At 39.6% G+C, this 144,179-nt stretch overlaps 3 protein-coding genes across 4 annotated transcripts; 1 reads left to right on the top strand and 2 right to left on the bottom strand.

Annotated features, from left to right (window-relative positions):
• Positions 1-34,067: 34,067 nt before the first annotated feature.
• Positions 34,068-71,131, bottom strand: mrps31.S (mitochondrial ribosomal protein S31 S homeolog). Of its 2 annotated transcripts, none has more exons than XM_018250205.2 (7): positions 70,917-71,131; positions 67,719-68,027; positions 67,308-67,460; positions 63,426-63,569; positions 49,432-49,505; positions 37,549-37,692; positions 34,068-34,492 (listed from the first exon to the last, which is right to left on the bottom strand). In XM_018250205.2, exons 1-7 carry the CDS (start codon positions 71,078-71,080, stop codon positions 34,260-34,262), a joined length of 1,221 nt encoding a protein of 406 aa, XP_018105694.1. In that variant the 5' UTR covers positions 71,081-71,131; the 3' UTR covers positions 34,068-34,259. The 2 variants fall into 2 exon arrangements, with proteins under 2 accessions (XP_018105694.1, XP_018105693.1); XM_018250204.2 differs by having other exon boundaries at positions 49,432-49,508; positions 70,917-71,130.
• A 434-nt stretch (positions 71,132-71,565) lies between these two features.
• LOC108709137 (traf2 and NCK-interacting protein kinase) lies at positions 71,566-96,577 on the top strand. Its single transcript, XM_041584756.1, has 24 exons — positions 71,566-71,634; positions 80,173-80,208; positions 83,703-83,738; positions 83,847-83,894; positions 84,011-84,049; positions 85,243-85,329; positions 86,296-86,346; positions 87,237-87,323; positions 88,290-88,340; positions 89,244-89,330; positions 90,133-90,183; positions 91,524-91,571; positions 91,686-91,721; positions 92,040-92,075; positions 92,710-92,742; positions 93,326-93,391; positions 93,615-93,671; positions 94,022-94,150; positions 94,400-94,504; positions 94,603-94,693; positions 94,811-94,929; positions 95,548-95,602; positions 95,881-95,959; positions 96,427-96,577. Exons 1-24 carry the CDS (start codon positions 71,566-71,568, stop codon positions 96,575-96,577), a joined length of 1,647 nt encoding a protein of 548 aa, XP_041440690.1.
• Positions 96,578-101,105: 4,528 nt separating this feature from the next.
• On the bottom strand, positions 101,106-136,811 carry tpte2.S (transmembrane phosphoinositide 3-phosphatase and tensin homolog 2 S homeolog). The gene is made up of 19 exons (XM_018247986.2): positions 136,460-136,811; positions 126,884-126,954; positions 125,557-125,631; positions 124,852-124,899; positions 122,799-122,960; positions 121,836-121,955; positions 120,480-120,579; positions 117,713-117,776; positions 117,052-117,116; positions 115,512-115,572; positions 114,178-114,259; positions 113,920-114,008; positions 112,882-112,943; positions 111,281-111,361; positions 107,095-107,200; positions 105,212-105,309; positions 103,904-103,999; positions 102,394-102,464; positions 101,106-101,377 (listed from the first exon to the last, which is right to left on the bottom strand). Exons 2-19 carry the CDS (start codon positions 126,931-126,933, stop codon positions 101,278-101,280), a joined length of 1,530 nt encoding a protein of 509 aa, XP_018103475.1. The 5' UTR covers positions 126,934-126,954; positions 136,460-136,811; the 3' UTR covers positions 101,106-101,277.
• Between the last annotated feature and the right edge of the window lie 7,368 nt (positions 136,812-144,179).

The raw sequence follows: 144,179 nt of genomic DNA, 5'->3' as shown, positions 1-144,179 counted from the left end.
GCACTGTAGCCCCTATGTTTCCTTCTGAATGAGACAGAGACATCGTTGGAGATCAGAGATTACAACAGGGAAATAATAAGTTATGATGAATAAGCTAACAGTTCAATGGACTGAATCTGTACAAACACGTAGCTCATCAATATAAAAGTACAGCTTGACCATAATCTTGGGCTTTACTGTCCAACCAGTTTTTTTAATTTTAAGTGCCCAACTGTTAGTTTCCCCACAATCATGGAACGATGATCTTACAGTTTGCCCAAAAATGCAATCTGGTTGTTCTTTGTGTGCCTGATCTGAATAATTATTCAGTGCAGAGAAGCTGGTAAGTCTGAGCCTTGGGGTCCTAGATCAGGACAAAATAAACTGGTATTGTGAACTAGGATTGGGAGACTTCTGCGTCCAGTTATATAAAGGCATATACCTATAAAGTAGAGACCTGCATGGGTCTAATCAATTAGAACTGTGAATTCCTCATCTACCACAAAACTTGGTTACTGCTGGCCAAGGCCACCACCAGTAATCATAAGTCCTCATTTAACTGATTTAGCAGGGCCCAATTATTAGCCCACCAGTCATCCAGTCTTTGCCCCTGGATGGCGAGCCCCGCCAATGGTGCAGTTTGGAAGGGGGGAAAAAAGGACCAGTCTATTAAGTAGGGGTTTATTCTCTTTTAAATGCAGGAACATGAAGCGACACAGTGAAGCACATATCCCTGGCTCAGACATATACTGTACTAGTCACGTATTGCACCTTACTTATTAAAATGCCCTTTTCTTCTACAGTATTCCCGTACATGGTACATTTTATTTCCAGAATGTGAAGCACCATGTGCTAAGGATTTATGCCAACATAGTTATTATCAAAGCACGATTTTATTTTTATAGAGAAATGGTATTTCAGTCAAACATGCAGAATTGTTGAAACAGGATTCTATGGGTAATGTCATTCCTGTGTTTTCTCCATACAGGTTTCCTGCCAATAACTTGTGAACACATCAATTCCAAAAAATGGCAAAGGGTTATATCTTAATCAGTGGGAAGAGATCTGCTGCATTATTTAGAGACCTTTGCTAATGATACAAGCCCCCATATGTAAAAAAAGGCACTAAGTTTGCCCAGGAGCAGTAACCCATAGCAACCATTAAGATGTTTGTTTATAAACAGGTGACCAGTAAATGCTGCATGTTAATTGGTTAATATAGGTTAGTGCCCGTGGGAACACTTAGTGCCTTTAAGGCTAGGGCCACATGGGGCAGAAGCCAGATTGTTGAAATCCACAGGCCGATTTCAGCCCCTCACTGCGAGCAGTATCCTATTCTTCTGCATGCAGAAGCCTTGTGTTGTCTCCGGCACGGACACACTCGGCAGATTTTGCCCAAGAAACCAAACACTTTGCATTTTATGCCAAAATCTGCTGAGAGTGTTCACACTGGAGTCAAATCATCTGATTTTGGCTCCGGTGTGACCGAAGCCTTGTTGCATAATCTCCAAGTTCTTTAATGACAACACTATGGCACTGATTTATCAAAAACTGAGTTAGCAGTTCTCCACTATTGAAGCAAAATGCGGAGAAAAAACGCAGACATGAAAAAAAGGCACTGGTACTTTCCAAAATCACGAATAGTCGGGATTTATTAATGAAAAATGAAAACAAAAGTCGCAAGTAAAAGCTTGCGGGGTTCAATAGAAGACAGCGTCTCTAACAAACTTTATTTATTTATTTATTTTGCCAGTTTAGTTAAACAAAATCATTTCAATTGAATGGAATAATGTGATTCTGACTGAGAAAAAAACAAACATAATCATATTTTGTTGCCTTTTTTGTCAACAAAAGTTTGTTGGCTTTTGTCTTGACCTTGTAAATTAGTAAATCGGCTTTTATGATTTGTCCATGACAGTTGGACCATTGAAGGTAATGCACCTTGTGAATAATAAAATGAGTTGTAGTTACTGTAGAGGAGAGGCAGATGTAGGAATCACCGACCTGGGGAGACATAACATTGCTGAACAGTAGGAGATACAGCTAAAGGCTATGGGCACACAGGATGAAGACTCCGACTGTTGTCACCTGCAAGAGACAAAAGCCTGTGTGTCCTATAACCTAAGAATAAATTTGGCTAGAAATCAGCAGCTTAACTATAGAGGAAGCAGACCCCAGAGTTGCATGGGGGCCCGGACTTTGGGGTCTACTTTTCTCTATAGACAATAAAACCCTCCCTTCTCCCCAGCTACTCTCTCTTACTGGCAATGAAGGGGGAAGCAAGTGAGCGGAAGTGGGCGGAGTCGGGTGGGTGGCACAGAGGTGGGGTGTGGGTGGGGCAGAGGCAGGAGGTGGGTGGGCGGAGTGGATAGGAAGATTTTTTTGCCTGGCGCAATCTAGTTACTCCACTGCTAGAAATGTTGTGTTTTTTATGCTGAGCACATAGGTTTAGCAGTCCTATAAGGATAATGATCCTGGCCGTCAAACATGTCAAACACAGGAGCTCGCCATGTTGGATCTTGCAAGGCCATCTTTTCACATGCTCAGCGTGTCCAAAAGTCTGCAAAAAAAGGAGCGATTCACCTGTTTTGCTGCCCAGTAAACAACACTATTTGCTAAATGAAGTCAAATTCTAATTGGACATATGCATTTGTGGCGTTTTTAACTTGCCCAAGCCTAATTCTAAAGTTAATTATTTCTGTATTTTGTCAGCTATGTATGTACCTCTGCAAATGTCTTTTTCTCAGAACGGGTAAATGATTTGCCTGGGAAATAAGTGCAGATGAATTTGTCTCCCTACAGTAAGTGTGAAAACTCAGAGAATGCATCTAGGTAACCATTTATTATAAGCGCTTAGCAGTAGTAGGGATTTATTAGGCTTAGCCATTAAGTGGTGCAGAAAGTTTATAAGGAGATTAGGATTCGATTTTGGATCATTGCTGGTGAGATAGTTACAGTAGGATTGGCAGGTCATTTAATCAGCGGCTCAGAACAGGCTTGTCTCAGGTACCAAGAACTGAACTCAATGTGCAAAATGTGCCAAAGTATAAAACAGTGTGAAAGAGCCCTTTTGAAACTTTTTTGGTTTAGATTTTTTTTTCCCAGCACCCGCAGTGCTCTCTATATATATATATATATATATATATACACTGTATTTATTGTATATGGGCCAATTTTTTTTTCGATCCAATTTTTTTTTTTACCTGAAATAATAGTAAATAAGTCAAATCCATGGATAGCATTTAAGTTGAGTTTGTTTCTGGTAAAATATGAGAAAAAAAACTTAGTTTTAGTAAATAACCCCCTAAGTATCTAAGAAGGCGCAGCGCCATTGTACTTGTGCCCTACTGAAAATGTGTTTATTGGATTGTCCTGCAGAGAGGATTTAATCATGGAGCAATCAAGATTTATGCACTTATTGATATTGATATCAATACACATTGAAGACACAACAGTAGAAGCGCTGAATGAACTTGTGCATCTCTTATGGCTGGGACTGGCAGTTGAATTTCCCCATATTTTCATCCAGTTTTTTCCCTATCTGGCAATTTACTATTTTTCTCAAAAATATTCAACACTTTCGCCTGAATAAAATGTCATTCTGTACTGGGTGAAACAGAGGGAAGGGTGCAGAGAGGAGAAAAATGCTGTTTTTGGACTTTGGTAGATGGAATCCTAAATGCTGCTGCCTGGATCCAGTTTGCACAGGTTGTGTTCTGTTCACCTATTAACCCCTGCATATTCTAAGTCATTTGTATTGGGAGTTCACTTTGTGGCAAGAACCCAAACCCAAAGGGGGTTGTTTATTAAAGTCCTATTGCCAAAAACTCGTAAAATGGGAATTTTTCTACTATAAAATACGAAATTTTTAGTGGGAAAAAAATGGAAATTTTTCGAGATTTATTACACCCTGAGGATGAAAAAAGTCAGAATCTGAAAATCCGGCATCTCAGACCTGCCGAGGTTGTATATAAAAATAAGAGAGAAGGCACACAACCTCAAAAGCAAAATAGAGGGTGCTAATTCATAGGAGTCTCCCCATCAGGGTCTCTAAATCAAGCCGCAATATTTTGAGGTTGTATATAAATCAAAGGGAGCGGTCCCTATCCTGTTTGGAAGTTTCTATGGTCTGCACTGGAATTAGCCCGAAAATCCAACTATTTCGGACTTTTCAGGCAAAAAATCTGAAAATTTGGCTTTTTAGGAAAAAAGGCCAAACAAATTGAGTAATTCCTGAAAAAATCGTTGATGTAGATTTTCCCCCTGAATTTTTTGTGTTTGTTCCTGATTCGAGCTTTTTTTCTAAATAATAAATAAGCTCCAATCGTGGATTCTAGTTTACTCTGACTTTTTTTAATTAAAATATGCCCCAAAGAGTTTATGCCATATGAAATTGAAAGAGATTTATTGACACAGACAGTGTATCGTGAACAATAAGATATTCGTTAGATTAAAGCGCTCCGGGTCGTTACATGGCTAATGTCTGTCGTATTTTCATAATAAACACTGAAATCTTTACACCTCTCTTATTTTGCCCTTGCACCTGCTAGCATTTATTTAAATGTAAAATGAACCTTAATGAAGCCAAAATATTGTCTGGTACTGAATTCATTGAGCTTGTGAGTCATAGGCCACAGTCGTGTTTTTATATAAAATATTCCAGTATCAGTTCTGTTGTAGGGTAATCTAGGAATCATAACACATAAAAGAAAAGACATTATAAAATGCTATATTATTTTAGGTTACTTCAGCCTTCTGCAGTTTCTACATTCCACCAATAAATATACAGGTATAGGATCCTTTATCCAGAAAGCTCCTAATTATAGAAGTCCATTTGCCATAGACTTTATCTTAATTAAATAATTAAATTTTTTAATCCTTTTTCTCTGATAAAACAGTACCTTGTACTGTTTCCATCTGGAACTTCAGAGAGATTTATCTCACATTGGGGCATAGATAACCTCTTTAGAATCTGTGACTTCCTTGACCCTCTCACCAGCAAACAGCTAAAAATATCAGCTCCCAATATCAAGATGTCTACAAGTCTCCTGCCTCGTGACCCCATTTGAATACATCAGCCGGCGACGCTTACCTCAAATAGCCTTGATAGCCACTCTTTACCAAATACTAACCAGCCTCTCAAATGACCCCTTTCCAAGACACATTCTGAGATGGGAAGGAATAATGTCTGCAACGTTGGCACCTGAAGACTGGGAGGAGATATGGGAAATGCCAGGAAGATTGTCTCATGTGTTCGCCATAAAGAAAGCATCTATAAATCTATGTTATTCTGGTTCTATACACCAGCACAACTGGGGAAAAATCTATTCCAATGCCTTTACACTGTGCTGGCGGAATTGTGGCAACTTGGGCACTTTAGAACATATAATGTGGCACTGCCATAAATTACCGATTTCTGAAAAGCAGTAGAGGACTTACTGTCTGCATCTCTTCTCCACCCAATACACCTAGACATCTTGAATACATTGGTGGGTAAACCAATGGCTCACAGTAGGTTCTCCGAACAAAAACAAACAAACTATGTTCTAACAGCGACTAGATTATCAATTACAAAGTGGTAATCCAACAACACTGCTAGAAGTCGACATGGGAAGCTTGAAATTAATGACTAGGGATGTCGCGGACTGTTTGCCGGCGAACTTGTTCGCGCGAACATCGACTGTTCGCGCTCGCCGAATGTTCGCGAACGTCGCGCGACGTTCGCCAATTTGGGTTCGCCTTAGCTGGCGCTTATTTTTGCCCTCTCACCCCAGACCAGCAGATACATGGCAGCCAATCAGGAAGCTCTCCCTCCTGGACCACCCCCACACCCCCTGGACCACTACCCTTCCATATATAAACTGAAGCCCTGCAGCGTTTTTTCATTCTGCCTGTGTGTGCTTGGAAGAGCTAGTGTAGGGAGAGAGCTGTTAGTGATTTGAGGGACAGTTGATAGTAAGTTTGCTGGCTAGTAATCTACTTGATACTGCTCTGTATTGGAGGGACAGAACTCTGCAGGGATTTGAGGGACATTTTAGGTTAGGTAGCTTTGCTGGCTAGTAATCTACCTTCTACTGCAGTGCTCTGTATGTAGCTGCCTGCTGTGGGCACTGATCTCTTCTGATCTCATCTGCTGACTGCTGTAATAACCCAATAGTCCTTGTAAGGACTGCTTTTATTTTCTTTTTTGTTTTTTTACTTTGCTACTATAAGAGCCCAGTGCTATTAGTCTAGCTGTGTTGGGGAGTGGGACTGGTGTGCTACTGTGCTGCTCCTAGTAGTTCAGCAGCACCAACCCGAGTAATTATTTTTTTTTAATATACATATATATATATATTTTTTTTTTTACTTATCTTACTGTTCTTTAACGTGTCCAGTGCTGTTTGCTGTTCTTCATAGTAGTGCACCAATAGTAGTGCACTTGCAGGCATTATTTGCCCAGTGTGTTCTTCAAACAGCCATCTAGCTGTGTGAGCTTTTTCACATTCTGTCTAAATATCAATAATAATACCGTCTCCAGAAACACCACCCGAGTGACGTTTTTCAAGCAGCAATAATATATTCCGTATCCACTGCTGTAGTGTATACGTTGACCTTGCAGGCATTGTTTCAATTTGTTTGCCCAGTGTGTTCTTCATTTTCAAACAACTGCCACCGAGCTGTGTGAGCTTGTTCACATTCTGTCTAAATATCAATAATAATACCGTCTCCAGAACCACCACCTGAGTGACGTTTTTCAAGCAGCAATAATATATTCCGTATCCACTGCTGTAGTAGTGTATACGTTGACCTTGCAGGCATTGTTTCAATTTGTTTGCCCAGTGTGTTCTTCATTTTCAAACAACTGCCACTGAGCTGTGTGAGCTTGTTCACATTCTGTCTAAATATCAATAATAATACCGTCTCCAGAACCACCACCTGAGTGACGTTTTTCAAGCAGCAATAATATATTCCGTACCCACTGCTGTAGTAGTGTATACGTTGACCTTGTAGGCATTGTTTGCCCAGTGTGTTCTTCAAACAACTGCCATCTAGCTGTGTGAGCTTTTTCACATTCTGTCTAAATATCAATAATAATACCGTCTCCAGAACCACCACCCGAGTGACGTTTTTCAAGCAGCAATAATATATTCCGTATCCACTGCTGTAGTAGTGTATACGTTGACCTTGTAGGCATTGTTTGCCCAGTGTGTTCTTCAAACAACTGCCATCTAGCTGTGTGAGCTTTTTCACATTCTGTCTAAATATCAATAATAATACCGTCTCCAGAAACACCACCCGAGTGACGTTTTTCAAGCAGCAATAATATATTCCGTATCCACTGCTGTAGTAGTGTATACGTTGACCTTGTAGGCATTGTTTGCCCAGTGTGTTCTTCAAACAACTGCCATCTAGCTGTGTGAGCTTTTTCACATTCTGTCTAAATATCAATAATAATACCGTCTCCAGAACCACCACCCGAGTGACATTTTTCAAGCAGCAATAATATATTCCGTATCCACTGCTGTAGTGTATACGTTGACCTTGCAGGCATTGTTTCAATTTGTTTGCCCAGTGTGTTCTTCATTTTCAAACAACTGCCACCGAGCTGTGTGAGCTTGTTCACATTCTGTCTAAATATCAATAATAATACCGTCTCCAGAACCACCACCTGAGTGACGTTTTTCAAGCAGCAATAATATATTCCGTATCCACTGCTGTAGTAGTGTATACGTTGACCTTGTAGGCATTGTTTGCCCAGTGTGTTCTTCAAACAACTGCCATCTAGCTGTGTGAGCTTTTTCACATTCTGTCTAAATATCAATAATAATACCGTCTCCAGAACCACCACCCGAGTGACGTTTTTCAAGCAGCAATAATATATTCCGTATCCACTGCTGTAGTAGTGTATACGTTGCCCAGTTTTAAAAAGGCAATGACCCTGAACTCCCAAAATGCTGAAGAGGTAGTTGACTGGCTTACACAGCACACCCCATCCTCTACCGTTTCTAACTTTACCACAACATCCTCATCCTCCACTGCTATGGGCACCCCACGTAACACTTCCTCCACCACCGGCGCCCCTTCTTCACTGGAGTCAGAGGAGTTATTTTCACATGAGTTTCTTGAACTGAGTGATGCGCAACCATTATTGGCAGAAGAAGATGAAGGAGATGAGGACGTTACACCAGATTTAATTCTGGCAGAGAACACAACAGAGATGGACATAATGAGTGATGAGGAGGTCCCCGCTGCTGCTTCCTTCTGTGAGCTGTTAGAGGAAATTGATGCATCTGAGGAGAATGATGATGAGGAGATTGATGTTTTGTGGGTGCCCAGTAGAAGAGAGCAAGAGGAGGATAGTTCAGATGGAGAGACGGAGAGTCAGGGAGGCAGGAGGAGAATAAGACTTAGAAGAAGCAGGGAGGACAGCTCGCAGGGAACAGTAGGGCAACAACATGTATCGGCACCTGTGGTCAGCCAGCCAACGCACCCGCCATTGCCGCCAACTTCTACTGTTACCGCCAGATTGCCAGCTTCAAAAAGGTCAGCAGTGTGGGATTTTTTTAATGTGCGTGCCTCTGACAAAAGCGTTGTAATTTGCAATGAGTGCAGTCAGAAAGAGTCTTGGGAAGCCCAACAGCCACATAGGTACAACTTCTATGCGAAGGCACATGAACGGCAAGCACAAAGCACTTTGGGAGCAACACCTCAAAGGCAACAGACAAACTAAAAGCCACCCTCCTTCTGGTCCAGCATCTTACTGCTCTACCTCTGCTGTCCTTGACCCGTCTGAACCACCCTCCACTCCGCCTTCCACCTTGACCACCAGTTCCCATTCCCAGTCATCTGCCCCCAGCCAAGTTTCTGTGAGGGCCATGTTTGAGCGTAAGAAGCCAATGTCTGCGAGTCACCCCCTTGCCCGGCGTCTGACAGCTGGCTTGTCTGCACTCTTAGCCCGCCAGCTTTTACCATACCAGCTGGTGGACTCTGAGGCCTTCCGCAAATTTGTAGTAATTGGGAAACCGCAGTGGAAGGTACCCAGCCGCAATTTTTTTTCAAAAAAGGGAATACCACACCTGTACAACCATGTGCAGAGCCAAGTCACCGCATCTCTGTCACTTAGTGTTGGGCCAAAGGTCCATATGACTACTGACGCATGGTCCTCCAAGCATGGTCAGGGCAGGTATGTCACCTACACTGCCCACTGGGTGAACTTGGTAATGGCTGGGAAGCAGGGAATGTGTGGCTCAACAACAACAGTGGAGTTGGTGTCACCGCCACGGATTGCACGCGGTTCTGCCACCACCTCTACTCCTCCTTCGCTCTCTACCTCGTCTTCTTCCTCTTCTTCCTCCTCTGCTGCTGGGTCCTCCTCCTCCACACCTGTGCACCCCCAGCTCCCCCTAGGCTATTCGACGTGCCAGGTACGCCGTTGTCATGCTGTCTTGGGGATGACGTGCCTGGAAAGCAGAAACCATACCGGATCTGTACTCCTGTCATCTCTGCAGTCACAGGCCGATCGGTGGCTGACCCCACACCAACTGAAGATCGGAAAAGTGGTGTGTGACAACGGAAGCAATCTGTTGGCAGCACTGAGACTGGGCAATTTAACACATGTGCCCTGCATGGCACATGTTCTGAATTTAATAGTCCAACGTTTTGTCTCGAAGTACCCAGGATTCCAGGACGTTCTCAGGCAGTCCAGGAAGGTGTCGGCCCATTTCAGACGTTCCTACACAGCCATGGCACGCCTTGCTGACATTCAGCAGCGGTACAACATGCCAGTCAGGCGTTTAATTTGCGACAGCCAGACTCGCTGGAATTCAACACTCCTCATGTTGGAACGTCTGCTGCAACAACAAAGAGCTGTCAATGAATACCTGTTTGAACTGGGTGGTAGGACTGGATCTGCAGAGCTGGGGATTTTTTTCCCACGTTACTTGGTGCTTATGCGCGATGCCTGCAGGCTCATGCGCCCTTTTGAAGAGGTTACAAACATGGTCAGTCGCACCGAAGGCACCATCAGCGACCTAATACCCTTTGCTTTCTTCCTGGAGCGTGCCGTGCGACGAGTGACAGATGAGGCTGTAGACCAGCGTGACGAGGAGCAGGAAGCGCACGATTTCTGGTCGGAATCACCAGAACGAGCCCAGGCACCTGCTGCAGGGAGAGGTGTCAGAAGTGGAGTCAGAGGAGGAAGGTGGCTTTGTGGAGGAGGAGGACCAACAGGAGCAGGCTTCCAAGGGGGCTTGTGGTGACCTTTTGGGGACCCCTGGTCTTGTACGTGGCTGGGGGGAGGAGACCGTGGATGACGTAGTCCTTGATAACGAGGAAGCGGAGATGGATACCTCTGCATCCAACCTTGTGAGAATGGGGTCTTTCATGCTGTCATGCCTGTTGAAGGACCCCCGTATCAAGAGGCTTAAGAAGAAGGACCTGTACTGGGTCGCAACGCTACTAGACCCTCGGTACAAGCATAAAGTGGCAGAAATGTTACCAACGTACCACAAGTCCGAAAGGATGCTGCATTTACAAACCAGCCTGCAAAACATGTTGTACAATGCTTTTAAGGGTGATGTCACTTCAGGAACTCATCAACATTCCATGGGCAGAGGTGCCAGTAATCCTGCCACGAGCGCACCTGCAAGGACAAAGCACTTTGGCCACTCTGTAACGTCAGACATGCAAATGTTTTTCAGTCCAAGGCAGCGCCAGAACCCTTCTGGATCCACCCTCAAAGAACGCCTCGACCGGCAGGTAGCGGACTACCTGGCATTAACTGCAGATATCGACACTCTGAGGAGCGATGAACCCCTGGACTACTGGGTGCGCAGGCTTGATCTGTGGCCAGAGCTGTCACAATTTGCCATGAACCTCTTGTCTTGCCCCGCCTCAAGTGTCCTCTCAGAAAGAACCTTCAGTGCAGCAGGAGGGATTGTAACTGAGAAGAGAACTCGCCTAGGTCACAAAAGTGTGGATTACCTGACCTTTATTAAAATGAACGAGGCGTGGATCTCGGAGGGTTACTGCACGCCGGAAGACTTGTTCTGACTCCCCATGCAGCTGTCCTTCTCTGCACGCCTCATGACTCCACACACAGCTGTCCTTTAGCGTCCTGCCTCCCTCCGCCACCGTTACAAACTAGGGTGCAAACCCTACTGGTTTCATTTGAATCCAGGTAAATCCTGAGTTTTTCTGGCCTCTGTGCTTCAGTGGCTGCAACCAAAAAAATTCATATTTTCAGCATTTATATGGCATATTTTTTCTGGCCTCTGTGCTTCAGTGGCTGCGACAAAAAAAAATGAATATTTTCAGCATTTATATGGCATATTTTTTCTGGCCTCTGTGCTTCAGTGGCTGCGACAAATTTTTTTTATATTTTCAGCATTTATATGGCATATTTTTTCTGGCCTCTGTGCTGCAGTGGCTGCGACAAAAATTTTTTATATTGTTAGCATTTATATGGCATATTTTTTCTGGCCTCTGTGCTTCAGTGGCTGCGACAAAAAAAACATAATTTTTCAGGAAAGTACACATGCCTAATTTTTCAGGGTTCTGCAACAGTGGCAAAATCGCATCTTTTATGGTCACTGCAGGTGATCAATAAAGTAGACCAAAACTGGGCCCACACTGCAGAATCAGTGTTTTTTGGTTCACTTCACTGTACATTGAATTACCTCTGCCTGACCGTGCACGTGCGCACAAGCACGGTTACTGCTAAACACACCACTACAGAAATATTGCCACCAACAGGACGAACATCCTGGAGGTGACAAGCTCAACTAGTAATTAACAACTATTATTTGCTCACTTGTTGGTATCATTCATTAAAGCTCTTTGCGTTTTTTTGCGTTGCAGTAAGCGCCGCGTTTCGTCTTTGCGTGTGAACAGGCTGTAACCTTTACACGACTTGATTGGCATGTAGACGCCGGACGTTTTAAAGCAGTTTATTACACAGGTTTAGAAATGTAGTGTGATTTCTGCCCTTTACAGCACAAAACGCAGCGCTGTGTCAACAATGTATTTTTCAGATACATTTTTGCCCTTGATCCCCCTCTGGCATGCCACTGTCCAGGTCGTTGCACCCTTTAAACAACTTTAAAATCATTTTTCTGGCCAGAAATGTCTTTTTTAGCTTTTAAAATTCGCCTTCCCATTGAAGTCTATGGGGTTCGCGACGTTCGCGAACCGTTCGCATTTTTGACGCAAGTTCGCGAACTTTTTTTCCGACGTTCGCTACATCCCTATTAATGACAGCTAAAGTTCCACAAACGCTTTTGAGAAAATCTGGTCCAGATGGGACCTTTATTCTCAAAGGGCAAGGCCATTACTAAAAGACCTCCTTGGATAGCACCCCAATAGAGTCACATCTGTACCCCTTCCTACTTCCTTATTTCCATATTCTTTTATACACTTCCTGTCCTTTATGTTAAGACCACGGTGAGCAATGATTGAATGCTGAATAATTGCTCTATCAAGCCTACGGTATACGCCTTTATTGAAAAATACCACTATTGCAAAACAAACAGTACATTGTACTGTACTTGATTCCAACTACGATATAATTAATCCTTATTGGAGGTAAAACCATCGTATTATGTTTATTTGATTTGTAAAGGATTCTTTAGTAGACAAGGTATGGAGATCCAAATTACAGAAAGACCCTTATCTGGAAACCCCCAGGTCCTGATCATTCTGGATAACAGGTCCCATACCTGTATTTCATGTGATTTCAATATGGAGAAACAAGAAGAATCAAGATCAGTACAGAATGTGTGTTAGGAGATGGAAGTGGAAGAACTTGACTGGCCTGTAATGCATCAATGTATTTATTATACAAGTCCCTGATTTTTCAGATAACCTTATACCTTAATAGACACCGACCTCTATTGATTTAGAGCTTTGTTTTCTCCTCCATAGTATATAACTGAAGCAATGTCCTGACAGATGCAAAGTCTTCTCCTGGTGTAATAACCGACAGCAACCAATCAGATGTTTGAACTCACACAATGCTGTTTGGGGGTTTAGGAACAGAGTAAACTTTGCATTTGATTTGTTTTATTGTGACATTATTATAATAGCCCCGGGGCTGATGACCAGTGTTAGTTCTTGGACTATGGGTGCTCTAACAGATAACATCAGGCACATACAAGTTCCAGGGGGTAAAAAGTTATGACATGTGTGTATGGTCATGTCTGTGAGGACCATCATCCGGGGGCCTGTTGTTAGGGGCCTGGTTACATTTTGACTAAAGTGGGTGGCTGAGTAGGCTGAGTAGTGCAAACCTACGTAACTTGAGTAACTTAAGTAGAAACGTAAAAACTTACCTACATAAGTAAGGAAGAACTTACATGGGATATTTTGTATCAAGCGATAACAACACAGAGCAGTGTAACAAGGGCAGGTGGGTTTAAACTCTTTGGGCAAACTCCACTAACCCCCAATGAACTGACTAAATAGCACTTTCATTAATTAAATACTTAAATGAACAACTTATTATAGAGTAACATAAGCTGCTTATAGAATAAATGAGGTAGGGGTCTCCAAGTTAGTAAAGTAACAACTCACCACATTTGGGAAGTGGCCCAGGTGCAACGCCCCGAGCCCTCAGCATAGGGATCGGACAACCGAAATTTCTTTTAAAGCAGGCACTCAAAGAGGCAGACTAAATAATTGATTGTACAAACACTTAATCATAGGCTCAACATTAACATTAGCTCTTTATATAGGTATTAGTGATATGAGGGTCAACAAAAAGTCGACCCTTACCTGCACTTGACCCTAACCAGGCGAGCCTCCATTTTTATAGGCCTGTGACTGCTATGCCCTGTCCTGATCTGACATCACAGAAGGGGCAGAATGTGCAGAAGCCAATCTATAAAAAGGAGAGCCGGGAGGAAGAAGTGGGGCACAGTAAGGTCACAGGAGGGATGGGAGCATTGCAATGTTCAGCCCGCACCTCCAGCCTGCAAAGGTTGTGTAGAAGTCCGCCTGAACCTACCTGATCCACAGATTAACCCGCTAGTCCTGCATATCAATAATAGGGATCTTTAGAAGAACTTTCCAGCAGTAGAATGGCTAGCTATTGGGCCCCTAAACATGACTTCATCTATAAAACTATATTGCAGCTGCAGCTCAGTCCTATTGGCCCCACTGACATGACCAAAAATGTTGCATTTTTTTCCCCTGGACAAATAACTTTAAAATCCCAAGATTTTTCATGGTGGTCCTGAGTTCTGCTTATTACATTTAAAGGGAAGCTGCTCCAACTACGCATGCAACGTTTCGCCTGTGATCTCTGAATATGCACCGAGGGGTAAGTAAAAAGTTAGGGGCATTTCCACAGGGTGGGCAGCTAGGCTGGGGGTGGAGGGAAGGGGATCTACACAGGGATTTTTTTAGTTAAGGTTTGAATTCTCCTTTAAGGAGCATGATGAACAGTCACATGAAAGTCTAATAAATGTCTCTATTATACTGGGTTCCAACAAATCTATACTGACACCATGTGGAAACAGTATCAGCCAAGAAGCACATAAACTTTGGAATTCTATGGCTTTTACTGTAAATACATCAGAGTGATTCATAGAGACAATGAACTTTGCACAGCCAACTGCCAATAAAACAAGCAGGACCTTAAATAATCCTACAGAATACATTTCCAGTCATTTATTTATTTGCAAATTTACAATACTAAATTCAAGACTAGTAAAATGCAAATTTCAACCATCATCTTGTGGTGCCCCTCGTTGTGCTCATATTTCAACAAGATGGCTCAGTAGCAAGAGAGTCTGGGTGCTAAACTTGCCCCCTGTCTGCAGTCCAGGCCTGTCACCCATTGAAAACATTATGAAACAAAAAGGAGACCTGAACTGTTGAGAAACTGAAATCCTTTATCAGGCAAGAATCGGATGACGTTTCACTTTTAAAACTACAGCAGTTGGTCTCCTTAGTTCCCAGAGGGTTTTATTAAAAGAAGAGCTGATGCAACACAGTGGGTAACTTGCCCCTCGCACAACTTTTTTGAAACGTTGCAAATTCCAAACAAATCCAGAAAACATATCTCAGCTCCAACATTTGCTATGTTGCAATTAAATACAGGGTTTAAATGATAAGCAGATCATTCTATTGACTTTTTATTGATATTTTACCCAGTGCCTCAACTTTTTTGGGAACAGGGCTGTAGTGTGTCTATATCTGAAATCCACAAATAAAGTGCTGCTGGCTGTTTATGGCTCAGTCTTTCTGCAGCGATGTGATCCCAAAAGCTCCTGGCGACACAGAGGGAAAGAGACAAGAGTGGCAGCATGCCTGAAGAAGCAAGCCTAGTGACTGTTACTAGCAACTGTGAACGTTCCAGATGGAAATGTTCTTTTGCAGAGTTGACCTGTGGATGATGCTCAGTTCATAGCCCAGAAGTGTAGGATGACAGAGCTAGACAAGCCAACAAAGACGTTAGTAAACTCAGGACGATGCCCAACTTATCCACAGCAGTAGACAGCAATACAGACACATATAAAAATTCTTCATCTGCCACAGACACTGTGCCGGGTAACTCAAAAACACAAAGCCGGCTTATAGCTGATAGCACTGATATGACAACACAAAGGCTTGAGTACGACTGTACACTTACACTCGTGTGTTTTACCATGTTCCAGGTCATCACTTTGAAAAACAAGGCACACACTGTCCACAACAAGTAATTTTGTGGCAATACTCACCTCTTCAATAAAAATTTCCAGTGTGAGATCACCATTAAAAAGAGAATAGACAAACATAGACAAACATAGAAGCGAAACAGTTTCTGCACTGTGTGCAAAGTGAGTTTCAATATGGATATGGCTATCACAGTCTTGAAAAATCAAGAAGGCGTGGGTGTTATTCTTGTAAAACCTATTCTTGGTCTGGAAGAATATGGCAGAAGCTACAATAGAACCCTAAGCCTAGTTCATACTGCAGCAGGTCTAACTACAAGTTTCCTTCTGTATTGATGTAAGTGATATTCCAACAGACAATCACTAAGGATTATAATGTAAATGCTGGTCTAACTGTGCTGGTCCAGTATGGGAAAGCCAACTGCCGAATGGGTTGTTATGGGCCACAAGAGTTAAGCAATCTTTGCCTACATTTGCATACAACTGTGAGGATGCACGTGCCTAAAGGTCACTTTATTGTGGAAATATCAACTGCATCTGTGATTCCTACAAGGAGCTTCTGTTCTGTTTGGCCTTATCCTGAAGGACCCGGGGAGAAGCCCGTATGGGTGCCGGTAAACACAACAAAAGCAAATGTCTACAGAGGAGTAGCTTTGGTATTATTGGCCTTTTCTGTTAACAAACCAGATAAATGAAAAATAAGAACCCATATTAATGTGAATCTAGGCATCTAAGAATCAGTGTGGATTTAATGTAATATGACAACCACTGAATGCAGTCTTTTAACAGGAATTTCTAGAAGAATTCTTTAGTCAATAGATGTTGTTAATGTTAGACTTAAAAAGACTTTATAGGCAGAAAAGCAGGTGAAGTCAACTGCATCTTCCAAGAGGCAACACAGTGTCTCCTGATTTGCTCCATGATAGACATTTAACCCAGTTATTTGAGACATTTAGGCAGTGACAGACTCAAGGTAAGCACTAGCTCAGTGAATCCAACTAGTGGCTCAGGAGCAACATGTTGTTCACCAAAACCCTTGGAAGTTGCTCCCAGTGGCCTCAAAGCAGGTGTTTATTGTTAGATTCCTGGCTTGGAGGCAAGTTTTGGTTGCATAAAAACCAAGAGTACTACCAAACAGAGACTCTTGTAGTCTATAAGTCCACATAGTGGCTACCAAACGGCCATCCCCAGGGACTTTTTTCATGCTTTTTAACATTCGTATGTGGTTCATGGGTAAAATAGGTTGGGGGCCCCTGCACTGACTGGTAGTTGTAAATGGACTCTTAAGGTGCTTATACAGAGGCAGATCTGGCTTCCAATTTCGCTTTCCATAGGCAACATGGCACATCAGCCATCCATGCACAGCACCTTTCACTTTTGATAACCGCCTTGGCTTATTTCTATACTCAACCCCATCACATAGTACCCCGCCAATCATTACACTAAAGGCTAAGTACTCAGATCACTTTCCTTTGCCCCCCCCCCCCAAATTAGCCAATTGGTGATCTGACCAAACAAATAAATATTTTCATTTATTCCCTGAGCCTGAGGTACAAAGCAGCACCACATCTCCATATAACTTTGCCAGGCATCCCTAGAGCAGACAGAATGCACCTTTGCAGTAGCAGAACATTCCTAAAATTATATTCTACTGTACATGCAGGTCTGAGAAAGCCAAGTACAGTACAGCATCAGTTTTTTCTCCTAAAAGTTGCTCTTGCTCTGGGGAGAAAAAAGCATTTCACTAGTGCTCTATCCCAATCATGTTCTTCTACTAATATCTTATAAACTCTCCCATTCTGCCTTGGGGCTCTGTAATATTATATTTTTAGTACTGGTTGTTATTTAAACCTGTCTCTGTGTCACACGTAGAACTCAGAGAGAGGAAAGGAGATAAATAATATTCACTATGAAAGTATGAAGAACATTGAAATACCGTCACACTATCATAAAACTGAAAGGGAACAGTCATGTCCCTGAATGCACCTCCTTCCATACAATAATGTTCCACTGGCTTTGTATAGTAAGAAGTAATGCTGCAATTTCCTGAGACCTTTTGCCAGACTTTTGTCAAAATTGCTTTATTATGTGCTGTGGCCCTTGTGATGTAGAAACAACAAATCATTCCAGCGAGCAGTCTAATTCAAAGAAAAATGCTTTTGTCCAAGGAAAGGCTGATCTAATGTATCACACTGTGCAGAGTATTTAGAGAAGAAAACCCTTTGCAGAGGAAATTGCAGATCACCATTTAGAGAGAATAACAGGCAAGAACCTAGCCTTGTTCTGATGTGGGTTGGGGCAATTAGGTACAATGTCTTCTTATATAGATATAATTAGAACAATTTATTTCATGAGATATAATCATGCAATAAAACTCTCAGAAGATAGGTTTTTCGACTAGTCCACCTCAGGGAAATGATTTTGCTAACCTGTTTTTCCCAGATATGACCACTTAGGTCAGAGACACACGCTGCTATTTCAGGAGATTAGTCTCCTAGCGACAAATCGATTCTTCTTCGGCAACTAATTTCCCTGAAAAGCCTTTCAGCCAGCTAAAATGTAAATCGCCGGCGGGAAGGCACTCGGAACGCTTCGGCTTTCCGAAGTCACCCTAAGTTTCCTCGTAAGCCGATTTCGGTCGACTTCGGAAAACGAATTGTTCCGAGTGCCTTCCCGCCGGCAATTTACATGCTAGCCGGCTGGAAGGCATTTCGATGAGATTAGTCGCCCGAAGAAGAATCGATTTGTCGATGGGCGACTAATCTCCAGAAATAGCAGCATGTGTCTTTCCCCTAAAATAAAGAAAAAGGGGGAAATGGATTGGGTACATTGGACCCTAATAACTGGATGGTCCTCTGAAGGACATCAATGTATATTTTCACTATAAAGTATGTTATGGCTGCCTCCAGAGCTGCTATACTCCATAACAACAACAACCATCTGTATCAGATCTTGCTGAAGCCACAATAGAAGAAGAAGGAGAACTATACATCCAATGGTCAGTATGGAGTCCCTACAATTATTACATATCCAGTGTGATATAAGGGAAGAATAATAATATATAGGGAAGAATCAGTGATCGAGAGCAGAGAAATTGTTGAGAGGCACCACAACTAAAGAACCACAATGCCATTCCATAAATAAAGTTTAGAATGGTAATGAATTGCAGGATGCCCCCTCACACACAAACCTAACCAACACCCTTGCCCAAAAGATAAGCATAAGATCTCACCTATTTCCTCTAGAGCCCAATAGACAAGTCTCTCCTATGACCATGCTATGCCTCTTAAAATGGTCAGCAACTTAGTGTGCTCCACATCAGATTTCTGCCAGCCCTATATTGTTGGCAGGCCCATGAGAACTGACATGGAGTGGGATGCGGAGTTGCCCGTGGAGAGGGATGCCATGGGGGTCACCATCTCTAAAAGGCATAAGACTTTTCAACAGAAGTTTTGGCATAACTTACAAATAACTTCTACTTTGACTGTATTTTCTTATTTAGTTGTGCTTATTAAGAACTTCAGTTTTAGTTTGGCAGCTAGTTTAGCTTTTAGTTTTAGCAGCGGAGATGTGACAAAATCCTTCAGGATGAAGGAACCTGAGCTTGTGCTTCACAAAGTAATAGATGTTATTCATTTTACTACCTACAGTACCTTTCATCTGGTCAAATTGTTGAAATGTAAAATACAGTCAAACAGAACAGCTTTGTTCATCCCAAGTACGATTTAATGGGTTCCTACTGAAAAAAGTGCATATTGCCCGATTATGGGGAAAATATGGAAGATTATAATGGCAGGGGTAGTAAGGGAATACAGCAAAGTGAAAAGAGAGGAGGAATGAAGAGAGGAAGAGAAGTGATATAATAATGGGTAATAGGATGAAAGCCCAAGGAAGACAAGCCCAATTTATTGTGCCCATTTCTGCTTTTTCTATATATCCTTCTTTCCTAAACGATGATGCAATGAAAGAATGCTAATATTGTTTTGAGATAGAGTGTACATGTTTCAGATACACTTTAAAGGGGGTTATTTAATAAAAGGCACTAAGTTTGCCCAGGAGCAGTAACCCACAGCAACCAACCAGCACGTGGCATTTACTCAAAGCATTTGAAAAAGTGGCTGGTAGGTCCGAAACGCGTCAAGCGTGTGGTCTTTGATATGTTCCTGAAGTCTCCTTGATTTTAATGAAATAAATAAAGAATTATTTTTAAAGGAAAACTATAGCCCCAAAATGAATACTTAAGCAACAGAAGTTTTTATTAAAGAATCTTACCAAACTGGTATATATATTTAAGTAAATATTGCCCTTTTACATCTCTTGCCTTGAACCACCATTTAGTGATGGTCTGTGTGCTGCCTCAGAGATCACCTGACCAGAAATACTACAATTCTAACTGTAACAGGATGAAGTGTGGAAGCAAAAGACACAACTCTGTCTGTTAATTGGCTCATGTGACCTAACAAGTATGGTTTGTTTGGTATGTTTGTGTGCACCATGCATCCTATGATCCCGGGGCGGCCCTTATTTTTTAAAATGGCAGATTTCTATTTATGATTACCCAATGGCACATACTACTAACAAAAGTATATTATTACGAAAGTGATTTATTTACATGAAGCAAGGTTTTACATATGAGCTGTTTTATGCAATATATATTTATAGGGACCTACATTGTTTGAGGGGTATAGTTTTCCTTTAAGAGACTGTGTTCCGCTGGTGCTCCATGCTGAAGGTGTTTCTGCGAGTGTGTATCTGCCTTCCGGGGGCTGGGTTGTATGTGGCAGCACGGAGGGCAGACAAGTTTGATGAGTGCTCCTGTTTTTGTTTGTTTCAAGTGTACTGGTCATCTGTTAAAAAGCAAACAATTAATTGGTTGCAATGGGTTACTGCTCCTGGGCAAACTTTTATTACATATGGGGATTTCCCAGTCATTAGTGGTGCTGGTTCTGTTGGGTCTTACTCTGCACCAAGAAACAGCATTGCACCTTAATTTTACATGAAGCCATAAACGAGCCAAAGGGCAGTACATTTGCAATTATCCTTATCTGTTCTCATTCACATTCTTGCGAGGATTACTGTAATGTACTAATTACATATTATGAGAAGCTTTATTATGTAATGGCCTATTATGACATGCACTGCTATGTTCGTCAATGTATTGAACTGAGCTGTTGTATAACGAGTTCTTAAACATGGTAAATTCCAACCAATCCCAAGTGGAGCACATTATTGCATGGAAACAGACATAATGTGAAAATCTTTAGACAAAGAAAAAAAAATAGCTGTTCCCCCCTTTATTAACAAAGAACAGATATCATGTACTCAAATGTAAGTTGGGCGTTATTGCTAAGCCACTAAGGACAACGTTTTTTTCATTTGTACAAACATAAAAAAAAAAACGTTTTAGCTGAAAACGATCTGCTCTCATTAGAACACATTAAATATTCATGCTATCATTAAGCTGGTCCAGAGTACTTCAGAATTACCAGCCTGTGTCCCTAATGCCTTGTTATATAAGGAAATGTTAATGAACTAAAATAATGTACAGCAAGCTGCTTGAGGAGAAACAAGACTACAAATGTTTTAAAGGAAAAGGGTCGTCCTAACCACATTCCGGGGCATATAACAATGGTCAACTCACTCTTCGTCCATAGATGGACCAATAAGCAGTCAGTATTTAGGTCAGCTTTAGCCACCCCAAAAAGAGACCACATGTTTTTATAAACCATAAATAATCCTAACTGCTCCAGTCTTCTGCTATTAGTCTCCCTAAATCCTCCCCTTCCCCGGAGCTCAGAATTTGAGAAGCACTGCCACTAAAATAAAAGACGCATAGGGGCCCATTTACTTTGCTCGAGTGAAGGAATAGAATAAAAAAAACGTCGAATTTTGAATGATTTTTTTGGCTACTTCGACCATCGACTACGACTTTGAATCGAACGATTCAAAATAAAAATCAGTCGAATATTCGACCATTCGAGTACTGTCTCTTTAAAAAAAAACTTCGACCCCCTAGTTCGCCACCTAAAACCTACCGAGGTGCCATGTTATGGGGAAGGTCCCCATAGGCTTAGTAACAATTTTTAGGTTGAAGAAAAATCCTTCGACTTCGATATTCGAAGGATTTACATTGGCCAATCGAATATCGAGGGTTAATTAAGCCTCGATATTCAACCCTATGTAAATCTGCCCCATAGTGTTTCAAGCATTCAGATATATCACTGTAATGTTTAGTTTTAGTGCCAGAGAACACTCCGCTATCATTGGTTGCATGTGTTTGCTTTAGACAAGTGGTTCCGATTCAAATGTAAAAAAAAGTTGGGGATCAACACAAGCATGAAGAAAGTCCCAGGGGTGCCAAATAAAGGCTGTGATTGGCTATTTGGTAGCGCCTACGTATGTGGATTGTCATCCTACACTGAAGCTCTGTTTGGCAGTACACCTGGTTTTTAAACAACCAAAATTAGCCTGGAATTCAAAAATAATCACCTGCTATGAGGCCACTGGAAGCAACATCCAAGGGGTTGGAGAGAAACATGTTATTTGTGAGCCACTGGTTGGGGATCACTGCTTTAGACCATGGCTGTCCAGACTGAAGGTGCCAGGAGACTTAAGATGCCCATAGACATACCAATAATATTATATCATACACCTTTTGGCACAGGCACTGTGTCCCGCTGAACCTGACTGATATGTGCACTATGGATATGAATCGTTCAGCATTTGGGCATCTTTTAATGTTATCCGCTGATGGAGCAAGTTGGCCATGCACGGAGTATCAGTAGATGAGAAAATGGAGCTGAAGAGCAGATTTATGGGGGAATGTAATAAAAGTCGATAGCGGAAAAAACATTTGCAATGCAAAAAGTTGTACCTCTGTGCGAACATATTTTCTTTGCGCAAATTTAATATAGCTTTTGCGAACCCGGAAACTATTTAGCGACTACTTTAGACAGTGGAAGAAAGTTTTGCAAATTTTATAGTTTGCACCAGTGCACAGTAATTAAAATAAAAGTTCTTACTGAAAAGGTTGTTACGTTTGCTCCAAAAGATTACGATACCTTCAAGCACTTCTTAAAAGTGGGCAACGAGCAATGAAAATTCGCAATGCACAATGAAAATCGCAGTGCAATAACAGTTAAAGGAAGAATATTACATCGCTAAATGCAAATTTTTATTCTTATTTGTGCAAATTGTTTTGCTCTTTGCGACTTTTATTTCATTCCCCCATAAATGTTCAAAGCTACCCAATGCCAAAATGATTCATTTATTATAACTGCTCTGTTATGATTGCTTGTGCTCTTAGCAAAATGATCAAAATAACAGAAAGGCAACCATGCGCCATCCATTGGTTCAGCCCAGGTCTGGACTGGCAATCTGTGAGTTCTGGCAAATGCCAGAGGGGCCGCTATAAGCTCCCATAGAAAGTCAGTATTTAGTGGGCTGGTGGGGGCTATTTGGGCCTCTATGTGGGCTGATTGGGCCTCTGTGTACCTGAAATGCCAGGGCCTATTTTAATTCTCAGTCCGGACCTGGTTCAGCCCATGGGTCAAAGGAACTACAAGTCCCACAATGCATTTGCCTTTAGACTCCTTCAAAAGGCTCCTTCATTGCATTGTGGGACTTGTAGTTCCTTAACAGCTGGAGAGCCAAGGTTCCTGATCCCTGGGTCAAAGGGTCAGAGAGTGACCACATCATCCTCTGTATGACTGCCTCTAACAACAGTATCTTAGGTTCACTAACAAGGAACAGTCAATTGATTGACTCTCTAACATTCTCACAAGCACTTATTCAAGGAGCAGTTTAAATCCTGGCCTATAAAATAGACTAAATGACACCTGCGTACACATTTCCACTATCATAAAAAGCTTTACAAGATGTCTGTATATTGTACTGTGCACCAGGCTGTGTTCAAAGGCCCTAGAATGGTATTTTCTGTGCAAATATGTAACATATGAAATAAAAGAAACCCCCACCCAAAGAAGCCTCTTGGGCCAATTAGCAAGTTTGGTAATATTGTGCCGTGTATCCGAGATGCAGAGACATTAATGAAAAAACAAAATTTTTTTTGAATGATCATTTAAACCTCATACACCCAGTAATTGTTGTGCAAATAAAATGTGTACCTATCCTGCCACTGACGTGCCATGTCGCTTGTACAGGTATGGGATTCGTTTTCGGAAACCAAATTACAGAATGGCCATCTACCATAGACTCCATTTTATACAAATAATCCCAAAATGTCAAAATGATTTCTTTGTTATAATAAAACATTGTACTTCCTCCCAAGTAATATATAATTAATCCTTATTGGAAGCAAAATCAATGTATTGGGTTTATTTAATGTTTACATGATTTTCTAGTAGACTTAAGGTATGAAGATCCAAATTATAGAAAGATCCATTATCCGGAAAACCCCAGGTCCTGAGCATTCTGGATAACAGGTTTCATACCTGTACAGTATAAATGATTTGTTTCAAAACTGGTCTCATCCCATAGGGCACTATTAATATTAACCAGGTTAATTAGCTATATTGATTACAATATACAGGTTCCCCATCAGTCCATAGCCTTAAATGAGAATTCAACCATTTTCCAATAACCCCCCCCCACGTAGACCCCCCCCCCCCCCGGCTCCTGCCCCCCTAGCCTAGCTGCCCCTAGGGAAATGCCCCTAACTTTATACTTACCCCTCGATGCAGATTCAGGCATCGGAGTTCATCGCTTTCATCTTCCGGGTCTTAGTGTCTTTTTTAGTTTATGCAAATTCAGTCCATTTCGGCGCATGCAAATCGATCCAACTGTGGAGGGAGGGAGGGGGGTCTACGTGGGGTGGGGGGTAGGGTTTTTTTTGGAAAATGGTTCAATTCTCTTTAAAGGGATCTGTCTAACTGGATGTTATATTGTAGCCATGGATTGTGGCTACAAAAGTTCAATTCCAAGAACTTTTCAGAATTTGCTTTTATTGTTAGCCAACCCTGCCTTTCTGAAAATGTAGGCGCCACTATTGCACTCACCTATTCAACTCTGACACACCTTTTGATGAACCTTATTTATGGAATGTAAACAGACCATAAAGAAAAGGTCTGGGGATTTCCACTCTCCAAGTAACACATTATTATACATTATGCACATTAACCTTATATTCCTATGGGGAAGAGAAGTTACCGTCAGCTCCGTGTAGCCACATTGGGCGTTCCATAGCCTTGTCATTATAAGCCTTTGGTGCAAAACAGCTCCAAGAATTTTACGTTGCTAAATAAGAAATGAGTAAATGTTTTTTTCTGTTTGTTACAGAGGCAAACTAATAAAATAAACAAATTGGCTACAAATTTTAAACTTGACAGAATGAATAAAAGAACATGAATGAATCAATTCCAAGAACTTTTCAGAATTCACTAACGAGTCAAACAGGATTGACTCAGAGGAGGAGCAAGATTTTGCCCCCTCCATCAACAGGAAGGCAAATAAATATTCCTGATGACACGAGCACTAATTAGGCCACAATTACAACTTTAAATGCCTTCTTTCCACACTGATCTCATGTCTTTTCATTCCTTTGCTATTCTCTCTCTGACATTGGGATGAGACTTCTGCCTGTTTTTCTGGATTTGCCAGTGCATTAACCTCAGCCTAATTTGACTAATTTAATTTCCTTCCATTACCTACAGCTACATCTGACCAATACTTCCCCCTCTTCCACTTGTCATTCAGAAGAGCCAACTAGTATTGCTCACCTTGGTGGTATTGGAGATCTTGTACAGGTGGAGAGCTCCACCAAATGTCAAAAGGTGGCTGTTACAGGTGAAAATCATGGGAAGAGGGGAAAGGTGCTGAACTAATGGTACAGTTGTGTTCAGAATAATAGCAGTGTGTTTAAAAAGAGAATAAAGCTCAAAATCCTTATAATAGCTTCTATTTCCATACACACAAATGCACAGTCTATTCCAAATCAAAACATGAAGAAAAATGTATCAAATTGTTGTTATTCTTTTACAAAAAGTGAAGAAAAGGGAATATTACGTTGTTCCAAAAAAAATATCAGTGTCTGCATTCTGTACAAACTCAAAGATTCACTGTATAAACAGAAACATGTTTCAAGATTTTGCTTTCCTTTGAATGACTGAACTAATATTTAGTTGTATAATCAGTGTTTCTGAGAACTGCTGCACATCTGTGTTACATGGAGTCCTCCAACTTCTGGCACCTGTTACATTCCACAATTCTTCTGCATTTCTTGCTGTTGCCTCAGAAACAGCATTTTTGATGTCACCCCACAAGTTTTCTATTGGATTAAGGTCCATGATTGGACTGGCCACTCTATAACGTCAATCTTGTTGGTCTGGAACCAAGATGTTGCTTATTTACTGGTGTGTTTGGGGTCGTTGTCTTGATGAAACTCCCATTTCAAGGACATTTACTCTTCGACATAAGGCAACATGAACTCTTCGATTATTTTGATGTATTGAAACTGATCCATGATCCCTGATATGAGATAAATAGGCCTAACACTAGTATGAAAAACATCCCCGTATCATGATGCTTGTGCCACCATGTTTCACTATCTTCACTCTGTACTGTGACTTCAGTGTTTGGGAGTCGTCTGACAAACTGTCTGCAGCCCCTAGACACAAAAAGAACAATCTTGCTTTCATCAGTCCACAAAAACGTTGCACCATTTTTCTTTAGTCCAGTCAATGTTTTATTTGGCAAATAGTAAGCTCTTCAGCGCATCTTTTTTTTTTTTCAACAATGTGACTTTGCAGGGGCTTCTTGCCGATAGTTTGGCTTCACATAGGCGTCTTCTAATTGTAACAGTCTCACAGGTAACTTTACACCTTCTTTGATCTTCCCGGAGCTGATCATTGAGTCTTTTTCATATTCTATCAATTCAAATGGTTGTTTTCCATTTTCTTCCATGTCTTTCAGGTTTTGGTTGCCATTTTAAAGCATTTGAGATCATTTTAGCTGAGCAGCCTATCATTTTCTGCACTTCTTTATATGGTTTCCTCTCTTCAATCAACTTTTTAATCAAAGTTGCTGTTCTTCTGAACAATGTCTGGAACAATCCAATTTCAGAGAGAAATACACTATAACCAGCATGCACAACATCTGCTAATTTCTTCCTAATTGACATTGCCATAATTGACACCTGTTTTTTCACAGAATGAACAACCTCACTAATTGAACTCCACACTATTATTTGGAACAAACCTCAACTAATGATTTAAGGACAAAGAATGAGCAGCATGTCATGACTGTTGGGTTTCTATAACTCTACTACCCCTACTAGTAAATTATTTGCCATGTAGAAATATAATTTCTACCAAAAACAGTGATTGATCAGGTTAGTGATGTCGGACTGCTGTTATTCTGAACACAACTGTACATATCTTATAAGATATCAATATCTGCTCAGATATCAGTATCAATATAAATGATGAACAAGTTCAGACTCCATCAACTCACAATTTCAGACTGCTCAGCATCGAACCTTCACCTAAGTCAGAAGTTTGAGCTTTGTCCACCTTTTCAATTTAAAAAGTTCCATCATCTTCTGGGAAACCCACAATGTTTCTGCTGAGGATGAACATTCTGTAAACGGCTGATCAATTAATTCCATGCAGAATTAACTTTTGTCTTCAAAACAGGTCACAACCATTTTAAAGGGATCTTGTCATTGGAAAACATGTTTTTTTCAAAACACATCAGTTAATAGTGCTACTCCAGCAGAATTCTGCACTGAAATCCATTTCTCAAAAGAGCAAACAGATTTTTTTATATTCAATTTTGAAATCTGACATGGGGCTAGACATTTTGTCAATTTCCCAGCTGCCCCTGGTCATGTGACTTGTGCCTGCACTTTAGGAGAGAAATGCTTTCTGGCAGGTTGCTGTTTTTCCTTTTCAATCTAACTGAATGTGTCTCAGTGGGACATGGGTTTTTACTATTGAGTGTTGTTCTTAGATCTACCAGGCAGCTGTTATCTTGTGTTAGGGAGCTGCTATCTGGTTACCTTCCCATTGTTCTTTTGTTTGGCTGCTGGGAGGGGGGAAAGGGAGGGGTGGTATCACTCCAACTTGCAGTACAGCAGTAAAGAGTGATTGAAGTTTATCAGAGCACAAGTCACATGACTTGGGGCAGCTGGGAAATTGACAATATGTCTAGCCCCATGTCAGATTTCAAAATTGAATATAAAAAAATCTGTTTGCTCTTTTGAGAAATGGATTGCAGTGCAGAATTCTGCTGGAGCAGCACTATTAACTGATTCATTTTAAAAAAACGTTTTTTTCCCATGACAGTATCCCTTTAAGATATCCCATCTTGCCCCTGGGCTGTTATTTATGGCAATGCAATGCTTTTATTGTTTAAAGGAGACATACAGCATAAGTGAAAACCCCCTTAATCTTGTAGGAAATAATGGATACTATATTGATCCTGATACACTCTGGTCTGAAAATTATTATTGGAGCTCTTCATAGATCATTTCTGGTCACAATCCATGTTTCAGAAGCACTGTAGTAGGGATATCCAATCAAAGCCCTTCAATCACACAAGCAAAGACAGTCTTCAGTTCCCGATCAGGCCCACCTAGCTGCTGATTGGTTTCTATACTACAGTGCAGTAAGAAGAGTGCTGCTGGCTCCCCTACACAACTTGGGAAAGGAGGCAGTATGAATTAGAACAGATGGCCGGGACTAGTAGGGTTTTTTGGAAAAATCTGCCCAAATTGAAACTTTTTTAAAGCACATTCCTTCTTTATTAAAAGGAGTATAAAGCACTGGCACATTATTGTTTTTTTACACAATACGTCTCCTTGAAAAGTGTGCGATTGCCTTCAGTAGGGTAACTTTTGTTCCTGTCCGGTTATACAGGATAGAATAGAATATTTCCAATATTTTTAGATTTACAAGACAAGCACAGTAAAAAGTATTCCGCTCCTTATAGGCAATACTTATGACACACCCTCTCAAAGTGCCTTGCAGTTTGCCTGGGGAAAATCTTAATCTTAACCTTTCATTATTGGAACGGCAGTGTACTAATTGCTTTGGTGATAAAAGAAGGTGCTTAGAAATAGTAAGGTGTCTAATCATAAGATAATTGCACAGCTCTAATGTTCTGCTACTTAGCCTTTCAAATTAGGCTCCGTTATGCTGAAGGTTCGTTAGAATGCGTGGTAGATATAACAAAGAATTGAAATGATTTAAATGGTCTATTCTATGCATCCTAGACATGTAAAATCACAGGCTGCGTTTGCCCCACCTAGGTTAAGTTAAAAGGACACAGTCACTGAAAAACATTTTTTTTTTTCAAAACACACCAGTTAACAGTGCTGCTCCAGCATTGAAATCCATTTTTCAAAAGAGCAAACAGATTTTTTTTTCAAAAAACAGATTTCATTTTGAAAACTGACATGGGGCTAGACATATTGTCAGTTTCCCAGGTGCCCCCAGTCATGTGACTTGTGCTCTGATAAATGGCGTCACCCCCTCCCTTTCTCCCCCAGCAGCCTACCAATAGACCAATGGGAAGAACAGCTCCCTGACATATGATAACAGCTCTTAGTAGATATAAGAGCAGCACTCATTACTAAAAATCCAAGTCCCACTGCAACTCCTTCAGTTACATTGAGTAGGAGGAACAATAGCCTGTCTGAAAGCAGTTCCATCATAAAGTGGTGGCTCTTGCCCACCTTTACACTATCACTCTCTGCAAAATAATCCTGAATCATAACTTTGTGTTCAAGCAAAACACAACTACACATGAAGAACAGATTATATAAAGTTCTTGTTTGGAAAGGGTGTGTCACTGCAAGCCACCACCTGTAATAACTCATGCATGGTGCAGGGATTTACACTACAAATTAAATACAGAACGTTACATGCACATAACTATATTGCAATCAGAAGGGACACGCTTCAAGATGGTGTCCCTCAGGGCAAAAGCTGAGGAGCAAATCAGATACACACATCAATGAAGAGAAATGGAATATGAGTATAAAATAAAACTAACAGAAAACTCTAAAATTAAGGTCAATTTTGGATCTGATGTTCCAACATGCTTTAAATTTGGGGCTCACACAACAGGGCCATCTGCACTAACTAATGAGTTTTGTTCAATATCTATAGATACATTACAGAAGGCTCGCTTCTTCATTTCTCTACATCTTGTTCTTCCTGTTTACGAGTGTCCTGAGGTTTATACAGCCAGGTCTCTGTTTGGTTGGGGTGAGTCCGGACAGTTATTTGACCGATAAATCTCACTATTTTTAATTAACTTTTAGTATGATTGAGTGAGTGATATTCTGAGCAATGTTAAATTGTTTTTAATTTTTTAAATATTTGTGTTTGAGTTATTGAGGTTTTTATTCAGAAACTCTCCAGTTTTGTGATTTCTGCAATCTAGTTGCTAGGTTCCCAACAACCATGCATTGATATGAATGGGAGACTGGAATATGAATAGAAGAGGAGTAATAAAAAGGAGCAATAACAAAGCATTTGTCTACTTACAGAGCATTTGTTTTTTTTAGATGGGGTCAGTGACCCCCATTTGAAAAATGGAAAGAGTCAGAATAAGGCAAATTATTAAAAAAAACTATAAAAAAAAGTAAAGAAAACATGAATGTCAATTGAAAAGTTTCTTAGAATTAGCCATAGAATTAGTATGATTTCTATAAAATAATAAAAGTTAACTATACAGTATATATATTAGGGATGCACCAAATCCACTATTTTGGATTCGGCTGAACCCCTGAGAAAGATTCGGCCGAATACCGAACTGAATCCGAATTTGCATATGCAAATTAGGGGTGGGAAGGGGAAAATATTTTTTACTTCCTTGTTTTTCAGTCTGCTCAGAAGGAACCATTAAAGCATTTATCTTGGTAGCAACTGCAAAAGACCCAGACTGTGCACAAATTTCCACCAACGCTCCGAGCCAGTAATTCTCTCTTTGGAGAGCAGCGTTCCTAACAGAATGTAAACATATCATTTTATGCCTTTTTCTATTTAACATAACAAAGAAATCTGAATTAGGCTGTTTAAGAAAAGAATGCAATGATTGCTTACTATGAAAGGCAGAGAATGAGCAGTTGTGTAATACACATGTGCCAGTCAATGACTGCCTGCAATGCACATATTATTAATATACTTCCTCCACAACCAAACGTACTCATTTGTATTGAAAATACAAGTTCCAAAACCCTACTCACATCATACAGGATTATTATTAATAAACCCCTGGTATCTATTATAATCTTGCTCATTAAATTTAAATAGTGGGCGAGATAATTTGCATTTCAAAAAACATAAAAACATACAATTCATTTCTAGTACAAAACAATTTACTTTTAGTCCAAAAACAATATATTCTGTGCAATAAAATAATCTTCAGTCTTCAGTTTTTTTTTTAAAATAATTATTTTGAAGATCTCAGGTTCGGAACTTCAATGGAAGAATTTCAATGAATAGAATTGAGTCTGAAAGGAGGGATCAGCAACACAACATAAATCTGACCCTGTATGGTCTTTCTATATGTGGTTGCCAGCGTGAGTGTCCTATGGGCTGAACGGGAAGGACAACCAACAAAAAACTTCCCGAAATGTTGGACCAACCGAAAAAAGTTGAAATGTGTTTTGCCAGGTGATGTTTTTCAGCAGTTGTTTACGCTCATACAGCTAAAAACAATATATATGCCAAAATGCAACGGTACTTATCAATAATGATAGAATATGTTGTAGAATATACATTTGCAGTGATGCCCCCCTCAAATGGCAATGTGCGGTCATATAGGAAACTATAAATCTACCTCTTCGGTTTTTAAAGGACAAGGAAAGGCTTTATCCCAAATCTTTATTCTGTTCCTGCACCATCCTTGGTGTACCTGATCGCAAAGTTCCTTTTGTGAAACGGTTTACAGAAATCCTCTGGTAATTTTTCCCATTGAGCTTTAGTTGTGACCTCCATGTTCCTGAGTGTTCAGAGATGTGCACGTGTGCCAAAATTAAACCACCCCCTGACCTGAGCTCCTTGTCCCATCTTTCTAAGCGTGCTTGCGAATAATTCTTAATGCACATGCGCTGCCTGCCAAGTCAAAGTACTGAGCATACATCAGGGTTTGAGTCAGGGAGCTGTGGCTTTATCTCTATGTATCAACTCAGACTTTTTTTTCTGCAGTCACTCTTATGATCTGGAAAAGGGCTTGAACTGGACACGACTTAAATAAACGGATGTCACCACTGGAGGTATGCTCATTTACTTGTGTGTTTTGGGTCTTGTTGAAACCCATTTCAAGGGTATTTCCTCCTCAGCATAAGACAACATGACCTCCGAGTATTTTGATGTATGGAAACTGATCCATGATCCCTGGTATGAGATAAATAGGCCCAACACCATAGTATGAGAAACACCATGATGCTTGTGCCACCATGTTTCACTGTCTTCACTCTGTACTGTGACTTGAATTCAGTGTTTGGGGGTCGTCTGACAAAGCATCTGTGGTCCCTAGACCCAGAAAGAACAATCTTGCTTCATCAGTCCACAAAATGTTGAGCTATTTCTCTTTAGTCCAGTCAATGTGTTCTTTGGCAAATTGTAAGCTCTTCGGCACGTCTTTTTCTTTCAACACTGGGACTTTGCTGGGGCTTCTTGCCGATAGCTTTGCTTCACATAGGCGTCTTCTAATTGTAATAGTATCACAAGTACCTTTACACCTTCTTTGATCTTCCTGGAGCTGATCATTGGCGGAGTCTTTGCAATTTTGGCTTTTTTTCTATCCTTTCAAATGGATCTTTTAGGTTTGGCTTTGGTTGCCATTTTAAAGCATTTGAGAACATTTTAACGGAGCAACCTCTCATTTTATGCACTTCTTTATATGTTTTCTCCTCTCCAATCAACTTTTTAATCAAAGTCGCTGTTCTTCTGAAAAATGTCTGGAACGAGCCATTTTACTTAGATTTTCAGAGAGAAATGCACTATAACCCACATGCACAACATTTGCGTCTTCCTTCCTTAAATAATGGCCAGAATTGACACTTTTTTTTACAGAATGAACAACCTCACTAATTGAACTCCACACTACTATTCTTTGGAATAAACTATTATTTAGAACAAGCTATTATTATTTGGAAGAAGCCTCATTTAATGATTCAATGACACAGAATCAGCAGCATGTATGCCATGATTGTTGGGTATGTTAGTTTCCTATTACTCTTCTGCACTTACTAGTAAATTATTTTCCATGTAGAAATATAGAAAAACAGTGATTGATCAGGTTAGTGATGTAGGACTGCTTTTACTCTGAACACAACTGTATGTAAGGAAAATCATCCCTGCAATGCTGCTCTATGCTCATCAGTACAAGTACCATGTACCTTATCGGAGTCACTGAACTTCCTTTAGTGATGGCCTGGGGTCATAACGTGCAGTTTGATCCACAGCTTTCAAAAACCCTTTTTCTGGTAAGGTGCATAACAATAATAAAAATCATAAACTTTGCACATTTGCATCATTGATAAACGAATGGAGGAGGCAAACAGGTTTATGGTAAAGATGACAACTACATCACAAGTGTCTCAAAGGGAAATATTTTAAAGGAGAAGGAAACGTCCAATCCATGGGAGCTGCCAAACGTTAGGGCATTCCGTAAGGATTATAATGATTTGCCTACGTCGGGCCAGTGCTCCTGTTAGCAGAAAACTGCACTGACCTGAGGTATTTGTAAACGGGTGATCATCTGCCTCCCTTCTTCTTTCTTCAAAATACAGCGAGCGAAGGTAGAGCGCAAAAGCCAGCTTTTTTGTTAAAAGTCCAGCTTTTAACTTAACTACACATGTGCACCTGCATGAAGAAAGAAGGAAGGAAGGAAGGAAGAAAGAGGGTTGCTCACTCATAAGTACCCTGGGCTGGGGCAGTTTTCGGATAACAGAAGCACCGGCCTACGTATCAGTCCTGGGGGGTGCCCTAAAAAATGGTACCAACATGGATTAACCGTTTCCCTCTGCTTTGTTAATTTCAAATCCAAAAGGTGTCTTTATTAAAAAAGATGATTGAATGTTTACCAATGAAAGGATGAGGCGTGTAAAGTCTAAATCATAGTTTGGGGGGGGGGACGCTGCATTATTTATTCTCCTTCATGAGTGTTATATGTTCTGTTGGGAAACTGTTGGCACCTGTCACTTCTGGCAGAGGGGAAGCTCAGCAGGAACAGGCATCTTTTATACATACCATTGTATATACACAGCAACAGGGTCTTCATTTGTGACAAACTGTACATACCTTCATTCGGTAGCCAAACTTTTAGGGACTTGCCCGTGAGCACAAGCTTCTTTGAATCACAGTGTAGAGATGTAACCATAAAGCCTTTCCTTTTTATTAGTGGTCAGTATCTCAAATCTACATACACGCCTCCTTGAGTGATACATTTGTAATAACAAGAAGGAACAGGACATTTCAGTTATAAGAAAGCTGTGAATATTTTATTAATAGCCAAGAGAGACTTGTTTTATTAAGAGGTGAATAGTCAAACATTAAACTTTGCTGAAGAACATTGGTACCTTCTGTTAGATTTCTGAAGTCCACGCCACAGCTAGAAATGATATCCTTAATGAGCCAGTGTCTTGGGGTACTGTAACGTTCCGAATGTTCTTCAGTTGAGGTACACTTCGCACTCTTTTAGAATGTCTTCTTTTTGCTGAAAATAATCCTGGTACCACTCAATGTGTTCCCGCTTCTGTTTGACACTTAGGTAAGGGTTCTTGGAAAGGCCACAGACAACAAGCTCCATAAAGTGTCTAATGGGTCCTTGTTTTGGGAAGTCTTCCAAGTACTTGTCAAGGAATATGTGTTCGTGAAACTCTACCTTCTGCTCCTCATCAAGCCCTGGAAAGAGAGGTACTGATAATACAAATAAACGAAAAAAACTGTTTTTATTTAGTATAATTTTAGCAGGAGATGGTAATTAAAAGCAAAACGTTGGTGGCCCACTCACAACTCAGAAATACAAAGTACAGGAATCTCAAGAAGAGATCACCTCTCTCTGTTGAGAAATTTGAATAAACTGGACTTGAGTTGATTAGGTTTTGTAATGGAAAAGTCCATTTTCGTATAAAGATAAAGACATTGTGTTTAATGGTTAATACATTTCCCAATGACAAAATGTGATATGTAAATGAAACTGTAATTAGTGTAAGTTTTAACAATTTGCATTGTTGATAAGCACTTGGAGGAAGACAAGAGATTTGGGCTAAAGATGGTGGCTGCATTCCAAGCGGCTCAAAGGAAAATACTTTATGTAAACTCAAGAATTAGGAAAAAAGGGGGAAGAAAATTTTGGTGGTTCAATTGGGGGGTTATTGATTAACATATAACGGAAAATGTTATCTTAAGTTGAAGCTACTACAGGAACAAATCTATGGCTGAAAAGGTGTTTATTTCTTCATTCATTCATTACTAATTCAGTGCTTACAACCCAATATCTGTTCTTCATTCATGGCCACCCATAAACTTGGGTGTACATAAGTTTGTGCTGTAATCTGAAGTTTAATAATTGTCTTCCACAAACATGAACGTTGATGATCATTATTATTGCTGCTTGCCTAAAACCTTGACCGCATGATCCGTTCTTGTCGGAGTTGCAGTTTAAAGTGGACCGGTCATCCAGACACAAAAATCTGTATAATAAAAGTCCTTTTCAAATTAAACATGAAATCCAATTTCTATTTTTTATTAAAGCAAGCGTGCCTGCTTTATTTATGAATTCCCAGACTGAAGGATACAAGTTTCAAATAATTTATATTGTGTAATTAAAGTTAATTTTGCTTGACTAATGTGATAAAATAGGATTTTGAATATTCTTTTGGATGACGGGTCCCCTTTAAGCAGTCGAGGCAGGTGCCTGAGCACTATTTGCAAGTGTGGGTAGTGGATTAGAACGGCTCACACAGAGGAGCTTTCCTTGCTAGATCCATTCCTGTTGTTTAGGCAGAAGAAACAGAACAAAAGGCCATCTGCACATTCCTAATAGCTGCTTTCATCTCCATGACTTGGCTCTCTGGTGTTTTCTGCACAAGAGGAATAACACTATGGGGCAGATTCATTAAGGGTCGAATTTCGAAGTTAAAAATACTTCGAAATTCGACCCTCGAATTGAAATCCTTCGACTTCGAATATCGAAGTCGAAGGATTTAGCGCTAATCCTGCGATCGATCGATCGAAGGATTTTTCGTTCGATCGAACGATTAAATCCTTCGAATCGAACGATTCGAGGGATTTTAATCCAACGATCGAAGGAAAATCCTTCGATCAAAAAATCACAGGCAAGCCTATGGGGACCTTCCCCATAGGCTAACATTGACTTCGGTAGGTTTTACCTGCCGAAGTAAAGGGTCGAAGTTTTTTTTAAAGGGGAAGTACTTCGACTATCGAATGGTCGAATAGTCGAACGATTTTTAGTTCGAATCGTTCGATTTCGTTCGAATTCGAACGAATTTAACCAATTCGATGGTCGAAGTACCAAAAAAATACTTTGAAATTCAAATTTTTTTCATTCGAATCCTTCACTCGAGCTTCATGAATCGGCCCCTATATGTCCGGCACAATGACATGCAGCATTATAGTCTAGCAAGACACTCTGAATGCAGTTAAATGTAGCCTTGGAAGAGACCAATCATCGTATCAAGTCAAATTGCAAATATTTTCTCACCCACTTGAATAAAAATGTTAAATTGATGCTATGATTATACCCAAGGCCCCACATTTAAGGTAGGTCGTTTTTATACATATTTATGCAGTTCCACTCTGGTGCTTAGATGATTGCATTGGGACAACTAGTCTCCCTTCCACTACATTCAGTATTAAACAGAAAAAGAAAACAATATAAATACATTAATGTGCTGGGAACTGTACCCAGAGGCTGAAGGGGATGAAAGGCTAAAGTGTGCCTGTATAGAATTATATGCTTTAGGCATAGGCCTGGCAGTTGGCAAATGTGGTTATGCAAACACGAGTTGCTATCATGATTTGAAATATAGCCTTTGAGTCTATAGAATGGTGTGGCATCAGCCCAGTGTTTCTGCTTTGGAAATTTTAGATTAAAGAAAACCTTAAGAATAAATATGACTAAAAACACCATATTTAATATATTAAACCAGCTTAAAACTTTAGCATTTCTATAGTAATAATGATTCAGGCCTTCAAAGTTGTCTTAGGAGTTTCCCATCTTGGATTTTGTTAGAAGTGTCTGCGACACATGCTCAGTGGGCTCTGAGAAGCTAAGTTTAGGGGTCGTTCTAAATCATGAAGCAGAAACATTTATATTATATATTTTCAGTATATTGTGAGTCAGTCCCTAAACTCAGTAACTGACAGCAGTACACAGCATGTGCAGTGAATCAGCAGAAAAGAAGATGGGGAGCTACTAAGGCATCTTTGGTGGACTAGATATTTGATGCTATAGGGCTGTGATTGACTCGGGCTGGTATAGAAGCCCGAATGTAATGTGCCCTTCTTCTTTGGTTAAGCTTTAGTTCTCTCTTGAAGATGATGGTTTTCAAGAGTGATTTGTTTGAAAACCAATACAATTAGAGGGCCAAACACAATGTAATTGGGCAAACTGTCAAATTTAGCTGATAGTGCTCCTCACCTACCAAACGCGAAAATATTTCAATTTATAATGGGAAAATGACTACTATATTACAAGTAAATGTATATAAGTGTACATTTTATATGGAATGAATTATGAAATGATGAGGTGAGATGCCATAGTCTAATTGTGATCGGTAAAAAAGTGGTAATAGTGGTGTGGTCAGTGGAAAATAGCCAAGTATGGATTTCTCCAGACACAGTATTAAAGGATAAATGATAAGGATTTAAGTGTTCCTGTGGCTTAATCAGAGACAGATCAATGCCAAAATTATTTACATATGGCTTATACTTACCAGCTTCATTGTCAATTGGGAATGTCCAGAGTTTACCTTGCTTTGTCCACTGAATCATTTCTTCAAACCCATTTTTTGGCGGCTGCTCACTAGTGGAGGCTATTGTATTAGCTAGTTCCACGTCCCACAGACTAGGATATTGTTCTGGGAAAAGAAAGTGAGAAAACCAAAGCCATTTAAATTGGAACTATATGTTTACAAAGAAAATGTAACCAACATATATATATATATATATATATATATATATATATATATATATATGCTAATAAGTGACCAATCAAAGAATCCTATTAAATTGGCAAATATAAATCGGTATACATTGCCCTTTAATAAGTTTTACCTTGAACTACCATTTTGTGATGTTGTGCGTTTCAGCACTTGTGAAGGCATCCATTGAGATCAGAAGAAAGAAAGAAGGTTCTATCTTAATATTCAAAAATTACATAAATTGGAGAGGCTTCAGTTGGGGGGTTTTGCCTTCTTGTGGATCGTCCAGCAGGTTTCATTTAGACCTAAAGGATGAACTCGATGGACTTGTCCTTTTTCATCCGATATTCCCGTATAACCATGTTACATAAAATATCAATTTCACAATGACGTAGGTGTGTGCTTATTTAAAAATCAATTGAGGTTGGTAACTAGTGTCCACAACCAACAATAATAAAAATTCACCCACAATATGAATTCAGAGCAAGCTGGAAATATAATTGTAATACACAGCTAAATGGAAGCTGATATGCTTTATTTCATCCGACATATTTCCAACCCAAAGACAAGTGTGCTAAACTGTTAAAGGGGAACTATCACAAAAATTAAAATTTAAAATAAGCTTCAGCATACAGAAATAAGAAACTTTCTAAATAGAATCAATTAAAAAGTCTGTACTGTTTCTGAATAAAGTTTATCTTCACTATTCCTCTCTCAGCATCTGTTTCTCTTCCTTCTCTCTTCATGCAGGAGTTGGGTGTCAGATAATCATTGACAGTTAGATCCAATATATCTTATAGGGGGACTCCTTTTGCTTGTATTAGAGCTCACTCTATTAAAATCACCAGCCAACATGTCTCTCTACATGCAGAATTTGTGCAAAAGGCAGTTATTTTGTTAGATTTTGTTTCTACTGGAATCAGTTATTTGAGTGAGCTCTAATTCATCTGCTAGGAAAGGGAGCCCCCTCTATAAGATACATTGGATGTAACTGTCAATGAATATCTGACACCCAACTGCTGCATGAAGAGAAAATGATGAGAAACAGATGCTGAGAGAGGAAAAGTAAAGATAAACTTGATTATTTTTAAAGACGATGCAGAATATTTAATCAATTGTATTTACAGTTTCTTATTTCAGTATGATGAAGCTTATATTACATTTTCATTTTCGCAATAGTTCCCCTTTAAGTAGTAAGAGAGTAAAACAGAGTGAGAGGGTGGCGTTTATTTATATGCATTTATATTCACAAACACCCAAATAATTCCCTTCTATTCCCACTTGGCACTTCAGACTATAATGGTATGAAGAGTCCCAGGTACATGTGCCCTTTGAAATAATGATTGACAAAAATTGATCAAAGCAATGTGTGTTTAATCAGGTTGGTAGTAAGCAATGACCCCATCACATACTCCTAAAAGTAAGCACCAAAAAAAAAATAATGATAGTGTCCCACCACATGGCAGAAATAAATGATCCTTTGTAAAGTTAAGAGTGTTGATAATAGTATTTCTAGTGTTAATAGGCATTAAAATAATAAATGGCAAATTATAAAGTACAGAAGAGTTCCGATATCCTCAACACATTGAGATGAAATGCACCTTGAAATCAGAAGTGGAATGAAAAGCTGCCAGGCTGGGCTGTGTCTAGACACTGGGCAAATTAGATTTCCAGTTTTAAACTTCTATTTACTATTTTTTTATTTTAACCCAGCAAAAGTTTAAGCCTTTTAACAGCAGGTTGGAGGATGTTCTGCCAGGGATGACATTCAAGCACATCCCTGCTAGACCAATAAAACCACACTCAGTCTTCTACATTAATGTGGCCCAGGACACACAAGAATAATGGAAACCTTATGACCAAACCTTGCATTGAAAATAATGTTTCATTAACTCACCAAAAAAGGTGAGCCATAATTAGCCACGCACCAATGTAATGCAATGGAATATATTAACTTTACCCCTAAATAAATATATTTGGTTATATTCCAATTTTATTCTGATATAAAACATTTCAACCATGAACCAGTATGATGATAAAAAAAAGGAACCTGTTTCTACAACAGAACATTATTGGGGTTGAGGTTTGCCACCCATCTCTACAGGCTCTAGTCCCATAGTGTTAATTGGACTGTTCAACAACAGATACTTTAATTTACTCGAAGTTACTAACACAGTCTTTAGTTTTAAGGGGTGGTTCACCTTTAAGTTAAGTTACCTTCACAGCTTTCATATGGGCCTCACTGACTCCATTTAAAAACAAAAGCTGTGTAAGGCTAATTGTTATTGCTACATTTAATTACTCGTCTTTCTATGCAGGTCCTGTCCTATTTATTCAATAATTGAATTACCTCATTGATAGGGTAATTTGGATCCTAGCTACAAGATATTTTTGGTTGGCTAGATTGTTTAATCTAACTAAATCCTACATACAGTATATACATATAGTGACCTAAAACAACATCAGTTTTTTTGATTTTCAAACATAGCCGAATTTCGAAGTATTTTTTGGGTTACTTCGGCCTTCGACTACGAATCGAACGAATCAAACTAAAAATCTATTCTATTCGACCATTTGATAGTCGAAGTACTGTCTCTTTAAAAAAAACTTTGACTAGCGACTTCGCCAGCTAAAACCTACCGCGCAACAATGTTAAGTCTATGGGGACCTTCCCCATAGGCTTTCTAAGTAATTTCTGATTGAAGGAAAATCGTTCAATCGATGGATTAAAATCCTCGATTTTTCCTTCGATCGAACGAAATGCGGTAAATCCTTCGACTTCAATATTCAGAGTCAAAGGATTTTACTTCGATGGTCAAATATCGAGGGTTAATTAACCCTCGATATTCGACCCATAGTAAATGTGCCCCTTAGTGTAACAAATGAAACACAAATTATTATATTTGGTCATTTATTTATTGAAAAACTGATCCAATAACATATATTTGGCAAAAATAAGCGAATCCTTAGGATTATCATATAAACTGAAGGTGAAATTCGAGTCTGGTGTTTTCAGTCAGTGGGATATCAATCAGGTGTGAGTGAAAGACCCTGATTTATTTAAAGAACAGGGATCCAGCAAAGCCTGATCACACATACAACACATTTGTAGATTTGTATCATGGCTCGAAAAAAAAAAAAAAGAAGTGCCTGAGGACATCAGAAAAAGAGTTATTGATGCCCATAAAGCTGGAAAAGTATCTCTTAAGACTTTGGACTCCACCAATCAACAGTTAGACAGAATGTGTACAAAGAAGAAATTCAAGACCGTTGTTACCCTATCCAGAAGTGGTTGACCATCATAGAAAACACCAACTACAAGGCATTTAATAGTCCGAGAGGAACCCAGGGTGACTTCTAAGAAACTTAAAGCCTGTCTCACATTGGTGAATGTTGATGTTCATGAGTCCACCATCAGAAGAACACTGAACAGCAGGTGTGTATTATTACAGTTTATTTTAGTTGCAGTTATTGCTGCACAAGTGGATCACACCAAATACTGAGAGAAAGTGAATATGGATTCACTTACTATTGTCACACACACATATGTTTTTGTATAATTTTTTCAATAAATACATGACCAAATATAATAATCTGTGTTTCATTTGTTTTACTAAGTTTTCTTTATTTACTTTTAGGACTTGTTTGAAAAACAGATGATGTTTTTGGTCAATGAATATAAAAAATATATAGAACATTTAAAGGGTTCACAAATTTTCAAGCACCACTGTTTATATTTACTACACAGTTAGGTCCTTAAATATTAGGACAGACAACTTGTTTTTTCTAATTTTGGTTCTGTACATTACCACATTGAATTTTAAATGAAACAACTCAGATGCAGTTGAACTGCAGACTTTCAGCTTTTATTCAGTGGGTTGAACAAAAAGATTGCATAAAAATGTGAGCTAAAGCCTTTTTAAACAATCACTTCATTTCAGGGGCTCGAAAGTAATTGGACAATTGACTCAAAGGCTATTTCATGGGCAGGTGTGGGCAATTCCTTCGTTATGGCATTATCAATGAAGCAGATAAAAGCCCTGGAGTTGATTTGAGGAGGGGGTACTTGTATGTGGAAGATTTTGACAACCTGAGGTCAAAGGAGCTCTCCATGCAGGTGAAACAAGACATCCTTAAGCTGCAAAACAGAAAAAACCCATCCGAGAAAATGCTACAATATTAGGCGTGGCAAAATCTACAGTTTGGTACATCCTGAGAAAGAAAGAAAACACTGGTGAACTCAGCTACGCAAAAAGACCTGGACGTCCACGGAAGACAACAGTTGCACATGATCACAGAATCATTTTCATGGTGAAGAGAAACCACTTCGCAACAGCCAAACAACACTCTCCAGGAGGTAGGTGTATTGATATCCAAGTCTACCATAAAGAGAAGACTGCATGAAAGTAAATACAGAGGGTGCACTGCAAGGCGCAAGCCACTCATAAGCATCAAGAATAGAAAGGCTAGATTGGACTTTGCTAAAAAAAAAAAAAAACCATCTAAAAAGGCCAGCACAGTTCTGGAAAAAACATTCTTTGGACAGATGAAACCAAGAATGATGGCAAAAAAAAAAAGTATGGAGAAGCCGTGGAACAGCTCATGATACAAAGCATACCACATCATCTGTAAAACATTTCGGTGATGGCTTAGGCGTGCATGGCTGCCAGTGGTGTGATACAGGACAGAAGCAGCCGAATGAATTCTGAGGTGTTCAGAGACACGGTCTGCTCAAATCCAGCTAAATGCAGTCAAATTGATTGGGAGGTGTTTCATAATACAGATGGACAATGACCCAAAACATAGAGCCAAAGCAACCAAGGAGTTTATTAAAGCAAAGACTGGCCAAGTCAGTCACCTGATCTGAACCCAAATGAGCTGCATTTTACTTGCTGAAGACTCAGACAGAAAGACCCACAAACAAACAGCAACTGAAAGCTACTGCAATAAAGGCCTGGCAGAGCATTAAAAGGAGAAAACCCAGAATCTGGTGATGTCCATGAGTTCAAGACTTCAGGCTGTCATTGCCAGCAAAGTATCAGAAATTAAATTCTTATTTTCAGATTTTAATTTCTCCAATTACTTTAAAGTCCCTGAAATGCAGTAATTGTGTTAAAAAAAAAAAGCTCTAGTTCCTCACATTTTTATGCAATTTTAGAAAAAAAGAAGTCTGTCCAAATTTTTATTTACCTTTTTTAATATGCCACTTAATCTGATATGAACAATATGCTGCTTAAGTGCAGTATTCATACTGGGGGTATAGATTTCCATTTTTAGTAAAACAGAATCACATTATTTACAGATGAACAAATACCATGTATAGATGCATCACAGTTAATTTAATACTAGTCAAATAAACTGCTTAGTATACACTCTAGTATACAAAGAGTTAAAATTGTGCCCTTGTTATTAAACGCAGAGATTCTTTGTATTAAATAAATAACTTTAATCCCTCTAGAAAACTGTACACGTATGGAGAATGAGAGATGACATATCACTAACAAGCTGAGCAGTTTTGCTTTCATATGATCCGGTAAGCATGGCACGGCCCAGACATTTCGTTCTCAGAGTATCACACTGATATTTAATTTAGTACATCAAGGACATGATGCAGGAGACCTTCCAAGGATCAAATATCTCCTGGTATTTCCTGCTGCTCTGAGAAAATACTAATATTCTACAATCCTTTTCTCAGACCACCACAAGACTTCATTTCAGGCTGCTTATTTTAATAGGATTCTTCATTCTGTAGGAACTAAGCTGAAAGCTTGGCACAAAATCGAAATACTCACAATCGCTCTACACTTCTTGGCTCTTTTCTTGTCACTTTTGGCAGTTTTTTAAAAAATTAAAATACCCAAACCAAAGAATAGCTTGTAATATCCTTACATTTTACAATCGGGGGTACATCATTCACTATTTTGCCTATGTTATTTTCAGCATATTATAAAAATATAGAGTATACAAAGCTTATACTAAGAGCTTTTATGAAGTCATGGAGTTCTAACATGACTTTCTGAAGACCTCATGGTTCAGAGTGAGGGGTATATTATTTCTTATACAGGTATCGGACCGGTTATCCAGAATGCTTGGGACCTGGGGTTTTACGGAAAAGGGATCTAATTTGGATCTTCATACCTTGAAAAAAATTCTGTAAACATTAAACAAAACCAATAGGCTGTTTTTGATTCCAATAAGGATTAATTATATCTTAGATGGGATCAAATAGAATGTACCTTTTATTATTACAGAGAAAAATGAAATCATTTTGAAAAATTTGGATTATCTGATTATAATGGAGTCTATGGGAGACAGCCTTTCCATAATTCGGAGCTTTCTGGATTATGGTCTCCGGATAACAGATCCAATACCTAAAACTCAATAGCACTCTTCTTTTGTGGTCCCAGTTCTTGAAATTATAGCAAGAAAGATTCCGTACGTAGTTTCCACCAGATATCGGCCTATGTATGGCCAAGCTTTAACTTTTTTTTTTATTATGTATTCTTTTAAGAAGTTTTCATTAGCAGAGATTTTTAATTTATCAGCTGTTGCTGCTGAATATCCAACATACCAAGGCTCCCAAGCCAACAAAGTAATGGACCAGAAGACCTAGTTTACCTAGTAGAGGGGTGATCCCTTTTAAAGGGGATGTTCACTTTTAAATTACATTTTCTCATGACGCAGAGAGTAATAATCTAAAAAAGGTGCAATTGGTTTTAATTTTTTATTATTTGAAGGTTTTTGAGTTATTTAGCATTCTATCGAACAGCTCTCCAGTTTGCAATTTCAGCAATCTGGTTGCTAGGCACATTACCCTAGCAACTATGTGCTGATTTGAAAAAGACTGGCATATGAATAGGAGAGGGTCTGAATAGAAAGATGAGCAATAAAACACAGTAATAGCAATAAATGTGTAGCCTTACAGTATTTGTTTTTTTAGATGGGGGTCAGTCTATCTTCTGGAAAGAGTCAGAAGCAAATAATTAAAAATAACTTTACAAAAACAAAACATTAAGTTCAGTTGAAGAGTTGCTTAGAATTAGCCATTCTATAACATATTAAAGTTAACTTAAAGGTGAACTGCCCCTTTAACTGGTATTTAATGTACACCTCGCTATTATAGTAACCAGAGACAGATTAAGGTGCTTGCTCCATGCTGCCCCCTACCTTTCCACAACATCAGTGGGAAAACCTACAGTGGGTTTCTATGTTGAGGCTCCTTTAGGGGCTACCATCAGATCTGAGGTTTTTAACTAGCCTCATGGATGAAACAGCAGTGCAAGAATAGGAGCTGCAATATAGAGGGTCAGTACCATAGGTTTGTAAAACGGATCATCTTCCACAAGGTTTTTGGCTCCCCAACAGGGAGAACATTGATAACTGCTTAATACAGGATAAGTCTGTTAGTTTATATAGCAAATTGTTCGAGGTTGAGGAAATAAAGTTTTCATAGAATTTTCTCTTGACTAAAGCTCACCCACTGGGGTTCAAAGAACAGCCAGGGGAGTTTCTGATGTTTCTGATCAGACCCAAACTAAAGACTGGTTTTGCCCAAATCAGGGGGGTTATTAGTGTAGTTTAGGGTTCTCTGATCTTTATAAATAGAGCTGGTGAGGAAGATCCAGGAGGAGAATCCAGATGAAAAACATTTAGACCGAGGAGCCCTTCTTCATTAGAAAGCAAAGCAAAAATAACCCAGATAATGACACACAAATCCACTGCTGAAACTCCTGCTGTCATAGTCTGTCTCCCCAAGTGCAAAATAGTGTAGGCCCCTGTAAATTCCTTTACAAGATCCTCTTCAAACTGTAGATGGCTATGTGCTGCAGGGATGCCAGGGAAAGGCGAAGAAGTTGTGTAATATACTATGAACTTTAGTTCTAATATGGGACCAGTTATCCAGAAAGATCAGGGCCTAAAGTCTACTAGAAAGTCATGTAAACCCAATAGGCTGGTTTTGCTTCCAATAAGGAATAATTATATTTTAATTTGGGTCAAGTACAAGTTACGGTTTCATTATAACAGAGAAAAAAGGAAATCGTTTTTAAAAATTTGGATTATTGGAATACAATGAGGAGTCTATGGGAGACGGGAATTCCATTATTCAGAACTTTCTGGATAATGGGTTTCCGGGTTAACAGATTCCATACCTGTATCACTCTCGTTATATCTATCTATCCATCATCTATCATCATTTATCTATCTATCCATCATCATCATTTATCTATCTATCCATCATCTATCATCATTTATCTATCTATCCATCATCTATCATCATTTATCTATCTATCCATCATCTATCATCATTTATCTATCTATCCATCATCATCATCTATCCATCTATCCATCATCATCATCTATCCATCTATCCATCATCATCATCTATCCATCTATCCATCATCATCATCATCTATCCATCTATCCATCATCATCAGCTATCCATCATCTATCTATCTATCTATCCATCATCATCATCTATCCATCTATCCATCATCATCATCTATCCATCTATCCATCATCATCATCTATCCATCTATCCATCATCATCATCTATCCATCTATCCATCATCATCATCTATCCATCTATCCATCCATCATCTATCCATCCATCCATCCATCCATCCATCAATCATCCATCCATCCATCAATCATCCATCCATCATCCATCCATCCATCAATCATCCATCCATCATCCATCAATCATCCATCAATCATCCATCAATCATCCATCCATCCGTCATCTATCCGTCATCTATCCGTCATCTATCCGTCATCTATCCGTCATCTATCCGTCATCTATCCGTCATCTATCCGTCATCTATCCGTCATCTATCCGTCATCTATCCGTCATCTACCCGTCATCTATCCGTCTATACTGTATGTAAAGATAAGTTTGACACTGTAAACGGTTTTAAGTTCAAAACAAAAGGATGTAAACAGTTATATTCTTAGACAATCTGCTTTGTTGTTCGTTTGAGGTTTTTAGAATTATTTGCCCTTTAGCCTTCCCTGCAGCAGGCCATGGATTGTAAATTCCGGGGGCCATAAACACCTTGTCTTCCAGTTCAGCCTCTCTCCTATTTATTTTCCAATCTGCTGTCAAACCACTGGTTATTGGGTTATGGCAACCTGAACAACCAGAAAATTTTACATTCCAGTGAAGAGTTGCAAATAAAAAGGTAAATGAAGGACACACATTACATTAAAAATACAAATAAATTGCAAACAGAATACTATTGTCAATAGAGGTCATTTGGCTGTCGTCCAAGGGCTGGAACCCACTGGGTTTTTTCCCCAGTGTCCCACCAGTCCAGTCTGACCCTGTCTTTCTGCCTCCTGTTCCACATTAAGTGCAAGTTCATCCAGTAGGTGGCAGTAGTGCTGGGCTCTCAGTTGGGCTGTGCCAATAGATGCAGCAGACATGCTCCTAAATAACTGGCAGCACAGTAGGGTTGCCACCTCACCCGTTTAAAACCGAACATATATGGAATCCACAGCCTGCATGGCTAATTCTCAATTCATTTACATGCATGCTGCAGACTGAACTGATTTAGGGTAGGATTACATGGACGATTTTGACGAGATCCGACGCGCTGTGCAAAAACGGATCAACGCTGCGACACTGTCCAACAATGCTATTACTTACCTTGTTTCTGTCACATCAGACGTTTTTGCACAGGGCGCGGATTGCGCAGAAATCGTCCGTGTAGTCCTACCCTAACGTGCAACCATGCATCTAAATGAATTGATAATTAGCCATGCAGGCTGTGGATTCCATATGTGTTCAGTATTAAAGGGGCAAGGTGGCAACCCTAAGCACACATCATTTTGAAAGTAAATGCTAGAAGTGAATTGAACAGACCAAAATTTATAAGTGCGATTGTTCTAAAGTGCAAGTGCAAATGCACCAATTTTGATATACCAATGCAATTGTTTCAGATGTAATTCCCCCTGGCAACCACAATCATACTGGAATTGTGGAGGAAAATGCTGCATTGTGGGTACAAAAAAGTGGCTTGGGTCTGTAATTTCACTCTTATTAATTTAATTACATCTAAAAATACAGCTGATGGCACCTCTGGCGGTCAATAACAGCTTTACTCATCATTAGGGGACTTTTAAATTCATATTTCTATACATTCGTGTAGTTGTGTAGAGTCAATGTTTTGTCTGCACATTATGCTACAGTCTCACCTCTATTATCTAATTAAGGCTAAAAAAAAAACAAAACACACAAGATAGCCCTAATTATAAATGGGGTAAATATTTCCCTTTTCTGGCAGTTAAGAGGAGGTAAAAAAAATAGAATATGTGGTGAGGGGGGCTTTAACATACATGAGTAGTTAGCAAACAGCTGCAACATTTAGGTAGAAAACAAGCTACAAGTTGTAATTATTAACATATTGGGTGCCAGACCGCTCTCTGAAAAAGTCTAACTGATGATTTCCACCCTGAAATCTCTCTATAAAAAATAGAATACAAGTTTACATTTAAAGGAACAGTAACACCAAAAATAAAATGTTTTAAAGTCATTAAAATGTCATGTAGTGTTGCTCTGCACTGGAAAACTGCGGTTATTGTTTCAGAAACACTACTACAGTTCATATAAACAAGCTGCTATGTAGCAATGGCAGAAATTGAATAAGGCTATATGGCACAGGTTAAATGGATAACAGATAACACCATTATGTTCTACAGAGCTTATTTGCTGTGTAACCTGAGCCTTTTCTCCTTTGAATGGCTGCCCCCGTTGCTACACAGCAGCTTATTTATATAAACAATAGTAGTGTTTCTTAAGCAAACACAACAGTTTTAATAGTGCAGGGCAACACTGCATTATATTTGTATTGCTTTAAAACACTCATTTTTTGGTGTTACTGTTCCTTTAAGAGAGCAATATAAACCTAAATTGTTCTGCATTTTTGTACAGGTATGGCATCTGTTATCTGGAAACCCGTTATTCAGAAAGCTCAGAATTAAAGAAAGGCCATTTCCCATAGACTCCATTTTATCCAAATAGCCCAGATTATTAAAAATGATTTCCCTTTTCTCTGTAATAATTAAACAGTACTTTGTACTTGATCAAAACTAAGATAGAATGAATCCTTATTGGAAGCAAAACCAGCCTATTGGGTTTATTTAATGTTTACATGACTTTCTAGAAGATCCAAATTACGGGAAAAAATCCAGAAAACACCAGGTCCTCTAAAGTATGAATAATTATAATGTTCATGGACATTAGAGCATAAAGGCATTAGTCACTGCACACTGCTGGCACAAAATGAGTTGTGCATATGAAAGTATTGTAATATAAGATTAAAAGTTAATTCCCCAATTGACATATCATGTGACTGACAGAATAGGGAAGGAATTTACAGCAAGCACATGGGGTATGGTGCTTAGTCGTTTGCCAAGTAAGAGAGAGAGTATGAGCAACTCTCTGGCGTGCACAGAGTTAAATAAAGCCCCAGTCTCTGCATATGGCTCAGACTAAATGAGTCAGGATTATAAAAAGTACTACAATATCAAACAAATGAAGTCACTGTAGAATGCAAGAATCGAGTGTTCTCTATTGGGGTGGGGGGGGATCATGTGATCCAGATAACAGAGCAGCCTGCAGATCTGCCGCACAGTACGAACCCTGCAGTTGGGCACTAGGGGACGGCTTCTACTGACCTGTTCCAGTTGGCTGTTCAGGGTCGGCAAAAACAGGAAATATGTTCAACCGTCTTCCAGAATACAGTCCTCTCCTGCTGCGAGAGAGAAAAACACATTCAGTGACTGCCACTGGCTTGACTTGTCACATACAAATACAATATTCTCTGTATCCTTACACACACAACAACACAAGCACACCTCATTGTACCCCAATTAAATATACATTGAACACAGCAAAGTGCACACATGCTCACCCGAACATGGAAATATTTTGCTGACGGAGAATAAAGAGCTGCTTTTTAGTGGGTATGAGGCTGCAATGTGCAACAGTAACAAGCATTCATTTAAAGGGATACTGTCATGGGAAAACATGTTTATTTTCAAAACGCATCAGTTAATAGCGCTGCTCCAGCAGAATTCTGCACTGAAATCCATTTTTCAAAAGAGCAACAGATTTTTTTATATTCAATTTTGAAATCTGACATTGGGCTAGAACAATTGTCAGTTTCCCATCTGCCCCCAGTCATGTGACTTGTGCTCTGATAAACTTCAGTCACTCTTTACTGCAAGTTGGAGTGATATCACCACCCCCCCCCCAGCAGCCTAGCAAAAGAACAATGGGAAGGTAACCAGATAGCAGCTCCCTAACACAAGATAACAGCTGCCTGGTAGATCTAAGAACAGTAAAAGCCAAGTCCCACTGAGACACATTCAGTTACATTAAATAGGAGAAATAACAGCCTGCCAGAAAGTAGTTCCATCCTAAAGTGCAGGCACAAGTAACCTGACTGGGGCAGCTGGGAAACTGACAATATGTCTAGCCCCATGTCAGATTTCAAAATTGAATATAAAAATATCTGTTTGAATTGGATTTCAGTGCAGAATTCTGCTGGAGCAGCACTATTAACTGATGTGTTTTGAAAAAAAACATGTTTTCCCATGACAGTATCCCTTTAATGAAGATCTGCTCACAGGGCAAGGCCTCAGTTATTTTTAATGCACCATTCATATAAGGGTATAAGTGAAATGCAGGCTATCACCTGCTGATGCACTGGCACCTATATTGTATGCTGTATTTTGCAACACATCTGATCAACGAACCAACTAGTATCCATGGAACAAAGCTATCCATCGTGATCATCCCTCCAATATACATGTATCGACAAATCGGATGAAGTGATTGTATGGTCAATTTAAAAACCTGATTTCTAGATGCGTCCACATCTATCATGAAAAGTTAAAGGGGTAGTTCACCTTTAAGTTGACGTTTAGTATGTTTTAAGAATGTTCTAGTCTTAGCACTGTTTAAACTGATTTTCATTCTAAATACAGTATACGGCCTTTAAAGGGAATGTAAAAGCAAAAAAATTAAATCCCATTTTTACTTTCTTTAATGAAAAAGAAACCTATCTCCAATATACTTTAATTAAGAAATGTGTACCGTTTTTTATATGAAACCTGACTGTATGTAGTGAAATTCTCCCTTCATTTACTACTGTGGATTGGAATTGTCAGATGGTCTGAGCAAGGAAACAATTATGGATGCACCGAATCCAGGATTCGGTTCGGGATTCGGAAAGGATTCCGCCTTTTTCAGCAGGATTCGGCCGAATCCTTCTGCCCGGCTGAACCGAATCCGAATTTGCATATGCAAATTCAGAGTGGGGAGGTAAATCAGCCGACTTTTTTTCACGAAACAAGGAAGTTAAAAATGTTTTCCCCTTCCCACCCCTAATTTGCATATACAAATTAGGGTTCGGATTCGGTTCAGTATTAGGCCAAATTCTTCGTGAAGCATTCGGGGGTTCGGCCGAATCCAAAATAGTGGATTCGGTGCATCCCTAGAAACAATCACACATGAACAGCAGGGGGAGCACCCGCAGTCTTACCTGCTTGGACCGACTACCCAACCTGCAAGCACCTTATCCGCAAACCGGGCCTGCAAACTACTGACCATCAAGAAGTGCTGTCATTGTAAACCGGAAGTGACATCATCAGAAGTAGTTGTGATCAGAAAAAAAAGTAAAACTCGCTATTGAGAAGACCTGCGGCCCGACCCGCGACCACACAGAACCGCCGACCCGCTTATATACCTGGAACTTCTACCCACAAGTGGGTAACCCACTGGTACCCGACCCGCTGCAGGACTCTTCCAAAGGTGTTGTTCATAACTACTGGAAAGGTAGCATTCATACGGAACCCATTGGTAAAGGGGCATTTACATGGAATAGATTACTGGAAAAACCATAGCAGAAGACAATGCAAAGAAAAGAAATAAGAATATCAACACATGAATGAAAGCAGTGTGGCCGTCTAGGTGCGAAAAGCTGTATAAATAGCGGATTAGTTGTCCAAAATGGGCCTGAAGCTGGTCTAAGTGTGGCTAATATTTTTCGTTCTTAAAACATGGGGTACAAATATGGGCCTTTTATAGAAATCCAGCAATACAATTTCCCTTAGCACACTTTGTCAACAGACAAATTATTAGTGTTTAACTATTCCACACTTACCTAGATCTAACCTATAAAATTTTGTAATGTTTTCTGTTTTTTGTAATTTATAATAACATTAAGGTATGGTGCTCTACATTATTAACAGACTCTTTATCCCAGGGCCCAAGCATTCCAGATCTGTGTAATGATCATAGGATGCCTTCAAAGGCAAACTGAAACCCAAATTAGGCTAGAAATACTACCTTTTGCCCCAAGCCACCAAAATCCCTTTTGGCAGTTAATAGATCTTTGCCTCCAAATATGCCCTATTTTTCTGTTGATCCACAGCACACGCTTTGGGCTATCAGTTACCAGAGCTTATACAGCATATACACAAAGAAAATTCATAATACAAGGGTGATTAATGATAAATTCAGGTTCATATTACCAGACAGCACATTAACCAGTGCCCTGGGTATCAGAGCCGATTAAAGGAGAACTAAACCATTAAAATAAATATGGCTAGAAATGCCATAATTTTTATATTGAATTTATTGAACTAGCCTCAATTATGAGCATCTCTATAGTAGTAATGATCCAGGACATCAAAGTTGTCACAGGAGTTTCCCATCTTGGGATTGTTTTAGGCACGTCAGTGACATGCACATGCTCAGTGTGTGTTCGAGCAGCTGTTGAGAAGATACATTTAGCGGTTTTGCAAATCATTAAAGGGATACGGTCATGGTCATTTTTAACGCATCAGTTAATAGTGCTGCCCTAACATAATTCTGCACTGAAATCTGTTTCTCAAAAGAGCAAACAGATTTTTTTATATTTCATTTTGAAATCTGACATAGGGCTAGACATATTGTCAGTTTCCCAGGTGCCCCCAGTCATGTGACTTGTGCTCTGATAAACTTCAGTCACTCTTTACTGCTGTACTGCAAGTTGGAGTGATATCACTGAACAAGCCTCAATTAATTATTCAATTACACCGAATCAGCAGCATGCAATAGGACACACCTGTGTACAACTTTGATTGCATAGGTGACAGCTATTGCTGCTTAATTGTACAGTAAATTCAGTATATAATCGGACAGCATTGCCAGCCATTTGTTTAGGGTGTAGTTCTCCTTTTAAAATAATGCAATATAGCATACTCAGTATATCATACACATTATAAGGAGCATAACGCAAGACCATACTCCGGAATGATAAAAGAGCATAGCCTCCTGGCAGGCAGTTTCTTGGCAAGCAAGTGACTAGGAAGCGTCTGACTCCTCAGACAGAAACTTCTGTCTCTCCATGGTACAGATGATTCTTCCACCCTGCCACAAGACATCCCCCAGTAAAAAATATTGGAACTAAAGAGGCCACAGAGCCACGTGAAGAGCACAGTGAAGCTACGCTTCTGAATCCTGACATTAATTGATATAAAAATGTTCTCAAATGGAATTGCTGTCATATAATGCAAAGCAATTAGGCCTGGCAGGCCAATTCCCAATATGCCTCTCATAAAACGACTCAGAGCATTTCTCATTATCTCAGATATGATTGGCTATAATTGAAATGCTTTGATTAAAAAGAATGAATGTAATGGGCAAGCTGCTAATTGGGTGCAGCAGAAGGGGTGAGTCACATCTGGATGGGCCCCGTCTCTGCACTCATAGGACTTGCACAATTCACGTGAACAGGCTAATGGCTTAAAGACTAAAAATCCTTTAAGCACGTGAGGAACAAGTTTCCTTGGCATGTGTCTGTGCATCCACCCACTGCCGCCTTTCCAAATGTCTCCTATTCAGTAGGCTACATGCACGCCAGTCAGTTTCTTCCTCGGATACGAAAATATCCTACAAAAAAGTACGGATTTTATTATTTTACTAAGAAACCGTTACAGTAGAACCACCATTTTACATTTTTCATGGGGGCCAGAAAAAAATGGTGTCAAATCCAGGAAAAATGTAAAGTCAGGGAACTGTATTATGCATAATATATAGGTGGGACCACAAAATAACAATGTGAAATGAGGGAAAACTTAAAATAAGTGGATGTAAAATTGAGGTTCCACTGTACATTTCCAAGTAAAGGATGTAACTTAATGGATGCATTTGAATAGAATACAATATCTACAGTAAAACTGCAGTTTTCTGCAAACTTTTCTTGCACCTTGTGGAGTACGAAACTGCTGAAGCTCTACTGCTGATCACAAACATGGTGTCAAAGGAGAGCTACTAGTAATGTGAGTGCACTAGGAAGTCTGAGGTTTCCATATTGTCAGGTAGATGACCAAAACATAGACCCAGGCTGGAGCCAGAAGAATAAACCAAATAAATAAACCAAATCAATAAAGAGTTAGAGTGCTTTTACCCATACAGGTAAAACAGCCACCTGTTGTGATGGTAGGTGCTCGCTTTTGGGTCTCTTGCCTGCAACTGAAGATGTAATTGTAAAAACACCAAAGAATTTACAGGCACACTATCAATTACAGAACAAGTGAAGCATTTATTCAGCCCTCAAAAAATGGCAAGCAGGCAACGTTTCGGGCCCCACGTTAAAAAAAATGTAGCATGAAGGTGTCATATTGCGTGTAAAATGTTGCCACAGACAGAGGTGTGTAATGCATAAACTGGTATTCACGGAGGATAAAGGTGCTTGGGAGGAAAAGAGAAAGGGGGCCTTGCTCCAAATTTTGCCTCATATTTAAAATATTTAAACATTAAATAAACCCGATAGGATTATTTTGCCTCCAATCTTTAGTTTGGAACTAGTATAAGGTAACTAATCAAATAGATATGTGGGGTTACTCACTTCAAGCATTTATTAGTGAACACTACAGCAATAAATTAGATACTAGTGAAAATGAAACTCATATCATACCACATGGCAGTGTCTTCCACCTGTCTGCCCCACAAGTTTCACACCACGCGTCAGGAGAAGTGGCTAACATGAGGTATGCAGACAGGGGGAAGACCCTGCCATGTGGTATGATATGAGTTCAATTTTCACTAGTATCTAATTTATTGCTGTGGTGGTTGTTCACTAATAAATGCTAGAAGTGAGTAACCATGCATATCTATTTGATTATTTGCTTAGTGCTATTGGACCTTAGCATAGACAGCATATGGCCTTGATATATTTTTTATAATAAGTACAAGGTACTGTTTTATTACAACAGACAAAAAATTATTTGAAATCAGCCTGACCAAAGCCAACCTGTAGACCCAGTACTGTGCAACAGTGATATGCAGGAATTTCCCAGACGGCACCAGGTCCTAATTTGCCCTTGACCCACATAGTTAACTGTCAGCCAGAACCTGTGCAACTAAAACTGGCCATAGACGCAAAGATGTGATTGCACGAATCTTAGTCTCATACGATTTTTTGGCCATGTGTGGAGTGTCTCGACATTTTTCGTGCCATGGAGATCGGTCATTCAGTCGACCGGACAGGTTAGACGATTTCTTACGGCTGCCGATAATATCTCTGCGTGTATTGCCGATCTGACGATATCATTGGGAGACTGTCACTAGCTTTGTCGGACATAACTTTCGTACGATTGCTGTCAGGGGCAGAACATTGGCAGGTCTGTTCTTTTACAACTTTTTCTGATCTGAATGGTTAGTGGCAGGTCGGGAGATGGCACCGAACAATCGTTCGTCCAATATTGAAGGGTATAACTGCATGCCTATGGCCAGCTTTTGGATGGTAATGTATATTTTTCTTTCCACTTTTCCCATACCCATTTTTATAGATTTTGCTCAAATATTAATATGCAAATTATTAGAGCATGATTTTTTGGTGGAGTGTTCAGTTCATGGCCAAATATACCCATTAGAACAGAAGTGATGCTGGACTAAGAGAGGATCTTTTACTCCTACTGCAGGAGACTGAGGGACAAATAAAATATATTGCATTCTCAGGGTTTTGTTTGTATTTCTAAAGAGAAGTAAACTGAAGTACCACTTCCCAATACATCTATTCAAAACGACAGCTCTTAAAGATGCTACCCTGAGCTGCATGCACATACCGTCCGGTGTTCCTCCATACTGTAGCTTTCCATTGAAACTTCTTGCTCTTCTCAGATTTATTTTATTCCATATTCTCCCATTACCATAGCAACCTATTCCCTCCCTACCCTCTGCATCTTTTTTTCCGCTGCTGTTTTGAATCTTGAGTTGGCATAAAGGTTGCTAGTGGCATTTCAGATATCCTAGTGCACACAATCATCGTTGACCCGTTTTTAAATTTCGTTTATATCGTTTCGAAGAGGAAAATGGTAAATAGAGAGAGGAAACAATGCTGATCGTTGTAGGGCTGCAGATCCTCTGGGCTTGATAAGCACAATAAAGCATTGACCAATGTTGCCAAAAAGCTAAATCTTTCGAAGGAAGTGTGCATTACAAAAGCTGCACCCCACCCCGTAATATTTCTTTTTTTAATTTATTTTAAACTGCACATGCAATGTAGACTTTAGTACAAAAAAAGGCCATAGATACATGAAATGAAGATATCAGTAAAAGGATTGCTCATACTACTAGAACATTTCTAATGAGATGGGGCTATGGTTTTGTGCCTGGAGGTAGGGAGAAGTAAGATCAGCCAAGAAGCATTTCATATTTCAGTAATTTTAGATCTCATTCTACATATGAACCATCTTCACGGCTACAAAGCAAGTAATTACAACGATCTCCTTTACCAACCGTCCATCAAGTCAATACTAAATGAACTAATCTCTGTTAATGAAAATAATAATAATAATAATAATAATAAAAATGATGTTCAGGGAAACATGGAACACATAGTAACATAGGTTTTCAAATAAAATGGACAAACCACCAAAAAGCACATCCATATAATACTTCTTATATAGTAAAAAAAAGGTCTCTTTGTGGGCTACAAACTTGCATTCATCTATGTGTGTATTTACCTCCTATTATGAGAAGCCCTTGGCTATTCTTAATAATGATGCAGGGTCATAACCACCTCCAAGATTAAAGTGATATTAACACTGAAGAAAAAAAAATATTCTCTGGGCTGATGGTTGCTGATAGGAACTTCAAGTAACTATTAATTACAAAAGTAGCCCTAAAATGGACTGTTTGCCAACCTGATTGTCCAAACTCAACCTGTCTGAACACCAGCAGATTACTGCAGCACAAATATGGCAGCCCGATCATATAGGAACATGGGGGATTAGATAAAACATCTACAAAGTTATAAAGCACATGCAAAGAAAATCTCATGACTGTTGCAAAAAAAGAGAGACTTTAGTGTTATTATGTCTTTAATACCACCTGTCACCGCTGATGCAACAATGGCACCCCATTGTTTGTTAAATAAATGTTTTGCCGGGCTCAGTCACAGTGAATTATCACAACTCTATAACACAGGCTTTCTCTCTTTTTTTCTTGGTTTCAGACTCACATCATGACACATTTTATTGCCTCCGGCATCATATTGAATACTTACAGATACTTGTCGTGCTGGTTATGCTGTGACACCCAAAGTGTTTCTTTAATGGTCAGGTGACTCATTAGTTACAGAATTAGTAAAGCATGCCAAGGCTCCTCGTTATACATTCCATGCAACTTATTCATATGCACTTAAGAAATCGACAGGACCACAAAGGGAAACAAAAGGTGAAACTAAAGGTGAAAACCAGTTTGTGCAACAGAAGTCTTATTTTGTCTCACCGGTTTTCCTGCTGTGAGTGTGCACCGTCCCTGTGTCCTCTGGTTAAACCACCACAATAATATATTTAATTCTATGGCTAGGGCCACACTGGGGCCGAAATCATCTAGCTGAAATATACTGGCTGGTTTCAGCCCTACTGTAGGCAGTAGCCTTCTCTGTCTTCCGTGTTCAGAAAAGCTGAATCGGAACCGGCCTTAGGCTAGGGTCCCACAGGGGTCAAAATCCGATAAAGTCTGTTTAAGCCAAAGCTTCTAAATGCAGAAAAGAGAAGAGGTTACTGCCTACAGTAGGGCTAGTTCAGCTAGCTGATATCAGTCCCTGTTTGGCTGATAAGTCCAATGACTGCATGGCACAACTGGTGTAATTGAGAACATTTATAAAAGGTCTGATACATCTGTATTACAGCTAATTGTTTCATAAATCTGGTCACACACTGGCCTTTATTTGAGCAATCTAATCTTCCAGATTCTAACCAAACAGTTGAATAGCTTGAGGTCTGAGGCTAGCTCCATGCTGGGTAGTGACCCATACACCTACAATAAGGACCCAAACAATGGGGTCTTGCTGGAAAATAACTGAATATCATGGTGTGACCATTTTTTTGTTGATGGTTTGAACCCTTTCTTAGCACATCAATGCCCAAAAGCTTTCCATGCAACTTCTGGTGTCAGGATCAAAATACACAGTAGTGCTTTGCAGGGTAAGTCCTTTTACAGAGTGCGGAGCTGGACACAGATAAAATGTTAGTGTGGCATTCATGGGAACATAAGAGAGGTAGATGAAATATTCACCACATTATGACAATTGCTGGAGTTTGCGGTTGAATAAGTGATAATTCCAGGTATATATTCAAGTGTTATACATCACTATTATATTTGACTACATTCCTATAGTTGTAAGCCCCAGCTTACCATGGCAAAGCTATGGTGTATAAATTGGGGAGAACCTTATTAATTTTCCCAATTTTGAAGTCACAATATAAAATGACTCCAAATGAAAAATAAATTGTATTATGATTTACTTTAAGAAGTTATCCATATACGCAAAGATATGTTCATTTGGGGGCCCCCCTCTAATTAGCCCCTCTGTCAGCAGCTCCCCATATCAAATATGGTAAACTTCTTATATGCTTAGTTGAATCCTACTCCACCCAACCAAGGACAATATACACCAGCCCTGCAGAATAGGTTCCAACAGTGAAAGAGAGCCACATAGTATTCAGTCTGCCAACAAGTTCTATTATAGACGGACATCACTTTTTGGTCATTTCTTTTACAGCATCAGAGCATTGTCACTTTCGATGATGGACCACAATCCTTTTAATACCCCATATAAATTTCCATTTCCATATATTGTCAGTCCAAAATAGCATTGTCTGTGCCGCTTTCTTTCCATGTCAGCTGCAGCTCTAAAAGGTATCAAGTATATGCAATGCTATTTGTCAGTTCTAATAGCAAGGCACAATCCTTGCACTGTGAGTAATGTCACAGCCACTCTAACCTGGGCCATTATCTATGCAAAAATTCAACGGTTAAACCTCCTACGCACCAGTTGGCTCAGCTGCTCTACTGATAGCTGCTTCCCAAGAGAGAGAGGTTGTGGTCACATTTGCACATCATTGGTACACAATGAGAAATGTGTGAAAAACAAAACTTGACAAAAGACAGCAAAAGACCTAATAAATAAAGGACATTTTGAGCTGGACAGAGGTTCCTCCCATCTGTGATAATCTGGCTCTGAAGTCATAAGCACTTGGTGATCTGGGAGAACAGTACGGTACTGTTAGTCAAGTCTGTAACTGGGACAGACTGGACCTGCTTCATTCTGGCTTGCGCTGTGATCAGTACAATGTATTATTAAATTGGCCAACCTGCAGCAAGGCTTTCAGAGGGTACAAGGAGTTGCAGTGATCCCTATACCAGAGGGCCTTAGATTGTCCAACCTTAGCACAGACCCTATATAAAGGGAGTTACATATTGGCCTGACATATTTCTGTCCCTTCTGATACTGAATTACAACTCTCAGAGTTGCAAGGAAAATTAGACCTTTATCAAATTATGATGTTCTGTCACCTATACATAAAAAGCGGTATAATAAAAGTCGTTTGCAACCTAAATTCTTTTTTTCATTTAAACATCCATCCCCGTTATAAAGGTGTATAAATGTCTGAGCTGTCAATCATATATTGCCTGAGGCATAGAGGTGGGGCAGTCAATTACTTTCACTTTTGATTCAGCACTTCCTACATGTTACTGCTCCCCCCACATTCCCCCTCCCTTCTAACGCTCTATAAATTGTGTAGGCCACTGTCTTTGGGCTTTAGGTCCCCCATTCTGGTGCATACTCAAGGTTTTTGGGGTGCTACACAACTTGCGCTACACAACAAAATGGCTACTGCATGCATGCTGTGATTGTGTAATTCCTAGACCAAAGGAAACAAAATGTAAATAATAATTGTATTTTTCTCAACTATCATGATATAAAATAATTTGGAATTATTTCCTAGGGTTACAGGTCCTCTTTAAAGGAGACAGTTTTTGTAAAAAATGAGAACGTACCAATGCGTTATACTCATTTAGAATTGTGCTTAAAGTAATGTTCCAGGCTGATTTATTGAATATTTCTGCTAAAACCCTTATAATCCCTCCCTTCTCTTCCAGCTCCCTGAATTCCCAGGTTGTGTAGGGGAGCCGGCAGCACTCATCTCACTGCACTTTGGTGCAGGAACCAATCAGCAACTAGCAGGACCTGATAGGGAACTGAAGCCTGTCTGTGCCTGCAGGACTGTGATTGGCTGTCCCCCTCCTACTGTGCTTCTAGCAGGGACTGTTAGGACACGCCCACCCCTCATTTGAAACAGGGACCAGTGAACATCTATAGGGAGCTCTAATAAAGGGGCTATTTTTAAAGATGATATTCATTTTTAGCACCATGTAAAAGCAACACCATATATTACTCATAATTGCCTACAAAATTAGGGTTTTTTCATGAATCCTATACGTCTCCTTTAAATAAGGCATTCTGCTAAAGACGCTATAGAAAATTGCCACATAGCATCATATGACCATTTGGAACATGGAGAACTCTGAATTTCAAAAAAGAAAGGCAGATGGAATATGCACATTATCACCAGACTGATTTATTTATCCAGCCCTTGAAATGAGATCCCTTGCCTTGGTATCCAACAGTGTAGACTCAGAGGCCTGAATCAGTCACATCTCTTGGAATGTAGGCTGTACTTGTTATAAAATTACTCTCAGCATGCAAAATAGTGAACGTACGCACAAGGGAACAATAATGGTTAGTACGCAAGCTGTTGTACAACTACAATTCTCATAATTTTCCCCCAGTCAAATGTGCCGATATTTGTAGCTAAATAAATGATAATTCCTGGCAGATCCAATCAGAGAACTTTGCACGTTCGCACGAAATAAACAGCAAGGGGTAACCCTGCGTTCCTTTGCCTTGAGTGCCAGTGTTTTCTATTTCCACAGATTCAATCAGAGCCCAAGCATTTTGAATCAATGAGATATTGTTTCTACATTCCTCTAGCATGAGCACCTGTTTCACACAATTATGTATGTAAGGGGGGAACCATTCTAATCAATTACAATATAAAACAACACCAAGGGGCAGATGTATCAAGGGTCGAATTTCGAGGGGTTAAATCCCTCGAAATTCGACTGGGGAATAGAATCGAATAGGCAATTCGGACGAATTCACGCACTGGCGAATAGTTGAATGGGCGAATATTCGCCCGGCGTGAATGGGCCCCCAAGTGATAAAATGAATTGTAGTCTTTCTGAAGCTGTTCAAGCACACAAAAATATGCTCGTTTGGTGGGCCCCTCTGCCAGCAATCAACTACAGTAATCGTATTAGTTTGGAATTTTTAAGAGCCAAGTCAGTACCTTTCCAGATCTCGCTGAACTATAGTCCCCTGCATCCCCTACAACAAAGGGCACCTATCACAGCCAAAATCAAACACATATTAACAATCTGACCAGTACAAGCTAAACACGTTCACTCAAACTACATATATAGTTTTTTGAAAAAACTGCAGGTTTTAAAAAAAATCCCTTACTTTGTCAAATGGGTTCTTTCACTGTGGGAGGCCATACTGAAACTATAACAGAGACTCTAATATGCAAATTTCAGGAGCATGCTCAGATTCTAACACTGCTTTGAGTATGCCTTGTTTAACTCCTCCACTAGAAGTATCAGGATATTTCTTGTCCCCTGCTGGTGATGTTATTATGCAAATGAAGGGCACACAGTAACTTCCAGCAGGTGGCAGCACTTCTGAACAGCAGCTAACACACAGGTTTGGCTGATTTGAAAATAGCTTAGAAGGGTTGATAAGCAAGAAAGGAATTTTAACTGAGCATGTGCGAGATTTCAGAGCTGCAGTTGGCTGGGAAGATATAGGTAGGAGGATCCAGTGAAATTCAAGATGGCTGCCTCAGCTAGAACTGCAGGGGAGATAGGGGAGATCTTGCAGAAGGAATAGTTAGCCGATCATTTACATTATACAAACAATTCTAACTGTTTTAAAAATCGGATTTCTTGAACTTTCACATAGTGTATTTACTTAGTAAATGATTTTGGTCATGATTGGTGCCCTTTAAAGCTTAGTGCAATGCGTTCCCCCACAAACCTTTCTCTTTCAGCTGCAAGCAAAATCTTTCACGACCCATGGCCGTCTCTGCTGTTCGACCCGCCCATATCTTCTGCTGTTCCCGCCCTCCTACCAATGAAAAACGAGTAGACAGTCAAGCAACAGTGGGAGTGATGGTCTGCAAACAAGACCGTCTACTCGTTTTTCATTGGTAGGCGGACTGAGGTCAGCCCCGGTCTGAGTGGGCCAAATGCACTTTTTGTGCTCATTTCTCAACACTGGTTAATTCGATTCGGGATTTGGCCTCTTTCAGCAGGATTCGGCCGAATCCTTGTACCTGGCCAAACCTAATCCGCACCCTAATTTGCATATGCATTTGGTGTATCCCTATTTTCCATTATATTTTTTTGCATATGCAAATTAGGGGCAAAAAGGAAAATCGCTTGACTTTTCGTTAGGGATGCACAGAATCTGAATCCTAATTTGCATATCCAAATTAGGGGTGGGAAGGGGAAAACATTTTTTATTTCCTTGTTTTGTAACAAAAAGTTATGCGATTTCCCTCTTGCCCCTAATTTGCATATGCAAATTAGGATTCGGATTCAGTTCAACCGGGCAGAAGGATTCCGCCAAACCTGAATACTGGCCGAAACTCAACTGAATCCTGGATTTGGTGCATTCCTACTTTTCGTCACAAAACCAGGATGCTTTCTCTCCCTTGCATTGTGAGTAATGTCACAGCCACTCTAACCTGGGCCATTATCTATGCAAAAATTCAACGGTTAAACCTCCTACGCACCAGTTGGCTCAGCTGCTCTACTGATAGCTGCTTCCCAAGAGAGAGAGGTTGTGGTCACATTTGCACATCATTGGTACACAATGAGAAATGTGTGAAAAACAAAACTTGACAAAAGACAGCAAAAGACCTGCTTTTTCAGCAGGATTCGGACAAATCCGTGTGCCTGCCCAAACCTAGTCCTAAACCTAATTTGCATATGGATTCGGAGCATCCCTATTTTCCATTATATTTTTGCATATGCAAGTTAGGGGCGGGAAGGGAAATCGCTTGACTTTTAGTCACAAAACAAGGAAGCAAAATCTTTTCCCACTTTTTCCTTAACCTCTCGGATTGGTATTCGGCCGAATCTTTCACAATGGATTCTGGGATTTCGCTGAATCCCAAATAGTGGATTTAGTGCACCCCTAAATGGAAACAAACAATAATACACCAGGTGAATACTTAGAAGACCTAAAGAAATCCTGAGATACCTTCTGACACCAGCTAACTCTTGTGTTACACCCCTGTCGTGAGTGTACCCTCGACCATCCTCATCAAACCGAATCTGGTTGGAGTGCCAAGATGATATTCGGAGTTCTGGGTGCTTCTTGACCTTCATGTCGGAGATGATGTTGCTGGAACACAAAAGGACTAATAAGTTCTGCAGATCATTATTCACTCTCTGTAATGCTTTAGCCTTATTCTAAATGTTTTTGTTTCTTCAAAATTTACACCACTTTCACTTAATCCAAATAAACTAATGGATTTCCTTGCTGCTGCAAATGTTTTTTATAGTAAAGGGATATTTACATTACATACTATATAATCATGATATAATTCTCTTGGACCCAGCCACAGATCAGTTTTATAAAGCCCATTAATGTCACTTTGCACACCCGTATCAAAAGAAAGTTCCAACTGCAATGAAATATATCTACATTACATAAAGAACAGTTTGGACAGAGAGCTTTATAGTGAAAGAGGGAATCTCTCAATGTATGTCCTCTATAGACCAAAAGGACTATAAAGAATTGGCTTTTCCCTCCACCCTAGTAGAGAAGGCTAATCAATAAGTGGGAAAACTCTTAAAACATATATCAGCGATTGTGTAATATTTTATTTCTGGTGCAAGAGTTTGAGTGTAGGGAGACTGCCACCTAGTGGTCACATTACAAGGGTCCATCTGCTTACAGAAGAAATCAGTGAAAAGGCATGTTAAATCAACACTTATTATTATGATCAGAAATGTAAATAAAGCACCAGTGTATTCCGCAGCGCTATTAAATTTAATATACAGATATAACTGATAACCATATAAGACAAAAAGAGGGCCTGCTCAACAGACATTACAATTTAAAAGAAGGGGAATCTAACAGGAGAGGGGAGATTATATCTGTGAACATGTGAGATTTATAGTTTTACAATACAGTAACATTACCTAAGTAACAAACCTTTTAAAAATCTTGATTTTTTTCTTTAATCCCACCATTATTAAAATTTACTGCAGTTAAAGCCTTAAAAGATAAGTAAACCTTTAAAATAAGTGAATGTAAAATTGATGAGGCTGCTATTCACATTCATTAATTATTTATTTTTTATTCCAAGATATTCAGGGATACATGTGCTGTTAATATGAATGAATTTTGTTCCAACAGCGCTGCCTGCTGGTCAGTTTCCCACCAGTCTGACCACCAAGTAGTCAAGGAAGTTGTCAGGAGAAAGAAAAGAGGCTGCTCTGGATGTTCTTCTGCTTAGGAAAGATTTGAGAAAGGTTTCTATTTTTTTCTTAAGCAGAAGAACTTCAGAGCAGCCTCTTTCTTTCTCCTGACAACTTCCTTGACTACTTGGTGGTCAGACTGGTGGGAAACTGACCAGCAGGTGGTGATATTGGAACAAAATTCATTCATATTAACAGCACATGTATCCCTTAATATCTTAGAATAAAAAAATAAATAAATAATGAATGCAAATGACAAAAGTGCTTAGAATATCACTTTCATCAATTTTACAATCACTCATTTTAAAGGTTTACTTACCCTTTAATGTTTTATATTGCTTAAAGGGGTTGGTCACCTTTGAGTTAACTTTTATTATGATGCAGGGAGTGCTATTCTGAATCAATTTGCAATTGGATTTAATTTTATATTGTTTGTAGTTTTTGATTTATTTAGTTTTTTTATTCAGCAGCTCTCCAGTTGCTAGGGTCCAAATTGACCTAGCAACCATGCACTGATTTGACTAGCATATGAATAGCAGAGGGCCTGAGTAGAAAGAGGATCAATAAAAAGTAGCAATATAAATAAAATTGTAGTCTTACAGAGCATTCGTTTTTTAGATAGGGTCAGTGACCCCCCCCCCCCCATTTGAAAATTGGAAGGATTTAGAAGAAAAAGGCAAAAAATTCAAAAACTATAAATAAAAATTAGACCAATTGAAAAGCTGCTTAGAATTTGTTGTTCTATCACATACACACAAGTTAACTTAAAGGTGACATTCATAATGATACATACACACTAAGCATGCAGTGTTTCCCGGATTCTGCCGATTACATTTACATTACATTTTTTGCAGGGTTGAGCGATTTTCTAGTAGACTTAAAATATATAGATCCAAATTATGGAAAGATCCGTTATCTGGAAAACCCCAGGTCCCGAACATTCTGGATAACAGGACCCATACCTGTACTACATGCGACCTAGAGATGACTGTGAAACCTACACATATGGCCAAACAACCTTATGAGCAAGATAAATCGGCCCATGTGTGAATCTCAATAATATATACTCACTCCCCAGACATTATCAATAACTTCTTATTGTCTGGACAGGAGGGTTGGGTAATGGTGCACAAAGACAGTTCAGCCTGGGGTGCAACAAATAGATCTGTCCCTTGCCACAATCCCCCAGAAAATATAATTTCCCATTTTTTTCACCTACTCAGTAGATCAGGCAGTCATTATACAATAAAAAAGAGTGACTGAAGTGCCCGAATTCTGATCATCTCATAAAGTTAGAGGCCAAAGATAAATTAAGGCTTCCAAAGGAAATAATAAACATGTATTGATGTAACTGTAAAGGCAAACAGGGAGATTTTGAGTGCTTTGAACGACACAGCATTGTTTACCCTTAAATTAACTTTTAGTACGGAGTAGAGAGTGATATTCTGAGACCATCCCCAATTGTTTTTTTATTTTTTGTGGTTTTTGAGTAATTGAGATTTTTATTCAGCAGCTCTCCAGTTTGCCATTTCAGCAATCTGGTCGTTAAGGTCCAAATTACCCTAGCAACCATGCATTGATATATTGACTGGAATATGAATAGGAGAGGACCTGAATAGAAAGATGGGCAACAAAAAGTAGCAATAAACTATTTGTCACCTTACAGAGCATTGGTTTTTTAGATGGGATCAGTGGCCCAAATTTGGAAGCTGGAAACAGCCAGAAGAAGGAAAATACTTTTGCCTTCCCAAATTCTAAAAAAAAAAAAATCAAAAAAAAATGAAAGAAAGTTACTTAAAATCAGGCATTCCGAATTACAGAAAGGCCAATTTTTAGAAGTGATTTTCTTTTTCTCTGTAAGAACAGAGCAGTATCTTGTACCAGATCCATATTCAGTTAATCTTTATTGGAAGCAGAACCAGCCTATTGGGTTTATTTAATGTTTACATCATTTTCTGGTAAACAAGTTATGAAGATCCAAATAACGGAAAGATCTGTTATCCAGAAATCCCCTGGTCCCGAGCATTCTGAATAACAGGTCCCATTTCTGTATAATAAAAGTAAACCACCCCTTTAAATAACCCATAAATGCAGTGCCAAAGTTCCCCTTACAGATTTCCACTAACATTCCAGCAGTTGATAGCTGCCGGGAAAGCCGCCAATTGAGCCATTACCTGAAATAGTCATTTATTTTAAACCATAACATTCAATTTCATCTTTACTTCCTGATTAAGAAAGGAAACTTGCCCTCATACATCATAGCATTATAGATATGATTCTACTTGGGATGCACCGAATCCACTTTTTTGGATTTAGCCGAACCCCCGAATCCTTGGTGAAAGATTCGGCCGAATACCAAACCGAATCCTAATTTGCATGTGCATATTAGGGATGGGAAAGGGAAAACATTTTTTACATCCTTGTTTTGTGACAAAAAGACACGCGATTTACCTCCCCACCCCTTATTTGCATATGCAAATTAGGATTTGGATTTGGTTCGACTGGCAGAAGGATTCGGCCGAATTCATGCTGAAAAAATGCCGAATCCTGGCCGAATCCCGAACCGAATCCTGGATTCGGTGCATCCGTAGATTCTACTTGCATTTCTTACAGCCATAGCATCAATTTATAAGGCTTTTATAACATCAAAACCTACCCGAGACTGTCGCATCTCTTTTGTGCATCGGTTTCTTGTTCATGCTTCCTCAGTTGCTGCAGGAGCTCGGATTCTATCTGCTTTTTATTTGACGGAAGGGACTCAGCGACAGCCGAGACTGCTGCCACCAAATCTGGGTTCAGTGGCTTTGTGCTTTAGAGGAAAAAAACACATATAAAACATTATAGTAGCATGGAACTCCTGTGTCTCTTCTTCAACAAACTGTTCCAAAACTGGGCCTAAACCAAAACCGTCATCATCTTTAGACAAATGATGTAAATAGTGAATAGTAAAAATAAATTGGATTTTACTTTCCCCTGTATACTGCAATCAGCTGGCAAAACATATCAGATAAAGTTTGGGCAGAAAACATGGTGTTTTCTATTGGTTGTATTGGCACAAATCTCTTACTTTTCTGTGTGACTCTCTTCTGCAACTCTCTGGAACATGCTGCTAGCACTCTCCATGCTTTCCATATTCTCTGTGCGGGGTTCTTTGTTCCTGTTTGTTTTCATGGCCTGAAACTTTCTTCTTGAGCTCAGCTCAACCTTCATGTCTCCAATGACATTTAGCAAGTTCTCCTTCTTGCTGGGCTGAGGCTGTTTCTCTGGTGTCCCATTCTGTTGCTCAGGAGCACTGGAAGTCTCAGGAGGATTCTTTGGATTTTCACAGCGGAGAACACTGCATGAGCCAAACCACCTTTGCACGTGATCTGAATGCCTATAAAAAACACAGGGATTTTTCATTTTACAGTATACAGCCAGCACATTAACTATAACTAGCACACATAACCATATTTTAACATTCTATTGTACTTTGGATTTTTGTAGACATGCTTAAAGTTTGTGTTCGCCAAGATTTAGGTCACACGGCATCTTTTGGCCACTCTCCTATTTGCCATCCCAAGTACAGTGACATGCCAAGTCAAACAATCGATGCAGACACTATGGGGCATATTTATCAGCACTGGAGACAAACATCAGCGGTGGTGTTGCCCATAGCAACCAATCATTCTTTGCTTTTGTTTCTAACTTGTATCCGACTGTTCAAACTTCATTGCTGGGTGACTGCTATGGGCAACATCATTGTTGATGTTTGTCTCCAACGTTAATATGCCCCAATATGTCTTTTTTATAATTAAGTCTTGTTGGCTTGATTGGGGTTAATGCAGTGGCACGTTTTGTACTAGGGATTTTTGATATGTTAACACAATAAATCCATTATACGGTATATGTAATCTAGTGGCTGATCCAGAGTACAGATTCTGATTCTTGGGCAGTACTGATGTTACGCAACAGACGAAGTGGTTGATTTATAGCAATCTGTGCCAAACTAGTGCAGCTGCCAATGGAAACCAATCAACAATTTCCTTTGAACAATCTACTACTAGTTGGAGGAGGGATGTCCAACTGGAGGCCCATAGGCCGGTTGTAGCCTTGCAAAGGATTTGTATGGTCCCCAGTCTGCTCAGAGGCTCTATAGCAGGGGTGCCCACACTTTGTTACACTGGGATCTACTCTCGACACCTGGCCCCCATCAGGAGATCTACCTTGATAACGTGGCGGCGACATTTTTTTGGCCATGCCCATTTACTCATTCACTCACTCATTTACTCATTCACTCACTCATTTACTCATTCACTCACTCACTCAGTCCGTCACTCACTCAGTCCGTCACTCACTCAGTCCGTCACTCACTCAGTCCGTCACTCACTCAGTCCGTCACTCACTCAGTCCGTCACTCACTCAGTCCGTCACTCACTCAGTCCGTCACTCACTCAGTCCGTCACTCACTCAGTCCGTCACTCACTCAGTCCGTCACTCACTCAGTCCGTCACTCACTCAGTCCGTCACTCACTCAGTCCGTCACTCACTCAGTCCGTCACTCACTCAGTCCGTCACTCACTCAGTCCGTCACTCACTCAGTCCGTCACTCACTCAGTCCGTCACTCACTCAGTCCGTCACTCACTCAGTCCGTCACTCACTCAGTCCGTCACTCACTCAGTCCGTCACTCACTCAGTCCGTCACTCACTCAGTCAGTCACTCAGTCCGTCACTCAGTCCGTCACTCAGTCAGTCACTCAGTCAGTCACTCAGTCAGTCACTCAGTCAGTCACTCAGTCAGTCACTCAGTCAGTCACCAGAAAGTCCATGGGAAAGTAAAGGTGAGGCAGTTGCTGCTGTGAGTGCCATGAGATGCAGGAGCTCAGCAAAATCAGTCCCTTTATGACTGTGGTTCAGCTCCCTCCATTCTTCTCGCATTCCCAGCTCTCTGCCATGTTCCCATCAATTGTGTCACTGCCCAGCAATTGTCCCGTTGCCCAACAGTCCCGCTATCCATGAGCTGTCCTTTTTTTTTTTTGAGCGCTACTTACAAGTACCGCAACAACGTTATTATTATCCAGCTCCTTGCCTCGAGCCAAGCCCGACGTCACAATTCGTATCACACGAGATTGAGGCATCAGCACTACTCGTAACCACGGTGATGCTCCTCTGCTGTTAGCCCTGCTCTTTTTTCCCCTCTGCTGTCAGCCCAGCCAGTGCACTTCCCACGCCAGGCCCCAAGTCGCGGTCTACCAGGAACATGACTACTGGTCTACTGGTAGACCGCGATCGACGTCCTGGGCACCCCTGCTCTATAGACTTTACTGTATGACATCATAATTTTGAAGCAAAATCCAAAGTAGCTGTAGCACACAATTCAGTTTTGATAATGCAAAAAGTGACTTTTATTGGCTCATTGCAGACTTCAAAAACATGGCCATGTTTTTGAAGTCTGCAATGAGCCAATAAAAGTCACTTTTTGCATTATCAAAACTGAATTGTGTGCTACAGCTACTTTGGATTTTGTTGCAATTGTACTGGCTCTTCGCAGGGGGCCTTGTATGCTGTTTAGCACCAGACACCTGAAAAGGTTTATGGAGTAACAGGTGAGCGCTCTAATTTTTGTGTGGAATCATAATTTTGAAGGACAGGAACGCTAAACACTAAAGTAATAAAAATCAAATGAATTGTTGCCCTGCACTGGTAACACTGGTGTGTTTGCTTTAGAAGCACAACTATATTTTATATAAACAGGCTGCTGTCTAGCCATGGGGGCAGCCATTCAAGAACAGGATACACAATAGATAACACATAAGTTCTGAAGAATCTCATTGTATATTACAGAGAGTATCTGTTATCTGCTGTGTATTCTGTGCTTGAATGGCTGCCCCCGTGGCTACACAGCAGTGTGTTTATAAACTATGCAACTGCAGCACAACAATACATTGTTTTAATGTTCATTTAAGTCAATCTGGCCCTCAAACACGCTATATGAGAAACGTCCATGCAATAAGTTGGACTGACAGAGTCAGAGCAAAGAGCAAATTGTCAGATGCTGGAATGTTTGAATGTCTGTAAAGCTGCCCATCTCCTGAACAGTAACGAGAATTCCCTCCCCCTACACGTCTTGCTTGTCCAACATAGAAGATGCCCAGTCAGCCACATGTAACGCTCTATTCGTCACTCGAGCAGCCACAGCCTTAGATCTGTCCCTGTAAACAAAATACAACAACCACTGCTAGAAATGGCACATAGTATTTCTAAGAACAAAGTCACCAGCTGTACCTGCTGCCGCACGAGCCTCTCACGCTTCTTCTGCCCCCTTGTTCCCACACTGACAGCACGAGTCTCCGATACATCATCCCTGGTGTCTGCCTGCACACACACACACCAAGACACAGCGTGACCCTGACAGGGGAAAAATATTCCGCTACACCAGTTTGGTGCATTCAGAATTCGTCCGCCCGGAAACGAGCCGTGCCAACCTTGGTTCCGGGATAAGGAAAGCTCTTTCAAAAACCTCAGTACAGCAGTGCTGGTTTTAAGTCCTTTTTTTTTTTTGGGGGTTGACTTGAGAGAGATAGTTACTGTAGCCATGGTTGCCTTAAATCCCTCCAAGGGGTTGAGTTAACTTTAAGTATGATGTAGAGACTGAGAGTGATATTCTGAGACAATTTGCCATTGGTTTTCATTTTTTTATTATTTGTGGAGTTATTTATCTTTTTATTCAGCCGCTCCCGTGTCGGACTGGGACACCAGGGGCCCACCAAAAAACCTTAGACCAGGGGCCCATCAACAGTTTGTAGACCAGGGGCCCACTCTCAGTACTATTTTCTTCCTCTCCTGGGATCCCGGTAGGGTTGCCACCTGGCCGGTATTTTACCGGCCTGGCTGCCAGTGACGTAACTAGAGGGGGGGCGGGCTCTGGCGCGGGATGCGCAGCTGGGCCCCCCGCCCCACTACGTACACCTGGAACCGCCCGGAAATCAGCGAGGAATTCATGGTGCGTGAGCTGCCGGGGGCGCGTGAGCTGCACCCCCTGCTCCCCCGGTAGTTACGCCACTGCTGGCCGCTAAAAATGATGGCTGATCCTAATGTTATTGATAAGGAAAAAGATAAATATATATAGGAAGGCCGGTAGTTTTTCCCAGAAAAGGTGGCAACCCTAGATCCCGGTGGGCCAGTCCGACACTGAGCCGCTTGCTCTGTGCTTTGCAATTTCAGCAGTCAGGTTGCTAGGGTCCAACTTACCATAGCAACAATGCATTGCTGGAACAAGAGACTGGAATAAGAATGTGAGAGTGCCTGAATAGAAAGATGAGTAAAAAAGTATCAACACATTTGTCACCTTACAGATGGAGTTGCCACCTGGCCAGTAAAAATGCTACTTGGTGGCAATGTTATTAATAGGGAAGAACCATAAAAATATAGGATGGCCGGTATTTGTTTCCAGAAAAGGTGGCAACCCTACTTAGGGCAGAGACACACACTCAGATTCAGGGAGATTTAGTCACCCGGTGATAAATTGCCTCTTCTTCCAGGCGACTAATCTCCCCAAACTGCCTCCCGCCGGCTAGAATCTAAATTGCTGGCGGGATGGCACTCAGAGCGATTTGTTTTTCGAAGTCGACTGAAGTTTCCTCGTGAGGCAACTTCAGGCGAATTGCCGACGAGATGGCAATTGGTGCGCTTCGTTTTCCGAAGTCACCCGAAGTTGCCTCACGAGGAAACTTTGGGCGACTTCAGAAAACAAAGCGCACCAATTGCCATACTGCTGGAGATTTATATTCTAGCCGGCTGGAGGCAGTTCGGGGAGATGAGTCACCCCGAAGAAGAGGAGATTTGTCTCTGGGCGACTAATCTCCCCGAATCTGATCGTGTGTCTCTACCCTTACAGAGCATTTGTATTTTACGTTGGGTCAGTTACCTCCATTTGAAAGTTGGAAAGAGTCAGCAGAAGATGGCAAATAATTCAAAAACTATACAAAATAAATAATGAAGACTAATTGAAAAGTTGCTTCGAATTGATCATTCTATAACTTACTAAAGTTAACTTAAAAGTGAAACACCCCTTTCAGGCCAGCTACTAAAAATGGTACTTTGTGGCAATGTTATCAATGAGGAAGAAATGGAAAGTAGTTTGGTAACTGGTACTGGTAGTACGTTAAAAGTGACCCTTATTACTGGGGAAAATGTCTGGTTTTCTTTTTCTGCCTATGGAAAATCGCACCTTAGTTACAATGTCCCAGGGACTGTAAATAATGTTGTTATCCAGAATAATCAGGACCTGGGGTTTTCCAGATAAAGGATCTTTCTGTAATTAGGATCTCGATACCTTCAATCTACTTAAAAACATTAACATTAGCTAAACTAAAAAGGATGGTTTTCCCACCAATAAATATTAGTTAAATCTAAGTTGGAATCAAGTACAAGGTACTGTTTTATTATTATGGAGAAAATGGAAATCATTTTAAAATATTTGATTAAAATGAAGTCTATGGGAGATGGCCTTTTCGTCATTCTGAGCTTTCTGCATAACTAGTTTTCTGATAATGGATCCTGTACCAGAATGGTGGAATTATCACACTTAGGGGGTTATTTATTAAAGTCCAAATGCCAAAAACTCAAAAAAATTTAGGTTTTTTTTTTACCATAAAATCCGGATTTTTTTTTTTTTTTAAAGTTTTTATTTTCAGGTTTTCAAAAGAAAATAGGGAAAGAGAGAGACAGAGAAAGAAAGGAAAAGATAGGAGAGCAAAGGCAAAGGGAGCAGGGCATGCTAACACATCTAGCAATCAGGAATACCACAGTTTAACAATTCACATTTCTCAGCGGAGTGACCGGGTTTTCTCTGTAGGTCAGCCACGAGCCCCAGATATTGGTAAATTTTTGCGGACAGCCGCGGGAAAGGTATGTCAATTTCTGGTTTGACAGAGAACCGTTGACTAGGTTCAGCCAGAATGGCAGGGACGGAGGGGCAGTAGATTTCCAATTCAGAAGTATGGCTTTCTTTGCGAAGTAGAGAAGTTGGAGATAGCAGATTTTGGTGCAGTGGTCCAGATCCAGATCCTCAAATATACCCAGTAGGCAGATCAGTGGGGATAAAATACGAGGCAGGTCTAAGGCTTCGGAGGAATAAAACACAATGTCCTTCCAGAATTTCTGTATAATTGGATAAAATCCGGATTTTTAGTGGGAAAAAAAACTTGAACTCAAACCTGCCAAGGTTGTGTATAAGTCAGTGGGAGAAGTCCCTATCCTATTTGGATGTTTCTGTGGTCTGGGCTGGAATTAGTCAGAAAATCTGGCAGAAATTCTGACTTTTCAGGAAAAAGCCCGAAAAATTGAGTTTTCCCCCGATCGAATTACATCGTGCTTTTTAAATAATAAATAAGGTCAAATCATGGATTTTAGTTTGGTCTGACTTTTTTATTTTAAAAAATCTGACAACTTTGGATTTTCATAAATAACCCTTCTTAATGTGTTATGGTCCGGACCATATCTGTGTGTCCACACTCTATATAAAACTAGTTATTGGAAAAGAGTACTTACAAAATGTGATACGTATAAAAATCAGGGTTGTACCGCATGTAACCTGGTTGGATGCCTCTATGTTTTAGAGATTATTTTTGAAATGAAAGCATCTGCGGCACTGTAACCATACTCGCCATTTGTTGTGTAAAATATGGCTGGTACAGCATGTCCCTGGATATACATTTATATATTAATATTGATCTGCGTTCCTTCCTTGCTAAGGAATCTAAAATCTGAAGTAATTTAAAGGGCAAGTCAACCCCAAAATAAAAATTTGCTATTTTGAAAACATTATTCTAAGCAACTTTCCAATACACATATAAAAAAAATATTCCATTGCTTTAAAAGTTATTTGTAAAAACAATTGCTATTGAAAGCAGCATTTGCTTTACTCCTTGTCATTAAAGTCTTAGGGGCAAATTCACTAACCTGCGGAGTTGCAATATCGCAGCCTTTGGCGCACTTCGCCTGGTGAATTTTCGCCAGGCCGGCGCTACTTCACTAAAATCCGAAGTTGTGATCAGGAGGCGAAAGGCAGCGAAGTTGAGCTAGCGTTAATTTGTCAGGCTAAGCGAAGTTGCACTAACGAAGGCTAATTTGCATACGGCGCCATCGCATACACTATATGCGATGGCGCCCAGTGAAAATTAATAAAAGTTAATATAAGTGTTCTAATGCTCTACACATGTGCCCACAATATATGTAAGGTGCCATATGTTAACAAATTTTGGGGGAAGGTGGGCACCCTAAAAAAAATTTCACTCTTTTTCAGCCTATCACCCAAAAAAAAAATGTCAACATTTTTTTTACTAGCTCCTATCTACTCTATTGAACTTCGCCTGTTCTGACCTGGCGAAGTAAATTCTGGCGAAGGAGGTAACGTTCAGAAAAAAAAAACATAGTAAATTTGCGTAGTTTCACCCCCTTTGCCAGAGTGCAACTTCGCCAGTGTTAGAGTGTGAAGTTGCGCTAGTCTATCTACATCGCTGGCGAATTTTCGCCAGGGTCACTGTTGGTAAATTTGCGAAGAGGCAAAATGACATTAGCCACTTCACACTTTAGTGAATTTGGCCCTTAGTTCCCCAGCAAAGACAGGTCTGTTAATCAGCTGCCTTGTCTTACATTGTATCAACAGTCTGAGCCACCAGGGTAGAGAACAGAAAGGGATAGACTAAGCGTGTATATAGTTGCTTAGAATTGTGTTTTCTTTATTAGGCCAAAGGTTATTTTTTGGGTTGACATTCCCTTTAAGTAATCAGTTTTAGGTCTATGGGTTCAGAATGCTCAATTTGTTGTTGCTTAAGGGCCATATTGATCCCCTCTATTCATGACAACCAAAAAATACTCCCTGCCTATTGTAGGTCTCTTTCCACTGACATCTATATAAAGCCACACAGATTTCCCTCAAACCCACGACTTGATTGCCAGATAAACATTTCAGTAGTTTAGTGCTCTTTGTGCTTTTATTGGAGCACTAAAGTACATATTTGACCGTCAAACTGTTGAACGACAGCATTCTCAGCAGCCAAAGGATGTAAGTTTGGCAAACATATTCCTTTCCATAGGTCACAATTAGTTGGCACAGCTATTTCACTATGATCTACATTCCAAATACTGATGGAACTGTTGCTGAAAATATGGAAATCAAAGTTCAGCAGTATACGATGGATTGCAATCTTCTTACATTCTGTGCATTATGTGTGTGTTATATGTGCTTAAAATAAAGTTGCAATGACTCAACCTTATTGTATTATTCAAAGCAATTTACCTAGGAATGCATATCCACCAATAAAAAGGCTCTGTTTCAGGATGTTCTGGCAGGTTCAACCACTCTCTGTGTCCCATTTGTAGTGGGCATGTCCAACTGGCAGCCTGTAGCTCATTGGTGTATCCTTCAAGCTTAAGGTCTAACATTTCTTGAAGAACCCCATTAGATATAGACATAAGAAAACATTGTTATATGTTCAGTCATAGTTCCAAGAATATTCAGTACTGCAAATAAGTTTTCATCCAATGTTTTATTGTAAATAACATTCAATATGAGGGTTCATAGCATCTAGAAAATAGGCATTCTTCTTACATCTTGCCCAAACTGGCCTTCAGTTTGAGCCACCCCTGCCACTGTTAACACACCTATGGGCCTTAGCCACACACTTTGATGACTAGTACTCTAGCTGTTGCTGAACTGCAATGCCCAACATCAGCTGACTGCCAAAGGCTTTATGGGAGTTTATTTTGATCCTGCCTCCATCACCATGAAGTAAAGCCCTTTACACACTGCCATGGGAAGCATTTTGGACTAAACATGTCACTTCTAATAAGTCTCATTTCCTCTGGAGCGATAGCTATTTCCCTGTCTGCTACAGAATGTACATCAACACTGAGGAATTCGATTTTTTTCACACGCAGAACCCTTTGAAGTGCTTCCATTGTTGTTGCTGTGGTGAGTCTATAAATACTGAAATTTTGTTTCATTGTTCCAAGCATCACAATAAAATAACAAAACAGTTGTAAAGCAAGTGCATAAAAACAAAATGCCCTGAAAGAGGTGGCATAAAATGAGCAATATAGCACTTGAAAGCTGCAGTACTTACTATTCCTTAGGGATATCTACCTATGGAGTCTGGGAGCTGTAGTTCGTCAAAAGCATGAGGTCTCCCTTATCTGTCCCTTCTGTATAATATCTTATTCCCAAACCAAGGATATTCATTTGAAGTTGGTAAACCCTTTGCTGAAATAACAGCCCATTGCCTTATGGAAGTTTTTCCACTAGAAATTGTTGGTGAGATTTTCTCCCATTCAGCCACAAGAGCATTAGAATAAAATGATGTTGGGGATCAGGCCTGGCTCACAATCTGTGTTCCAATATCACCCCAATGTTCTCCAGTTGAGTTTATGAACATTACGTTTAATCCCTAACCCCCATTCCGTATTAATAGTTCTTGTGCTGTCACTGCTTGCAGGGAACTCAGCAATGAGTGCTTCAAATGAGAAAATGTAATTTTAGGTAGAGTGTCTGGACATTTTATGCCTGACTAAATCAGTCAGGCATAAAAGCTTATCAATTTTTATTAGTAAACAAATAAGAACTCACTTCTTGATAATGCAATGGTCATAACAATTGTGCAGTGTGCCTATTTGCTTGGGAATAATAATGAACAGCAATTCAAATCACTAAAAAATGTATGAATGTTCCCCATGGTGGTCACCCCCTCTAGTTAGAGAATTCCTCTGAAAATTAAGTGTAAGTTAAGTAATGCAATATGTGGCATTGTTAATGCAGAAGAAGGAAACCCAAAATACAAGTACATTGACAACATTACCATTTGGTTGCTGTTTTTTTTAATTGTGTGCAGATCAGCTATACACAAAGCCTATGTAGTCCTATATATGGTGCCCATGGTTCCCAAATGCATGAGAATTTTTCCTAAGAAACTGATCACAATGGAATGTTTGTGAGGGTTTAAGTTGCTGAGCAAGTGGAAGATCAAGCATTCTCACACTGATAAATTTGTTCAGAGCAGTGGATACATTAATGCTTTGACATTAGGAGCAAGGTCTAGGTGAATCTGGACATTCAGACCATGGAGAAGCTGCATGTGAAGGCATTAAGGCTGGTGGGCTACAGTTGAGGTTGAGGACTTGGTGAGTTTTAACTTGGACATTATTTCCCTGTAATAAGAATATATAGTTCCATATGTGAGAAATGCCTCTTTCAAAACCATACAGTATATACATATATATTATAACTAAAAAGAATTATGGTAGCTCCCATTAACATAGGCAAACACAAATTTGTAAAAAATAAATAAAAATAAGGCTTGTTTCAAACAACAACCAATAACTATATAATTTACTGAACTTTAAAGTGCTGTTATGTCTTTTTTTTTCTTAATTTTCTTTTTGGTATGGTAAAAAGAAACATAAGATGTTCTAGATGCAAAGCTGACAGACACAGTTGCAACAAGAAAAGTAGTACAGCGGAACAAAAAAAAAAGGAAATGAGGTTTTTCTGTATGTATAGGTAATGAACTGGAAAAGGAGGAATGTTAAAGAGGTGCAATGTCCATAGAAATCAGTGGGAGGAGACTTTTGTAGAATGCTTGACTGGCTGCTCCTTGCATATGATCCCTGGTTATGGATTAGGTTATGTAGAAATTTTGGTTTGTCCAAATGCATTAAAATCAATGGGGGTTTTTCTTATGGCGACTTTTTTGTCCTAATGCATTAAAGTCAATGGGGGTTTTTCTTATGGCGACTTTTTAGTCCTAATGCATTAAAGTCAATGGGCATTTTTCTTATGGCGACTTTTTTGTCCAAATGCATTAAAGTCAATGGGCGTTTTCTTATGGCGACTTTTTGTCCTAATACATTAAAGTCAATGGGTGTTTTTCTTATGGCGACTTTTTTGTCCTAATGCATTAAAGCCAATGGGCATTTTTCTTATGGCGACTTTTTTGTCCTAATGCATTAAAGTCAATGGGGGTTTTTCTTATGGCGACTTTTTTATCCTAATGCATTAAAGTCAATGGGCGTTTTTCTTATGGCGACTTTTTTATCCTAATGCATTAAAGTCAATGGGGGTTTTTCTTATGGCGACTTTTTAGTCCTAATGCATTAAAGTCAATGGGTGTTTTTCTTATGGCGACTTTTTTATCCTAATGCATTAAAGTCAATGGGGGTTTTTCTTATGGCGACTTTTTTATCCTAATGCATTAAAGTCAATGGGGTTTTTTCTTATGGCGACTTTTTTGTCCTAATGCATTAAAGTCAATGGGCGTTTTTCTTATGGCAACTTTTTTATCCTAATGCATTAAAGTCAATGGGGGTTTTTCTTATGGCGACTTTTTTGTCCTAATACATTAAAGTCAATGTTTTTTTTTTCTTATGGCAACTTTTTTGTCCTAATACATTAAAGTCAATGGGCGTTTTTCTTATGGCGACTTTTTTGTCCTAATGCATTAAAGTCAATGGGGGTTTTTCTTATGGCGACTTTTTTGTCCTAATGCATTAAAGTCAATGGGTGTTTTTCTTATGGCGACTTATTTATCCTAATGCATTAAAGTCAATGGGCGTTTTTCTTATGGCGACTTTTTTGTCCTAATGCATTAAAGTCAATGGGCGTTTTTCTTATGGCAACTTCTTCGTCCTAATGCATTAAAGTCAATGGGCGTTTTTCTTATGGTCACTTTTTTGTCCTAATACATTAAAATCAATGGGCGTTTTTCTTATGGCGACTTTTTTGTCCTAATACATTAAAGTTAATGGGCTTTTTTTCTTATGGTGACTTTTTTGCCCTAACGCATTAAAGTCAATGGGCGTTTTTTTCTTATGGTGACTTTTTTGCCCTAATGCATTAAAGTCAATGGGAGTTTCTCTTATGGTGACTTTTTTGTCCTAATGCATTAAAGTCAATGGGCATTTTTTCTTATGGCAACTTTTTTTGTCCAGATGCATTAAAGTCAATGGGCATTTTTCGTGGCAAATTTGCACATGGTGAAATTTGGAAATTCACAGCGAATCCATGGCTGGCAAATTAATTTGTACATGACTAATTAAAACCAAATCATTCTATTCAGATAACCAAATATTTCAATTGCTAATAAGTCCCAATACTTTTTCCCAATTTTAAGTGTTTGGATTCGGTTTCAGGAAATTCAAAATTTAAACTAAAAATTTTATCTAATATTGGATTTTTTAAAATCATAGTGCTATCTTTTCAGGGGACCAGAGAAAAATAATATAAATCCAGGAAAATTTGAAATCAGGGAAATGTATTTTGCATAATATATAGGTGGGACCACAAAACAACAATGTAAAAGGAGGGAAAACTTAAAATCAGGGGATGTAAAATGGGGGTTCTACTGTATGTGATTTTTTAAAATCATACTGCTATCTACATATTTACATTGTTTCTATTAACTTAGAGAAGTTGTATTTATATCATTTATATAATTATAGTTTTCCTATTTGCTCATTTCTTTTTTTTTCTCTCTCTCTTCATTAGAAAAAAAGAGTTAATACCATCAAAGAATCTGTAGTGGTAAGTGATGAAGAATTGGCGACATGAATATGTGACCCTATTTTTCTAGACAAAAAGAAAACTCACATGCCCCTACTGCAGCCACTTTAGTATCGTGTCCAATCCAAAGCAGTGTGGTGGTTTCCTCATACTGGTCTCCATCCAGTGGACATTACATGTAGAAGGTTTAGGTGGGTGAAGAAAGCCAATCCACACATTTGGAATAAAATCATTGTCCCTATTTTTCTACCTATTTGTGCTATCAACTCCAGTTTATTTCCTTGCCTATACATTTATACCTTGATGAAGCTGCACCATATACATATTCAATTCATACTAATACAAAATAAAACCACAGGGTTCAGTAGCCAGTCAATTCACATCCACCCACAATTGCTCATGTATATAGTTACATAGTTACATAATTAAATCAGGTTGAAAAAAGACAAAGTCCATCAAGTTCAACCCCTCCAAATCAAAACCCAGCATCCATACATACACCCCTCCCTACATAAATTCTATATACCCATATCTATACTAACTATAGAGTTTAGTATTACAATAGCCTTTGATATTATGTCTGTCCAAGAAATCATCCAAGCCATTCTTATAGTCATTAACTGAATCAGCATCACAACATCACCCGGCAGTGCATTCCACAACCTCACTGTCCTGACTGTGAAGAACCCCCTACGTTGCTTCAAATGAAAGTTCTTTTCTTCTAGTCTAAAGGGGAGGCCTCTGGTATGGTGATCCACTTTATGGGTAAAAAGGTCCCCTGCGATTTGTCTATAATGTCCTCTAATGTACTTGTAAAGTGTAATCATGTCCCATCACAAGCACCTTTTTTCCAGAAAAAACAACCCCAACCTTGACAGTCTACCCTCATAATTTAACTCTTCCCTCCCTCTAACCAATTTAGTTGCACTTAGTCTCTGCACTCTCTCCAGCTCATTTATATCCCTCTTAAGGACTGGATTCCAAAACTGCACTGCATACTCCAGATGAGGCCTCACCAGGGACCTATAAAGAGGCATAATTATGTTTTCATCCCTTGAGTTAATGCCCTTTTTTATGCAAGACAGAACTTTATTTGCTTTAGTAGCCACAGAATGACACTGCCCAGAATTAGACAACTTGTTATCTACAAAAAACCCCAAATTCTTCTAATTTAAGGAAACTCCCAATACACTGCCATTTAGTGTATAACTTCCATTTCTATTATTTTTGCCAAAGTGCATAACCTTTTATTTATCAGCATTGAACCTCATTTTACAGTTTTGTGCCCAATTTCCCAACTTAGACAGATCATTCTGCAAAGTGGCAGCATCCTGCATGGAACCTATAGTTCTGCACAATTTAGTATCATCTGCAAAAATAGAAACAGTACTTTCAATGCCCACCTCCAGGTCATTAATAAACAAGTTGAAAAGCAAGGGACCTAGTACAGAGCCCTGCGGTACTCCACTAACAACACTGGTCCAATTAGAAAATGTTCCATTTGCCACCACTCTTTGTAGTCTATCTTTTAGCCAGTTCTCTATCCAGGTACAAATACTATGTTCCAGGCCAACATTCCTTAATTTAACCAGTAACCTTTTGTGTGGCACTGTATCAAATGCTTTAGCAAAGTTTAAGTAAATCATATCCACTGCCACCCTAATTTCCGAAAAACAATTAAGTTAGTCTGGCAAGATCTATTACACATAAATCCATGCTGGCACACACTGATAGTATTATGATTTGCTATAAAGTCCAGTATCTTATCCTTTATTAACCCTTCAAAAAGCTTTCCTACCACTGACTAACTGGCCTATAGGTTTGAGGTTAAAATGGGATCCTTTTTTGAATAGCTGCACCACATTAGCAATTCACCAGTCTCTCGGCACTATGCCAGATCTCAATGAAGCCTGAAAAAATGAAGTAAAGAGGTTTGGCAATCACAGAGCTAAGCTCGCTAAGTACCCTGGGATGAATACCATCCGGCCCCGGACCTTTGTTTACCTTAATAAGTTCTAGTCTCTTTTGAATTTCCTCATGTGTGAACCATGCATCATTAGTTGTATTACTAGAATTGGGACTATTAAGAAGGAAAACTTCATCAACTGATTCCTTATTTGTGTAGACAGACGAAAAACATGAGTTCAGTGCTTTTTCTTGTTTTCATCAACCAGCTGACCCCCCTCTGATATTAAAAGTCCCGCCCTATGTAGATAATAATCATTTGTCCATGACTTGATAACCATGGAACCTTCCTTACTTACATAGATGACATATTTCATAACAGAATGAACTTTATTAAAACACTTTTCTTTCTTGAGGCTGAAATCTCATTCTCTCCTTTCAAAGGGATAACCCCTTGGCCTTTACATTATTATCAGAATAAATCCCTATTCCTTACCCTGCATTTATTTAATTATTATTATAATAACATATTTACACATATTAGTTATATCTAATCAAAAGCATACGTTTCCAAAACTAACCATACTCCTTTAGAATGAATGATAGACCTTTAATTGCATGAAGTAACACCATCTTTTTATCACTCAACCAGGAGAGGCCCATTGAGGAACCCCACGTGATTATCTGCTTGGTAAGCAATAAAGGAGTTGGTATCAAACAGTCCTCATTTTTTAACTTCCCTTAAATGTTGTTTTGATTACTATTATTACTATCATTACCAAAGTTCCTTTTTATTTTCCAGTGGTTAGATTCAATTTCTTCTGTTTGAGCCCTCCCCTCCCAGCCTAATTTTAAGCCAGGAGTGTCCAAAAGATAGATAGGGATCTACCAGTAGATCTTTAGCTGGTGATCAGTAGATCTTAAGACACTGTCAACAAACAGCTTGTCTAAATCACCCTCCTGTTTCATGCTTTTTATTCAGATATTTATTATGTTAAGGTTACATAAGAAATCATTGTTTCTTAAATAAAATAAATATTTTTTTATATAACTTTTCCCATGAATAAATCTAATATTTAAGTAATATTTTCCATGGAACAGAATGCTAACAATGCTTTAATGGATGTAGATCATAATAGGACAACATCACTTAAAGTAGACCTCTCACTGGTAAAGTATGGGCACTCCTGTTTTAAGCCTTTTCTAGGGGGACTAGCTCCACAAGTTTGTAACCACATTTTTAACATGAGAACTGTTAGCTCAGTGCTCCCCATTGGAACATAACCATATTCCCAGAGAAGAGATTTGATATAACAGTCTCTCTTATACCATTGCTCTTAACTATGATAATCTGGTGAAGCAGAAGAAGTATAAAGTGATGGGAATAACATAGACAGTTGTTTTGGCAAACTGGTTACCCTTAATGGAAACATACGCCTTTACCATTTAACAAGATGGTTTGCAAACAGAAACTTTAACCGATTAACCCAAAAACTGTAATATAAATATGATTTATATCCACATATGGATTTGTACATACAATAGATATATCCCCCGCCTCCCACTCACCAGTGATATGTGACTCTGATCTATTTTCCTTTCTTAACCAGGTACAACCAGCAGAATCTGGCAATACCATCTGCCAAGTAAGTGCCAAATAGTTACAAATAAAACAATCCTAAAATATTCAATATTCAATATTGAACTGTAGTATTACAAGAAGTTGAACATATCACTAATTGTATCCCTCTTAGGAGGAAAAAGCAGAACAGCAACTGGAGCTGGACACTACCAACTGCCAGGTAAGCATAAGAGAGGGAGAGTAGTGAGAAATAAAATCACCCTCTATTTTATGCGAGATTGTATTTAAGATTCTTTGCAACAGAAATAATACAATGTTTTTCCTTTCTTTTTTAAGCTGGAGATTCCAGAAACCCCTGATGCTAAGATCAGTCAGGTAAGATGAAATAATATGGTCAAAATATTAAAATAGTTTTAAACCTAGATTCACATTGGGTGGCAATTAGGTACACCCCTGGTGAGCCTGTCCCATCTACTATTCCAAATTGCATGCAAATTCAGTGTGCTTATGGCTACAAACACAGGAGTCTGGGTGTTGCCTCAAAAACATCAATGAGGTATGAGCAAAAAAGGTCTCATTAAACATTTTTTATTCATTTATTAATTATATCTCCAGAAATGCACATAAATACTCGCAGCAGACTTGTACCTAATTAATCCGCTGAAAGCGATATTTTCACACCGAGCTGGAATTGCAGAATAAAAAATCCCACATTGAAAATAATAAACCCAGGGAATACATTACATACACAATGCATTGACATAATCTCACTTCTATACAAGGCTTGTTTCAGAATATGTTTTATCAGGCTAAACTGATACAATAAGGGCACATTTACTATGGGTCGAATATCGAGCCTTAATTAACCCTCGATATTCGACCATCGAAGTAAAATCCTTCGACTTCGAATATCGAAGTCGAAGGATTTATCGCATTTTGGTGGATCGAACGGTCGAAGGAAAAATCCATCGATCGAATGATTTTCCTTCGATCAGAAATTACTTAGAAAGCCTATGGGGAAGCTCGGTAGGTTTTAGCTGGCGAAGTAGCTAGTCGAAGTTTTTTTTAAAGAGACAGTACTCCGAGTATCGAATGGTCGAATAGTCAAACGATTTTTAGTTTGAATCGTTTCATTCGAAGTCATAGGTCGAAGGTCGAAGTAGCCAATTCAATGGTCGAAGTAGCCAAAAAAATACTTTGAAATTCGAAGTATTTTTCATTCTAATCCTTCACTCGAGCTAAGTAAATGTGCCCCACCAAAGAAATGAATCCAAACATACTTTATTTTTATGTATTGGGGTACAGCGCAATATATACTTTAAGCTTTACAATAGGAAGCTGATAGCAGCCCCTGTCAGGTAAGCAGGTCTCACTGTACACACTTCAATCAGAGAAATAAGGGTTTTAACAATAATAATACTGACAAACAACAATCATTCATCTCACTCCACAGCTCTGCTTTCTTCCCTTACTTTTGGACATAAAATATAGAAAATTAAATGTTGCAGTTCATCTTTAAAATCAAGGTTGCAGTTTATCTAAACATACATTTTCTTTATCCTAAATAGGAGATACCAGAGGAATCAGGCCCAAACACCTGCGAGCCTGAAATTCCCAACAGCTCCGAAGAGCAAGTGGAAGCCCCTGAACAACAGGTAGGCCTTAAAGCCTTTAAAATGGTTTGAGCAGAATTATTTAATTAAACCTTCTGTATAATGAGCTGCTCTTATCTCAAACACTAATATATCTGCTTGTAGTTTGAATTAAGGCATGTCTATGGTTTTTGTATCTTTTTAAAAATAATCACCAATTGATTTAGAAGCCCTCTGTTTAAACAAACTGCTCTCTCTCACAAACCCTGATCATTAAAATATAGTTGAAAAACAAATATAATGTTGATTGAAGCACCTGCACTCCAGAGTTGATCTCACTTTCTTCTATACAAGACTTGTTTCAGAATATGTTTTATTAAGATGAACTGATACAATAATTGGGTTATTTATCAAAGTACAAAAGAGGGGGGTTGTGGGTGCACTCCTAAGGCCATATAAAAACATATTTAAATACAATAATCCCCTGTCTAAAAAAAGAAAAACAGGGTTATTTATCAAAGTCCAAATTTATCTCATTACTTTCTGCTACAAACTCCGATCAAATCTGCTCGGGTTTTTTACGCTTATTTATTATTACATTTTCCTGAAATTTTGCTTTGTGGGAAATAAACGGATTTTCACAATTTTTAAGATTTTTTCAAAATATTCACCCGAAAACTTCTGGGTATTGCACGAAACCCAGTGCACATAAAAAAATCATTAGGACTTCTCCCATTGACTTATATGCAACCTCGACAGATCTGAGATGCCGGATTTTCAGATTCCGACTTTTCCATCCTTGGGGTTTAAAAAATTCAGAAAAATTCAGAAGTCAGATTTTAGAAAAAAAATAATGAATTTTTCATGATTTTTGCATTCGGAGTTTAGTAAATAACCCCCATAATGTCTTTCTCCCCACAAAAGAAATGAATCCAACCATACTTTATCTTTCTGTATTGTGTTACAGTGCAATATATGCTTTAAGCTTCACAATATTGGTTTTTGACCTTTTTTCCATTTCTTAACCAGGAGGAAGAACAACTGGTTGAGGAGGAAAAGGCTGAGAGCAGCCCCTGCCAGGTAATAATAAACATTTGTGTATGACTTTATAACCATGAGATTATAATAGGGATGCACCGTATCCACTATTTAGGATTCGGCCAAACCCCTGAATCCTTTGCGAAAGATTCGGTCGAATACCGAACCGAATCCAAATCGGGGAAAAAATGGTTTACTTCCTCGTTTTGTGACAAAAAGTCATGCAATTTCCCTCCTGCCCATAATTTGCATATGCAAATTCAGATTCGGTTCGGCCAGGCAGAAGGATTCAGCCAAATCCTGCTGAAAAAGGCCAAATCCTGGCCGAATCCTGGATTCGGTGCATCCCTAGATTATAACCATGGGATTATCCATTACCAGCTCCATAAATGAGACATTTCATGATTTCATGGACTTTAGTAAAACACCACCCTTGGCCTTTGCATTATTATCAGAATAAAATTGATTTACTTATTATTATTATAACATATTTACACATATTAGTTCTATCTATCGAAAGATTCAAAGGATTTTAATCCATCGATCGAACGATTTTCCTTCGATCAGGAATTACTTAAAAAGTTCCCCATAGGCTAACATTGGTGCTCGGTAGGTTTTAGCTGGCGAAGTAGCTAGTCAAAGTTTTTTTTAAAGAGACAGTACTTCGACTATGGAATGGTCGAATAGTCAAAGATTTTTAGTTCGAATCGTTCGATTCGAAGTCAAAGTCAAAGGTCGAAGTAGCCAATTCGATGGTAGAAGTAGCCAAAAAATTACTTCAAAATTCAAAGTATTTTTCATTCTAATCCTTCACTCGAGCTAAGTAAATGTGCCCCTTAATATATTTTCCCCCCACCAAAGAAATGTTACAGTTCATCTTTAAAATCAAGGGTTCGGTATATCTAAATATACATTTTCTTTGTCCTAAATAGGAGATACCAGAGGAATCAGGCCCAAACACCTGCGAGCCTGAAATTTCAAACAGCTCCGAAGAGCAAGTGGAAGCCCCTGAACAACAGGTAGGCCTTAAAGCCTTTAAAATGGTTTGAGCAGAATTATTTAATTAAACCTTCTGTATAATGAGCTGCTCTTATCTCAAACACTAATATATCTGCTTGTAGTTTGAAATTAAGGCATGTCTATGGTTTTTGTATCTTTTTAAAAATAATCACAAATTGACTTAGAAGCCCTCTGTTTAAACAAACTGCTCTCTCTCACAAACCCTGATCATTAAAATACAGTTGAAAAACAAATATAATGTTCATTGAAGCACCTGCTCTCCAGAGTTGATCTCACTTTCTTCTATACAAGGCTTATTTCAGAATATGTTTTACTAAGCTGAACTGATACAATAAGGGGGTTATTTATCAAAGTACAAAAGAGGAGGGTTGTGGGTGCACTCCTAAGGCCATATAAAAACATATTTATATACAATAATCCCCTGTCTAAAAAAAGAAAAACAGGGTTATTTATCAAAGTCCAAATTTATCTCATTACTTTCTGCTACAAACTCCGATCAAATCTTCTCTGGTTTTTTACGCTTATTTATTATTACATTTTCCTGAAATTTTGCTTTGTGGGAAATAAACGGATTTTCAAAATTTTTATGATTTTTTTGAAATGTTCACCCGAAAACTTCGGGGTATTGCAAGAAACCCAGTGCACATAAAAAAAATCATTAGGACTTCTCCCATTGATTTATATGGAACATCGACAGATCTGAGATGCCGGATTTTCAGATTCGACTTTTCCATCCTTGGGGTTTAATAAATTCGGAAAAATTCGGAAGTCAGATTTTAGAAAAAAATAATGAATTTTTCATGATTTTTGCATTCGGAGTTTAGTAAATAACCCCCATAATGTTTTTCTCCCCACAAAAGAAATGAATCCAACCATACTTTATCTTTCTGTATTGTGTTACAGTGCAATATATGCTTTAAGCTTCACAATATTGGTTTTTGACCTTTTTTCCATTTCTTAACCAGGAGGAAGAACAACTGGTTGAGGAGGAAAAGGCTGAGAGCAGCCCCTGCCAGGTAATAATAAACATTTGTGTATGACTTTATAACCATGAGATTATAATAGGGATGTACCGTATCCACTATTTAGGATTCGGCCAAACCCCTGAATCCTTTGCGAAAGATTCGGTCGAATACCGAACCGAATCCAAATCGGGGAAAAAATGGTTTACTTCCTCGTTTTGTGACAAAAAGTCATGCAATGTCCCTCCTGCCCATAATTTGCACATGCAAATTCAGATTCGGTTCGGCCAGGCAGAAGGATTCAGCCAAATCCTGCTGAAAAAGGCCGAATCCTGGCCGAATCCTGGATTCAGTGCATCCCTAGATTATAACCATAGGATTATCCATTACCAGCTCCATAAATGAGACATTTCATGATTTCATGGACTTTAGTAAAACACCACCCTTGGCCTTTGCATTATTGTCAAAATAAAATTGATGTACTTCTTATTATTATAACATATTTACACATATTAGTTCTATCTATCAAAAGATTCAAAGGATTTTAATCCATCGATCGAACGATTTTCCTTCAATCAGAAATTACTTAGAAAGCCTATTGGGAAGGTCCCCATAGGCTAACATTGGTGCTCGGTAGGTTTAAGCTGGCGAAGTAGCTAGTCAAAGTTTTTTTTAAAGAGACAGTACTTCGACTATGGAATGGTCGAATAGTCAAACGATTTTTAGTTCAAATCGTTGGATTCGAAGTCAAAGTCAAAGGTCGAAGTAGCCAATTCGATGGTAGAAGTAGCCAAAAAAATACTTTAAAATTTAAAGTATTTTTCATTCTAATCCTTCACTCGAGCTATGTAAATGTGCCCCTTAATATATTTTCCCCCCACCAAAGAAATGTTACAGTTCATCTTTAAAATCAAGGGTTCGGTATATCTAAATATACATTTTCTTTGTCCTAAATAGGAAATACCAGAGGAATCAGGCCCAAACACCTGCGAGCCTGAAATTTCAAACAGCTCCGAAGAGCAAGTGGAAGCCCCTGAACAACAGGTAGGCCTTAAAGCCTTTAAAATGATTTGAGCAGAATTATTTAATTAAACCTTCTGTATAATGAGCTGCTCTTATCCCAAAGACTGATATATCTGCTTGTAGTTTGAAATTAAGGCATGTCTATGGTTTTTGCATCTTTTTAAAAATAATCACCAATTGACTTAGAAGCCCTCTGTTTAAACAAACTGCTCTCTCTCACAAACCCTGATCATTAAAATACAGTTGAAAAACAAATATAATGTTCATTGAAGCACCTGCACTCCAGAGTTGATCTCACTTTCTTCTATACAAGGCTTGTTTCAGAATATGTTTTATTAAGCTGAACTGATACAATAAGGGGGTTATTTATCAAAGTACAAATTTATCTCATTACTTTCTGCTACAAACTCCAATCAAATCTGCTCGGGTTTTTTACGCTTATTTATTGTTATATTTTCCTGAAATTTTTCTTTATGGAAAATAAACGGATTTTCACAATTTTTAAGATTTTTTTTCGAAATGTTCACCCGAAAACTTGCACGAAACCCAGTGCACATAAAAAAAATCTTTGGGACTTCTCCCATTGACTTATATGCAACCTCGACAGATCTGAGATGCCGGATTTTCAGATTCCGACTATAATATAGAATGAATTTTTCATGATTTTTGCATTCGGAGTTTAGTAAATAACCCCCTTAATGTCTTTCTCCCCACCAAAGAAATGAATCCAACCATACTTTATCTTTCTGTATTGTGTTACAGCGCAATATATGATTTAAGCTTCACAATATTGATTTTTGACCTTTTTTTCTGTCTTAACCAGGAGGAAGAACAACTGGTTGAGGAGGAAAAGGCTGAGAGCAGCCCCTGCCAGGTAATAATAATCATTTGTGTATGACTTTATAACCATGAGATTATAATAGGGATGAACCGAATCCACTATTTTGGATTTGGCGGAACCCCTGTTCTAAGCCTTTTCTCTGGGGCCCAGCTCCACAAGTTTGTAACCATATTTTTAAAATGAGAACTGTTAGCTCATTGCTCCCCATTGGAACATCACCATATTCCCAGAGGAGAGATCTGATATAACAGTCTCTTATACCATTGCTCACAATAATCTGGTGATACTCTTTTGCAATATGTCAGGAAAGCAGAAAAGTGGCACAAAGCCATGGGGCTGACCTCGGCATAGTTCATTAGGCAAAATGATTACTATTAATGGAAACATAAGAATTTACCATTTAACATGATGGTTTGCCAACAGCTAACTATAATCAATTAACCCAAATACTATGATATAAATATGATTTATATTCACATATGGAACTGTACATACAGTAGTTAAACCCCATGTATTTATATTGCGCCAACATATTTTGTAGCGCTGTAAAGTAGTACAGAAACATTTAGGGGCAGATGTATTAAGGGTCGAATATCGAGGGTTAATTAACTCTCGATATTCGACTGGCGAATTAAAATCTTTCGACTTAGAATATCAAAGTCGAAGGATTTTGCGCAATTCGTTTGATCGAACGATCAAAGGAATAATCGTTCGGTCGAACGATTAAATCCTTTGAATCGAACGATTCAAAGGATTTTAATCCATCGATTGAAGGATTATCCTTCGATCAGAAAAAACTTGGAAAGCCTATGGGGACCTTCCCCATAGGCTAACATTGACTTCGGTAGCTTTTAGGTGGTGAACTAGTGGGTCAAAGTTTTTTCTTAAAGAGACAGTACTTCGACTATCGAATGGTCGAATAGTCGAACGATTTTTAGTAGTCGAAGGTCGAAGTAGCTAATTCGATGGTCGAAGTAGCCAAAAAAATACTTCGAAATTCAAAGTATTTTTTATTCTATTCCTTCACTCGAACTTAGTGAATGGGTCCCTTACGGTAGCGCTACATGGATGATGTTGGAACGATCCAATGCGCTGCACAAAAATGCAGGCATCAAATCAGATGCAAGCTGCATCTGTCGCGTCGGATCAAAGCTGCAACTTCAATGCATTCACTTACCTTATTTCTGTCACATCTGTTTTGACACCTGCGTTTTTGCGCAGCACGTTGGATTGCTCCAAAATTGTCCGTGTAGTCCTATCCATAATAGTTTGATTTTTTTTTGAAGTTGAGTGAATTTGCTTTATACAAAAAACATTTTAGATACTGAACTATAGTATTATCAGTATTTGATCATTAACTTTATCCCACTTAGGAGGAAAAACCAGAGCAAAATCTGGAGCCAGCCACTACCAACTGCCAGGTAAGAGAGTGAGAGTAGTGAAAAATAAAAAGATCAGCTATTTTATGCAAGATTGTAGTTTAGCTTCTTTACAATAGCAATAATACAATGTTTTTCTTTCCTTTTTTTAACCAGGAGACTCCAGAAACACCTGATAGTAACACCTGTCAGGTAAGAATAAAGGATATGGTGAAAATACAAAAAAAAATACAAAAAAAAATGAAGGGGATATTAAACTGAGATTCACCTTGGGTGGCAATTTGTTAGGCACAACCTAACTAACTTTAATGGGCAGATTTATGAAGGGTCAAAGTGAAAATTCAAATTTCTGTTTCAAATTTTCGACTATTTTTATGGCCAAAACTGTCAAACTTTAACGAACAACCGCCAGGTAATCCTAAGAAAGGAAATAGGGGCAAATTAATTCACCCTATTTTTATGGAAGATTGTATTGTGTGTATCATCTTTTTCTTCTCCTCTCTTAACCAGGAGACTCCAGAACCCCCTGACGCTAAGATCTGTCAGGTAAGTAGAAATGATATGGTCACAATTAGGGATGTAGCGAACTGTTCGCCGGCGAACTAGTTCGCGCGAACTTCGACTGTTCGCGTCCGCCGCAAGTTCGCGAACGTCGCGCGACGTTCGCCAATAGGCGTTCGCGTCAAAATCGTTCGACCATTCGACCATTCGATCGCTAAAATCGAACGATTTTCGTTCGATTCGAACGAAAATCGTTCGATCGAACGATTAAAATCCTTCGATCGTTCGAATCGAACGATTTTCGGATGTTCGAAGTTCGCGAACAGTTTGCGAACTGTTCGCATTTTTTGCCGGTGTTCGCGAACGGCGTTCGCGAACACATACTCGGCGGTTCGCTACATCCCTAGTCACAATACAAAAAATATGGACATATATTTAAGCATCTGCATTCCAGGGTTCAGTTCACATAACATATACAATATTCCCTCTTTTAACCAAGATGTACCATGTTTTGGTTTACTTAAGTCTAGTTCCAAGAAACCTGGCTATAAACCTTATATATGCAAACCTAATTATGTTAACTAACATATAGACAGCCCCTATCCTTGTTCTTCAAATTATAATTTTCCAGGTTTCCAAAAACAGTTGATCTAAAAAAAAATGTTTTTGTCTTCCCCAGGTGAATCAACATACAATTGCAGATAAATACATGGTAAGCAGCAGTTAAACTGTATTTTGGAACACTTAAAGAGATACTGACACCTGAAATTAAACTTTTTTTTTACATCTATTATAATATTGGCTTTGCAAGCTACTTGTAACGTTGCCATAAAGTATTTGCATGATGCTTTTACATTACCTGTCTGATCCCCCATGTTCCTGTATGAGGGGGCTGCCATATTTGTGCAGCAGGAGTCCGTTAGCATTAGAAACTGTAACTAACAGGCTGAGATGGGACAGTCAGGTTGGCAAAGTCAGAGTGTCAGAGAGTCAGGCTTAGGAACTTCAACTAACAATTATATACAAAAACAAACCTCTCAGCAACAAATGATCAACATGACCTATAGGTAACATTTAATGTACATTCATATGCTAAAATTCATTTTTTAGTGTCAGTATCACTTTAACAACGCAAAAGCTCAACTTTAATGGTTTGAATTAAATATTCCAACCCCCAGCCTTCTCTCAAATACACCAATTCCCAGTTCCCCCTATACTTCCTGTGCTTCTCTGATTTGTCCAATGTCATTGTATTTGTCATGTTTTTAATGCAATGTTTTTTTGTTTTTTTTTAGAACCCCAGGAGATATCTGCAGCTCTTAGAGCCAGGTTGTGAGGACGACTATGGGATGAACTATAATGTAAGATATGTTAAAATGGCATATTTTATGTCATGTTTTGGTTGATTCTGTTTATTCTGCCAACTAGTTGTACCCTCTAGAGTTTTGTCTCTTCTGTGTTTTTCTTGTGCTTCTGAATCTACCAATAAACCTTCCCATATCCACATAGTATATGTGTTTGTTTGCTTTCCCATAATGTTCCGCACAGTAGTAATCAGAGTCTCTTTTTCTACTTTTGTTGCAGGGATGGCACCGTAAAGAGCAAAAAGAAGTGGCCATCACCATCGTTAAGGATATCGAGGTAACATGTCTTGATACGATTACTAGAATCAGATACTAATAAGTCTTTTGTTACACATATATTATGATTGTTAAATAGAAGGAGAACTTGCTAACCTAAAAATATTACTAAACATGCTAAAATATTGGCATGTTCTCATTTCTGCACCAGTCAGTGTAATATCCTGACCCCGAATAACTATGTAACTATAAAAATAAATACTGTATGAGATTTAAGAAGTAAAATAATAATATTATGCACTCTTATGTAGGGGACAAGCTTTTATTTTTCCGAATTACACGTTGGGTTGGGGTATTTGAAATGGTCATTTTATCCCTTGTATTAACTTTGCTTCTTTTGATTGAAACTAGAACAAAAAAGGAATCCTGCGAGAAGTTGACATCTTAGAAGCAGTTAAGGGCCACAAAAATGTGATCGGCTTTTACGGGGCATTTTACCACCCTGCCTCTGTGAAGATGCCGGAACGTGAAGGACTGTGGGTAAGGAAGTGTTAATTCAGAGCTCAACAGCTCTAATACAAGCGAGCATTTGGATGCAAATATGATTCAGTTTGGTAAGAAACAGTCTGGTGCATGTGGATCACTTTGTTCTTAGTTGTACCAGATATTGTATTTACATCCAGAATGCTTGTGTTGATTATTTCTGACTTACACCCTTTCCCCAGACATCCCAATAACATTGTAGGCCACACAAATCTATGTATCAACCATTCTTTATTTGTGTTCTAGATTTCTATGGAGCGTTGGTCTGGTGTATCAGTGCAAGACCTCATCAACACCAGACGCTCCCTGTCAGAGGACTGGATTGCCTATATCTGCAGGGAGGTGCTACAGGTATGTCTCATGTGAATCTCCTCAATACTCTTTTGGATAAATCTAATTAATTAATGAGCATGACAAATATTTATACTTTTTCTTCATTCGTTTCCCAGGGCCTGTGTCATCTTCACAAACAGAAGGTCATCCATCACGACCTGAGGCCACAGAATATTATAGTGACATCATCCGCTGATATAAAGATCAGTAAGTGACGCTTGGAATCGGAACAAAGGGATAGTATCTTCTATCTCAAAGGTGTATATTGGTGGGTCACATTTATAAATGGACATTAAAATGCTCGCTTTTGTTCTATAATTTCAGCCGACTTCAGCTCTGCCACCATGGGGACAAGCAGTGTTAGTACTTCTGGGACTATACCATACATGGCCCCAGAAGTACTCAGCAACATTAGCACCAAGATCATCCATTACAACTCGAAGGTATAGTGATGTCTTCTCTCTCTCTCTCTCCCTGTATATGTAACATCACTCACTTCACATACCCCTCTCATAACAGTGAATCCAAAGCTATAAAGTGGCTTCTGATGTGGCTTCTGATGTGGAATCTGAAGTGAAGGAGAGAAATGCATTCTAACTGCAGGGCACAGGAATATTAGAAACCAACTACATTTGACTCTTTATGGGGTTTTCAAACTCATTGAGACACACTCAGTCTGGGGTCTTTGGGGTCAAGATGACAGTCACAACACTTCGCTCCTTGAAATGTTTTATATCAGTACAAAGGTCACGCTTTGTATCATACAGAGAAACCTTCATTTCACACCCTTGATTTTGTTTTCCCCACAGTCTACACATTTTTGTTGTGACCCCAGCATTATAAAATATCTCATAAATCTCCTATTTGTTTACACCATTTTCTGAAAATACATAAAATATGGGTTCTGCTATATTTTGGTATTGTGCATTCCAAATAGAATCAATGTCAGGGTGTGGATAGATACATAGCAGAAGTGCCTGAAATATCTGTAATTGGGATTCTTCATGTGGTCTGTGTATATTCTTGTCTAATTGCCTTTTTCTCCAAATTTTTATATTTAGGCTGATATATGGTCATTGGGAATATCAGCGCTGGAAATGGCGGAAGGATATTATCGTAAGTAAACCCCAGTATGTGTGGACTATAGTGCATAAATAACTGTTTGTCAAAAGGTTAGAGGGCATTTATATGTATTATTAAATATGAAAAACTAAGGGGCTGGTATACGAAAATTTTAATTCAAAATTGAATCTTACGTTTCCAATCTCGGAACACAATTAAGTTACTTTGACTTTTTTAAAGGTGTGAAAGAGCTTAAAAGTTCAAATTTGTGTAAATTGCCCCCCAAATATTGTGATTGTCATATTCTCATTTTGTATTTTCTTATAACCTAGCATTCAGCAGATCCCCCGAACACAAATTAATGAAGAGGGTTATGCACGGTCCCGCACCAACATTACTATGGGAGAAATGGTGAGTCATTTGTACTGAATCAGAAAAAGAGAGTGAGACGGAGAGGTGGGGAAATAAAAAAGAAATTGGGGAGAGGGTGGGGATTGACAGGGGAGTAAAGGGGTGTGTAAATGAGAAAGAGAGTCAAGAAAACTCGGGAATTGGGGTGAAGTAAGGATGGTGAATTGATAAATGGGAAAGAAGTAAAGGTGAAGGTAAAGTGTAATATGTGTAGCTCTTGAATGCACAGATTCTTAATCTCATGATTATCTTGAGACCTTGGGGTTATTATCTGGCAGCCAATACAACCCAGGCCAAGACATTGGCAAAACATTATGGTTGGATCTGACGGCTAAGGTCGAATAGACCCCCCCTTTTTAAGGCAGATCAGTTGAAGCATTATAAGGGAAGGGGCTCATCCTCTATTGGGTTTATGTATTATATAACCTGAACAATTTTAATTTTTCCTCTGTTTTTTATTTTTCCAGGAGTGACAACTTCCGTGCATTCATCGGTGAAATCCTCCAGAAGAATGCAGCAAGGAGGTCCTCTGCAGAGCAGCTACTGTCACACCCCTTCATATTAAATATCTCGAATGAGAGGGGTGTGACTGATTCCATCAAGTGGTACCTGCATTAAGGTAAGGGAACTGCTCATTCTCAATATAATTCCCATGATGTATAGACTATATCCATCTACTGCTCTTATTCATACAATATTCTCTGCCTTTCCTACATATACTATAATTCTCGAACTAAAGCCGCCCATAATAAAGGCCGAGATTGTATAAGGGCAGAGGTCACTGAACTAGGCCAGAGAAACAAACCTGACAAGATGGGAGAAAATGTTAATATTAAATAGTTGTAGTTGACCATCTCCATTAAGGGGATGGGATATAAAACATGCAGTAGATATAAAACAGAGACAAAATGGCAGAAGTATTATGCAAACAGCTTCCCCATGACTAACACTGATCAATCTTTCCTTAGGAATGAAGAACTGAAGAAATAGCAGCCATCGGGGGAGGGACGGGGGCACAATCGCAGGGCCCTAATGTCATCTTAGGGCCCGCAAAAAAACATGGTCCCGATGGCGGCTTCAGAAGATTAACAACATCACCTTTAGAAGATTACATCAATTTGATATTTTACATTATTCAACTCAATAAACATCTTAAAATTACATTGACCTCTAGTGTGTTTTTTTAATAGGGAGACATCCCTAATAACCTCCAAGCCCACTGTTGGCTCATATCCATCTTCCTTTTAATATTAGTTCGAATGACCTGGACAAAATCTCATATACATTTAGTGGCAAAGTCACTAACCTCCTGAATTTCACCAGCGATGGCTTCACTCACATTGCCACACTTTGCCAGGACAACGCTAATTGACTAAAATGCGAAGTTGAGTCCGGGGCGCCGAATGATGGTGAAGTTTCGCTAGTGTTAATTCAGCAAGCAAAGCGAAGTTGCGCTAGCGTTGGCTAATTTGCATACGGCGGATATATACGTTTATGTTGCAGCAAATACATTACACTACACAAGAAAATAGAGTTGTTATAATGCCCTACACATGAGCCCAGTGTATAGTTTATGTGTCGTATGTTAGGGAATGTGGGGTGAAGCCGGGTACCCAAAAAAAAAATTATGATCTTTTTTTGAGGAGTTCCTATCTACTCTATTGCACTTCGCCTGGTCTGAGGTGTTGAAGGCAAGTCTGGCGCAAGAGGTAACACATTCAGTAAAATGCGCAAATTAGTGAATTAGCGTAGTTACGTCAGTTCGCCAGAGCAAAAATTCACCTGTCGTTAGAGTGCGAACTAGTCTATCTCCTTCGCTAGTGAATTTACGCCAGCGTTAGTCACTTCACCCTGTAGTAAATTTGCCCTCTAGAGTTCAGAAAGGGGCGGGTGAGGGGGGGCTGTATTTATGTCATTGACATTAATCTAGAGATAAAAAAAATAGGAAACATCTTGAGAAAACATGGACTTCTGCTTTGATTTCCCTTTTCTCTATAATAACAAAACAGTAACTTGTACTAAGATATAATTTATCCTTATTGGAGGCAAAACCAGCCTATTAGGTTTATTTAAGGTTTACATGATTTTCTAGTAGATTTAAGGTATGAGGAACCAAATTACAGAAAGATCCGCTATCCAGAAAACCCCAGGCCCCAGGGTCAGAATGGGTCAGTGGGACACCGGAAAATACACGGTGGGCCCTCGGATCTTGTGGGCCCCACCAGCCAAGATGCGCACGTGTGTGGCAGAGGGGGGCCCTGAGGGAGTCGCTGCAAAAATGTGGTTCTCACGCGCAAGCTTGCGCCAATGTGCATGTGTCCGGCAGAGCCGGGCACTGAGGCATCAGCCCTGATGGGCGCTTGGCCACCCAGTCCAATCCTGGTTATAAGGGAATTGTGGTCTTTATACAAATGGCCTGTAGATGTCACTGTACTCAGACTTATACTATTCTTGCTTCCTGGACAGCTTAAAAGTGAAAGTTGCTGTTGTGTAATGGCTGCATGAGAGCCTGCTAATAAAGCACTTTTATACTCTACTCATCCTTGGCTACCCAAAACATAACAGGAATGGTCACAGTGATTGAAAAACCGTAAATTAAAAAGTAGATACACAGACTCCTGAGATGCTTACCCCATCGCTTACCTTTCCTGCACTGGAGGGGGTCCAGGGAGGTCCGTATTACTAGTGCAGCGAGACTGACAACTTCTCTATAATTATGATCCTCTCTATAATTATCCAAGCTCTAGCTTTAATACATCCCCATATAAATGTTGACAATTTTTCAGCTGCTTTGAGGCATGAAATAGAGATTGTGGCAGAAAAGGTGTGAAAAATGAAAATATATAGTAAATAAATAATAGACCCCTATTGATATATTTTACCAAGGAATCACCATGACCATATAAAAGCATGAGGCCACAGGCCAAGCGCTTTTATACAGGAACTTGAACTCCAAGGTGACTATTGATGTATAAATTAATATTCTAATAATTGACAATAGATGAATTCAACCCAATATCAACAAATTCTTCAGGATAATGTTCAAGCATCAGTCACAAAGTTGAAGTTACGCAGGGGTTGGATATTCCAACAAGACAATGACCCTAAACACACTTGGAAATCTACAAAGGCATTTATGCAGAGGGAGAAGTACAATATTCTGGAATGGCCGTCACATTCCCCCGAATATCATGGGAAATCTATGGGATGATTTGAAGCAGACTGTCCATGCTCGGTAGCCATCAAATTTAACTGAACTGGAGAGATTTTGTATGGACGAATGGTCAAAAATACCACCATCCAGAATCCAGACACTCATCAAAGGCTATAGGAGGCGTCTAGAGGCTGTTACATATGCAAAAGGAGAATCAACTAAGTATTGATGTAATATCTCTGTTGGGGTGCCCAAAGTTATGCACCTGTATAATTTTGTTATGATGCATATTGCATATTTTCTGTTAATCCAATAAACTTTATGTCACTGCTGAAATACTACTGTTTCCACAAGGCATTTTATATATGAAAAGGAAGTTGCTACTTTTAAAGTTCTTTTAAAGCTCAGCCAATGATAAAACTGCAAAGAATAAAGAAGGGTTCCCAATTTTTTTTTAAATGACTGTAAAAGGGACAAAGTTTTGGGGATATAATACAAAAATCACTGTGTATTGACAGACATGGCACTGTCCTGTAAGTGAAAAGAGAGGCAGATTTTGACAAAAATATATACTTCTGCATTTCAGTGCCAAAATTTCTCCTCATTTCTTGCCAAAGGAAGCGGATTGGTGTCTTCATTGCATGTCCCTTGTGGTCAAGAGGCTGCACCACTGATAACATCTCCAACAAGCACCAGCCATTAAGTAGAACATGAATTCGAGAAAAAAAACTCTATACGCTGTCTGAAACACATTTAAGTGTGTTTTATTTTAATAGTTTGTCTAGCAAAAGGCGTATTTAAAAGTTAAAAAAGGGTGTTCAAGGGTAGTAAATTGATCAACCACAAGTGAGAATGAAGATCTGACACTAACAGCTTGGTTAAAGGGGAACTATCACGAAAATGAAATTAGCTACATTATACTGGAATAAAAAACTGTCTAACTATAATCAATTAAATATTCTGCATTGTTTCTGAAATAATCAAGTTTATGTTCACTATCCCTCTCTCAGCATCTGTTTCTCTTCATTCTGTCTTCATGCAGCAGTTGGGTGTCAGATGAATGATCCAATAAATCTTATAGGGGGGCTCCTTTTTCCTAGAAGATGTATTAGAGCTCACTCTATTAAAATCACCAGACATCATGTCTCTCTACATGCAGAATTTGTGCAAAAGGCAGTTATTTTGTTTGTACTGGAATCAGTTGTTTGAGTGAGCTCTAATTCATCTGCTAGGAAAGGAAGCTATGGGATATATTGGATCATTCATCTAACACCCAACTGCATGAAGACAGAATGAAGAGAGACAGATGCTGAGAGAGGAATAGTGAAGATAAACTTTTAATTGATTGTATTTAGAACGTTTCTTACTTCAGTATGAAAAAGCTTGTATTAAATTTTCATTTTCGTGATAGTTCCCCTTTAAGTCCATGGACTGTGGGCAGTGTGACAATTCCTTACACAGAATGTGTACAATTAGACAGCTGCAACATTATAGTAATAGTACGTTAAGAAGTGTAACATAAACATAGATTGTGTTATTAAAGGAGAAGGAAAGCTACGGAGGCATTTTATTGGCAATAGATTATCTGCAATAGTGCAAGCTAGAATGCTATATTTATTCTGTAGAATGTTTTACCATACCTGAGTAAAAAGCTCTATAAACTCTCTATTTTTTTAGGATAGGAGCTGCAGTATTAACATGGTGTGACATCACTTCCTGCCTGAGTCTCTCCCTGCTCTGGGCTCAGATTACAGTAGAGAAGGGAGGGGAGGGGGGAGAGAAGCAAACTGAGCATGCTCTTGCCCAGGGCAATGAGGTTTAAGCTGAAGGCAGGAAGTCTGATACAGAAGCCCATGTGTACACAATAGAAGGAAAGAAATGCAGTGTTTCTTTTGACAGGGGACTCAGAGCAGCACTACTTTGGGGGTTTACTGGTATATTTAGATGGACCTTTCTGATAAGGCTTACTTAGTTTTAACCTTTCCTTCTCCTTTAAAGGTAATATTTACAAATAGACATCTGTATTAAAATCAGTACTTTGGCACTTTGGCTGTGTATGTGGTGAGCACACAGTACACCGTATTATCACAGCGAAGTAATCGATGGGAATCTCGTTGGCTGACCCCTGTTCAGATATCCGACTTCTACATTGAAGAAATGAGGATCAAGACTCAAAGTTTAACTCCACAGCAAAATCCTCTTTGTAGATTTTTCCAGATTTTTCTTTGTGGGGATTGTCCAGCTCATTTTTGGAAAGGTAGAGTCTATGATAAGAAAAATAATATGTTAGCCGAATCGGAGGACATATGTCTACCTCAGTGCTCTTCTGAACGTTTTAACATTTTTTGTTTGTTTGATACTGCTACTATTTGTATATGTAACAGGAGCACCCCTGCTGTTCTTTATTGGATGGGGCCTGACAGAACAGAAAAAAGCTCAAGTTACTGATGCAGGAAGTATCTCCTAATGCTTCTCTGCTAAGTTCTAACTCGCATCTGTCCTAAGAGATATAACTAAGCAGAGAAGCATCGGGAGACTCTTTCCTGCAACAGTAAGCTAAACTTTTGCCGCCCTGCCTGGAAAAATGAACAGGGGAAACTCCAGTTATAGATTTATGATATTAGCAGTATTAAACTGTATTTGTGGCAGCTATGAAATTTCAATGGCAAATACTGGTGGCTGAACATAAATATATTATGAGCCTAAAGTACTACGCATGCAAATCTGATTGAAAAACTGCTACCTACAAGAAGACCTATTCCATTTACTTGCAGCCGTGTATTAAAGGAAAATGATACCCCCAACATTAATACTTAAGCAACATATAGTTGATATCAAATAAAGTGGCATATAAAAGCATCTTACCAAACTTGAATATATATTTTAGTAAATATTGCCCTTTTACATCTCTTGATTTGAACCACCATTTTGTGATGGTCTGTGTGCTGCCTCAGAGATCACCTGACCAGAAATACTGCAGCTCTAACTGTAACAGGAAGTCTGTTAATTGGCTCATGTGACCTAACATGTATGGTTTGTTTGTGTGCACCGTAAATCCTAAGATCCCAGGGAACGGCCCTTGTTTTTGAAAATGGCAATTTTCTATTTAGAATTACCCAATGGCACATACTACTAAAATAGTATTTTATTATGAAAATGCTTTATTTACATAAAGCAGGGTTTTACACATGAGCTGTTTTATGCAATATCTTTTTATAGAGACCCACATTGTTCAGGGGGTATAGTTGTCCTTTAAGCACTTATTTTAAGCATATCTTACCTGCTGTTTTCTGTAAAGGATGTGTTGAACCAGAAGTAGAAGGCACAGTCATCGTAGCCTTTCGGAAGATTCTGAGCAAAAACGAAGGACGTTTACTTACTAACAATGAATCATTACATAACATAAAATGTTCAGAAAATCCTGCAAAATGCAGGCTATTCACTGAAGCACTAAAATAGAAATGAGTGTGATACTGTATAATCACCCAACAAAACACTTTTTTTTAAGCCAGTTTAATTCATAATAAATGAATTTATAATAAAGAATAACTATATTATTTTTGGTAAGGAGGTGAAATATGTTCCAAGGAAGTTTCTAGAGTGTGAGAGAGGCCTACAATGGGGTTTTTTTTTCAACGAGCAGTTATGCAGGTTAAAATAGAGTTAAAGGGTTGACGTGTGTCTTTTTTCAACCTGATTTACTATAGATAATCTTATATATGGTGTGGGGGCAGAGGAAGAGCATATTTTGCATAAGAAATATCTAATAATATTACAGAACAGGTGATTTTGGCCCAAATCCAAACAGGGTTAGGGCTAGCTAGGGGAAGTGAAGGCAAGATAACTCAGAGGTATATAGGTTACCTAGCAAGGGTTGTGCTGGCCCCACCAAGGAGGATAATGTGTGGAACAGGACCCTAGAGGCAATTACATGCCAGTGATTAGGGGGCACATTTACTTAGCTCGAGTGAAGGAATAGAATAAAAAATACTTAGAATTTCAAATTTTTTGGCTACTTCGACCATCGAATTGGCTACTTCAACCTTCGACTACGACTTTGAATCGAACGATTCGAACTAAGAATCGTTAGACTATTCGACCATTCGATAGTCGAAGTACTGTCTCTTTAAAAAAACTTCGACCCCCTACTTCGCCACCTAAAACCTACCGAGCATCAATGTTAGCCTACGGGGTAGGTCCCCATAGGCTTTCTAGGCAATTTCGATCGATGGATTGAAATCCTTCGAATAGTTCGATTCGAAGGATTTAATCATTCAATCGAACGATTATTCCTTCGATCCTTCGATCGAACGAATACCACTAAATCCTTCGACTTCGATATTCGAAGTCGAAGGATTTAACTTCGACGGTCGAATATCGAGGGTTAATTAACGCTCGATATTCGACCCTAAGTAAATGTGCCCCTAGGTGTAGCTTAGGGGAACCTATGGGACTGACAGTGAGGGCAGATGGGAGCAGTCTAATGCTAGATACAATAGGGGTAAGAGTTGGATACTCTATCTTATATATATCTTCTACTGTAGTAGTTCTGCTGTGCTGTATCCAGGCCACAGCCAGACACTCGGAGTGCGCATCAAGTTCACGACTAAGGGCATGTTCATCAAGGAAGTAAAAGAGGGAGAACAAGAATAAGGGTCATTAGAGCTAAGAGACATATTCACCCCTTTAAAAGACTTCAACAAAGGTTCTGTGTTAAGTGACTAACTTACACACATAGCTGAAATATGAAGGCAAACATTTGCAACAATAACTGGCTGAGATGTACTCACTGTGCTGGACTCAAATCTTATTTTGATGTCTCCCGAGATAACAGGACAACCTTCCAGGCTTATGACTACGGAATTGTTCCCAGCATCAAAAAACAGCTAAGGGACATAAAAGGAGTTACTAAGAGCAGCAGCATATTTTTTCTGTAAACACAACAAATAACTTCAGCAGAACTTCAAATCCTTTTTCCTCTATTGTATATTGCTCATCAACTCTACTTAAAGGAGAATAAAAGGCTAAAATTAAGTAGGGCTATATATATATATATATATATACATCAGTAAACCCTTAAAGCAATCTGAGTCCCCTGTCAAAAGAAACACCGCATTTCTTTCCTTCTATTATGTATACATGGGCTTCCAGTTTTCAGAATAAACCTCCAGGACTAGGGCTTGAGCATACTCAGTTTGCCCCTCTCTCCCTCTCCCAGAGCTATGAGTGAGCAGGGAGAGACTCAGGCAGGAAGTGATGTCACACCAAGCTAATATGGCAGCTGCTATCCTAAACAAACAGAGGAGCTTCTAGAGCTAACTAAATATAGCGTTATAGCTTGCACTATTGTGGCTAATCTATTGGCAATAAACTGCCTCTGTAGCTTTCCTTCTCCTTTAACCAATGCCAGTTCAACTCACTCAGTTTTTATAAAACCTTATGACGCTGGACAACAATATATTTAGTGTTATGTAAGCCCCATCCTTTTATATGAACACTAACCTTCTACTTGCCTAGCTCTTTGTCCTGTTACTGTTCCTCTACAATGCATGCTAAGGTTCTTTGTGTTTTCTATCTATTCCATGTTTTGTTATACAAAGCAAAAGCCATTGTTTTCCAGTCCTATTGGTGAGGACACGACCTCCATGGACTAATTGGCTTAATTACTCTGTATAAGGCGTGTAGTTGTTCTATACAATTTATCCTCAACCAGTGGCTCACGAGCAAGATGTTGCTTACCAACCCAAAAAGGTTGGGGAAGTCTATATTTGCAACCCAAAAACAGACTTCCAGAGCAAGCTTGTAGAGAAGATTGCAGCTCTAGAAGACTTCTTGGAAAAGGGCTGAGGTGATCAATGATCACTAGGAGGTCATTGTTAAAAAGAAAGTTGAAAAGAAGTTAGGGGAATACAGCAGACCACATTAATGTAGTCCTCTATAGACATTTGGAAATGGGCAGTAAATGCATGGCAGAAAATAACTAGGAAACCACATTTTCCAGCAAAGACATGCAAAATATAAAAGATGACAGTCAGTGGAGGGTTAGCAAAGTTATGTACCCAGGGATGTAGTGAGGAGAAACCCTCAATGTGTCTCACCTTACAGTTTTCCTGTGTCTCACAGATACACTGGAATATTACTTCTTTCTTCATTGTTATCTGAACCTTTAAATCTGTGCCATTGCTTCTTCCTACACCTGCAAAGCACAGCTGTTAATGTAGCGCTCTCCATAAAAATAACAATGTTTATTAGGGGCAGATTTATCAAAGGTCAAGGTGAATTTTCAAATTAAAAAAATGTGAATTTCGAGCTATTTTTGTGTACTTCAACTAGGGAATAGTCCAAATTCGATTAGTCCAAATTCGAACATTCGAATATCGAAATTTATCATGTCTCTTTCAAATTCGACTTCAACCATTCGTCATCTGCTGTTTTAGCCTATGGGGGATCTCCTAGAATAGAATACAGACCTATTCGATCGAAAAAGGATCTATTCGATCAAAAAAAAACTTCGACTTAATTTCGGTTGGTCTTTTTGAATTCGAATTTCGACGTTTTTTCAATTCTAAATTCGACCCTTGATAAATATGCCCCTAAATCAGGAAATGTTCCCTCTAAGGTCTGCACACAAAAATTTTAATGCAGCACAAACAACAATTGTGGTGCACACAAAGAATTTTGTGTTGAAACACAATGTTTGGTATTTATTCTGACCTGAGCACACAGTGTTTTTTAAAAGTTTAATATGTGCGCGCAAAAGAATTTCTTCTGCACATAGCCAAGAAAGAATAAGCGGGGCTGTTCCACTGTGCCCCCCTAGTTTTTGTTAGAAGTTGCTAATTATAGATTCAAGAAAAGTCACCAATGAGCATTCTTCTTAAAGGAATAATAACACCAAAAAATGAAAGTGCTTTAAAGTAGTGAAAATATCATGTAGTGTTGCCCTGCACTGATAAAACTGGTGTATTTGCTTCAGAAACACTACTATAGTTCATACAAACAAGCTGCTGTGTAGCAATGGAGGAAATTGAAAAAAAACTATGTGGCACAGGTTAAATAGTGGATAACAGATAACACCATAATGTTCTACAAAACATAAATTTTTTGATGTTACTGTTCCTTTAACAAAAAAAATCATTATAAATGCAAAAGAACTGACCATTGAGAATACTGATTCCCAACACTATGTCAGGTATCTTAATTTACATATAGAGATTATTATGTGATTTGTTTATATGTCATTTTGCACTGGAATTGAACATGGGGATAAAATACAGACTTTTTCAGTGCTGGGATAAAATGTGTTTGTTGCTCCCAACTCCAATTGCAGGTAAAAAAGAACATGGAGTCAGATTTACACAGATCAATTGGAAGAATTTTTGCATTTTCATGCAGTTGCTGAAGGTGGGGGAAAAAATAGCACAAATTATTGTGCATTATTGCATTAGGAATATAACCCTGCTTTTGCCGGACTACAGCTTCCAGCATTCCTTTATAATATGTTACATTATTCTGGGGTTTGTAGTCCAGCAACAACTTAAAAAAAAAGTTTATGAGCTGTGTAGTACGTCAGGGTGTAATTCCCCCTTTAAAACGTCAAAAAAAATATTATATATTTATATATATACATACATATATCCGGCAATCCGGCAAATGAGAACCAGATATTTATGCTAACTTGTTTAACCCAGAATAAGGAGTTTCATATCATAGACATCACATAGAATGTTCTGCAATATGCTAAAGAATAAGGATTGCTTGCATTTGCCATTTTAGCTTCAGCCTTACAACCTACTTATCTAATTAGCTGACCTGTGAATGATATAATACAGACACACTTGCGGTCTCTTGCCATGCTTAATTGTTGTGTCAGTCTCATATACGCCACAGCATTTAGCCGGTCTACACAATGAATATTTAAATGAAGCTGCATAAATAATGGATAGGTACTGACAGTAACCGCTGGTCAGACTATTGTTACCTTGTATAGAGTGGATTCTGATACTTCTGATCCTGAGTTGTTTCTCTGGAGGAAGTTGGCGGTTGAATTTGTTCTTCAGAACTTCATAGTATGCAACATACCTGCTCTGAAACATAGCAATGAACCTACAGTGAGTTAGGAGGGGTGCAGAGGGAATACTATTAGCCTCCAATTCAGTAGCTCAATATAAAATTCATACAGTGATTTAGAACCAACCAACACAAGCCTCCAAAAGACTGAACATCAGTGTCGGACTGGCCCACCGGGAAACAAGGAAAAGTCCCGGTGGGCCCAGGTGTCAGTGGTCCCTCATGCTGCTAAACTTTTGGCTTATTTCATGGCCATTCCCTATTCTATGAGAACAAAGAGGCTAAATACAGTAGATGGAATAATAGATTATAGTATGTAAAGAAAACAAACTAAGAAAATAGAGGTTGATTGAGGAGATAAAGAATATTAGTACTTAGAGTGGGCCCCTGGTCTAAGATTTTTGGGTTGGCCCAGTCCGACACTGCTGCACATAACATTATATTGCTAACATACATACAAAACAAAAACATGGCTCAAGTGAACACATTTAGGACTGCCTGATCAAGCATACTGTCCTGTCTCTTTACACACACGATAAAGTAAGGCAAGGATCAATAATTATGCAAATACAGTGGATGTAAAAAGTTAACCTCCCCAGCTTTGTATGAAATCTCCTCAAGATGCCCTGTGGTTGGCATATGTTCTAACTGACCCTGGGGTTTTAGGGATATTACCTAACTTGTAAAGGGGAAGGGACCACATTATTTTTGCCTTTGGACTCTACTCTGTGGATAGGGTCGATGTTACTGGATATAAAGTACTGTACAATCAAATAGAACTGGTATATTTACCCTGAATTCTTTCTAGTATAAGAAACACTTGTGTCCATCCAGAACATTCAATTAGTCAGTCCAAAATCGGGTAATGATACCATGAGACGCGGATAATTCTGATGCAAAGTGCTTTTATTCAGCAAGACGACATGTTTCCAGCTTGTCAGCTCTTTATTAAATGTGAACAACAACACAGTGATGCAAACTATAAATACTTTATAAGGGGTTGTTCACCTTAAATCATATAGGTGTTTCCGGATAGATCATCAGAAATAACAACTTTTTCCAAATACTTTCTCTTTTCTATGTGTCACCATTTTTCCAATATTTAAGTGTAAAGTGTTTGGAAGGTGAACAACCCCATAAACTCACTCCCACCTTCATTTTAATTGGTCATCCAACAACTGCTGGAAGGATTTACAGCCTAGGCGGCCAATGAGACCAAGGGGCAAATTCACTAACCTGCGGAGATGCGCTAGCGCAGGCTTCGCCACACTTCGCCGCACTTCGCCAGGCAAAGTTTTGCCAGGGTGCCGCTAATTCACTAAAATCCGAAGTTGCACTCAGGGAGGCGAACGGTAGCGAAGTTGCGCTAGCGTTAATTCGTCAAGGAAAGCGAAGTTACGCTAGCGATGCCTAATTTGCATAAGCCGCCAAGTTAAAGTACAATGGACGTATATGTAGCAGCAAATACATTACACTACACAAGCCTGGGAAAGCTTCATTAAATAAAATAGAGTTATTATATTGCCCTACACATGTGCCCAGTGTATAGTTTAGGTGCCATATGTTAGAAAATGTAGGGGGTAAGGAGGGTACCCCCAAAAAAATTTAAGTTTTTTTTCAGCCTATCACCCTTAAAAAAGGAAAAGACGCCAGCGTTTTTTGGGACTCTATTGCACTTCGCCTGGTCTGAGGTGGCGAAGGCAAGTCTGGCGCAAGAGGTAACGTTCAGTAAAATGCGCAAGTTAGTGAATTAACGTAGTTACGTCCCATCGTCATAGCGCAACTTCGCCTGGCGTAAGGGTGCGAAGTAGCACTAGAGTAGGTCCACTTCGCTAGCGAATTTACACCAGCACCCATTAGTAAATCGGCGAAGTAACGAAATGACGTCACGCTGGCGAATTTGCGCTAGCGTTAGGCACTTCGCACTTTAGTGAATTTGCCCCCAAGTCTATAATGTTCCAAGTGAAAGCCACATAATCCAATATATTCTTATCAAACAACATACATCCAATGATACATTAACAACGGTAATATGTAACAAGTACTAAATGTGTGGAATAATGTTTCGACTGACATTAGCTCTAGCAGGCCCATGGAAGGCAGTGCTGAGGTTTAAGTGATTTAAGGATTTTACTGATTTTTAACAGCACAAGCAGAAGAAAAACCTGAGAAAGGGATTCTTGTTGGACTACAACTCTGCAAATATTGGACTTATGTTGTTTGAGAAGAATATACTGTATTGGATTATGTGGCTTTCACTTGGAACATTAAAGACTTACAGGGGAATGTAATAAAAGTCGCACAGAGCAAAACAATTCGCACCAATAAGACTAAAAATCCACATCTCGCAATGTAACATTGTTCCTTAAACTGTTATTGCATTGCGAATTTTAATTGCGCATTGCGACTTTTAATTGCGCATTGCGAATTTTAATTGCGCACTCATAAGAAGTGCTTGAAGGTGTCGTAATCTTTTGGAGCAAACATAACGACTTTTTCAGTAAGAAGTTTTATTACATTGACTGCGCATTGGCGCAAACTATAAAATTCGCAAACGGTCTTTCACTGTCGGAAGTGGACGCTAAAGAGTTTCCGGGCTCGCAAAAGCTATATTAAATTCGCACAAAGCAAAATTTGTTCGCGCAAAGGCATAACTTTTCGCATTGCGAATAGTTTTTCCGTTAGCGATTTTTATTACATTCCCCCGTTGGTCTCATTGGCCGACTAGGCTGTAAATGCTGCCAGCAATTGTTGGTTGACCAATTAAAATGAAGGTGGGAGGGAGTTAAAGTATTTCTAGTTTGCATCACTGTGGTGTTGTTCACACTTGATAAAGAGCTGACAAGCTCGAAACATGTCGTGTTGATGAATAAAGGCACTTTGCAGCAGATTTATCTGCGCCTCATGGTATCATTAGCCAATGTTGGACTGATGTTGCTGGATAATCTGAAGCAGGAAGCCTAGTAAGGTCTTCAATAAGGAGTAACCAAGACATTCAGAGGCCTATTTCCTAAAAACCTTTGCTCACGAAATTATAAAAATAAATTGACCAAACTCCCAAACCTGAATCCCCTAAATTTATCAATAATTATTCTCGAAAATAATTGGTGCAATAAAAAAAGTTTCCACAAAATCGTGCACTTTTTCTGACACTTGAATCGTGCAACTTTTTAGAGTTGTCACCTGAAAAACTCAAATTTATCAGATAATCAACTGAAAACCAGCTCAAAGAACCTGAAGGTAAAAAACGTGTTTCGATTGGTACCATCTGTCATTGACTTCTATAGGATTTTGACAGATTTTAGCTGGAGTATTTTCAGATTCAAATTTTTATCAAATAATAAATCTCAAAAATGTTTATTTTTTTCCTTTAAAAAATTTAGTTTTTCCCAAAACTCGACCAGAAATATTTGTGGTTTCATAAATAGACCCCTAAGTAATACCTCATTGAAACCGCTATGACAGAGCTGTGAGCTGCTATGAATATCCAGCGCTATAAATAAAGTCACTTTCCTTTATTTCTGTCCTTCAGCCAATTCATTGTTCCTATTTAAGAGCTACTAGTGAGGAGAGGGTATACAGTACACACAGTGGCACTCAGGGCCGGCCTTAGGCCAATTGGACCAATTGGGCCCAATTGGGCCCCGCACCTCTGGGGGGCCCCGCACCACAGGGCAGCACAGATAATATTTCCCTCAGCACATGATGCTGCCTGGCCTGCCCCCAACTTTGAGAGTCCAGCCCATCCCCAAATCCATAGGTCTAGCCTGCCCCCAACTCTCATAGGCCCAGCTTTCCTCCAACCTTGATAGGCCCTGCCTGCCCCCAATCCAACCAAGCCTGCTCCCAAGCTGAATCGTCCCAGCCCCAAACTAATTGGCCCAGTCCACTCTCCTATTTCCTCCCTCTCTCTCTTACCCTGTGTGCCCCTATTATGTTACCTTGTCTGCCCCTTTCCTTTCTATTTTGTGCCTGTATGCCCTTATTTTCCTAAATACTTGGTGTGTCAGTAGCCAGCAACACTTTGTCTAGGGGCCCCGCCAACATGGTCCCAATTGGGCCCCACATTTGATAGGACCAGCCCTGGTGGCACTTACCTGAGAAGGTGTTTCTACACCTTGGAACTTAGTGCTTACACTTGTATCAGTCCGTCTTTCTCCAAAATAATCCAAACTTTCCTGAAACAAATTGCAATGATCAGGATTTAGCACTTTTGTTTGCTCAGCTTTACTCACTCTCTAGAATACTGTCATCCAGCCAAGTTCTAGTTTATCAGTTCATTTTAGGCGGTAAGTATCAGGGTGCTGTTGGAATGCTTGGACTTATGTGAGGGAACATCTCAGACCTTATATTGAGTATCAAAGAATTATACCAAACACACCAGAATATTGTACAGCTATGATTCTACTTATTATTTCATCACATTAGGACCATATCATATAAATGACATAGTCAAATGATCAGTTTGGTTGCAAATAAATTACAAAGAACTTGATGTGCCAAAATGTAGAACCAGGCCAACTGATGGCCCTACTTAAACTGTATGTGTGTACCACTGGCATTTACATGTTGTTATATACACCATGCACTAATCTTCCCACTTCAGTTGTAGCTTTACTTTAGTACAGGCAGGTACGTCCAACCTGATGTGCTCCAGCTAGTGCTGATCTACATCTTGGAGTCATTTACAGTTCAGAAGCTGTAGGCAGGAAGAATCTTTCTATAGATACACTATGGGGCTGATTCACAAAGGGTCGAATATCGAGGGTTAATTAACCCTCGATATTCGACTGGGAATTAAAATCCTTCGAAGGATTTTAGCGCAAATAGTGCGATCAAACGATTGAAGGATTATTCCTTCGATCGAACGATAAAATCCTTTGATCGAACGATAAAATCCTTCGATCGAACGATAAAATCCTTCGAATCGAACGATTCAAAGGATTTTAATCCAACGATAGAAGGAATATCCTTCGATCAAAAAAAGTTAGCCCTTCCCCATAGGCTTACATTGAGTTCGGAACTTTTAGATGGCGAACTAGGGGGTCGAAGTTTTTTCTTAAAGAGACAGTACTTCGACTATCGAATGGTCGAATGGTCGAACGATTTTTAGTTCGAATAGTTCGATTCGAAGTCGTAGTCGAAGGTCGTAGTAGCCCATTCGATGGTTGAAGTAGCCCAAAAAACACTTCGAAATTCAACGTTCTTTTACTTCGAATCCTTCGCTCGAAGTTAGTGAATCGGCCCCTATGTAAAGGTGGCCATACACGGGCCGATAAAAGCTGCCGACAGACCGTGTCGGCAGCTTATTGGCCCGTGTATGGGGCCCCCCGACGGGCTTCAGCGATCGAGATCTGGTCAAAAGTCGGCCAGATCTCGATCGGATGGGACAAAAAATCGCGTTGGATCGCGGCCGCATCTAATAGTTAATGCGGTCCCGCGATCCAACCGCTCGTTAGGCATCGTTAGGATCCGATCGTTGGGCCCTAGGTCGGATCAGCCCACGATCCCACGATCCCATGATCGGATCAGCCCGATATTGCCAACATCAAGGTGGGCATATCGGAGGGAGATCCACTCGTTTGGCGACATTGCCAAATGAGCGGATCTCTCAGTGTATGGGCACCTTAAGTTGGCTTAGCACACTCCCTATAGAATTTTCCACACACAGGCAAATGTAATGATTTCTATTACTTACCACAGCACTCTCGAACTGGTCACTGTCAACAAGGTATGTGCAAACCATGGTGCCCGTCCGTCCTAAAATACCAATAGTAGAGCAAGTGTAACTACCATAAGGCCAGCATTCACTGCACAAAATAGATAAGGTTGTCTTTACAACATTTATGTTAGAAAAAAAATTGATTTAAATGAATAAATACAGTGGGAAATTAATTTTAGTAGACAAACAAAAACAATAGCCGAAAGCCTATGGAGGAATGTATAACGTCATGTATGATGCCAAACCCATTAGTGACGTAACTCCTATACAGTATAAGTCACATTAAGGGCAGAGACACATATGGAGATTCGAGGAGATTTAGTCGTCCAGCGACAAATTGCCTCTTCTTTTGGGCGACTAATCTCCCCAAACTGCCTTCCTGCCAGCTAGAATGTAAATCGCCGGTGGGATGGCACTCGGAGAACTTTGTTTTCCGAAGTCACCCAAAATTGCCTCACAAGGAAACTTCGGGCGTCTTCGGAAAACGAAGCACTTTGAGTGCCGACGGGAAGGCAGTTTGGGGAGATTAATTGCCTGAAGAAGAGGTGATTTGTCGGAGGGCGACTAAATCTCCATGAATCTCCACATGTGTCTCTGCCCTTACACTTCCTCAAGTCAAAAAAGGAGCACCAGGTATGACATCATTTAGTTTTAAATGCACATCATTTTAGTGTACCTAACTAAAAGCCTTAAGCTGGCCATACACGCAAAGATACGCTTATTGGCAGGGTCATCAAATGAGTGGATTTCTCCCCAATATGTCCACCTTGAGGTGGGAAATATCGGGCTCATCCGATCATGGGCTCTATGACCAAACGATCGTGTAAAGCACTGCGTATCTTGACAGCGCTATATAAATAAATGATGATGATGATGATCTCAATGACAGGAATATAAGGACCACATAATGAGCCAATGCAATTTGGCTGTAATACAGAAAACCCTTGCTGTGTTCCTGCAGCAGGCACTGAATCATTGGGTAAAAAGCTTTACAAGCTGACAGTGAAGTCTCACCTTTGCCTCCTTTACAGTGAATAGCAATAACATTTTGGGGATCCTCTGCCATCCACGCCCGTACACTTGCAATGAAAGTCAGCATGTCCCTGAAAAATAAAGTTGAATCAGACTTTGGCTTAACTTGAACTTTTTTGGTACATTCTGTTAACGTTTGTACCGTGTGGAATATGTCGGTGCTTTAAAAATACTTGTCAAGAATATTAATCAATTGTAACAGATCATATCTTTCCGGCTATATAATGAAAGATAACTTACTCCAACACTGGGACATTATGATCATCTATAAACACTCGCTCCACGCGATAGTGAAAGTATTTAGGATCATATCCTTTTTCACCTATAATAGAGGAAGCAAATACAGAATTTTGTTTCTTTCATTTTATGTCCATAAAAGGCCACTATACTCTTAATCAGGGGGGTTGGCAGGACACCAGGAAAAAGCCCTTGTGGGCCCCGCCGGCCCAGACCTGCTATTGCCGCTGCCACCGACCTCCCTGCTACATTGGTATTGTTTTATCACATTATTTTGTAGAGGCTGTGAGCAAACCATAGGATAGGGCAAATAAAAAATTATGGTATAGTGCAGTGTCGGACTGGCCCGGCGGGATACCGGGAAAAAACACGGTGGGCCCGACCCCTAATGGGCCCCCGCCAGGCACGTCCAGATTGTACTTGAAAGAAAAAAAGTTTTTTCTATATGCCGCGCAGCGCCATTTGCGCATGCACACGGCACCTTTCACTGAGGAGCGGCGCCTACACGCAAGCACGCCGAGCAGTGCCTTCGCGCATGTGTGCTCGACGCGTCATAGTAGGGGGGCAGGGGGGTCGGAGGGGGCCCTGGACAGTAGTCCCGGTGGGCCCCGGGCCCCCCAGTCCAACCCTGGTATAGTGGCCCTTTAATAATTGCAGGGTATGAAGTTACAAATTCTTATGATATTGTATTATCAAACCAAATCTCAGCCCCAATTAGTGTATGCAAATTAGGACAATGCAGGGCTAAGAAGAAAAAAAGTGCAGCTTCCTTATTCTTGTAACAGAAAGTCACTTAATTTTAAAGATCTGAGTCAACCGAATCCTGCTGAAAAAGGCAGAGTCCTGGCCGAATCCTATATTTGGTGCATCCCTCAATATAGTATATACGTGATATTTCCCAGTGAGGCCCCAAAGCCTTCCTACATTGTTGAGCCCCCTCTCTTCTGCAACTCTGACCATCCATGAATATTAAGGATGCACTGAATCCACTATTTTGGCTTCGGCAGAACCCCAGAATCCTTTGCGAAAGATTCGGCTGAATACCGATCCGAATCCTAATTTCCATATGCAAATTAAGGTTGGGAACGGGAAAACATTTTTTACTTCCTTGTTTTGTGACAAAAAGTCACGTGATTCCCCTCCTCGCCACTAATTTGCATATTAAAATTAGGATTCGGTTCGGCCGTGCTGAATGATTCAAACGAATCCGAATCCTGCTGAAAAATGCTGAATCCTGGCCGAATCCTGAACCAAATCCTGGATTCGGTGCATCCCTATTAAATATTAATCTAAATATAATCACATGCATTATAATATAGGACTTTAGTGAAACTTACTGCACAGGTTGTAGATTTTGTAGTGATCCTTATGCTTGGAGTCTAAAAACCTTGCAACCTCCTGTAAAACAAAATGAAAACATTCAGTTAATATAGTGATGTAACTACCATTCAGCAGACTTTACAACAACGTAATTGCCCATGGAAAAATGGTTCCTGGATTGGAGGGTTTACTGCCGTGATCCCCAACCGGTGGCTCATGAGTGACATGCTGCTCCCCAAAACTTTTTATGTTGCTCCTAGTGGATTCAATGCAGGAGCTTATTTTTCGATTCCTGACTCGGAGGAAAGTTTCAGTTGCATAAAAACCAGGTGTACTGCCAGACAGAACCATCTATAGGCTATCAGTACACATAGGGGCTACAAAATAGCCATTCACTGCCATTATATGGCATCCGCATGTCTGCGTTGCTCCCCAACTCTTTTTACATTTGAATGTGGCTCATGAATAAAAAAGGTTGGGGACCCCTGGTTTACTGTGTGGAAGTCCCTCTTCCCCATCCCATTCTGTAAATGTATACTTCAATGACAAGCAGGCAAGGGGGGGAGTAGGGTCTAATGGGGACGTGTTAGGTCCCCACCAAAGGTTTTTTGAAGGTGGGCCAAGCTAGTTTTAGGTATATCACTGAGTTTATATGAGCTTTTTTTAACATAACATGGTGCAATGTGTTCAGGCACCTTGTTCAGTTGTGGACAAATTACATGACTAGGTTGCCTTTTCTGGAAAACAATACCAACTTTCCTATGTTTTAATGTTTTATTTTTCCATTATTACAATTGGCATTAAGCAAACCCTATGCGTGACCATTGCTCCCCCACTTCTTAGAAGGTAACATTAAATTACAAGTTACAAGTTATTTAGGAATGCACTCTCTGCACTAGCAGAGCTGGATTTCCAGGTTAAAACACAGAAATAGGCTTTTTGCCGCCCCTTATAACAGGCCACTCACTGCCGTCTTAGGATCACATGCATGCACATCCTTTCTTAGTACCAAAGCATTAGCGCCTAATTTCTAGTGCTCTTGAATAGCTTACCTGTGCGAATGGGCGGCATGCTGCCCCTTAATTAATGCCGCACTAGGCCTGGGCCTTTGTGGCTGTATGGCAAATCCAGGCCTTAGTGGAACCCTGAGTACCTTGACCAGAGACGTAACTATAGAAGAAGCAGACCCTGAAGCTGCAGGGGGACCAGGAGGTATAGGGGTCCCATGAGGCCCTAATTCATATACAATTTCAATAAATATTGGTAAAACAAATCAACCTCTAAACATTTTGGGGCCCTGAAAAATAATTTGCTGTGGGGCCCAGTAATATCTAGTTAGTCCAATAGCATTGACAAGCCAGATCCAAATCCAGATTCAAATTTGGTTCAGTATTCAGCCAAATCAGTTGCAGAGTCCAAAAATTGTGCATAGGTGCATCCTTAATGGAGTGCATAAAAAATAAAGAAGTTTACATACAGGCATCAGGATGGATGGGAGAAAACCCAATAAATAATGAGGTATCATAAATACAATTTCAAGACTAATTACAGTCATACCTGTATAGGATTCCTATAAAACGATTGCTTCCCAGATGACGGGAATGACATGGCAATTATACGATCTGTTTAAAATAAAAGGAGAGAATGTGTTTATATAGCACTATATAAGGGATTATAACAGCTATTTAAATGATTACAGATAAAATGTAGAACTTTTTTATTTGGCCGAATCCAAATCCTGCTGAAAATGGCCAAATCTCGAACTGAATCCTGGATTTGGTGCATCCCTACTTGTTATAACAATAGTATATGATCTTTCCAGATAACTTCCTAAAAAAAAATCTGACTGATGTATTTGCATGCACGGTCTGATGACCGAAATTATTTTGTGATTTTTGTCTTCTTGTTGGTGAGTCATTGTCCTATTTAATGAATGGTCAGTCTTACAATAACACACATGACCAGCTTTGTTGTATTTGGCCTTTTTCAACAGGATTCTGCTGAATCTGCATCCCTGGCCAAACCAAATCCTTAAAATCACGTGATTTTCATCACACCAACAAGGAGGTAAAAAAAATTTATATTTAACTGTGCACTTTGCATGCACTTCTCTTTCACCCTTCTCTCCCATAATTTGCATGTGAAAAGTCGGATTTGGATTCAGCCTAGGCATTTGCTTTGTGACTATAATTACATACAATCAAAGACAAGCACAGACCAGTAACATATGTGAGATCCAGGTCAAACCCATCTTTTTGATACCGTCTTTTGTTTTCGGAGACCTGCAAAATATAATTCTTACTGTTACCATGTTACATGCAACATAGGTATATAATATGTATATTAGGTACATATATATATATATATATATATATATATATATATATATATATATGTATATAATATAATATGTACAGGTATGGGATCTGTTATCCGGAAACCTGTTATCCAGAAAGCTCTAAATTACAGAAGGGCTCTCCCACAGACTCCTTTTAATCAAAAAAATCCAAATTTTGCCTCCTGGGAGTGATTGATGATCTAATACCAACCAACGTGGCCAGAACTCGGTTATGCTCCCTTCTGTTCTATGCCAAAAAACAGTCATTATGCACTGGATGGGGAATACCCCTCCTACCATACCCTTCTGGAGACGTCTGATAGATGGAGCTCTTCCTTTAATTAAATTAATGTATGAAAGAAGAGGGGCACCAGACAAATTCAGCAAAGTCGCCGGGTGCGACCCAGACTCCCTGGAACACACATGACCTACACCTGCCTTATAACCTTATTTCCTTATAGGCAGTAATAACTGCTGTTAACGGCTATAGACATGACGCTGCATCTGCACCAACATAATTTGCAGCTATTATAACAATCACAACTGAGATATGTATATTATTTTTTTTTTGGATTGTTTGTTTTGCGTTGTTAAAACAATAAAAAAATTGAAAAAATCCAAATTTTAAAAAAAATATTTACTTTTTCGGTGTAATAATAAAATAGTACCTTGTACTTGATCCCAACTAAGAAATAATTAATCCTTATTGGAAGAGAAACCAGCCTATTGGGTCTATTTAATGTTTACATGATTTTCTAGTAGACATAAGTATGAAGATCCAAATTACGGACAAATCTGTTATCCGGAATACCCCAGGTCCCGAGCATTCTGCATAACAGGTCCCATACCTGTATAATGTTTTATCATTTCCACGTGATACAAATCAAAGGGAAACTGTGCCCCTATATTCTTGATGAATCTTTACTAGGTGCTGCTGAAATATTGGCTTGGGGATTTAGAAATCTGCTATTCAGTAAGCTGCAGGTGACCTACCCTGGGTCCCTATGACTATATAAGACCTAGTTCCAGCATAAATGTAACATTTGGACCATGGGTGTCCACAGAGGGGAGGCAAGTAAGCTAATATCACATAAGGTAAAATCCCACTAAAGATGAACCTATTTATGACAATGCAGAAGATAACCTAATTAAGGTTTGCCTTGGGGTGGGAAGTATAAAAAAAAATGTTTTGTGTTGTTGGTAATTAAATTTAATTTCTTGGAACTAGCTGGAGAAGTCAGGGTGGGGCAACTGCCCCCTCTTGCCCCCTTCTGCAGACACCCAGGGTCTGGACTGAAAAATGGAATTGCACAGCTGATAGAAAATAGCAGTCCTGTTACTGGAGGTTGTTCACTGGTGTCCTGTAAATTGGATTCATGGAAGAGGAACTGAAAGGTAACAGAATGGTGGGAAAAATATAAAATGATTCTGTCTTTCATCATAATTATCTTTGTTGCTTAACAACCTCTATTTACAATTACAGTCAAAATTGTTGTAAATAAGCATGGTTTACACAAAGCAAGTGTTTTGTCCTTTAGGCACAAACCTGTGGCATACCAGAAATGATTATCTCAAACTCCTGTCCTACTACAATCAACTATGAACTAAGTCAGCAGTGAGGCTCAGACTACATGGAGTCAGGCTTTGACAATTTCACTTGAAATACTTGTGTTCCCTAAAGCACTAAATGCATTAAATGGCTGAACATAAGAGAAGAACAGCAACAGATTGGTACCTCTTATTGACTACACAATGCATTGTAAAAAAGTATACTGTAAAAAGAACATTTTGGATATATACAAGGCCAGAACAAGAGGTTGGCACAAAGGCACATAACTAGGGTGGGCACAAGGACCCTAGGTACCTCCAGCCCCGTGCATCAGGATTAACAAGCAGGCAATTGTCAAACTGGGTGGGTGAATGGAGTTGAAAAGTGGAGGAAAGAGGTGGTGGGCAGGAAGAGGGGTGAAAGATGGGTGGGGACATACTGGGAGCCCTTTGCTTTTGACCCTTCTGTATATTGTAGTTTATACAAGCCACTAAGCTAAGCAGCAGAGGAGAAGGTTGGTAAGGTAGGGCATCACCAATAGCATCTTAGGAGAAGGCCAGTTATTCTTTATTTTATTATTGTATTCATTTACAGTAAAATAAAGTGAAAAAACACTAGAAGCAGTCAGGTGAAGCAGGTACTGAATAGGTCATTACACCAGCCAAATGTTCAACAGGATTGCTCTATTACAGCATATTTACAGTTTATACAACTTTCAGGTGGCTATGATCTCACCATTAAGCCTGGCTTGTAAAGTTATTCTGTGTAATTTAAATGGTAATAAAAAATAACACTTTCAAGGAAATGATTTCATTTGAAGTCATCTAGTTAAATATCTACTAAAGTACAAGGTTCTATATTTATAAACACCAGGATTATGGCTGGCATAAAGGCAACGTGATCAGGATACTGCCCACACACTGCCTGGTTTCCTCCATTGACTTACTAATGATTGATTTTTAGCTTGCCACAAACATTAAAAGTATTCATAATAAATATTTATAAAGCAGCCCCGCACATCTGGTCCCGCACATCAATACCTGGGGTTACCTAGTAATAAAACCATCTCTATAAATATGCCAATAGAATTAGACTCACCATCCTTCTTGTTACTTTCTCGAGTTGCCTCTTCTGAGATGCCAGGCGGAGGATTCTCACTAATATGATAATTCTCAAAGTTCGGAGAAAGTTTACCATTCTAGGAAGAATACCTTAAATTAATTAATCTTCAAATTTTTCATATGGTTCATTCATAAAAGAAAAAAAATTATATATATATATTAGTCTCTATCTTTGCCAAGGCAATAGCATATAGCACAGCATGGGGTAGGTATGATAAGACTAAGATGGCAATCTAGTTCTTTCTCTTGAATCTGACCTCTGAAAAAATATGGTTGGGAGTATAAAGAGACCCCAATAAACCCAAGGCAGGGTATATCATTCTATATAAGTGAGGAATAGCCAGCACAATGGCTAAATTCCTCAACCAATGTTTTATAGCAGAACCAAGTAACTGACCAGCCCTCTACTCCACCATGGAGACATACTTGATTTATTACCCTGTTGAGAAACCATCCAGAATTGGGTCCACAAGTGCCAAGTATAGGAAAAGAAGCCCCTTAACAGAAGAATCAAGAATAAACTGCTTCAAGTGCAGTTTAAGAACCATTGACAAAAAATTGAGGCCAGCGACACAACAAATTGTGGTGCACACAAAGAAATTTGTTGGAAACACAAAGTTTTATATTTATTCTGACCTGAGCCCACAGTGTTTTAAAAATGCGCACATAAGTTTAAAATGTGTGCACAAAAGATTTTTTTTTCCGCACATAGCCAAGAAAGAATTAAAGGAAACATTGATTGACATTTGGCACTCAAGATGTCAATTAAGCATTAAACATTGGGTCTGATTAAATTAGTTGAGAACTCATGAAAAATCCAATGAGGCTTAATGGAAAACCTTATGGAGAATATCCGGATACAAACGCACACCCTGGCCCTCCAAAGCAAACGAAACCCTGGTGCCCAGCAAAATAGGTATTGGCCACCTATCCAAATGTACTGCAAGAAGTTCACTGGCACACAGGTAATGCTGGCAGGGTGAAACCCTTGCTTTAAATTTATTTATTGCTGCATTAAATAGATTTAAAGCAAGGGTTTCATTCTGCCAGCATTACCTGTGTGACAGTGAACTTCTTGCTTAATGGAAAACCTGCAACTAAATTATGAGTTCTTCATCAATTAAACCTACGTCTAATTGCACCATCCTCCTATCCAGTGGCATGGGTTTATCAAGATTGTATGGGCTTTGTGTGCAAACCATGCTCTACGGCAAGATACAGGCTTTGGTAATGAGTCAACATACTCCATCAATCGTTTTCGTTTATATCTACCTAAGTTGCTGGCAGCACCTTGGGGTTCTTATTTTAATAAGAATTGCCAGTCCTTTATTACCTTGGAATATTAGTAGCTCCACTGAAGTCTGTGAATGCGTACACCAGAGTGACGAGTAGCGTCACGATAACAATAGCAGCATCAAATATGTTCAGCTTGGAACTGAAATACTGACTGAACCTAGGAGGTAAAAGAAGGGTAAGGAAAAATGCAACAAAGCACCGTACAGACATCCTATTCATCATTAACCAGTTATATATACATATATACACATGCAGTGGCAATCTCGAGGATCAGTTATAGGTTATACAGTATGTACTGTGAAAAGGAGTGCTAGCAGATCATTGTGGGCATCACATTAAGAAATGTGAGGTTTGAGGAAATCTGAGAGGTCTTTGTGTGAAAAGTGAAATGGAAAGAGTCACAATATCGGTGTCTCATCCTTTCTAAATAATTCAGTGCAATGTCAGCCCCCCTGCCATCTCCCAGTGATATTTTTCCCCATGTACCAATAGTAGCCTGATGATTGGTGTAATTGCAGGATATGCATTTTTTATCATGTTTGTTTTTTCTGTAGAGAACTCACTGGAGCATACCTGCTTAATTGTATGCTTATTAGAACCATACCACTGCTTCCTTGCCTATCCTGTGTCATTTTGTTTTTGTGATCATCATCATTACTCTTACAGTATATCATGTTATTCTCATTAAGTACTATTATTATCTACATGCAATAAGAATACACAATAGGCTTTTGACTGAATTGACCAAACGGGCACAACAATCCAGTCTGTCAAATGTGATCCAACATAAATGATCTGCCAGTCCACAAAACAACTTCTTCAATGACAAAAGCCAACAGCCACATTTTAGCACACAGATTTCCCCAGGCAAACCAGACAGTATCCAACCAAACCAACCAAATGGCTGTCAATTCTATTGATCTACCCCACCCCCTACTGCTTGAAACCAGTATTTAGGAAGCCAAAACTTTGTGAGCCAATCAGAATGTATTTCACTCACCCTTCCACGAAGATATGTAGAATTATGTCAATAAGAAAGAAGAAGGATATGGCTAATGAAATGGATGATATTGCCGTGGTGGCCCCGCTGCTTTTGTCAGTCACAGACAGATCCACAATTACAAGAACAAAGTCCACAATGATCAGGACAACTCCAAAAACCCTGAAAGTACAGAAAATAAAAACCAGAACACAAAGATGATTTCACGTTCCTAAGAGGTCTCATGCAAAAAATCAAGAGCTAATACGTTCCACTATTCAGACTTACATAATAACATGATATTATTTGCTTTCTATTACTGTTGAATGTGTGTCTTGTCCAACTGGTACTTACAAATGTTATTTTGGGGGTGTTTCCCCAAGCTGGGAAGCATGTTTTTAGCTGCACTATTGTGCAATAACCCTAGTATTTATTAAAATTAATTAGTGCATGGATTTACATTGGATTTATAAACTCATCTAAATCAAAGGTGCATAAATTGAAAAAACATAAATATTTTTCCCATAGACTCACAAATTCCAGAGAAAAAGTCATGAAAAAAAAAAAAATGATAGGAACTGTTTCCCAACCCTTTCCCCTTAGGCTCACAGAGTCACGCATTTACATTAAATCAGGTGAGAGAGGGGTTAAATAACTCGGTTGGGAAATGGTTTGTTCGAGTATCACGGTTTCTTTTCGTACTGTGGTATCAGGTATGTTTGTATAGAAAAAATAAACATTTATCATTTGCATTTCCAATTGCGTTACTGCCCTTTTTTTTTAAGCCCAACAGAATGAGTTCATTTTAAAATAGGCCAGAAAATGCTGTGATTACATTTTTTCGTGAAATATATGTCGTTATACAGATGTGATAGCGTGGGATAGATTGGCTTTTACACTGGCAGAGAAAAGGCACAGTGGGGGTCATTTATCAACACTGGGCAAATTTTTTCATTGGCAGTAACCCATGGCAACCAATCAAATGGCTGCATTCATGGTTCTGCTTGCAGCTGGCTTTAGAAAGGTAATTGCTGATTGGTTGCTATGGGTAACTGCCCATGGGAATATTTTCCCAGTGTTGAGTTTATCTGTTATCTGCTGTGTATACTGTGCCTTTTCTTCTGTTTTAACTAAGAATGGCTGCCCCCATGGCTACACAGCAGCTTGTTTATATGAACTATAGTAGAGATTCTGAAGCAAACACACCAGTTGTACCAACAGTACATTATGGGGCAGATTTATCAAGGGTCGAATTTCGAAGTTAAAAAACTTCAAAATTCGTCCATCGAATTTGATACTTCGACAGTCGAAGTATTTTTTCGATCGAAAACGGCCGTAAAGTAAAAATTGATCGATAGACTAAATCGTTCGAATCAAACGATTTTACAAAAAAAATACTTTGACTACTCAAAACTTAGCCGAACACTCAGAAAGGTTGTAGGAGGTCCCCCATAGGCTAAACAGCAATTCGCAGGTTTAAGGCGGAGAAGTGTCAAATTCGAAGTTTTTTAAAGAGATGGTACTTCAATTTTCAAATGGTAGAATTTTCGAAGTTTTTTCAATTCAAATTGAATTTTGGCCTATTCGATGGTCGAAGTACCCGAAAATTTTGCATTCGAAAATTCACTTCGACCCTTAGTAAATGGGCCCCTAAATGTTTATTACTTTAAAACGCTTTAATTGTTTGGTGTTACAGCTTTATTGCATCTTGTATAAAAAAGAAAAGCCTGATGCGTTTGGTGTCCCCACAGGACACTTAATCATAGTGATTAAGTGTCCTGTGGGGACACGAAACGCGTCAGGCTTTTATTTTTTATACAAGATCCAATAAAGCTTTTTTGTTCTACTTTACTAATATTTTGAGACTCCTGGACTTTACTCAATTTGATCATATTTTTGGGGTGTCGGAGTAGTGCCAGCTCTATTTTTCTGGTTTTGATCCTATTACATAACCCAGTAAGGTGCCTGCAGGGGTTGAAAGGGTGTCTGTTGTAATATCTTAGAGAATGTGCCTATTTTACATATAAATCACCATTATTATTATTCAGGACAGTAAGGCAGTTGCGGTTTATACCTGAATCCAAAGGACATCACAAATGGAGAAATCACTTTCCTCAGTTTGCTATAACAGAACAAAGAAAAAAAAGTAAAATATAACATCATACCTTTTATTTATGTACAGTGCGTGTACTGAAGTAATTGTGTCTTTGTTTTTCAAAATGTACACTGATATATTGAAGGCAAGTTCTGTCCAACTAACCCCATGTAGTGGAACATACCATATACATTAAACTTATAATATCCAACAAAGGTTCTGAAAACCACTTTAAGAACAGTGGGTAATTGGGAAATTTGTCACCTGCGATTATTTATGCGCGACTGCAGGCGTCAAATCTCCTGAAAATGTGCCTCCCTTGGAAATAACTGAAATCACTGGCCGGTAAAAACAACATATCGCAGAGTCGCCTGAAGTAAGGCGACTTCGGAAGAACGAATCGATGAGTTGGTATTACTGCAGGCAATTTCAATTATTTCCGATGGAGATGCATTTTCAAGAGATTTGTTTTCTATAGTCGGACAGGCAAAAATCCCCCGTCGGCCACTGCAATTAAAGGCCCTACCTGGCTCAATGGTCTCTAGTTGGTAACAGTATTGCTGTAAGGTAACGTCTGTCATTGTATCTGCCATTGTCAGGCCATTCTCTTCCCTGATACAGATAATAGGAGCTGTGGTTCATGCGTTAAATGCCTCCTGTGGTTCATATGTTACATGCACTTACTTCCACCATGTTGCTGGCTCCTCCACTTCACTCTTCCCATTATCAATTTCTACTTTCTCCTCAGTATTGCCAAACCTATATACATATTAGACATAAAACAAAGACAAATGGAAACAATAATGTTGCTTGAAACTGCCATTTTCAACAGGCCCTCTTAATTAAATGGTCTACTCCGCCCTGCAGACTCATTAATATGCACGTGAACATTTACCAGTAAATGGCACAAAATAAATGTACAAACCCAAAACAATCTGAGCCAGTGTTATCACACATTATAAAGTGTTCTCTAATACACAACTGGCCCACAGACCTGTTGTGGCTCCAGAGAACACACTTTACCACTCCTTCCCTACAATATGAAATTTCTCCCTCTAATGGCAAAGTAAAATCCTATAAACACGGTTCTGTGTTTATTGTCAATTGTCAGTATTTGCCCTCCGGTTTAAAAACAGTTACTGATGTCTCCTCCTCTGTTTACTCTTTAATCTAGGCCTATTATATAGTCCATGCATCTTAGTGAGATAACAACCTTTCATGAAATGTTCTTGTTTTATTGCTAATAAATATAACCAGTAGTAGGCAAACTATAGGTACTGTTAAAGCTAGATGTATGTTTCTCAAATGGACACTGTAATAAAAAAAGTGTATTTGCCTGTAAAGATATAGTACTATTATTACTACAGGGACAAAGCGTGTTGCTTCCTGATTAATAGGGTTCCATATGATACTTCTCATACCACCTTATTATTATTTTTTAAGGAGGGTGGTAACCCATCAGTATCATTGCACTGGAGTCCATGGTTACAATGGTTACAATCAAATATATACAGAATATAAATGCAGCACCAGGCGATGCTTTGTTTTGCACCCCAAAACAATGTTTAACTTCACAGTAGACACTGAAGCACCCCTCCAACATCTTTGAATAATATAGGCCAACAGGTATAAGTATAAGCCGAGGTAGACTTTTTCAGCACATTTTGGGTGCTGAAAAACTCGGCTTATACTCAAGTATATACGGCATACAGTACAATATGACAGGTGAGCAAAAGAAGATGGTTAATATTTCCAACCAGTGTCATCACCACAGTGAAGATAACTGCATAAACATAATCTGACCCTTAAAGGGACATTATCTATACTAAGATCTATTTATAAAAACATTGCTTTCTCCCAGCACTTTTTCTCTGTGCAAACCAGCTTTTCTTGTCAATGGAGATCAACGGGAAGACCTGTGAGTTTAATATGTTAACAACTGACAGATTGATAGATGGTCAAGTTAATTCTTAGCACAGAATAGCTAATGTGATCTCAGGTCCTCACTCACCCATTAACCATGGAAGGTTCTTCCCTCTGCTCGTATCTTACACTTGACATGGTTCTTGTTACTTGGTAGTTCTGTAGAAAGAGATGTGCATTATCAATTTTAGTTAATGGGTACATGTGCCGCCTAGCAGTACCCTAAATTCCATAATATCCTGTTAAAGTTCTACCATATTTAGATCTGGTGACTGGGCAGGCCATAGAAGGTGCATAACTTAAAGGGATACTGTCATGGGGAAAAAAAACTTTCAAAATGAATCAGTTAATAGTGCTGCTCCAGCAGAATTCTGCACTGAAATCCATTTCTCAAAAGAGCAAACAGATTTTTTAATATTCAATTTTGAAATCTGACATGGGGCTAGACATATTGTCAATTTCCCAGCTGCAACAAGTCATGTGACTTGTGCTCTGATAAAATTCAATCACTCTTTACTGCTGTCCTGCAAGTTGGAGTGATATCACCCCCTCCCTCCCCCCCCAGCAGCCAAACAAAAGAACAATGGGAAGGTAACCAGATAACAGCTCCCTAACAAAAGATAACAGCTGCCTGGTAGATCTAAGAACAACACTCAATAGTAAAAACCCATGTCCCACTGAGACTCCTTCAGTTACATTGAGAAGGAAAAACAGCAGCCTGCCAGAAAGCATTTCTCTCCTAAAGTGCAGGCACAACTCACATGACCAGGGGCAGCTGGGAAATTGACAAAATGTCTAGCCCCTAGGGCCCAACGATAACATCCTAACAAATGGGAACAGGCTGTCGGATCGTAGGACCGCATCAATGAACAGATGCAGCCGCGATCCAACAGGATTTTTTTGTCCCAGACGATCGACTTTCGGCCAGATCTCGATCGGGGAATCCCGTCAGGGGGCCCCATACACGGGCCAATAAGCTGCTGACTCAGTCTGTCGGCAGCTTTTATTGGCCTGTGTATGGCCACCTTTAGAGCCCTTCATTCCTCAGCACCAAACTACATCTCATCTTTTATCACTATACTGTATGTTACTGGCTGAATTCTCTGCTTCTCTCACAGCAACGGCTTGGGTGTACCCCCCAACTGCTAATGCTGTTTCCCACATCAAACCCTTCTGTCTTGCTGCTCCTTATATTTGGAATGTCATTCCTGAATTTCTGCAGAACTAAACACAAAGACACCTCTTGGAGCACTTGCATAACACCTGAACTAGGACCTGACAACTATATGGCAGTGTCATCCACTGTAATTTGTGTCCGTAAGTTACCCTTTCATTTAGACTGTAAGCTTTATGGGGCATGGAGCACTTAATCCGTAATGTAACTGTACTGTATAGTTATATGTATTGTATTTTGTACTTACAGTATTTGTATTTACTATAGCAATGGCCCCCTGCTTGTGCTACTAATTTATTGTTCTACTGTACAGTACTTTGCCGTCAAGGAGCGCTATATAAAAAATATTTATACATTTGAGTCACACAACTGCTTCGAATTACAATAGCAAAGCAGAGTTTATGGACTACTTTGGCTTAGAATTGATCATCTAATCTTGATGAACCCATGAGATATATGCTAGCTATATTCTATCAGTGTAAACCCGATTTGGAACAAGTAGTTCCCAGGCACAGGTGCACCAGAGACACCCCCCACCATGCATTTTTGTTCCAGATTTGAGCCAGCGAGCTTCTGGCAGGCCCTTAGGGGGTGTTGTGCAATCGCACCTCCCACAGCCACAGTAATTCCACCCCTGCAAAAAGCTCTATAAGTACAGTATTTAGTAAAACTAAGTCTAAAATAACTGGAGTTTTCTTGAAAGTGTTTTACCATTTACTCATCTAAGCAGCTTCTTCAACTGAAGAATATGAACCTCAACTAAATATGAACCTCAGTTGAGTTTCATACCTCCCAACTGTCCCTTTTTCGGAGGGACAGTCCCTCTTTTGACAGCTCAACCCGCAGTCCCTCATTTGTACTGGAAAGTCTCTCTTTTCTCTGCACTGAACAGCCAGAAAAAGAAACAAAGTTTCTCACTTAATTGGCTTTTAGCAGAGAGCCCAGAACAGCCACAGGTGCAAATAAGATAATTTGTAACAATTTTGAGACACAAAAACACAGTTTAGATAAGGAGAAATATTCTCAAACTTTCATAACCTGCCAAATTTTGTAAAAAAAAATGGTAATTAGGGGGTGTGGCCACAGAAAGGGGTGTGGTCAAAAATTGCTGTGCTACATGCGGAAAAAAATTTTTTGTCCCTCTTTTTACTTCCAAAATGTTGGGAGGTATGGAGTTTCATTATATTACAAAAAGGATTCGGCTGTGGTGTCGATGGAAATGAACTCTCATTATCACTGTGGCTCACAGCCAAACAAGGTGCCACTGGTTATGTGTGGTGAGTGCTCTTCAGAGCTCACTGAATTCACATATAAATTAGGCCTTAAATAAAAACCAGAGGTCTTTGTGTAGCAAAGACAGTAATAAGGACAGTGGAAAATGAGGTCATAAGTTATACACACAGTCAACATTAGAAAACCTCATATACCCAGTACATACCCAGTACATGTGCAGACAGGTTTGTTACTGCACTAGTTTTTGTGTTTAGTGTTTTTATGTAAACCTGAAATTGATTATACATTTTTTTCCAGGAAATTCATAGAGATCTGTCTTCTGCACCTTTATCTTCTCACTGACAGAGGAACAACCTCAGCAATCTGTCTCTCCATGGGCAGTTTTGTGTCAGAGTCAGCTATTTTAACAGACAGTTACCTCCAATACATTTTCTAAGGGAACACACACACACAAAACAAAGTATTTGATCTAACTGTCCAAAAGTATCTGACTACTGCATGTAGAGAGACTGCTGATGCTGAGAGAACAATACTGAAGAATAATCTGATTATTTCATAAATGGCCCTAATTCTTAATTGATTTTAGTTTCTTATTTCCATATCATAAATGTATTTTCATATTCATGATAGTTTCCCTTTCAGATTGCAGGGATGATAGATATAAATTGTTATTCAGGTGGCAATATAGTCAATAAAACAGTAAAATAATCAGACCAGCCTATGTATCTATCCCTTTATGTATGGAAACTTATTGAATTGAATCCGCATTTTGCTTTATTAGATATGAAGGACTCTTTTCTATTGGTAAATAATATCTCTTCAACTAATTTTCCAGTTGAAATTTTCGATTTTTGCTGGTTAGTTATGGCAGCTAGCCGAAAATCTATATTTCTATGTTGGATTAAAGATAAGTCTCCCAGCTTGAAAGATATATTTTCATATTTAAATTATTTATGTATTCAAGAAGTCATTAGATATAGAGTGGATGATTTATCTCAAAGGAGTAAAATTGAGCGTAGATGGTCTTTTTATATTGCAACTCTAGAGGATAAATAAATTTATCCATAAACTAATGGGGAAAGGTGACTGAAAATGTAGATATATTATATAAAAGCTATTCACATAACTTGCCGATTTATTCATTAATTCTTTTTTTCTATTTGAATCTTAAAATGTATTGTGTGAAGCTTGAACCAAGGGAGAAGAACAGGTCTATTTCTATTTGTTTTAACATTTTCTTGTTTTCTTGTTTTTTGTTCTTATGTAGCTTCTTTTTGAGGATCATTTACTTGAATTTGCATGTCAAGTAAGCATTTCAATTTTATTTATTTATTTTATTGCAATAAAAAGAATTTGAAAAGGAAACTCATTGTACTGGAATGTCATCATGTGTTGCTGTGACACAACAACACAGTCAAAGGTCAGTTTCGTCCCACTTCAGTTTTAATCAACGATCCATCAACCACAGAAACAGGTCAATGCTATGTGGCCATCCAAGGATATGACTAAATCAGATGAAGGCTGTGACTCTCATTTCTAGAGCAGAGAAAACCTTTTTACATGGGCTTATATACTCCTAATAGGAGTGTATTCTATACCAGCAGAAAAAGCTCAGAGAAAATGAACACGTCTCACTAGTTTTTGAACATGATCCCCCCCTCCCCACACATTGTCAATAAAGACAATGAGACTCAATGAGAGCATCACAATGAATGTATTCATTTGAGGATATTCACTATTCATATGGGAACTGGAAGATAAATAGTTTCCATTCTATTGCCTTGTCCTATCTGTTAAAATCAAAATGTTGCAATGATCATTGGAAACAGTAACGTTTTTTAAGTACTTATAAGTTATACTTTGTATCCTTTTCCTCTGGTATTTAATGATTCTATGGTGCCTAATCCTTCTCTCCATGACTAAGTCTCATACACACAAGTGTTCTAGTTGAAGGCTTATCAGACAAGTTTCTGCCAAATGAGTCATAGGTAGATTGAGATCTTTCCAACAGACACTACTGGCAGCAGTGGCAATGCTGCCATTATCATCCACAGCGCATATGCATTTGCACATTCAATGTAGATAAGGCAGTTGTTATTTAATTTGCGATAGGTGACATGTGACACTAGCCGCATCATAAATTTTCTATCTAATAGAACCGGTGCAGTCGGTTCAGTGACGGGTCTGATCCTCCTTCCGGTGACGCACTGACCCGTGATTGCCCGGTTTGAATCTCAGCGGCTCTATGCTCGTCTTTTTATAGGGGCGAGCTTTTGGTAGCCAAATGCCTTTGACAAAGCCTGCTTAATGCGCGCGAAACGCGTCAGGCGCAGCAGCATAACTAGAGGGGGGCGGGCCCTGGCGCGGGACGTGCAGCCAGGCCCCGCCCCCTCTGTACACCCGGAAAACACAGTGGTGCGCGAGCTGCCGGGGGGCCCTGAGGGGGTGCGGGCCCTGGCCCAATCGCACCCCCTGCTCCCCCGGTAGTTACGCCACTGGTTAGGCGCATTTTAGTTTGGTTAGGCAGGGTGACTGAATTACAAAGAATTTAGGCCACGGCTTTGCTCCACGAATGGGAGGGAATCTCTGTGGGTGAAGGGGTGGGCGATCTACGGAACCGCTGTCTGGGTAGTTTAGACATAAGCTGTTAAAGCACCACCGTCGACTCTGTACTATTAATTAGTGGATCAATTTTTGATGCCACCTAGACACAGTAATTCCTCCAAAGCAACGGAGGGATGCGTTTGAGGGTGAATGGGTGGCGGATCTATTAAGACTACAAATTGTTTGGTGGTGGATAAACAAGGGGGGCAAGCTGAGAGGTTGCCTATATTGGTTACAGCCTATGAGACCCTTGTTCTCTTCTGCTTTATGCCAGTATCGCAGTTGTGTTCCACACCATGCTATTATTGCAGTTAGTTACTATAGACTGTAGTGGTGACTGTATTAGCATTACATTCAACCCAGGGGTGGCAAATTTCGCTTTACCTAACCAGGGTTCATTGTCTCCTTGTGCCTAACTTGGTTTTAAATGCTCTCCTGGACCCATTTTTTTAATTTATTATCAGTAAAAGTTAAGTTTTAACCTTGTTCCGTGGGTTTCAAGGCTCCTGGATGGGATGGTGCAGTTTCAAGGGTTAACTTTTCCTTTTTCCTTTTTCTCAATACTTATCTCATTAACCCTGCACACCATCCGCTGGTTTTCTCAATTGATGGATGGTGCTCCCTTATCTTGTTTATGATTATATTGTCAATAAAGACCCCTGTACACAATGCTGTGGGCTTCCTCCATTAGTCGGACAATGGAAGTCAACTGCAAATAATAATAGCTATTTTTACCTAATAAGTTACTCAACACTGAAAGGGGTGGTTAACATTTAGTATTTTATATAATGGATAATTCTAAGAATTTTTTCATTTGGCTTTCATTATTCTCTTTCACAGACCCCATCACAGCCCGGCTCTATTCAAAACTGCAGCACTGCCGGGCCCCCCTTCATGCCCGGGCCCGGGACACTTGTCCCCAGGGGCGCTCCGCCAATGAGGCGAGCTGAGCCGCTCGCCTCAGGCGGCAGCGCCAGACAGGATTCCAGGGGCGGCAAAAAGCTGCTCCTGCACCTTTAAGAGCCGAATTTCCGGTTTTTAAACCGGAAATTCGGCTGCGCTATTGCGAGAGAGCGCAATTGCGCTCTCCGCAATGGTGTTCCTGCCTCCCCTCGCCGACAGGTAAGTCGGTGCGGGGGGCGGCATTGCAGGAGCCGCCTCAGGCGGCTCTTTCCCCAGAAACGGCGCTGCTTGTCCCCCCTGTCCCTCCCTGATGGCAGCCCTGTATATTACCTACCACTCACACACCGCGGAGGCAACGTTTTGGTTTAAGCTGATTTCATCTATTCAGAGTGAGCTTCCAGCTGCTGGATGATGTTGAAATATAGGTTGGGAATGCATTTTTGTTCAAAGACGTGGACACATATTGAATCCACATGATGCAAGGCTAGTTTGGATTTCACTGAGATGCATGCTGCAGACTACTTGAATTACTGTGCAGGCATGCGTCTAAATGTGTTCCTAATTAAAGGGGTGGTTCAGATTTACGTTAGCTTTTAATAGGTTATAGAATGGCAAATTCTAAGCAACTTGTTGGCAACTTCTGGGGAAGGCCGTCTCCCATAGACTACATTTTAATCAAATAATTCAAATATTTAAAAATGATTTCCTTTTTCTCTGTAATAATGAAACAGTACCTTGTACTTGATCCAAACTAGGATTTTATTAATCCTTACTGGCGGCAAAACAATCCTATCTTATATTTGATGATTTTATAGTAGACTTATGATATGGTGATCCAAGTAACTGAAAGATCCCTTGTCCGGAAACCCCTAGGTCCCAAGTATTCTGGATAACAGATCTTATATATATATATACCTTATTTTTTTCAAATTAAATGGTAGCGTGAAAAATGCCCAGAGTGGATCTTTATTTGCATCCCCTAAACAAGTTTCTATCAAATACTGATTTGAAGTAGTGATGGGCAAATAAATTCATCTGGCTCAAATTAGCATCTAATTTCCGTGTTTTCGCCACCAGCAATAAATTTGCGAAACTCCAGCGAAAATTCGTGAAAAAATTTTTTTTGCACTTGACGTGCGCTCAGCTATCAAAAGAATAAAGGGTTGTGTTTGGAATGGAAAAGAAAAACCTACGTAGCTGCATTAAAAAAGTGTTTAAATGCAATATATGCATTTTTTCCGCTCTTCGCATTGGGTACAGAGTACTGGGGATTGGTGCACAGAAAATGTTAAAAATTATTGTTTCTCCAGTGCATCCCCAGTGTTTCTGAACCAATGTGGGTATGGTTGGGTGGCATGCCGCCCCTAAAATTCTGCAGCCCTATGCCCGGGCCTTTGTGGACATTTTATGCCTCTTTGAGTATTTTGCATAGTATGCAACTATTATAGTTCACAACAGCTTTTCCTAACTTCCTTAACTTTAACAGTGCATTTATTTAGAAAAGGAACTGTGTCAGCAACTCTACATGACCCTGCTGAATAGCAGAAATAACAGAAAAGCACTGAACTACAGGGGAGAACCCCCTAGGTATTTAATCTGTAGTAAAATACAACATTCTGTGGGACTGAGCTCTCGTTTGCCTGGTACAGAAAAGCAATGTATTTGCCTTAATGTGCAGAATAGAATGTGTTTACCAATATATATGTAATGTAGTGAAATGTATGCAACATTCTAATTTCACTTGTGCCCTGCAGTATATTGTTATGCATGTTAGTGTTTGTCTATAATTTGGATTTGCCTGTCAGATTGATGCAGAGATATGATAAACACATACAAAATAGATTTTGGAAGCAACTTGACCTGGTACAAGTGTTTGTATATGGGGATTTGATTGTTTCCTGTATGAAAAAAATGTGTATTTGTACAGTTTCTGTTTGTACATAGTTAATAAGTATATTATTGTCATTATGTGTATAGTATGTGTTTCTGTGTGCAAGTCGGTATAGTGTCTGTAATTGTATCATTGGGAGTGTGGGTGATAATGTTTGTGACTGTGTACATATGGGTACGGTACGTGTGCAGTATCTGCATGTATGTATATGGGTACATTATGTCTGTGTGTGTGCGTGTGGCTGTGCATATGGCTACAGTGTGTATGTGTGTATATGAGTACAGTATATCTGTATTTGTGTATATGAGTACAGTATATATGTATGTGTGTATATGAGTACAGTATATCTGTATTTGTGTATATGAGTACAGTATATCTATATGTGTGTATATACGAGTACAGTATATCTGTATGTGTGTGTATATGAGTACAGTATATATGTATGTGTGTTTATGAGTACAGTATATATGTATGTGTGTATATGAGTACAGTATATATGTATGTGTGTATATGAGTACAGTATATCTGTATGTGTGTATATGAGTACAGTATATCTATATATGTGTATATACGAGTACAGTATATCTGTATGTGTGTATATGAGTACAGTATATATGTATGTGTGTTTATGAGTACAGTATATATGTATGTGTGTATATGAGTACAGTATATCTGTATGTGTGTATATGAGTACAGTATATCTGTATGTGTGTATATGAGTACAGTATATCTGTATGTGTGTATATGAGTACAGTATATCTGTATGTGTGTGTATATGAGTACAGTATATCTGTATGTCTGTGTATATGAGTACAGTGAGTCTGTGTATGAGTACAGTATCATACCTCCCAACATTTTGGAAGTAAAAAGAGGGACAAAAATTTTTTTTCGCACGTAGCGCAGCAATTTTTGACCACACCCCTTTCTGTGGCCACACTCCCTAATTACCATGTTTGTTTTACAAAATTTGTCAGGTTATGAAAGTTTGAAAATATTTCTCCTTATCTAAACTGTGTTTTTGTGTCTCAAAATTGTTACAAAGTATCTTATTTGCACCTGTTAGCTGTTCTGGGCTCTCTGCTAAAAGCCAATTGAGAAACTTTGTTTCTTTTTCTGGCTGTTCAGTGCAGAGAAAAGAGGGACTTTCCAGTACAAATGAGGGACTGCAGGTTGAGCTGTCAAAAGAGGGACTGTCCCTCCGAAAAAGGGACAGTTGGGAGGTATGCAGTATGTATATGGGTACAGTATATATGTGCCGATAAGGGTACAATATGTCTGTGTGTTTATTATAGGTTACCTACAGTGCAGCCTCTTTTAGATCACATTTCCACATTTGCTGAATAGGTACTTTACTGAGGGCCCAAGTTGGCTCCCATGCAGCTCCCAGCAGCCACTGGGTCTGCCACCCACCCTTGGCATTTGTGTTTGTGTGTGCAAGTAAAGTCTGTACCTAACTGTGCTGTGGATGTTATTTAGCTCAGCAATGGTACACAGATCGTGCCAGTGAGTATGTGTGTGTATATATAGATATATAACTTATAAAGTAAAGTGCTGTTCAGGAGCCGCAGCGCCGTACAATGCATAAATGTACAATATATAAAAGTACACACAGGGAGGACAAGTTACAGAATAAATAAACTCAATATACATAGTACACAGAGCTTGTATATGGACACAGAGCTTAAATGCTTTGTGATAAGAGACACGCTAAAAAGGAGGTCCTTGCCCTGTGGAGCTTACAATCTAAGTATATATAAATATATATAAATATATATATATATATATATATATATATATATATATATATATATATATATGTATACATTATACAAATGTGCTGTGTTATAGAGAATACCTACCCACCAGGATGAACTTGCTGTCACAGACTTGTTTGCTGTTACTCTGATGTTCTGCTCATCAATTAGTGAAGCTCAGGACAGGGAGGCCCTGCCCAGTTGTTTCCAGCTCTCTGTCCCCTACTCACATTTCTTGAATGAACTTGATCAGAGACCTGGGACTGGAGACTGAGAGAAAGGGGAGGGAGACAAAGCAATGAAATTGTCCGTTTGTGTTTACTCTGCCTGTAACGGGCTCTCCCTACCCCATCCCAGCACTTTCTTCTCTTCCTCCCAGATGTTATTCCCTTTACTCTGCACTCCTTCCTTCCCTCCCTCTCTGCATTCAGTTATCTCTCCTCTTCCTCTGGCTGCTCTGCTCACCCAGCACTTTCCACTTCCTGAGGCGCCTCCTCTGGACTTTGGACGAAGAATTAATCCTCCTTGTGGGAGCGTGGAATGACTTGGGCAGCCCAATGTTGTTATGTTCCAAGGCTTAGCTGATTCTTTCCCTTTTTCCTCCAAATTCCTTTATACAGTAAATAAGTATTAGCTAGAGTCGCAATTAACACTGTAGCTGCTAAAAATACATTTTAAAGCGGTTGTATATCTTTATATAATACACAAGTTCCATGAATATCTTGTAAATTATATCCTTATAAACGGTATACCGTCATCAGTTATAAATGGTTAGTTCTGATGTCATTTCTGTCACATGACTCACTGAAATTTGTGTATTATAATAAATAAAGTACCCCCAGTTGCAAAATATGAGGATATTAGACGTTACCTCAGAGTTCCATGACCTGTATAAAAACACTCGGCCTTCAGCCTCGTGTTCTTATATGGTCATGAAACTCCTTGGTAATTTATAATATCCTTATATTAACTTTTAATATGATGAAGAGCAGGGCCGGAACTAGGGGTAGGCAGAGTAGGCACATGCCTAGGTCTCAAAGCTGGGGGGGCGCCAGGCACGTAGCTTCTCTGTCTCCTACCCCTAGTCCAATCCCCTCTCTCCACTCTCATGCCGGCTGTTCCCAGCTGAGAAGGATTGTTTCGAGCAGTGGCATAACTAGAGAGCACCGGGCCCTTCTGCAAAAAATCTTCATTGGAAATGGCGCAGAGGAAGCAGACCCCATAGACCCCATAGCAGTGGCGGAAGAACCGGGGGAGCAGGGGGTGCAAGTGGGCCAGGGCCCGCACCCCCCTCAGGGCCCCCCGGCAGCCCGTGCGCCACTGACAAATGCGGCCATACGGAGGGGGCGGGGCCCGGCTGCGCGTCACGCACCAGGGCCCGCCCCCTCTAGTGACGCTACTGCCCCATAGTCTGGGCCCCCTGTGACTGCGGGGTCTTCCTCTATAGTTACGCCATCTATTTGCACATGTCAGCGAATGAGAGGCGGATGACCAGCCAAATTGCCTAGGGCTATTGTAGGGTTGCCACCTGTCCGATTTTGACCCGGACAGCCCGGTACTTTGATGGGCTGCCCCGGTCAAAACAAATACAGAAAACTGGGCAGGATTCTCTTTATTGACACAGCGATCGACCAATCGCCAATTGCCGCATCATAGCCCTGCCGACACTTCCATCTATGTCACGGCCCCGTCCCCTGACGTCACAGCCCTGCCCCCCAACCCTAGGCTCCTGGTCGGCCTGAACGGCGATGATGTAGAGAGTAATATTCTGAGACAATTTGCAATTTGTTTTTATTATTTGTGTTTTTTCAGTTATTTAGCTTTTTATTCAGCAGCTCTCCAGTTTGCAGTTTCAGCAATCTGGTTGCTAGGGTCCAAATTACTGTAGCAACCATGCAACAATTTAAATAAAAGACTTGAATATAGGTGGGGCCTGAATAGAAACATGAGTAAAAACAAGTATCAATAACAATATATCTGTAGCCTTAAGGTAGCCATAGACTCAAAGATCCGCTCGTTTGGCGACATCGCCAAACGAGCGGATCTTTCCCCGATATGCCACTAAACTGCGTGGCTATATCGGGGGTAATTCGAGCGTTCGGCCGTATGGCCGAACGATCGAATTACGATGAGCCAAGCGGCTCCGACGGGTATCCACGATATCCAACCTTCCCGATCGATATCGTGGCCAGTTATCGATCGTGAAGACCCGTCGGAAGCCCCCATACACGGGCAGATAAGCTGTCAAATCGGTCCAAACGACCGATATCGGCAGCTTTATCTGCCCGTGTATGGCCACCATTACAGAGCATTTGTTTTTTTTAGATGGGGAATTGAAATCTGGAAATAGCCAGAAGAAGAAGGCAAAAAAATTAAAAAACCATAAAAAATAAATTGTGAAGAAACAACTGAAAAGTTGCTTAAAAATGGCCATTCTATAACCTGCTAAAAGTTAACTAAAAGGTGAACCAGCCCTTTAAAGAATTCCACAGGGTACAAACAATTGCAACAAACTATGTACATAGGGGTTTTTTGAGGTACGGGTACAGGATCCTTTATATAGAAATCCATTATCCAGAAAGCTAAGAATTATAGGAAGGCTGTCTCCCATCAACTCCAATTTAATCAAATAAATAATTCAAAGTTTTAAAACATATTTCTTTTTTCTCTGTAATAATAAAACAGTACCTTGTACTTGATATTATGTAAAGACCTCATATCCGGAAAACCAATGTCCCAAGCATTCTGGATAACAGGTCCCATACCTGTATTATGCTTTAAGCCAGCGGCCTGTTTGCCTTAAAGTCACAGGCCAGCACTTCTGACCAATTAGATGGCTCTATTTCATGCTTCGCAGCAGCGCTTTGTGACAAAAATTGTGCCTTGGTGTTTACATTGGTGCTAAGAAAAATAAAAAAGTATGTTATTAAATAGCTGGAAGCGGCAGACTCTTGTGGGTAAAAATTGACGGATAGATTTAATTTCGATTCGGAAAATATTTGCACCACCAGAAAATATTTTTTACTAAAGTTCACAAACAAACTTCCATCTGAATGTTAGTAAACTGACAACAGCACTACTGAACATTCTATGCTTAGAAAACACATACAGACCCCATAAGGAATTGTTTATTTAGAGATGACCAATATAATTATTTCCAGATTACAGGGACAGCAGTGTCTCCAGTACATTCCACCAGTTTGTCAGCCATTTGGGTGAAAAACACCATATTTCTATTACAGTTGCTGCAGTGTATAGATGCATATTTCTCCTGCTTTTGTTTGTTAAATTATTGTCATTGAAATAATTACATTTCCATTTACCTAATGACACAAATGTCTGCTGACTAATAGGAAGATTGTAGGACCCACCCTAAATAACCCCACTGTGGTTTTGAAAGCTTAACAGGATCAGCTGAGGGGATGGATCATAACCAGCATGTAATTTAATGTATTAACTACCCACAGACGAACTCCCTTCCCAGAGACTATTATCCCACTGTTACTATAGGCACCATCTCTCCCTACTATACCTGCTATCCCACGGCCACACTCCCTTCCCAGAGACTATTATCCCACTGTTACTATAGGCACCATCTCTCCCTACTATACCTGCTATCCCACAGTCACACTCCCTTCCCAGAGACTATTATCCCACTGTTACTATAGGCACCATCTCTCCCTACTATACCTGTTATCCCACAGTCACAGTCCCTTCCCAGAGATTATTATCCCCACTGCTACTATAGGCACTATCTCTCCCTACTATCAGGTCTGGACTGAGAATTAAAATAGGCGCTGGTCTTTCAGGTACACACAGGCCCAAACAGCCCCCACCGGCCCACTAAATACTGACTTTCTATGGGACCTTATAGCAGCCCCTCTTGCATTTGCCAGAACCCACAGGTTGCCAGTAAGGGCCTGCCTACTATACCTGCTATCCCATAGTCACAGTCCCTTCCCAGAGACTATTATCCCACTGTTACTATAGGCACCATCTCTCCCTACTATACCTGCTATCCCATAGTCACAGTCCCTTCCCAGAGACTATTATCCCACTGTTACTATAGGCACCATCTTGCCTTACTATACCTGCTATCCCACAGTCACAGTCCCTTCCCAGAGACTATTATCCCACTGCTACTATAGACACCATCTCTCCCTACTATACCTGCTATCCCACAGCCACTGTCCCTTCCCAGAGACTATTATCCCCCACTGCTACTATAGACACCATCTCTCCCTACTATACCTGCTATCCCACAGTCACTGTCCCTTCCCAGAGACTATTATCACAATTGCTACTATAGGCACCATCTCTCCCTACTATACCTGCTATCCCACAGTCACACTCCCTTCCCAGAGACTATTATCCCACTGTTACTATAGACACCATCTCTCGCTTCTATTCCTGCTATCCCACAGCCATAGTCCCTTCCAAGAGACTATTATCTTGGCCAAAATATATAAGATCATATACAAGTCATGGCGTTCTTACCTACTTGCAAAAAAAATGAAGGCAACCAATACCCTGTTTGTAGGTAGGGTTTGCACTCACTTTTCCTTTACATGTATGAGATAGCTTATTCTGCGCATTAAAACTTATTTATCTGCATATCTGTGTTTCACTTTAGTCTAGGAGCAGCCTTAATTGCTCCAATTAGTAAACCTCAGATGATTATTAAAATGGTAGGATGCTTGCTTAGATTTGCTGAGTGATAAATATGTCAGGAATAGGAATACATCTGTTTTACTTGGCAAGAAAAGCACCAAAATGTTTGTGTAATAATTTCTTGATCAGGACTGATAAATATAATGTTCTTTTAAATGAGGGATGCCCAACCTGCTGCCCTCCAGCTGTTGCTGAACTACCCATCGTCCCACCAACAGTTACAGATCTACTAGAACGTTGAATGATTCTGCCAAAAATGGAATTTGTCAAACAGAATGGGATGTCAATTTAGTGGTGCAAAAGTAATTTCTACTACAATTAAGTGTGTTGCTGCAGATATGGTTTTATCCCAGGAGGTGGCAGTAAAGGAGATATAATACGCGAAGGGGCTTATTCATAAAACTATAAAGTGTGAAAGAATGAAATAGAATCTCCTGTGCCACTTTTCATGTAGTCCATTGCCATTTGAAGAGTAGCCGTAAAATTGTGAGTAAACTCAATTATATGTGAAACTGGCATAATTATTATTGCATAAGAATAGACAAGAAAAAACAAGATCAATTGTAAATTGTCATGGAATATCAATCATGGCTGTTAAAGGATTCTTTAATTAACAGAAATAGATCATCTGTAAACACTTTTTTTATATATATAATCCGAAAAGCTTGAATATAAAACTTCAGCATCTAAAAGCTTGTTCATGTTAGTAGCCAATGAGTCATGGGCAAAATTTATGCTGTTTTTGTTTGTTTTTTTAACAATTGTTTGTAACCTGTTATCCAGAATGCTTGGGACCTGGGGTTTTCCAGATATAAGGTCTTTCCCTAATTTGGATCTTCATACCTTAAATCTACTAGAAAAAATCCTCCTCTCCGAACTGATACAGCTTAATGAATCTGACATTAGTAAAACTGCGTTCAGACACAATATGCCATTAAGACTTAACCAAGTCCAGCACCTCCTGACAGAGGCGGGCCAGGCCAGCTGGACACCCTAGGCAACCCGGCCAGCCCACTCCCACTTCCCCCATCGCGTGCTCACGCATGCGCAGTGACGCGGCACACTTCCGCGCTTGAAGAGGGCGTTCACGCATGCAGAGGGCATTCACACAAAATGTAGTTTGCACATACGCGGTGATGCCGAGCGGCGTTTAAACACAGTTTAGATAAGGAGAAATATTTTCAAACTTTCATAACCTGCCAAATTTTGTAAAACAAACATGGTAATTAGGGGGTGTGGCCACAGAAAGGGGTGTGGTCAAAAAATTGCTGCACTACGTGCAGAATACAATTTTTTTTGTCCCTCTTTTTACTTCCAAAATGTTGGGAGGTATGCGAAACGTCACGTCGGCTGTACATGCACCTTTTAATACAGTTGTCTTGAATAAAAAAACCTGGTGTTGCTGGTCTGATTTATTGCATATGGAATGACTTTACCTTGCACCTGGGGATACACACAAAGAAGCGGTGTGCTGCCCTACTGAAAGAAAGAGATATATATATATATGTTTTGTAATCCAGCTTTTCTATAAAATCCAGTAACAGCCGTGATCAAATAAACTAGTTCCATGTATAGTGTATAACATCCCTGACAAACACTGAAAAATAAATGCAGAGTAAACATCAAGTATAGCATGGTATATGTCAGAAATTCCTTTTGTGAACCTAATGAAAGCCTTGACCTAAAAAAATATATTTTCCCCAAAATATAAAGTCATGTGATTACATGAAACAGATACAGACTAATGGTGGCCATATACAGGCCGATAAAAGCTGCCGACAGACCGAGTCGGCAGCTTATTGGCCCGTGTATGGGCCCCCCCCGACACGGCGAGATCTCGATTGGATGGATCCTGTTGGATCGCGGCCGCATCTGTTCATTGATGCGGTCCCGCGATCCGACCGCCCTTTCCCATTCGTTAGGATCCGATCGTTGGGCCCTAGGGTGGATATTGGAGAGAGATCCGCTCGTTTGGCGACTTCTCCGTGTATGGCCACCTTTAGGCTAGTGTCTCTAAATAAAAAAAAACAGTGTTTCCTTACTTTATTTCATCTCACTGTCCTCCTCCCTGTACTTTAGTATTGTCACCAGGATTCCATGTGACAAGCACATCTTGGCATGGAAGGGGTAAAAATGCAGCAAGCTGACTTTGATTAAATAAATTCTAACCATGGGATAAAGGAGCTCCAGATACATGTTATACACACAGCAAATCATTGTTCCATCTTCATCTTCAAGTGTCTGAATGTATGTGAAATGTTTCAGTGACTAAATATAAATGAGAAACTGGCAGACTAGTTTGTGGAATAAATAAATATCTATAACTACATGGGATCTCTTTCATGCTCTGTAGTCCTGGAGATGCTGCACACGTTGGCTAAACCTGAGGCTTCATTTAGCGTGCAGTGCTTCTTCCAGGGAGATCAGCTGTGAGCTCTGCAGGTCCCAGTGGCGTAACTACCAGGGGAGTAGGGGGTGCAATTGAGCCAGGGCCCCCAGGCAGTCACGCGCCCAATGGATTCGGCTGCAGCCGCATGGTCGATGGTGGGGGCAGGGCCCGGCTGCACGGCCCGCACCAGGGCCCGCCCCCACAGTGGCGGAATTACCGGGGGAGCAGGGGGTGCGAGCGGGCCAGGGCCCGCACCCCCTCAGGCCCCCCGGCATGCGCCACTGAATGTCCTTAAAACTGGGGGATTTGAAAGACCGATTCAGACGTCCATACCGTGCGATAGAAACTTAGCAGTGACTTTGTTTCACTTGCAGCTCCGTAGTCTGTCACAGGCAGCAGGCTGAGAGATCAGCTGACTGAGGAGAGCCACTGAAAATGCGGGCCGTACGGAGGGGGGCAGGGCCCGGCTGCGCGTCATGCACCAGGGCCCGCCCCCTCTAGTTACGCTACTGAGGACATTTACCCTGCTGGTTTGGGGAGGCTTAGCCTTCATTAAAATCCGTCCATGTGTGCTTAGCTGCGGGAGACAGTTGTAAAGGCTATTTTCCCAAAAAGTCTCTAGTCCCATTGCACAGAAGATACACTGTCGGACTGGCCCGGCGGGACACTGGGAAAAAACCCGGTGGGTCCCAACCCTCGTGGGCCCCCTCCCCCGATGCTTGTTTCTTGAAGTAAAAAAAAAAGGATCTTCATCAATGCGCAGTG

This window comes from Xenopus laevis, chromosome 2S (genome assembly GCF_017654675.1).
Source record: "Xenopus laevis strain J_2021 chromosome 2S, Xenopus_laevis_v10.1, whole genome shotgun sequence".
In the NCBI taxonomy this organism is placed as follows: domain Eukaryota; kingdom Metazoa; phylum Chordata; class Amphibia; order Anura; family Pipidae; genus Xenopus; species Xenopus laevis.
This window is presented reverse-complemented; position numbering and strand designations above follow the sequence as displayed.

What these genes read in the sequence shown, in the direction of transcription:
- mrps31.S (XM_018250204.2), bottom strand. Translation starts at nt 71,080, where the DNA reads ATGCACCAAACTGGTGTAGCGGAATATTTTTCCCCTGTCAGGGTCACG. An exon ending in AAGAGATGCGACAGTCTCGG is followed by an intron (nt 63,570 to 67,307) that starts GTAGGTTTTGAT and finishes TTTGTGTTCCAG; the next exon opens with CAACATCATCTCCGACATGA. An exon ending in GAGTTAGCTGGTGTCAGAAG is followed by an intron (nt 49,509 to 63,425) that starts GTATCTCAGGAT and finishes TCTCTCTCGCAG; the next exon opens with CAGGAGAGGACTGTATTCTG.
- tpte2.S (XM_018247986.2), bottom strand. Translation starts at nt 126,933, where the DNA reads ATGTCAAGTGTAAGATACGAGCAGAGGGAAGAACCTTCCATGGTTAAT. An exon ending in GAACCTTCCATGGTTAATGG is followed by an intron (nt 125,632 to 126,883) that starts GTGAGTGAGGAC and finishes ATATGTATATAG; the next exon opens with GTTTGGCAATACTGAGGAGA. An exon ending in GAGCCAGCAACATGGTGGAA is followed by an intron (nt 124,900 to 125,556) that starts GTAAGTGCATGT and finishes GTTCTGTTATAG; the next exon opens with CAAACTGAGGAAAGTGATTT.
- LOC108709137 (XM_041584756.1), top strand. Translation starts at nt 71,566, where the DNA reads ATGCGCAGCTGGGCCCCCCGCCCCACTACGTACACCTGGAACCGCCCG. An exon ending in TGGAAGCCCCTGAACAACAG is followed by an intron (nt 89,331 to 90,132) that starts GTAGGCCTTAAA and finishes TGTCTTAACCAG; the next exon opens with GAGGAAGAACAACTGGTTGA. An exon ending in CCATCGTTAAGGATATCGAG is followed by an intron (nt 93,672 to 94,021) that starts GTAACATGTCTT and finishes GATTGAAACTAG; the next exon opens with AACAAAAAAGGAATCCTGCG.